Source organism: Taurulus bubalis (assembly GCF_910589615.1).
Source record: "Taurulus bubalis genome assembly, chromosome: 6".
Taxonomy (NCBI): Eukaryota; Metazoa; Chordata; class Actinopteri; order Perciformes; family Cottidae; genus Taurulus; species Taurulus bubalis.
In genome coordinates, this window is record NC_136594.1 from 22,461,042 (window position 1) to 22,605,220 (window position 144,179).

The window sequence follows — 144,179 nt, forward strand, 5'->3', positions numbered from 1 at the left end:
TCCTCCAAATATAAGTTCATTGTAGCCCCGTAGACACGGGAGAGGAGGGAGGGAAGGAGGGACGTAGGAATAGCGAGTCCGCGCGTGCGATCCAGCGCTGTCAGCCGTCGATGAGGAAGTGTAATTGAACCTGCTGTGTGTGTGAGAGTGTGTGTGTGTGTAGAGGGAGGAAAGCGTCTCATCGTGGCTCCTGGAGAGAGCGTCGCTCCCCGAATCGCGCGGGCTGGAGACCACATCGCAGGCTACTGGGAATTACCGGGATGTCACGGGGGATAATATCAGTAATCATGCGCCTTATCGGCGCCACCTCAGCGGCAAGGTTTACGGAGAGAAACGAGCAGGAGCAGGAGGAGAAGGAGGAGGAGGAGGAGGAGGAGGAGCGGTAGACAGCCCCGGCAGACAGGTGCGACTCCGCAGCCCGTTTCATTTTTCTGTGCGCGGTCCAGTAAAGTAGTGGCGCCATGGATACCCGCAAGGAAAACAAGGTAAGGAAAGCCATGAAACCCAAAACGACGAAGCGCAAGGAGAAGAAACACAAAACCGGGAGGTTTGGCAGGAAGAGATCGCTGCGATCTTTTGGGAATTTCATGGGGAGGATCCTTAAAACTTTGGGCACTTTGGCGCACTTTGGCGACGCGCAGCCGCCGGACGCGGAGGACGACGACGGCGGCTTCGGGCCAGGCAAGTCCGGGGGGTTCAAAGACGACGGCGCGCCGGTCGCCCGGGAGGGAGCCGCGAAGAAGAGCTCCGTGGCGTCCTCCTCGTACGGCTCGGTGAAAGGCAGGCTGTCGTGGTGCCACGGCGACAAGACCCCCGGGGTGCTGGGGCTGAAGAACCACGGAAACACCTGCTTCATGAACGCCGTGGTCCAGTGCCTCAGCAACACGGACCTGCTCGCCGAGTACCTGGGGCTGGAGCAGTACAAGTCCGAGGGGTGCCACGGGAGGGTGAACGGGGAGGCGAGAGGCGACGAGCCGCAGGCCGCCAGGGGAGAGGTGACCGAGCAGCTGGCGTCGCTGGTTCGAGGTCTGTGGACCCTGGAGTACACCCCGCAGCTGTCCGTGGAGTTCAAGGTGAGGACACGCTGGCTGCTCGTGCTGCTTTTTGTTGAGCAGTGGGCAGTTATTACCTGGTCATACCTCAGAGGGAAAGAGTGTGACGGCCACTTAGCTTAATTTCCCGGCATGCCATTGAGGACATGATTAGAAATGAGAGAGAGAGAGAGAGATAGAGAGAGAGATTGTCTTTCAATGGGAACAACTTTTTATTACTACACAAATACCAGTTGTGTTTTGGTAATTATCTAGTTATTATTATTAGATTTTTTTCAAAGCAAGGTGGATAATAGCAAGGCTATATATCTATTTGAATAAAACATCCATGGGCCCCAGACCCCCAGGGGCCCCCGAGATTCCCCCCCCCCCCCCCCCCCCAGCCAAATAGTGTGTCAATTGATTTCTGGTTATTTTATTAACTGCCCATTTGTCTGCAAACGTCCCCCGCAGCAGCACAATAAAAAGCAATACCACAGGGCCTTGGGGCATTTTAAATCACATTAGTACACAGCTAATTGACACACGGCTGCAAAAGCTGCAGCCAGGTAGTTTATTTTCCAGCGCTGGTGGGTGTCTGGGTCTCTCTGGGCTAAACATAATTAAGCTGCCGTGAGTGGCCTGCTGCTGTGTGGTCTGCTACTCTCTCCTACTGCAATAAAGAGACGTCATTATCGTCAGGTTTTGGTTGCTGCTACGCATTCCTCCCATGGATGATCAGCTACTAAGCCAAGCGGCGCCTCAAACGTGGACGTGGTTCAAAGGCCACGGTCTACCAATGCGTGTGTCCGGTGAAGACGCTCAGGCCCTGCCTGGGCGTGCGTGTCACGTGAAGCAGTGACAATAAAAGCCACTCCGCCTCCCAGTCTCGAGTTTTTATTTTGTATTCTTGTTTGTTGAATGAGTAGTGCAGTTACTGATTACACACAGGGCGCAGCGTCTCCACCCGACTCACCTGCCCTGCACCTCGGGTGGTTGGTCTGCATTCCCAGTGCGGGGGAAGTCGTGCATTCCTCGTCTCATTCCAGCAGAGTTTTTTTTACTCAGCATGTGAAATAATGTCTTGCCGTTGTTGCTGAGAGCCGGTACTGCGAGGGTTCTGTCTCTGTGCTGAGTGGATGACAGTCAAGTGTCAGGCGGGCGTCCTGAGAGGTAACTGCTCTGTTGCATCAACAGACGGCCTGGGGGAAGTTGTAGGGAAGAGTGGTGATGCAATATGTGTTAACGTACGAGTGGGATGTCATTTATAATAGAAAAAAGGTTGACACCTGTTCCTCATCCACAACCACAAATTAGTAAGGAAGTAAGAGAGAGAGAGAGTGCATTTTGTTCCAAAGCTGTGTCAGCGAGGTGGTTATTAACGAAGAAGAAGAAGAAGAAGAAGAAGAAGAAGAAAATGCGGTTTTGATCTGAAAGATCAGAAAGAAGGACTCATGATGTTATCAACTTGAGCCTGAGCCTCTGCAGAACTCTAATATGGTAAAAAGTCAACATGAAAACCATTAAGTAGCACTGTTAAGTGCTACTTAATCTCTTCTGAAGTGGCTCCTCTCGATCAGGACACCTCGGTACCAAATATGTGAAGTGCGCATGGTGATTTAGGTTGGCGTTGATATCACGTTGAACTCTGGGACGAAGACTGGCAGCATGTCGTGCCCGCAATGTGTCAAAATGTGAAAATGGCAATTTCCAGGCCTTGAGAAGTTTTGGAAAAATAAATAAACCCAGAATGTTTCGTAAAAGGGGCAATTGAAAAATGGCGTCACAAATACCTGCATAATTACATATACGTGGTTTAAAAAAGGCTACGTCGATGTTCCGGCAGACCACCTTACGTTACTTTGTAACTTAAAAGGCACGACTTAGGAAAGAGTGCGACCCTGGGCTGTGAAAAAATTGCACTATTGTGGAAAAACCTTTGCCATTTTGAACATTGGAGAAGCAGCGCTAGCTAGTCATGCTAAAGATGCTAAACTCCAGGCTGCTGCTGCTGGACAAGAATCAACTGTCAACCCCCCCCGGGCTTCCCTCTCGTCCGCCATCAAACAAGTGACCTTTTTACAGGTCATAGTCCCCGAGCAGCCGTTGCTTGTCATTTTTTTTCAGTCAAGAGGTACTTCGACGGGGATTTTTATTCTCATTTCTTTCATGTAGACACAGACGTTTCATGAAATGTGCCTCAAAGTCATGGAAATGTTTTGGTAAAAATGTATGAGTCTTTGTGAGTCTCATTCAAGCCCGTCTTGTAGTAAAATGGTGTCTGATATCAGTCCCTGAACTTAATAGAGGTACTCTCTCTCTCTCTCTCTCTCTCTCTCTCTCTCTCTCGTCTATTTGCTCTAATAGAGCGGTGCAGGAATGAGTCCTAAAGCCCGGATAAGAGTCTGCCTGTTCCCTCCTCTCTGGTTTTATCAAAATGCTTTTTTGGTTAGATGTCTGAAATAAGGTCTAATTAGTTAACGCAAGCGTGAGAGATTTTAACACTTTGTTCTACAATATGAAATAAGTCAGTAAATACCCCTTTTGCAAATTTTGAAGATAAAAAAAAAAGTAAAAAGGTGAGTGCTAACGAGTCTACTAAACGTCATCACTCCGACTGGTCCGCCTTCAAGCCTCGTTGTGTGTATATACTCATGTAGCCGTGGTGTAGTTCCTCTGTAGCCCAACCTCTCGATACTCTCTCATCATAGTGGGCTGCAATAAAAGAAAAAATCCATGTCTTCCACTTGTGTTTTCTCGCCTCGCCCCATCGCATCGACACAGTGATTTGTGTCTGTCTGCTCATCCCAGGGTGAAGCAGGAGAGAGGATGTTTACTGTAGCAAGTGCATTCAGCCTGGAAAAAGTAGGATGCACCCCCCTCCCCCTCTCCCCTCCTGCTGAGTCGCCTCCAGTTGTGTGCACTCAGAGGGAGAGAGAAAGAGAAAAGTGGGAGGGAGAGACATCGCTAGGAAACAAAACTACATCTTCCCTCCTGTGATCCTCATAAGACGCCCCCTGGGTTGTAATCGGGGGAAAACGGGGACAGTCAACTTTGACAACTGATGGTTAATGCCAAGTCCCTCCACACCTGAAGAGGGGCACTCGGCTGCAAGTGAGAGTGGAAAAATAAACTTTTTGCAATCGACCACTTTTTCCATCTCCTTTCTGGCTGTAATAATTTATGAGCAGGAGTCATGCGGCTTTCAGTAGAAATCCCAATATCTCTCAACTGTAGAGAGCAGAATGACTTCAGGCCTTTACAGCACGGAGCTAAGTCAACATTTAAATGTTGGGCGCTGCTCTCGAAAAGTTCCACGTGGAGCTGGAAAACAAGTTTCGTTTGACTTTTCTTCGGCCTTTGAAAAGCCAAAGGGCAACGTGCGTCTATTTTAAATTGATGTCAATTTGTTCCCAAAAATTTGCTGTCGCTGCTACATTTGAAATTCAGAGCGTTAATATAGAAGAAAATAACTGTTAGCAATGTAAAGATATGGTGAAGTAAAGATGTCCTGAGGCCCCGATCACACTGCTAGCAACGCGCGTTAGCTCCCCTCTTGCGCCACAAGTATTTCTAGCGGTTTGCATAAAACTCATACTTTACCACTGATTTCCTGGTTTGACGCTGGTAGGTGTGGTAGAGCTAGCAAGCTAGTTAGCTTTTGGGCTGTGAGACAGGTCCGGAGAATGAGGGAAGGAGGAATTAATATCTCATGCCGCGGTAGTTTCATGTCGGCCACAGGTAGCGAGGGAGCGAGGCCGTGACTTATAACGCCGTCCACACCCAGGTTTGCCGCTACGGTAGCGGCCACCTTCCGGTTGCTGTTAGCATCGTCGACCACCTTTCGAAGGCTCAGCCGTGTGAAGGCACTAGATGTGCTCAAAGATTTGTGATGGTCGTGTTTCATAAAGAGGTGCTCATTCCTTACTGGACAGTAAGAATAATGAGCAAAAATGAAAAAGAATATAATTTTCCCCCGATCGTTAAAGGTTGCTCGCCTCCGCAACCCATTCGATTGCTCGAAGCCCTGCATTTTAAGTCGGGCTGATACGAAGTGTGTTGCCAAATGCTGCTCCGCTTGCAGACGACAGCGATCAGCCCACTGGGAGTTCTTGTGTTTAAAGGTCACCGTTTCCAACCCTGCCACCACCGCTTCACTACACATTTTGACATTGATGAAATCTGGAGGGATGGAGTGTCCTTTTATTGGTGCCTCCAAAAGTTGTCTCCATCAATTTAACTCGACGGTGGAGCGAGCTCATTCCTTTTGTTACCGCCTCACACTCCTGACCTTCTTTACAACAAAACGTTGTGTTGTAGGAGCCCGGATGCATCTTTTTGTGAGGCCAGAAGGAGCTCAGCCGGGAAGAGGAAGCCTGGTGTTTCGGTGGTAGTCCTGTTTAGGTTCTGGGTGGTGCAAATTGGGCGTACAAGGGTAGTACAAGTTGGGCGTACCACGAATGGCTCGTTTGACTTCGCCTGGCCTCTCCTGCTCACTCTCGGGGCTGAAAGATGTGAACTTTTCTTTTGCAAAGACTTGCGAAACACAAGCTGGACCAATCTCAAGTTGGACGAGCCTCCAGCCGCCGGGACGAGAGGAAATAAAGAAACTGTGTTGAAAGCGCTATGAGACCGTTCTGCCCCAGGTTTCATTTCCCCTCCCGTGATGTATGTGCCAAGCTTGAGCGACACGCTGTAGGAAACCATAAGGGGTAGAAAAAAAGGAATAAAAATCAATCTTTAGCATTGGGGGATTCCATTCCTGCCATCGCCACATCACACGCGCAACTCTTTTTCCCGCCTCATCTCCGTGATGGAAATGGAGTTTGCGTTCACACGGCTCTTGATGGTGGCAGACGCAGCTTCCCAGACTCCCAGTTGTGAGCACGTGTAAAATATATAAATAAATAATGTCCAGCCTCAAGAAGAGCAGTTTCTCCGTACCGGCAGAGCCCGGGGAGCCTGTGACGCTTCAGGGGCGGTTATTTATTGTCGCATCTCGTTCATTCCTCCTTAATTACTCACTGATCGCCTGTAAATCCCACATGGGTGATACACATAGGAGATATAGGGTCCGGTTCCAAGATGTGGCATTTTGATTTGTCATAAAAAAAATGTAATATTAATTCCTGCTCTGTTGTTCTGGAAGTGAATCCAGCGTGGCCCAGGAAGTAGAGGCCTGATTAGATTTGGAAGGATGGCTTGAGGAGCAGGCGGGGGAAGGACAGGTGCTGCACTGTGTGTGTGTGTGTGTGTGTGTGTGTGTGTGTGTGTGTGTGTGTGTGTGTGTGTGTGTGTGTGTGTGTGTGTTTGTCTTGAGCTCAGCTGGGACTGATTTAGCAGAGGGGAATGGTTATCACATGGCACAGAGGAAAGAAAAAGAGAGACAATAGAAAGAGAGGAAGAAATAAAGTGTGTGTGTGTGTGTGTGTCTGTGTGTGAGAAAGATGAAACGCAGCATAAGGGAGAGAGAGAGAGAGAGAGAGAGAGAGTGGTACGTAAGTGCAGACTATAAGTGATGACTGTCCTGCGTCCAGAGGTGAGCCGGCGACACCGAGCCGCCTGAAAAATGAAATAGCAAATGGAGCAGCCAGTAATGACAGATTCTATCCAGCCTCATTTCAGCCACACCTGTAGGTGTGTGTGTGTGTGTGTGTGTGTGTGTGTGTGTGTGTGTGTGCGTGTGTGTATGTGTGTGGAAATGTGTGCGGTTCCTCTTGTTATGCCTCATCATTATTTGTCAGCATCCTTCTGCGCCCGTCACAGAGAAATCCGTCCAGGCCTGTTTTGCAGGCCGGACCACGATGAGGCCGAGGTGGACGTAAATGTTTTTTTTAGGGAGAGAGTGAGAGAGAGAGAGGAGGGACATTTGCTTGATGTATGTTTGAGGTACGTTCCTGGCCCTGCCAGCACTCAGATCCGTCATTGTTTACAGAGTAGGAAGATGGATGTTCTGTGGAGGGGTGCAATGGTGTGAGTTTAGGGTGGGGATGCCAAAACAGACGTGTTCCAGGTCGTGAAGCAGGGGGATGTTGCCCCTTATCTCCGCTGGGAGGTCGTGACCCCCGCCGCAGAGGCCGCGTGTGGTTGAGCATCTGTCTTTTGTCATTCTCTTATCTTTTTGCTTTCTTTGCTTTGAGAAAAGCTGGTCGGCCTTGATTCTTTTGTTTAGTTTATTTTTTTGCAGGTCAATGCAGGACATGAAATCAAAAGGAGATTATTTTGGGAAGAATTCTATGAAATACAAAATATATTTTTACTTTAACTACTACTACCACTTCTGTTTTGTAGTTTAAGTAAAAACAACAACAAACTGAATCATGGAGCCCAACGTTGTTCCTCTGATCTAATGAAAGAAATGAAACTAAGATCAGGTGTGGGTTGAGAATCGGATCCTTGGTCAAGACTGATCAATAGTTTCTTAAAAAAAAAAAAATCCAAATCCAAAATGTACACACACACACACACACACACACACACACACACACACACACACACACACACACACCACACGCTCAAACAGAGTTAGAAAACAGTAGACGAGGCCGGTGGTGGGGTCTCCTCTTAATGGAGTTGTGACCTCTTGAGGTCATCAGGTGTCTGAGCCCCAACTCACCGTAACCTTGGCAACTGTCTTTGCCTTGGTGCTTTCACCCCTCATATATATATATATATATATATATATATATATATATATATATATATATATATATATATTGTATCTTCTTTTTGTACTTTTTTGCCCGTTTCTCACCACAACAGCGTCGTCCTTGAGAAAAAAAAATACAAGAAAAAAAAAACACTCGCCGGTTCTGTTGAACCTCCGCCAGCGTCTCCTCCCTCACTCCTCTCTCTCTCCATCTGCCCCTCCATCCTCTGTCAGTGCTCCCTCACAGAGATGAAGCTCATTAGCGGGCTGTCTCCGTCAGGTAGAGGGGCCCTCCCTCCCTCCCGTGTTTATATTTAGACGCTGCAGGTGTAATGTGGTGATTTCTTCCCTTAATGAGACTTGGAGCCGTCGGTCTCGCACACGGAGAGGGAGAGCGACGGAGAGAAGTAGCCACCAAGCGAAGTGTTGACACCGCCGTCACTTTAGCGTGTCGATTTCTCCGTCTGACTCATACAGTCACAACTCCCTCCTCATAATTGAATTAGACAGCCAGCCCTTTTTCTCTCTCGTAGCACCTGTCAGGGTGTTGGACGTCCTCTGTGTGAGTCATCGGTCGGCGCGCTGCAGGATGAGGGCGGTCTGATTTGTGTTTACTGATGCCGTTAAGCTGCCCCACAAATAGAAGAAGAAATAGTTCATTATTTGAACAACCACACTGTCTTTAAACGAAAACAAAAAGATGAATTGTTTAACTTGAAAAGAGTTTGAACTCGGACTACGTTTCAGGACTACTAGGTCGGGTTAAATCGGTTAAGAAATGCCAAACATTGGCTGGTTCCAGCTCCTTGACTATGAGGAATTGAGGCTTTTCTGTCATAGTATGAGAGAAAATAAAAATAAATCTTTGGATTTTGGCCTTGTTCAGAAAGAACAAGACATCTGAAGATCGCAACTTAGGCCGTACAAGGATAAAAGGCACCTGTCACTTTTCTTCGATACCAAATAATACATTGATTAACAGATCAAATCATTTTTAGTTACAGCTTTATCTGACCCATGCATCTTCTGCCCTAAAGTCTGATTCATATTTATAAAGGGCGCTCTGTCTCTATGTTTTTTTCTTCTTCCCCCACCACTTATTTTGCCAGAGTGCAGCGACCAAAGAGAATTGTGAATGACTTCATTACTTGATCTTATCATAGCCAAATAATGCCCGGCAGACGTTCTTAAATGAGTCTACATTAAGTGGTGATAAGAGAGAGAGAAAGAGAGAAATGTCCCCAATTTGTTTTCATCTCACTATTACAAACGATGAGTTCTTGTGCTCCATGTGATCTTGGCCTCATCTTGTCGGCGAAAGACGTCAGTATTTAATGACTCATCTTTTCTCCCCCTCCCCCAGAGCATGGTGGCCAAGTACGGCTCTCAGTTTCGGGGTAACTCTCAGCACGACGCCCTGGAGTTCCTCCTCTGGCTCCTGGACAGAGTTCATGAAGATGCCAATCCCAGCCCCAACAACAACAACAACACTAACAGCAGCAGCAGCAAGACCAAAGCCACCGCCAAGGTGAGTCCACACGCCATCGCTCATTAGCCGCGGCCGCCGCAAGGGCGAGCCGCTGTTTATTTATAAATATATAATAAGCCACCTTTAGTTGCCAGCAGCTCCTAACTGCCCTGTGGTACAAAGATGACCTTTGAAGCGCACCCTGTTAGAGTTCTCACGGCTAAATCTCGTCAGGTAGGCGGAGCTTAACTGTTGCCCGCGAACAAAAAGCCTGCTTTTCTTTGTGAGGTTTATGCAGATAAGACTTTCGAAGAGTCAACAAGAAGGTGGGAAGAAACCAAAAGGAAAATGTCTGATATCCTTCCTAGTTGGATCGTCCTTAACAAAGTCTCCAGATTCAGTTTCCCGTCTTTTTCTTCGCTCTCCGAATGATTTCACAGGCAACAACATGTTGTGTGTAACATCCCGTTTTTAATCGGAGCGCTGGTTGTGTAATGTGCTTTTAACACAATGCCGACCTCGCTGTCTGAAGCTGACCAACGGCGGATGACGTCATCGATCCGCTCTGCGTGTTTTTTTTTTGGTTTCAGTCGTGGAAATAGAAGAGTTTTTTTCCAAGGGAGTCTTCTCCCAGCTGCAGTTGAATCTAAACCCATTGGCTCGAGATGATCCTCTGTGCGCAGCGACTCTCATCCTCTGAGATGTCAAAGGAGAACGCGCAGCAATGGCAGACGTCAACACGCCGTCTCTCTCCCTCTCGCTGTCTTTGTTTTTGTCCCCGATGTGTGAAAGATCCACTTCGCGACCTTGCACTTGAAAATGAGGTGGGACGGGACGTGATGCGGCGAGAGGAAATGAAGGGCAGACACATCAGGACTGAGTTGATGACTTCTTTTTTCTTTTATTCCCATCATGACCAGAGTTGCCAAGACTCCAACAGCCAGTAAGATGTGTCTTTGATGCGCACATTTATTGGATTAGACCTAAGTGCACTTTAGAAGAAATGCACATTAATACAACAGCAATAGATTTTAAAATAACTCACTCTGTCTGCCTGACTTTATTTATGTCACGTGTACTCTTTAACTCCTTGCAGATTTGAAAATGGGTCGGTGCATTGTTTCACTGTATATTCACATTTAGCTTAATACATTTTTTGTGTGCATTTATTACTGTCTGCCGATACGTGATCCCAAAAGTCAAAACAATATGGGAAAAAAGAGTGACTTGTTGGACCTTTCTGTTAGTCCGTGGCATGTAATTGAATGTCCAATTTTGCGAGTGTGTTTGTTTGCACATTATGACATTAAACACGTGATGAGAAGAGCTGCTGGGATCATCCCCCGTGTCAAACACCCTGCGATTAATCACATTTGCTCAGTATCGGCCCTTTTTTCTCCCTGTCGTCCTGGAGTTTGGCGGTTCCGCCTCCACGCCCCCTCCCCCGCCCCCCAAAGTCCTTGTCGGTAGATGAGTACTGTTATGAGCCGAGCTGTCGCAGCACTGTCACCCAGCCGGTGCCCGGCTCGCCCTCTCCGACAGCAGCGCTAATGGAGGCCGCCTTTTGTGGTGCGTTAACCAGCTTATGGCCGCCGCTCTCATTAGGCTGCCAGTGAATCGAGGTTTCTACACAAAAGCCGGCTTTCCACCACCGCGAGGCTGAGAAGAAGAAAATCTCTGTTTTTTTTCACACCAGGAAGAAACATTAAACATCTGATAAAAAAAAAAGAAAAAACATGAAATGCTCATCCTCCCTCCCCCCTTCCTGTAAATTGATTTCATTTCTCGTGCTGCCACTGCCTGTGTAATGAGAAAACCCTCGGACCTCGGAGAGTCTTCTCCAAAACACAAACCTTCGAACAAACTGGGGGGTCGGGCTTTAGGGAGGAACTCCAAAATAAACGCTCAGCCACGGAAATCCCTTAAAAAGGAAGTCTCCTCACTACTTTTTGCCAATGTCGACACTCAACGGTGACCACACAACCTCCACAGGACCCTGATGGGCATTGTAGTCCTGCGCCGGGGGCAGAGGGGCTGGCGGTGAGGCGGGTTGGAGGAGAGGGAGGTTGCTTTGTCCGTCACCGGAGCCCGGGCAAACCGCCCCTGAGGACCATACAGGTCACTCTGAGCCGACAGAAAGCCAACAACATTGCCCAGGTCCACTTTCACAGGCATTTAGTGAAAAGCACCTGACTTCAGGGAGGTTCTCATGCATCTTTATATCGTCTTAGCCGAGTTGAAAGTAAAGTAAATGTGCAACAACATTTGTATGTGTTGAGGAACTGTACTATGATGTGTATTTTTTCTTCCTCCGCTGCCGCTCGTTCCCTCTCTAAACATATCACTTAATCAGTTTGTTCAGTGGCCTGACTGAAGTTTACTTAAACAACCGCACGCATGTCAAATAGTCTGCTAACAACTGACGTCAGCTCCTCGGCAGCTCTTCACGCTGGAGTAACTACGTTTGCATCCTTACACCTATTACATGCCTCTTCGTCACGGTTTCTGACAGCCTCCTGATGACTTGCTCTTTTTTCTTCTATTCCTGTCATGATTTATCCCTCGTGGGGTGTGGGGAAATTCTCAAGCAACAAGCGTTAAGGAGAATCCTCTTAAAATAAGTACAGCTCGGCGGTTGGTGTTCCACGATTTCACTTTTTGATTGTCGGGAAAACAAACGTCTACAGCGGGACGTAAAGGTTCCCACAGAGCAAATATGAGCTGGGAACCGTTTCCTTTAGATGTGTTGGTGACACGTTGCTCTGCCAACCGTTTGAACTGGATGGACATTTATGGATATTTATATTGTGTGTGTGTGTGTGTGTGTGTGTGTGTGTGTGTGTGTGTGTGTGTTAGTGTTAGCTAGACTCAAAGAGGCAGCAATCAGTTAATCAATCAATCATGTTTTATTAATATGGCACCTTTCAAACAAATCAAATGCAATTCAAAGTGCTTTACAAAAGATGAAAAAAGGGGAGAAAGTGATGAGACTAATGCAAAAAAACTAGTTAAGTCCAGAAAAGGGGTTAAAAGGATACAACAAATATATTTATATATATACAAAACGGAAAAGAAAGACAGTAAAGAAAGGAAAGATGAGCGAAATACAATAATAAATCAAAGATAAAAAAACACACAGAAGGCTCTGTGTAACGTTCTTTGCAAAGAAGAAGTTGTTTGTGCAGCACACCTGCTGTGCGAGCAGTGTGACCAGTCCGGCAGCTTCGCCCGAGCGGCATTACGTAACGCGAGGCCGTGAACACACACAAAGGCAGCCGAGTAATGTTAATCCTCCTTCCAGCGGGACCTCGCTGAACTCGCTTCTCTCGCCTGGCTGGCACCGGCGGCGACGACACATTCCTCGCCGGCTGACAGAGGCGACCGAACCCCCGGTGAAACCCCCGGCTTCGCGCAACAACGGCCTCTCAAAGCGCCGTGACAATCGTAGTTCATCATCTCCGTTGGCTCACGGCAAAAGAAAAGGCAGCTTTTGTCTTCCAGCAAAAAAAAAACAGCAACAAAAAAAGCGAGGGAGGCGTAGCTTCAGTAGAAGTGAGAGAGGCCTGCCGCTGCCTTTGAGCCAATAGATCACATGATGTTAAAGGTCAGGATCGCACTGTAAACCGCTGCATTATGTTCTTCCCTTAGGCCTCAGCAGCTCTCAAAATATGAATAAGAGCGGTTAAACTATCCTGATATGTACGATGAGAAAAAACAACCACCACCAACAAACTCCAGATTGGTGTTATAGGAGCTTCGCATACATTTCCCAGTGTTCACCGAGTGAGCGCACTGAGGCGAGCTACGTTTCCCTTTTGCCTCAGGCCCTGCTCCGCGAGTTGGATATAGAGCGAGTACATTTAAAAAAAAACGTGCCCATATCGCCCCATGGACAGTAGGACGCGAGGTTTTGCCGATGCAACACCAGTGCCAAATCATTACGTATGCATTATTCCATTTTTAAATGTCGATAGCGGTCGGCTTTTCAGCCCCAGGAGGGTCGACCGTGAAGCTAGGGAGAGAGAGAGAAAATATTAATATATATATATATATATCCTTGGAGCCAACTGCATAGACTAGACTTTGAAACCGGGCTAGACTTTTTAAATGACGGCCTCCAATGTCACCGCCGATGATGGGTCTCTGATCTGGTGCCTCCCGTTTCTGTGTCAATCATCAAGCGCCCCTGATGTCACATCCACACGCCGTATTCTATGATCCAGACAGAGCCACGGCCCCTTTCTATGTGAGGGGCGAGAGGGAGATCAACATATAAGACAAGAGCAACTGATTGAAATATGAGGGAGAGCTGCTCTCTGTTGGCTTCCAGTGATAATTCACGTTTTCTTTGAACATAAAAAATAAAACAAAGATATGCAGCCGACCAGTGTAACTTCCTCCAGTCCGCCAGTCCTGCTCACAAACACAAAGCTACAAAAGTGGTGGTCAGCTACGTTGTCGCTGAGTTGCCGGTGAAGAGTTGCTCAAACTCTTGTTAGCGGATTGATGTAAAGTTCTTTTTAATTAGTTTTTCGCTTCACACAATTGGTTTGGGCCAAATCCACTTTTTCCATTTTCTAGCATGCACGTTTGTTGCTTGTTTCACTGGCTTCCATTGGAAATGCATTGCATCCCCTTGATGTTGTGTTTTTATGTCTAAACAAGACACAGTGAACTGCAGAATGACAGTAACACACTTTTGATAAATAATTAAATAACTCAAGAAAGTATAGTTGTGTATGTTTGGTTTGTTTAACTCAGAATTACAAATTCATAGTTTCGTATGTTTTAGTGAGACTAAATCAATGAAAAGCTGTTGCGCCCACATTAGCTTAGCTCTGATGCTAATGGCACAGTGTGTTCATTCAGCAGGTGTATTTGCGCTGACTCAGCTCCCTTCTCCCCTCCCCCTCTCCATCTCACACGGGTGACATCAAAGCAGCGTGCCCCTCCCCCCCCCAGCCACCGGTCGGCCAACGGCCCGATTTTAACCGCGAGTGACATTTCTCAGATGCCACGCATTCCTCCTGACAGAGCGGGAGAGCGTGGGGTCTCTTGAATGAGAACATTGTTTTGTTTGAGACTTTCGTTTTGATGCGTTGCTCAAAAAAAGGGTTACAGTTGCCCTTTCACGCTCGTTCCGTCACACAGAGGTAAGATGTGCGGCGTCGACATTCTTCAGGAGTGATTGTGAGATCTGTTTTCTATCAGTGTGAAAACAGCCTGGACCGAAGGGCCGGGGTCAGCTAATCCCCCCGCTGCCCATCCTTACCTCTCGAATGCGATTTACGCACGCAGGGACGAGGGAGAATCAAACTTTTTGGAAATATTCCCTCAACATATATTTCTGCCCTATCTTTCCTCTCGCCACATCTTGATCCATAATTCAGCCCGTTTTTTTTAAGCCTTTTACTTTCTTGACGCAATGTCTGGATCTATCCTGCCAGTGAGGGTTGAATGACTGAGTAGGGCCTGTCTGTCACCCACTCTCCTGCAACTCTACTCAACGTCTGCAGAAATTGCATTTGGATTCTTCGGGTGGTGGTGAGCGCCGCTGCGCGTATTGAGATGAAGCGAGAGTTGCCCTTCTGTAAATGGCGTTGCCCAGATGTGTGTCCCTTCTGAATGGAAGGTGGAAATCGGCGCCGTTTAACCTCCATTTAAGTCTCCAAAATATCCCCAGCCTCATTGTCTCATTTCTTTCAGAAAATTTCATAAAAGAAAGACACGGGGAGGGAAGGGAGTAACTGAGAGTAAGAGGGAGAGGGCGAAGAAGGAAGAAAGGCCAGAGGACATTATGATGTTCATCTTTGAGAGTAGTTATGCTGGAGAGGCTGCTTGGAGATGAGAAGACGGATACTGCAGAGAGAAGAGAAGCCGAGTATTTGAGTCGGTTGAAGTACTGTTCTGTGTGTGTGTGTGTGTGTGTGTGTGTGTGTGTGTGTGTGTGTGTGTGTGTGTGTGTGTGTGTGTGTGTGTTTGAACAGCAATGTCTCAAACGGGTGTTTTGTCCCGAGGCATCGGGGAACCACACATGTAACCTGCCAATTTCTGCTTCTCCTCTCTTACGGCAGAGACCTCGACGCATTTGTTCAATTTTTGTAAATCTTAAAAAGTGTTGTAGCGGATGTAAGCCTGGAAGCACGCCATTCAGAATCGATTTCAGCCCAGTCCTACAACGAAAATAAAAAAGAAGTGTATTAAATATTAATGAACTATCAGAAAGAGCACTCCACTTGTGAGAGGGAACGAAATGGATGCACCGGTGACGCAGAGTCCTTTCGGGGCAACGCCTACGTTGCCCACAATGCAACTCGCAGGCCGACATTTAGGTCAGAGGTCAGGATGGTTGTGGCTACACAAGGATGCCGTCTTGTGTGACAGTTCATGTTCATGTGTTCATACATTCAAACAGATTTTTTCCTCTCCGCAATCCTAAAATGCACCCGGCCGTGGAGCAGCCCTAAGATGCCGTGCTGAGGGAGGGTTTGAATTATTAAATAAATGCCATATCAGAGGGTGAAACAGTCGCTCACGCAAAGGAGATCCATAAGCGGCCGCATCATTGATTGAGCGCGCGAGAGATGGCAGTGGGGCGGGTGACACCCCACTGACCCCACCCCACCACCAACACCACTTCCTGTCCTCTTCTCTGCACTTCCTTCACGTCCTCTTGGTTCTCTCTCTCTCTCTCTCTCTCTCTCTCTCTCTCTCTCTCGTGTGGGACGGCGGACGGAAGAGTTTTCTGGGGGAGCTTTTTAAAACCCTCTCTTGCATGTTTGACAAGAGCAGACAGTGATGGCCTCGCCTGCTCTCTCCTTCTTCCATCTCAGCTTCCCATTTTTACAAAGCACTGATCCTCTTTTAGGTCAGAGAGTGTGTGTGTGTGTGTGTGTGTTCTTTCAGCTTGTTTTCCCGTAGACACACACACACACACACACACACACACACACAACCGTGCAGTTGACTAAAGTACAGTAACTCTAGGTGGGCACTGCCACCAGCAACAAGCTTGCAGGTGGACATTCACCGCGAACGGCTTTTAATGGATCGTACTACGTGAATGAAATATTCTTTTGGAAACATTTAATTAAATACATTAATGTTTCAAAGGATGTCCTTCATCTGAAAGATAAACATCTGAAAGATAAACTTCTGTCTATGCCGAGGGAGAGAGAGAGACGGAGAGAGGAAGCGAGGAGTTGGTAGAGAGGTTCCTCTAATGAAGACGAGGGGTGACTTGAGGACTGGACGGGACGTTAGTGGAAATTGGACTATAAATGCTGCAGGATTCGGCCTTTTCAAATGTTGAATTTAAAGACCTTCACATTCCATAATTTCATATATTTTTCTTTTGTTTGGACCCTATTCAAAGAGGTGAAAGTAAATTCTCTGAGTTTAAAGGCCTGAAAGAAAAAAAGAATATCACTGTCACCCTTTCAAACGAAAACTCAGTAATAGTTGTCGGACTACAATGGAGCTCCCTGTGTGTCGGAAGTGGTTTGAAGACTGCAGTTTTGAAGACTTGCTTTGGGACGTTTTTGTTTTTGTTCTTGCTTGTCTCCATCTGGGCTTTACGCAACCGGAAGTGGCACGAGAGGGCGGAGCTTAAGTACATCCGACAAGACATTTGCAAGCGACCAGAAGGATACAGTCACCGTTCATGAACTGAGAACCCACCGTGAAAGGGTTGAAGTTGAAAGACACGGACAACGCCTGTGGTAGGGACCTGTCAATCACGAGGTAGCCCCGCACCATAAACTCATGTTCTCATAGACTTCTATACAATCTGACTTCTTTTATCAACCTCATGATGGACCTCAGAAAGAATGCAGGTTTAAGACACTTCCACATTGGCTTCACTGTACACATACAATGCTTACTTACAATTCATAGTTGGTTTGGGTTTCTTCATTGGATTTGTTGACAATAACAAAAATATAGACTATTTCCTGTTTTGTTGAAGCACCATTTCAACACTGGAAGTAATTTGAAACTGGATCAGATATGTATAATTACACACTGTAACTATATGTTTACAATAACAATACACTTCCCAGTATCAGAAGGTCATACATTAGGATATTCGGCGCGTCTGGTTTTTGTATATTAAAAGGCGTACACTGTGATGTGTGAAATTGTAATTGTCCCCGTTTTTGAGCCCCACAGTAAGTTATTTTATGAACTGCAGCCCACGTCCAACTCATTTCTTCTAATCCCTGCAGGCTGTCGGATTTACGCAGCCGGTTTCCTGATAAGAAGGTCTGAAGGAAACGCTGTAAAAGTCTGTGGATTCAGGTGCGATACCTCACGTGTGGTTTTTCTGCGGTAATTAATGTGAGGATTAAGATCAGTGGTTGGCCGTTAGTCGCTCACACTGTCACCTTGGGGAAGTCTAAAACAACCAAACACCTTTTGTCCCTCTCATTGTCGTCTTTCCTCTGTGTGATCAGTGTTTAGCGGAGAGAACCGGTTCCTGCTGGGAACTGAAATGCTTGTTGTTGCTCTCATTCAAGTAAACCAAGTCTTTCTCCTGCAGGTTCATTGTCCACCACACTAACCCTTTGTTTCTTTTTTGTTTTTTTACAAGCTTTTCCTCCTTATATGGTCGTGTCTTCCTGAAGCCGGCGCCTGTAGAACGTGGCATAGCAGTCTGACCTGTTCCTGTCACCCGTTCAGCTATTCGTCATCTTGTCCTCAGAGGCCTCAGCTGCAGAGGGAAATATTTATATGGCACTCAAGTCATTTCATTTCCCATTTACTCTTTAGAAAATGTTCTTTACAGGTGAAAGAAATTAATTAGTGTCGGATTAATCAGCTTGTTATTTCTGTGCGACACTTTCGATTGTGGTCGACTCTGCGTAGGCTGTTTTGTGTGTGTGTGTGTGTGTGTGTGTGTGTGTGTGTGTGTGTGTGTGTGTTCTCCCTTTGCACTTTGGCTTAAGTGTTAATGTGCCAGTGTGGCAGATTTTGCAGAAGGATAAAGGATTTAAAAAAACAGACGTGGACCTTGAGGCTCAAAATAGAGGCCCTTTAAACAGTAAAGCAGCATTGTTAGTTACTCAGATCTCTCCATGTGGTCCACTGTGAGTGTGGTAATTTACAAAAACAAAAACAAAGAAAAAAACACCTCAGAGGGACCAACTAAGGCTTTAATAGTGTCTTTGTGAGGGACCTTAAATACAATCTTTTCATTCATTGTTTTCCTGGTCATTTTTTATCTTAAAGCTTGGAGCAAAAAGCCAAACATTATCCTCGTTAGTTTGTCATGTAATGCATGTGGAGCACATGTCAATGCACTAAGCATCTCTTTAATGTGAAATTGCATTTAGAAAACATATCAATCAATCACATCGTTCAGCAACAACCAGTACACAACACAGACTCCCACTGCAGCTTCCAGTGGCTTGAGTTGAAATGTGTCTCGAGCTCAAGCAAAGCCAGACCTGGTTCCCTCCGGGGGAAGTGTGGGGACTTTCAGCGGAGCGAGAGTTTACGAGGATATTAACCAGCCTTACAAGTGCTCACGTTTCGGTTTTCAAGTTCTCGGCTCGTCTTTTTGGAAAAGAGATCTCTCCCAGAATGCCATGCGCGGATCAGCAATGCTCCGGTCGGCTCAAAGCTCAGCTCCTCTCAGAGCGAAAGGGCAGACGCCCTCACAAGACCGTCCCTCTGTGGAGACCAATTAATTATCGCCCCCTTTATCTGGATGGAGATGAAGATGGAGTGGGTACACGCAGTGCTCCTCAGGTCGGGATCGGCCTAAGGTTAGAGGGAAGTCACGATGAAGTTTTTTGGTCCGCACAACCGAGTGACACGAATCAACACGAGAGAACAAAGAGGGGGATTTCACAAGAAGGTCACATGCCGGACTGCGACGGTCACATGATCGAGTGGCAAGTTACACAAAAATTCAGAGGCCTTAAAATGCCTGGTGGTTTCAAACCGCTATCTCCCGGACTGCCTCGTCACCGCGTTAGCCTGCTTTGAATAGGCCGCATTAGCGGCGGCCGTCCGGAGCTGAAAGAATCCGGTTAAGTCAGCCGCTTTACTGCACGGACAGCGCTTCTTTCAATGCTCCTCTTCTCTGGATAGAGCGTTCCCGTCACTATCTCCTCCCACTTTTATCCCCCTGCCCACCCGCTGTTGTGAGGTTTTGAACCGAGACACAGAGAGACAAAGTCCTGCCTGACGGGTGGATCTGTTTCAGTAGTGTGTTTCTTTTTGTATCGCTCTTTCTGAATCACTACACTGGAGTTTTCTCTTCACACTGCGCTAGATGTGACGAGCCATGATGACCTCACTCTCACTTAACCGAACACTATTGTCACCAGTATTACAGAGAACGACGGCGTTAATGGGGAGACGAGCATGGATGGAGACTTTTTAGTCTTGTCGAGTAATCAAGACATATTTTTCCGAACATCCCTTCTGTCACACTGTGCGTGACCTTTGACTCCTCTTGTCTCTGCCTTGAACACCCTTTCCTCCCCTCAATTATCGGCCCTTTGTGTAGTCGCTTTGTCGCTCTCTCTTCCGTCGCCTCGTCTCGTTGACCTCACGCGACCTCTGCCATGCCGCCTTTTTCTACGCCGTTCGCTTGAGAGGAGAATCAGAGTCTTTTAGCACAGCTTGATTCGCTATTAGATGCTGTTTAATTAGAAAAACCTCTAGTCTTCCCACAGTGTTGACAAACTCTCAGGTGTGACACACACACACACACACATGCTCGCTTCCATTAAAACTTGCCCTGTGCTGATATGTGAGTGTCATTCAAATGGTGGAAAGGCGCTCTCTGAAAGACACAAGCGGATCTGGGTGTCTCCTGAAGCAGCCGGCAGCTATGTCAACATTGGCTCGACTAATTCGCACGCTCAGTGGGAGACGTCATCTCCTCCTGCAGGAGGCCGAAAACATCAAGCTGATAGCAGCAGCTTCAGTGTGGGCTGCTTCAACGCACTCAAATAGACACACACACACACAAAGAAAAACACGCTTAATAAGACAGTAACCGCTACACACAACTTATCAACACTGAATACGTTCATAAAAGTTTGTGAAGGTGACCAGAGAAGGTGAAGCATTTCAGAGCTGGAGGGAGAATGTTGCTCGTAGTTTAGCTTAGCCTTCTGCTAACTTCTTTAGCCTTCACGGCCGCTGCTCCGCGAGAGTAGAGAGATGTTGCTAAAAGGCTAATCTATTAGAGAGATAAATGCTTTCATGCAACACCGGTGACAGAAATATGGCTAGTTAGCTAGCTTCCCTGCTAATTCCACCATGTTTTCATGCTACACTGGTTTCAGAAAATGAGCCCAACAGTGGGGATCTGCCGCCAGGTCTAATGGTTCCTTGCCTCAATCCTGCTCGCTAGAAAACCACTTTGCTGGGAGGAGTGCTGGCAGCTCTGGAGATAGACATGCTAGCTAGCTAACTAGGGGTCTGCTAACTAGGGGTCTGCTGATATGATCGCTTTGGTTAATGTTTCTCAAATACCACTGCATTTCAAAAGTCTTGTGAGTCTACAAGAGGACATAATAATGTGATCAGCTTCTTAACATGGGCAACTCACTCCCAAATCCAAAAGGAGAATGCTAAAACAACCGTTTGTGATCATAAAGTAAACCGTCTATGGAGCATCTCCAGACTTTTTCCCGATGACATCACAAGTTTGAGACTTTCTTCGTTTCAGAGAGTAGCTCATGTTCACAAATATTGAGGCCATGGAGATACCACATATAGGGATTCTTAATTTAGGTGGTGTTCAACTTTAGAACCAATTAGCTGTGGTTATGAAACGCGGTTTATGGTTTAATCTAATATAGGGCATGATATTAATGAAGCCAAGTTGCTTCGGAACAGACATAGAAATGACGCAACAGGTGCCATAAGCCGAGATGTTTGATTCCCACCCCCATTTCAAGTTTCTGTCGCGCTCAGCTGTCGCAGTCACATCACCTCAGTGAACGTCCTCGCTCTTGCTTTGGTGACCACGAGCTGAAAGATCATTTAATCAGAAGTCTCTTTCTGAGGGAAAATCTGCACTTTTATGAGCCTGCTTGAATGCACAGGAAGTGAAACAGAAAGGCGCGTCTTCCCCTGTGAGTTAATATATTATAGTGTGTGTGTGTGTGTGTGTGTGTGTGTGTGTGTGTGTGTGTGTGAGCGCACAGGGATGACTCAGAGCGGTGGCTGGCAGCACAGGTGAACGTGTTAAGCCCCTTGAGCCAGCCGGTTGATTAGAAATGTGGTTTGAGGCGATAACTGAATCAGCGTCCCTCCTCAGTCGGACGCCATTTATTATTATAGAAATTATTTATTTTCTCTCAATAAAAAGAGGTGTTTTTCCTCCCTAACGGCAGCTTTTGTTTCGCTCAGCACACGGTCACAGTAGAATTATAACATAAAAAAAACACATTTCCTTATTTTAATTTTACAGACGTGTGTTTGGGTCCCTCTGTTCAGGTATGGAACATTTTCCAGCTGATGTGAAATGTGTCGGTGTTAAAGGGGCAGTGTGTAGGATTTGGAGGCATCTAGTGGTGAGCTGGCAGATTGCAACCAACTGAAACTTCTCTCGCTGCTAAGCAAGTATGAGAACTACAGTGGGCCTTCACGAAGAACGTGTTTGTCCCGATCAAGAGCCAGTGTCTGGTTTGTCCGTTCTGGAATACTGTAGCAACATGGCGGTGCAGCTCGATACCTAGAAACAAAGGGCCCTTTTTAAGGGGACAAAAAACAGACCATTCTTATTTTCATGTGATCATACACAAAAGAAAACACACATATTAATATTACATTTCTTCTCTGCCATGAGAGCCTTATAAATGCTACACTCTGTTCCTTTACGTGTTAAAATATTAATTTGCTTGACACCAAGAGTGAAAAGCACACTGAAGCTGCCGCTGCTTAAACGTAGGCATGCAGGACTGTAGGGGGAAAACTAAAAGTGAAAGCAGACAGTAAATTATAATCCAGTCTGTCTCTTCAGTTATCAAACTCTGTCCTGCTTCAGACGCCGAGGGTGGTTGTGAAATGTTTGTAGTTCACATCAAAACAAGTAGAAGTACACAAGCTTTGTCTCGATCCTCAAACGGGTGTCTCTGGAAATGAAGAAGTAGCAAAATGACACATAAGACGAGCACTTTAGTCAATATTTAATCTTTACCTACATCCTAATTTTCATTTTGCGGCTTGCTTTGGGGCAATTTTGTTGAAAAGATAAATGTACTTTTTTTTTTTGCTTGACTGGGCCTTTGTATTGGTTTACAGCAGCTTATTCTACGAAGAGTACATAGATTATAAAAACATCTATGTCATCATGTATATACTTTGATTACTTTGATTACTATAGGGTTCAAATGATACAATACATGAAGGAAGCAGAATGCATGAAACAGTTGCAGAATGTGAACTATTATCTTATTGAGCACTTTATCTTATACTTGATTTAAATATCATTGCAAAATTCCTCGTTTGTGTAAACATTCCTGGCAATAAACGGTTTCTGATTCTGACTATTATCTTATCTTATTTTGCAAACTGCAAAATAGAATCAACTTAAAAAATGTCTTCATCCCCCCTCTCTTTATTTCTGTTCCTGAGTGTAGCGACGGATCCTCCCCCAGCTGTTAACAGACTGTTATGCTTAATAGCTAAAGACGTATTTGCCACCACAGCAAAAAACGACTCCATGATCACCCATAAACATGAAAAGCTGCCCTCGCTTTCCGTGTTTTACTATCGCTTAGAGTGTCTTACAGCATTATCGTGCGTCTGTTTATGTCGGAGAAATGGAAGGAAATATAGGAGTTTATTTATTTGTGATATTTAGCATATCAATATTTGTGGTCACGCTCTCCGTCTCAAACGTAGCTCAACCATGGTCATGTGATGTGATACTTCAAACCCCCTAGGAATACATATTACTAGGACCACTCCAGAATACTGCAGAAGAATATTCTGATTTGAAATATAATTAGATACGTGGTGTGTGTGTGTGTGTGTATGTGTGTGTGTGTTAACCAGATGGTTTGAGCAAGGAAAACCCCTGTGTACAGTCATTTTGATATTTGATAATAAATAATAAATAACCCATTGTAATCGTTCCCAGCCGTTCTGCTCCATGACAGCGGGAGCTACAAATGTTTCGCGGGCACCTTTCAAGCCTTCAGTGGTTGCCGTTTCAAGTAAAATCAAATAAATAATCATTTTGTTTACTGATTGATAATTAAATCAGTGTGTCAGCGGCCTGGTTGTAACGTTTTGCAGCTATAAATACTCGGCCACCAAGCCTTTCCCATTGTTACCGTGAAACTATACACACACAGACTTTAAACCAGACTCCCGCTAGAGGAGCGCCTCGGTGCCGTCTCACATGAATGGGTGCGCGCCACGGGGAATCAGCGGGGGCTTTTGATTGCAGCGTATGTTTTCATGTCGGGATTGCAGCGTGAGGATCTCTGGAGGGGCCTCTGCCAGAGGCACTGGGCCGGAGAGATTCACAGAAGGCTGCACAGGAGAAATGTTTCACCGATCACACAGAATTGAGTCCCCAAAAAGCAGAGGAGGGTGCAGAAGAAGCCGTCTCAGGTCACACAACCATGCCGTGATGGGGGGGGGCTCCTTTGCAACCGCTCGCCATGGCTTGGTCCTTAATCTTGTCTCATGCGGTGCCCTGATGGGATAAAGATAGCACGCTTCAACTGTGTGTTGACAAACATTTTATTTTTATTTTTTTGCATCATTCCGTGACTGAATGATTTTTGACACTTGCCGTGACGTGAAAGTGTCTTTGCCAAGAATGTTGCATGTTGTGTGATGTCGTCCTGCTGTAGGTACAGACAGACAGGCAGGATGAGGAGAAGAAGACAGCAGCACATGGAAGTCGCAGGTGGGGGAGAGATAGGTACGATGCAGCTTGCAGCTGCTGCAGCATCCCTAAGACAGCCAGAGGAGCAATCACATCTTTGTTTTTAGCTTAGTTGTGTGCATATAGTGCTGACCACACACACACACACACACCACCAGGTGAGTTCCAGCTGTGGATTGAGGCTGACTAATCTCCAGCAACAAGGACATTAGCACGTTTAGAGTTGGTCGCTGCCGCTTTGTGAGGAGAAACGCCGCGCCAGGTTTCAGACATGGTATATTATCGTGTGAACAATAACAACACGGCCGGTACGCAGAGGAGCCGCCACGTCCCCGTCATTAATTTGGCTGCGTGTCCTTGAAGTTTTTTTTCCACCCCGCCGTGTCCTACGAGAGCGTGCCGAAAGCGCAACAATCTCGCTGACGCACAATACCCATGAGTCCTCGCCCCGCTCTGTTGGAAAATAATAAAGCAGGAGCTGAGGCTGGGCCAGTCGATGAAGTCTGAAACTAGTGCTCCAACACTTTCTGTTATTTTGTCCCAAAGATGTTCAAAGGAAATCACTGGAAGCGGTCAGAGTTTCGATGCGAGAAATAGACCAGAGCAGACTCTGGAGACCAACTGCTCTGAAGATATATCATACATGGTTCCTCTGTCCGAGGCCAATGCTCAAACTTTATTTTTTTGTTATGTTTAAAAAACAATATTTATAACGGTGTCTTCGGTAGTGCCAAACTTTCCCGCTCAGGCATGTTCGGGCATGTTTTCCTGACTCCATGGGTTTCCAAAGGGTTTTAAAAAACAAAAAAACAAAAAAAACACAAATTACTTTATAGTATTATGTCATAAATTGCTTCCAACAGGTCATATGTTAAATCACTGAGATCACACTACATTAACGCTGCTTCTGATAGATGTGTGCTCATGACATTGAATATCCATCCCTAAAAGCTCCCACGGCGGCGCGATGCCGAGCTTCGCTGACGGCCGGTGTGTCCGTTTCGACCTCATTATCGGGGCAAACAGAAAGGGAGAACAAAGTCGGAGGACACGCTGTTCTTTTCCCATGTGACCCTTAGCTCTGTTTCTTTTTTTACACCTGTGAAAGCATCGGCGTAATAATAGAAAGAGGCTCAGTGTGCCAAAGTCACTCTCAACAAATAATTCACTCCTTTTTGCTCAAAGGTGCGCGTGTCTGAATCTAAACCCCGTTGCCGCGAGACCTCCAGGCTTTTGGCTCGGACACTCTGATTAGATCAGCTCTTTGTGCTGTAATCGACCAACTCCTGGCAAACAAAATAGAAAAACAGGCTCTCAGCGCAAAAGCATGAGCAGAATGGAACCGCAGAGCGAAAAAAACCTTTTATTTTTAGCCCCAGAATATTTCTTCCAGGCTTTTCCTTAGTTGTCACTTTTTATGCCTACTCATTGCTCTGCTCCAATTTTCTGAAAGAAGCTTGTCCACAGTTTATCACTCCAGCCATTAAGAGAACAAGGCAAATACAGGCGTTTCAGTTGGAGCCCGCTGAGCTCTGGAAGTAAAAGTAAATGTGAAGAAATCAATTACACCGCCCGGGGAGGAAGGGGGTGTAGATGCTGCCGGTAATGTTGTCCCCAAGCAACAGGAGGCGGGTGAATGTGGCCTAGATCTGTTGGGAGCTTCTTCTTCTTCTTCTTCTTCTTCTTTTTGTGTGTGTGGAATACTCCCAGTGTGACAATTGAACAGCTTAGTGCTGCTGAATATTAGTATTCGCTTGTTATTGCCGCGGCCGGCCCCCGCATCTATTTTTGGCGGAGCGACGACGCGGTGGCATTCGTTTTTCCCTGGGTGCTAAACAGAGAGGCACAGTGAGGTGCTCTGTCTCTGTGTTTTAACTGTGCGTATCTGCAGCATGTGTATACATATATATACATATATTTCTGAACATACACAGCATGTGTCTTTGCTGTATATACAGTTTCTGTCACCCTACCTCCATCTCTCGCTGTCGCACAGTGGAGCTGTCTGTTTATCTGCTCTCAGATCTGCCACAGAGGTTGATGACCTGCCCCCATGTGGTGCGGCGGGCGAAAAAAATGCCCCCGTTCGGATCAATTATGCATCGAGAACTAAGTATCAAAGCCAGTCTTTGTCTCCCACTCATACTCCCTCTCCTCTCCATCACAAACAACTTTCTTTCCTGGCACTTTGTGTCCTCGGCGAGATTAAATGTGCATGAGCGAGAATGCAGGAAATGGTCCCGGCGGTGTGAGGCTGAACTGCAGACAAACCGCTGGTGGTGGATCCGAAGGTAAAAGCGCATCAGACTTTACGGCAGCATCTGCGGGGCTTGACCGATACCGTGAGGAGAACGTGACGCCAGCTTTTGAATCCCACGTTGCAAAGTGATGCATCTCTGCGGGAATGGTGTGAGCGGCATTATCTCGTGCTCTTCGGAGGAAAGTTGTCACGGTACTTCAAACCTGTCTTTTGACTTTCTACGCTATTGATACAGATACTAGTAATTTACTAAAAAGTCGTTGCGAGAGTTTTATTATTTGCGCTCATTCACACACAAACAGAGAATGGCTCCGGACTCGTTCGTTTTCTTTTTCTCCGGCCCCATTGTGGCTGATGAACAAGCCCCCTGTTCCCATATGTTGATTGAGGGGAATGAGGCCAGGGTTGCCATGGGGATGCTTGTAACCTAGTCCGTCTCTCGAGGGTCTGAGGATCGTTCTGCATTGTCCTCCAGAGAAGAGACGGAGACGGAAAAAAAACGGCCGAAATTGAGAGTCGGTCACGGCTCGGCCTGTGATTAACAAACGAGAGACGGTAAACACGCCGTGTGAAAGACATCAGACATCAAAATAAATTACACAAATCCATGCCGGGGCAGACGAAGGAGATCTCATTGGATTCAGTGAAAATATGGCTCAGCTGTAAAATCAAACATACAAAAACAAAATCCAACTCAAAATCATATGCGGTCATCGCAAGATTCAGAAGCTCTGCGTATGCAGGTTGCAGGCTTTAGGTGTAATTCTTTTTTTTTCTGTGATTGAAAAGGTGATGCTCACCAGCACAAAGTGGAAATTGCAGTCCACTTTAAACGGCCCCTGCTGCAGCGCGTGGGCCCCCAGGTGCCGACGAATCCCTCGTCCAATCTTTATCGCGGCACCGCCCTCTCTTTAGTTCACACCTCACCCCGCTGTTCCTTTCCTGCCTTAATCCTGCTTCTATCTCACATGTCGCCGCGTCAAGATGGATATGAGGTATTATTTTTTTTCTTCTTCCACTCGCCACTTGAGCAGATGGCGGAGGTGTGAGCGCGTTGGAAACACGGCTCCCCCAGCAGCTGTTCGTAGCCGATCAGCGTTTTTCTTCTCCGGTGCGTCGACTCTTCGGCGACCTCGCCAGACACCGCGGCGCTTAATTGGAGCTCTCGTCTCGCGGTTTCTCTCGGGAACAAAAAGACGGAGATATAGCTATTGCATTATGCGGCGACTTAAAGAATAATGAGCTTTTATGTTTGTGTTTTTTTATTCACTTAACATTCAAGTAAAGACGAGGCCAAGACTGGAGATGTGCTGAAGGTGGAGCTTGAAAGTAAACTGTCACACAGGAGATTTTTCTCTCTTTTTTTGGGGCTTTGTGCTTCATTAGATATTCTAGTAAAGATTTCCAAAAGCAGCTCATCGTTCAAAGTAGACGCCACAGCGATTTGGTTTTGTTTGAACAGCAGCGCATCGTCATCAAAGATGGATCGTCATCGTACCGTTTCCTGCCACGGTCCTATTTGGAATCCATGGTGATTGCGGTGAAGCCAAAGACAATTTCCCCTCACATTGCAGACAACAAAGCTTCCAAATAACCAATTACCGAAGCCCGACGCCTCTCGGCCTGACGACAGATACGACGGAGACGATGTTCACAAGCTCATTTTAAACCAGTAAAAAGCGAATTCATCGTCACACCATGGCTGGTTGTTCTCAGATTGCATCGTCAGCGTTACGAGATTTTTCTAATCTAATGCGTCAAAATGTCTGCAGTTAAAAGAAAGGAAAAGAAAAGAAGGCCTATTGTTCATGCTGGCTGCCTGGCAAGTCCTACTGGGACCTTTGATGGAACTGAGGCGGCGTTAGCAGTGATTGCTTCACCTGTGCTCCCCCGGTCACCTCAGCAGACCTGTTGCTGTCTGCTCTGCGTGGGCGTGTGCAGACTGACTCCCTCGTTAGTTTCGTTGCAACCCGGTTCCACCCAGCCTCAACCTGCCCGGAGGTCTAATTAGGCTGGGTAATTGGGAACACCTGTGTGGGTGCACAGGGCCTTTTAAACAAGTCTGCGGTGCCTAGTTGGGACGGTCGTGGGAGAGGAATTCAAGGAAGGCTGTTTTTTATTACTGTAAATACGAGCTTTTTTAGAAAACAGCCCGTTGTACACGGTCAGCCGGCCTGAATCATGCTGGCTCTAACGCAACGATTGTTGCTGTGCACATGTGTTGTAGCTTGAAGGTGCATGCTGCTACTCTGTCCCTACAGCTAAAAATACAATTTATCAGGCGGCAACCCTACTGGTTCTAATAAGGGAAGCCAATGCCTTAAACTTGCCTTCTTTCTGATGGCCAGCAGGGGGCGACTCCTCTGGTTGCAAAAAATTATCTATCACCCTTATTCTCACTTGATTTATTACCTCAGTTAACACTGTAAACAATTTAATTTTATGGTCCTAATTGCCAGTTTCAAGTCTTCAACACAGCATGATGATTTAGTAAATTATGGTGCCATTCAGAGGCAAACAGACCATAAATTAGAGTAGGCTTTAGGACATGGCAACCTTGTGACTGACAGATCGCAACTTGACTGTGTGTTCGTCTTTAGAACTTTAACCCTTTCACAGTTTGTGGAGTAAAATGGGTTTACTATATGACAGCATATATTATAATATTTAAATACAGGCAGATAGACATCATTTACTTTGCCTTTTCATTAATGGTTTACCATTTGCAATGTGTGCTTCAATTGTGCGGCGTCAGACAAAAGCTTCTTCGTGAAGTCGGATGGAGTTTACAAGTAAGAACCAGTGCCATTGTACTTTTTTCTGGTGGGAGGTTGTTCATTTTCGAGTTCTGAGTTGTCTGGAGCGCAGCATAAGCTCCATCCTCTCGTGTCACTTCTGGTTGCAAATAAAAACCAAGATGGCGAGCTCGAAGCTTCGGAACAGCAGTTTACGAACCAATGGCCGTCGTTAAAATATGACCACCTCGTCCTCACTGACGACTTCAATATGAGCTTCACGAGACAAAGATTCAAGTCAATCTGTTGCTCCGTTTCCTCGTGTCACAGTTGTGCATCTTTTATTCATCGGCGTCATTCTTTTATTCTCATGTTTATCCTTGAAGTCTCTTTGCCCCCCTGCTGAGTCCGACGCAGCATGCGGAGCACCGCAATCATTTAGTTTATTCAGCAGACATCAGCATGACACCGGTTGATATCTCAAATATTTCTCTGACTCCAATGCGTGTTGACTGATTAGCATTTAAACTTTCCTCCTCTTTCAGACAGATGAAATCCCCCTCGATGCCATAACATTTTACGATTCACCTTTTTTTCACGCCCACCATTAATTGAATAGCCTCACTTTGTCTGGGCCTCCCTCTAAATCTATACCCCTGTGTCTCTGTTTGATTGTCTCAGAGTTTATTGAAGAAGTACATTGTCTTTGTACAGCGGATTGTCTCGATATACTGCAGGCAAAGGGCAAAGTCTTTGAGCTCACATTTTGTACATCTGTCGTCAAGTCTGGTGAAAGCTGTTCAGTACACGAGGGCTCATTGGCTTCTGTGAAAGAGAGTTTTGCATTAGCTCCCCCTGTGCAACAAGAGAAGCTTTTTCCAGTCATACAGTATATCTGATGCCTGATATTGACTTGGGAAGCAGAGTAAAGGGAAACGGGAAACACTACTCTACTGCAGCCTTGATTCATTTACTGTGGCTTGTAGGAAACTCGTGTTCTTATTCTTATTTAATATCGTTCCGAAGACGCTGGTGTGCATTCCTGAGTCCGCTCGCGATGGATGTTCTCAAAAATGTATTCCATGTCCACTAAAGCGATCGCTTGTCTCCCCTCTGGCCCCCTCTCCCTGCAGGGACCCGTTGGCTCGTTGGAGGACTCTTCCAGCTCCAGTTCAGCCGGCGCGCAGCAGCCTCGAGATCGACACAGTTTTGTCCACGAACACTTCCAGGCTCAGTACAGGTGAGCGGCATGGACTCAAGCAGCGTGCTCAGAGATGGCAGACGGGTTTGGTTTCTTCTAACGTAGCAGATCGATGATCTCAAATCCAATCCTTTCCAGTCTCTCTAACTATAGGGAATTTAAGATGCCGATCTTGAATTGCATAAACGACGGAGAATAAGTCTGGAAGAGACTTTGAAGTTTCAGCGTACACAGCGTACACAGATCAGAAGGCAAATCCCTTCTGATCTGTGTACGCTGAACACAAGACGATAGAGGAAGGCCAGGTCTTTTATTTTATATGTTGGCCTATGCTACAGTTTGTTTATATATTTGTTTATAAGCCTAAATATGAGCACATTTGTATTGCAGTTTTTCTGAAAATGTAACTTTCCTGAAAGAGGACATTAATGCTTGTGATTCGTTCCAAACTGAACCAAAAGGAAACACGGTAATTAAAAATCATGTTTATATTTAAAAAATATAAATTCTTGGTCAATTTTTCCCGATGTGATCTTGTATCCGCTGAATGGAATATCCTTGAAGTCCGAATTTTTTCCCTCATAGGCGATAACGGCAAAGCAAAGTACAATTTAAGTAAGTAATGACTGCAAGTTTGACGAATGTCTGACAGCTTCTGTCGTCGCCCCTTCCACCGACGCTGAAGTTACACCCGGGTTCAAGCTCTGATGGCCTGGAAAAATGGTCGAGGAGGGAAACGAATATAATGACATCACAGGGAGAGAGAAAACTAAACACCTGCTCGACTTTGTGTGGGACTCCTGACTGAACGGGACCGGGGGCTTCGAACCCCACGAAACGTGTTCGGGACAGCCCGAAAGTTGTGTTTTGTATTGTTTTCTTGTCTAATAGTTTTTTTAAGGTTTTATTCTTAATTGTAAAAAAAAAAACATAATTTCTAGAGGTTTTACCCTGATAGAATAAGTTTAACCTAAAAGAAAAAAAATCTGTCAAAATCATAAAACTCAAACAAAATTTTCCATCTCAAGTCACTGATCAAATATGCAGCAGGCTTTCCACCAGGCACTTTATCTAATGTTCTGAGGTTGTGTTTGAATAAACAGAGTGCCATACTTCCCATTAAAGAGGAAAGGTATTCAGCACCTGTGGGTAGTAGCTTGAGAAAATAGGTCAGACAGACTTGAAGGGTGTGTGGGTTTCGTCTTTAGCGCTGCCTTCTGGATCTCTTGGCTTCATCCACAGAGTCAAAAACCGAGGTTTTCTGTTTTAGTAGCACCTTCCACTCTGGAGACCTTTCAGTCACCTTTTCAGCACACTTGGCGGCGCACGTTTACCTCACCTCTTACCTTCCGATCCACTGGATTCCAGAACAATAACAATGGTATATCAGCTAGTAAATGAGGAGAAAACAGCAGACTTTAATGTTGTGATTGGAATATCAGACGCATTTGAAATAACTAAGTTGGTAAGAAGAAAAACATTCTCTGTCCTTGCAAACTTTTGTAATGATCTTCAACTCAGCGTTCTTTGCTAATAGGTGCAGAGTGGCTAAAACAGGTCACTGATGCCCGATCTTTGAAAACATTTTTGCAGTTTTCAGGTGGAAAAGTACCAGCAAGGGATCAAGGGAGCTGGATGAATTATTCAGCTGTTGACAGCTATATAATGATTGGTTTCGCCAACTCGTCGCAGCTGATGAAGCTTGTCGAATGTCTCCCTGGTTTCTCATCTCTGTGGAAATTAATGGACTTTTGCCGAGTTTGGCCACCCATTTACAGTTTGCAATGAACTCAAGTTCGACAAGTAAAGGCTTAGTTGTGTGTGGGTTGAGGGAAAGATTACACCCGAAACGAAACAGATACGACTTTCGAATGAGCACGGACAAGTGAAGTGTGTGTGTGAGAGTCCTCCAAGCCGTTACCCCCCACGTAGGGATTACCATGCAACCTGGGAATGGGAAACAAATATAGTAAAACGGGATCAGGACGCTACGCCCCGTATTGACCGTATTGACCGTATTGACCGCATAGCGGGGTTATTAACCAGCCGGTCATTCGTGGGGTCATCCCATTCCCTCATTGGCGGATGATTGGACACTTAGAGGCCGACTTATCCCCGCGGACCTTCGTCTCCCATGATGCTCGCTGGCTGACTAATTGAAAGCGGCTCGCGCTGCATCAATTTGCTGATTCGGTGGGAGAGACCAGAGGACTGAAGATGTTTGTTGACGATCTCGTTAAGTCTTTTTTTTTTTTCTCCGTCTTTGTTCTCTCACACACTACTCACACTGATTTTAGCAACACCACACCCAAAATATGGGATATAACGGTCTACATTACTTTCACATTGACCCAGACTTAAATGATTAAAAATAACAAATAGTGGTAGCCATTACTCTGATAAATAGCTTCTGAATCACCTGTGAATGAAGCCTGTGAATTAGTGCTAATTGCCAGTGCTAACAATGCATACACACCTCAGCCTTTCATCGAAACTCAAATGAACAAATATGTAATTGGCACCATAACAGTCCCTTGAAAAGACTCCTACCGAAACATAATCATAACAATAATGAGCATGCTAGTGATTAGCTGTGGCAATTGGCGCTAGTGGTCAGGGTAAGCGATTCACAGCTAATTGAAAGGATATGACGGCTATCATTAACGGTAATTTAAAATCTGTTAAGTCCAGCTAAATGTCAAAGTAACGTAGACCAAGCAGTTCATGCGGCATTTTTTTAAATTCATTTTCTCAAGCGCAGCATGAGAGCATCAAGGATGGTTTAATCTAAAGTTGGTTGGAAAAAAACAACCGACGCTACTGGATGTGAGTCGGGACCCTCAACCCTCACAGCCATAGCGTCCAATCACAATCAACGTTTAACCAAGCCCAAATTTGACAGTTAAACCAATCAAATCTGGTGGGTGGGATTAAACATTTGAAGTTAAACCCCGCCCCCTTTCAGCAGCCTGCAGCCAGGTACTCAGTGGTCAGTTGCACTAAGAGAGTGTGTGTCACTTTCCCCTGCTGACATTTAAAACCTGGATTAAGTCAGTGTTTGCTCCACACAAAGCCCTAAAACTAATTATTTATAGTATATATATATATATATATATATGTATATATATATATACATATATATATATATATATTGCCAAATGGTCCATACAATACATATACATTCATTTTCATCTTCAGTATTAAAAAAAATGCCAGAAATTCCCCATCATGGTTTTATAATTGTTGGATTAAAATATAGAATAACTATGTAAAAGTGCTGACAATAAGTGACCACACACACACACACACACGCACACACACACGTTTCTCTCTGTGTTTCCATGAGTCATTACTGGTTGTGACATCCCGGCTTTCACGGTTACCGTGTAACTGCACACCGCACAATGTGTGACTGTGGGATTCACCTGATTGTGGGATTTTGAGACAGATGTGCATGAATAAAGGGAGAGGAAGAGAAAAAAGAAGCAGAAGATGAGATGTTTCACTGCCTCACATGTTGCAGGTTGTGAGAACAGTTACGACAGACAGAACAAGCTTTTCTCCTTTCTGTTACAGTCCTTCCCAGAGATTATAGAGTTAAAGAGTTTATGCTTTTACAGTATTGTAAAGAGTAGTGCAATCAATTGTCGCTTAATCTGACGATTCTTTTTAAGCTAGTTCTTTTCTCCGTAGTTATTCAGTTCATAAATTGCCTGAAAATATTCCAAAATGAAAGATATTCCATTTACTATATTATTGGTAAGCCTTGATGAACAGCATTAGTTTCTAAAAGGTTTCACAAATCTCAAACATCAAGCATTATTTGAAACATTATTTCATATAATAACCTGCCTTGGTATGGCGGACAGAAGACTAGACTCTTCTACATCTCTTACGTTTACATCACAGAACAGTGATGTTCATGAATGTGTCACTTCATAACTATGAAATTCATAAATGAAGCGCTCAACAAGCTCACCACCCGGTCTCCATTTACTCACTTAACAATTTCTGTTCCATCTCGTACGGCCTCCTCTTGCTGTTTTCTTCATATCATCGTAGAAAAAGAATAAATAAAAGTGTTATTCATCACTCTCATTACTTTCCCAGTCCAGGGCCTTAATGAAGCGCTTGGCTGCTACAAAAACACATCACCAACACAAGTTCTGCTCTAATTGAAACCGCCGAGTGTTGATTTGTTTCCCAACTCTGCGGCAGCACCGTCCCCCGGTGACTCACTCCCATTTAATAAATAATGGGTTTTGAATTTGTTTTCCATCAGACCATCTTCAGTGTAAATATGCCTTTCATATGCATTTGTATTCTCTCCGCATTAGCGGGTTTCAGTCTGCCGAGTCGGGGGACCTTCATGTGCTCTCCTCCTCTTTACTTTGTGTAATCGCCGGGGGATCGGAGTCACTCCGGCTCTAAGTGCACTCCGACAAAAGAGCAATCACGGCGTCTCAAATTCGCAGCGACTTATTTTTGTTTTCTTTGTTTCCCGGCTTTCGTCTGTCTCCGTCTCCATCTCTCTCTCTTTCTCTCTCTCTCTCCAACTCTGGCCTTCCCTCCTCCTCACTCTGTCTCCATCACTTGGCTGATCTCTCTTTCTTCAGCGCTTCTTCCTTCCTGATTCTTTTTATATCTCACAGAGATGCTCCTCAGAGGCATCCAGTGGAGTCGTCTGATCTGAATAAATGTTTGCGATTAGAGGCCGGGGCTGTCTTGTGGTTTGGGCTGCCAGTGTGGGAGTCGGCACTCAAGTCGCTACGTTGCGCCGCCGCGTTTGAATGAGCCTTTGTCAAAAGCCTCCCTCTCTCGCTCCCTCCTCTGTCTGTCGCTCTCAGTTTGTGGCATCTATTTTTAATGGCCTGGGAGACGTGCGGAAAGCCCCGGCCTCGATCTCTGTCTTGACAAACAAGATAGCTGATGATGGTTGCTTTAGTTTTTTTCTTCTTCTAAATATCACAGTGGCTTTTATGTGAATGCATATTCGATGTGAAAGCGTTTGGGATATTACACAGTTTGTGTAATAAACGTGTCAGAGGCAAATGAGAGTTTCTATGATTTCCAGGGTTTATAGAGCTACGGAACCAAAGCCAGCTGAAAGACACATACATGTACATTGTTTTTCCTCAGTCCCGGACTGACAGCTGTGGACGATTGATGAACTATCGTGGCGTGATTCTCTCCACCAATCATATACGTTTTTACGGCAGATCCTTTGAAGACTCGACGCTTCACAGGAGGGTGCAAACTTTCGCTCATCTTCAAAGATGGTCCGCAGGGGCTCCACTTTTCCCCCCCGGGTTGGGAGGCGCTCGCGTTGACCCCTCCGTCTGGTCGCTCCGTCAGCGGCGCACAGCAGCCGAGTGGCTGCACCCGAAAAATGTGGTCAGACTTTGTTTGACCCCACTTACTTTGATTTTGACGCTTTTGCCACCAGAAGTGCCTCACGCACGGCGCCACTCCCCGGCTGGTGTCACGCAGCTCCCTGCAGTAACAGGCTTTGAAGTGGGTGCTAGCCGGTTAGTGCCGGGCAGTACAACATGGAAGTGATTCTTTGATCTCCTTTTTTCCCTTTTTTGTTTTGCAGAGACAAGTCTTCTGCCACCTCACAGTTATTCAGTAGTTTACAGTTACCTCACCACGTAACACGCCTGAACCACTGGAGCCTGAGATGACCTCTGAACCACAGACCGTCATTGAGAAGTGGGCGTAGTCGCCGTGACCAATTGGTTCGTGGACTGGTGTTTCGTCAAGCGTCAAGGTAGAAATGTTTTGACGTCAACTTCATTATTTTTGGCCGTCGCCATCTTGTTTTTTGCAACCAGAAGGGACACGAGACGTGGGAGTACAACCAAACTCTGAAGAAGACATTTTGCGGCAAATAAACTTTGATAGACTGAAAAAAATGGGTTAAAGTTGCAAAACGAGAACACAGACGATGCCGTGGTAGCAACCTGCCAATCACAATTTACGTCGATACAATCTGACTTGTTTTTGCAACCGGAGGAGTCGCCAACAATAAAAAGAGCCACAGCACAACTTCCCATCTCTCCAATCTCCAAGCTCTACCCTTCTCCTGTGTGTGTGAGTGTGTGTGTGTGTGTTTCCTGGTGAATATGAACTATCTGAATCATATTAACTTCTAGAACTGGCTTTGTACAAAAGTTTATATTCTCAACTTTTTCCTGTCGGGGACCCAAACTGTATAAATTGAAGTTCAGGCCTCCAGATTCTTGGCTTATTAAAACACACCGGCACTTTTCCACTATGGAGACCCACCAGAAAATCACCTGTGAAACCCAGTCCTCTGTGTGTGTGTGTGTGTGTGTGTGTGTGTGTGTGTGTGTGTGTGTGTGTGTGTGTGTGTGCACGCGCGCTACACTGCACACACACATCGCTGGCTGGCTGGCTGGAGCAGGGAGATATCATGGAAGAGTCGCTTGTTTGGAGAATCCGTTCCACCTCACGTACATGCACTGTGGCCTGTGAGAAATACTAAGTGTGTGTGTGTGTGTGCGTGTGCGTGTGTGAGTGTGAGAGAGAGGTATGGGAAAAGGGGTGACCAGGAACTAGACAGTTATTTGTCATTCATAGCGATGGCTGCGCAGAAGTTTGTACCCAAAAAAACTATACATCCTGTATCCAGAACTATAACTGCCCAATTGTTTCTCCCACAACACAAATCACAAGGGACATGTAGCAACTAGCCTACAGCAGAAAGTAACTTAAAAGATCTTGAGACACTTTCAAAGCCTGACACACTTGCAAAATGTTGTTGATGGACACTCAAAATGATCGCTGACTCTGCTCACATCCTAATTGGCTTCTTTTCTTTCAGGGCTGCTGCTTTTCATGTATTTTGTGGGTTTTTCTGTTCACTCACGTTGAACACTGTGCCTGTATGAGATAGTTCCAGTGTTTTAACTCATCGCACTGGGGTGACAGCTGGCAGGCCAGACAAACAACGGATCTGACTGCAGGCAGCCAATCCCCGACTCCGTCATAATACCTATCTCCATACTTTCATATTTTTGTTTTGATTTGTTCACACAACCAGCTTGTCCCCGCCGCCTTCACCGTTGTCAACTTGAAAAGTGAGTCGTGTGTGCGCCAAGGTGTCTTCTGTTGCTTATTAAAGGGGCTGACAAGAAGGAGGAAACTCGCAGTATGGAGGTGGCACTGAGATCAGGCAATCGCAATATTGTCTTTAAACTTAACAGACTTTGCACAGTTTAATTTGCATGTCAATATATATTTTTTTAACTCTAGATTTTGTCATGAGTATTTCTCAACAGAACGCAAATATTGCTTAAGACACTGCTTAACTCTGATCCCCTCTGAGCAGTTTGCTAATTTTTGTCCAATAAGCATGCAAATCTATTCAAACCTTATTTTTCAAACCTTTTTTATGAGGTGTTTGAAATGTACGACTGTCGTAAATTGGCATCACAGACGGTTTTGAATAGTTTTTATGCAAACTATTCACAGTATTTCTGTTTTTCATGTAGTTTATTCCTCACAAGCCCCCGGTGTAAAGGCCTTAAGAGGGATAATTAACGCTTCTAACAGTGAAGGTGAGAGAGAAAGTGAGCTTGTATGTTAGAGATTTAACACAAGTCTATGTGTGTGTATGTGTGTGTGTCTCAACCGCCCCTTTAGCTGAGTTAATTTCCCCTGACAGGGGGGTCTCTGCTCGCACTCTGGTAGAGAGAGATGAGTGCCCTCCAATCCACAGCCAGTGACACATGACTGACTGACAGCCGAAAAAGAAGAGAGAGAACTCTCTTGAGCTCTCGCTCTCTTTGAGTCCCTGGAGGAGCGCTGACCTGGAGACGGCCAAGTGCCGCTGTGGCTGGAGGTCACGTTTTATTCAGCTCTTCATTTACCTCGAGAATCACTGCATCAGAGCCGCAGGGTGTGAGCCGTCGCATCCAACGCAGGACAAGCCTGAGGCTGACTCTTGGATGTGCAGCGCCGCTTCGGCCGTAACAATCCAGCCAGGTGTTATAAATATGTATCCGCACAAAACTGTTAAAAATTAAAAAATGATGTATTTCTCCCTAAAAGATCACGAAGGACTCTCAGTGTGAGGATGTGGTGTTTGGCACCAGCGAGAGAATCTTGATTAAAGGGTCATAACGTTTTTGGACCTTTTTTTTTTTTCGAGAATGCATTGCGTTGAGTAATGTGTGCTGCTGGTGAATGTATATCTGGCATCTTGGTTAAGTCTCTAACAGTTCTTTTAAAGAATGAAACTCTCCACCTTAATGAGACGAATGGTTTCAAGTTCCTTTTTTTTGTGTTTACTCCAAGTATAAATCCCAGCAACACACTTTCCACCTGAGCTCAGGCCTCCATCCATCACTGTCAGCGGAGCTGTCGTCCGACACCTTAAATAAGGTCAGGACAGCTGTGACTAAACAATCAGGTTTCTGTGACAAGAACGTTGAAGTTTGGTCGCTGCAGGGACCAGAATCCTTTCTGAAAGGAAAGAAACACTGGAACTGATGAAATTGTAGCTGTTGTCAACCGTAAGTCTTTTGTATGGGATCAAAAGGAGCAGCTCAATGGTTGTTAGTTTTTGTGTGTGTGTGTGTGTGTGTGTGTAAGCTCACTGCAACTTATATTTATTTACATTTGTTGACACATCTATTGCCACACAGGCCTTCGCCAAGTTATTGTTAAAATATTAGTTATTCTCTATTAGTTTTAGCCCCCAAAACTAAATGTTCTGTATTCACGAGGTATAATCGTCACATTTAGCACCAGCTGCCTTTTCACACTTGACTTTTGACTGGAGGAATTACCAACACAGATATATTAATAGTAACACTTTAAAGTGGGAGTAAATTAATTTTTTTCTTCTGTGGGCTGTCAAATAAATGATATGTCAAGCAAACCCTGCAACTCTGACAACATCAGCTCATCACTGACACTGTAAGTATTAGATCACACAACCTTTACACCGTGTGTGTCATACCTCAACACCCTGACTACATCATTCCCTGCATTGTGCTGCAAAGCTTCTCAATTTAAAATAGCGGTGTTTAAGAAAAACGACAACTAAAAAGGCGAGCTGGAATCGGGCGACGTGATGCTGCATAATGTTTAGCGATGCTGCCGGTGTGGACGTTATTTATTCAGCAGATCGGAGGGATGCTGAGCAGCTCCCGCTTTCTTTCGTGATGAAATGGGAGCAGCTGCTGCTATGTTTGTGCATGCGCCCGTCCGTGGGCGTATGTGGTACAGCTCCGGGTGTTGGGTCCGGACTAAAGGATGGAGGTCTTTTTGGTTTGACTCCTGAACCTCGCTCTGTCTATCATGAAACATCAGCAGGAATACGTATCTCCCGTTCTCCGCCAGACTACAAACTCTGTCAGCCTCAATGCTAGCTTTTTAACCATCTAAACACGGTAGACCCATGGGGGGTCTAGACCTCTTTTTCCCTGTGTTTGAGTTGTCAAACGGATTCCTATACTTGTGTTTATTGTATGTATTTTGTTTATATCTGCAAAAAAAACACACTTTTAAAAGATATTTTGACCATAGCTATAAACATCCAGCATGAGTATGAGCAAGATGTATCAAAAAGGACTCCTCAAGAGTTCCCAAGTTTAAAAAAAAGTATTGTTTGGTGCCATAACAACAACCCACAGACTAATAGTGCACCTTTTTAGAAAGATTAAGACCTAAAGCATCGACATCTGCAACAATAAACACAATCCAAGCATTGGCATCTTAGGACGCATATTCAGTCAAAAAAACGTTTTTTTTGGTAAATAAATAAATAAAAACCTTGCCGTGTTTGTAAATGTAGAGATACTAATAGGGGTCCGCTATGGATTGTGATTTCTTTATTAGACTCCCACAGGCCCGTACGGTTACAGGGATGTGTCTTTGACTGAAATCCGACGTTGTATGGGGTACTTATAAACGTTTTAGTTAAACGTTATAGTCGCCACGGCAAGTTCGGGAGTTTACGTAAATAATTAGACTTAACGATTATAAAAAAAATAATTTAAACCACAGCCCTCATCTCACAAAAGTTACGTTTTTTTAGCATTTTAAATGAATGTAATCGATTTTGTGGTTGCGGAGATGCACCCTTTTTTTTTGCGGAAAAAGAGTCAAAACGGGGCGTGGTGCTGAACAGATTTTAAGTGATGTCCTGTTTTTTGGGGGGGTTCCTATACGCACATGTGTGAATTTCAGTGTAAGTAAATGCTGAGTTTCTGGGTGTGTGTCTGTGTGTGTGTGAGCGAATGCTGCCTGTCAGTCTGCTTTTTCCCGGGTACAAACTGGAATCATTAGCGAGCCCCTGACTGGCTGTCACGGCACAATGGTTGCAGCACTGACAGCGAGGTAATGTGGAGTTTGAACAAACTGATGTATTATTTACAGCGTATTTGTACATTTGACAAGTTTGCATCTCCACAAACTTGGAAGCAGCTCAACTGGCAGGAATGATCGTGAGACACCGGGAGATGAAACGAGCATCTGGCAGCACACGTACACACACGCAGGCATGGATGTGATCGCACTCTCAAAGCTGTCAGTGTTAAGAGAACATTATTAACATTGGAATAATTTTCCTTCAAGATCAAGTCAAACAAATAGATATCAACATAGGTATCAAGAAACCGCGTTAATGCTTTTTGGTGCAACACAGTCGTCTCATTAAAGATTCATATTTGGCAACTTATTAGCAATATCCACACTAACTTTTTGTTCAAGTTAAACTTCTTTTATATAACTGTACTTAACTCAGCATCCGGGTCTGAAAAGTGAACCAATGCTGAAGTGTCTTCAACTTACATTCTCCCTACTGGCCAGCAGGGGGCGACTCCCCTGGTTGTAAAAGAAGTCAGATTGTATAGAAGTCTATGAGAAAATGACCCTACTCCTGACTTGATGTATTCCTTCAGTAAACATTGTAAACAAGAGTTTATGGTTTCAATCGCTAGTTTCAAGTCTTCTTCAATACAGCATGATGTTCATTTAGTAAATTATGGTCAAATTTAGAGGGAAATAAGATGCTTTAGGGCGGACGTCGTGATTAACAGGTTGCTATTGTAACCAGATTCGTACACGGCATCTCTACTTCACCCGCCTGCAGTCCTAACGTGGTCACTTCTGTTCACTGGAAAATGCCGACGACCATAATCCAAGATGGCGACGGCCAAAATGCTGAAACTCAAGGCTTCAAAATGGCGAATCAATGGTTAATGTGACAATGCTATGTTCAGAAAACTGCTGCATTAGCATTTAAAAGTTTGTTAAAAGCTTATTATCTTCTGAAGGATAATGGGTTTCCCTCGGATGGAGACACACCTGTGTCAAGTTGCCTCAAAGAAATTGCCCGACTTAAAAAGGCAATGGTTTGAATCGGTGCTTTAATGTTGGCTCAATGAGTGCAGCGTCAGGCACACACAGCCGCCAAATGGCATTAGATGATCTCACGTGAATAAAAGGATTATGTTCCGGCACTGTGAGGGGATTATGTGACTCAAGAACAAACTGAACATGGTGTTTTCACTCCACAAGGCCAGATTACCGTCAGGTTGAAGGGAGGACGACGGGGTAATTCCAGGCCAAGGTTTGTTCAGATAAAAGCGAAAGCATCACACACACCAGGAATGTGCGTAACTGGAAACTTGTTGCAGATTTGTAGTCATAGCTACATTTCATTGTGTTTGCTTACCCGCTCCCACACTATCCCAGTGCCAGACTACTGCGTGTTGCCGTCACGCAATCCTCTGAGGGACTCCTGGTAGTACTCTGCAGTGAAGACGTAATGCGGACTTGCTGAACACCCTTGAGACCAGGATACACAGATGTTGCTTGGATCATTATGAAACACATTAGAGCTGTAAAACACCTTGATAGCTGACACGACAAAGCCAATAACACTTACCGCAGAAGTCGTATAGCAGGAAGAAAAAGAGCTTGTTAGTCTTGGGCTGTGCTTATCTTGTCTTCAAGGAAAAGGTCAACATTTGTGCTCATTCCCGTCTTTGCCAAGAGTTAGATGAGATGATCCATCCCTCCGTGTTTTTTGCAATAAATATAAAGCTGCACTCAGAGGGCAATTAGCTTAGCTTAGCATAAAGACTTGACATTGAGGCTAGGCTAGCTCGCTTCAACGAAATCCACCTACCAGCACCTCTAAAATTCACAGATTATTATCTTGTTTGCTTCGTTTGTAAAACAGACACAGTGGAAGTAAGCACCTTGCATATAACCCTCCATGTAACCCTTTACTTACCCCGGTTTGTAGTCTTTAAAGTGTAACTATACCACTGCATTATTTTGAAGAAAAAAGTGGGCTAAAGGCTGAGATGAAACCCCGCCTGTGTGACGGGAGCCTCGACACAGCACTATGGTAGCTTGGAAAATACCCATATGGCATGGGGCACTGAATTAGATTAATGCATTTTTTTATCAGGACACAAATGAGACTAGAATTACTCGCCGTGGTCCCTCCGCCTCACTCCCCCGCCGCTGGGAGACTCCTCCGCCGGGAGGAGAGCGGGCCGCTGTCTCCTCGCTCCTCTATTTCATGACGTATATATATGTCCCTTTAGGTTCAAAGGTTCAAAACAGTACATGCCGTTTTGAGGCATTTTCATGAAAACCGTGTAAGATATGGGAAGAAAAGTTAACAAAAACACCAGCGTTGATTTGTCCAGATGTTGCTCGGAACTACTTTTTGTCTCTGTTTTTCTCTGTCTCTGATTTTTGCTGATATCGGTCCATAGATTGGTCCATCCCCAGTTTTTAAATCCTTGTGTCAGTCCTCCACTCTGATCAGCTCCTCGCCCGTCGACTCAAAGACCTTGACGGGTCCTGTCCGTGTCTTTTATTTGTATTTTTTTCTCCCATCAGCTTCGCTTTCTAGTTTTCGTCAACTCGACTGTCCTGCTGCCAACCTTCTGTTTGTTTTTACTCTGCTCCCACTGAGCCCCGCACTTTGTTGTCTTCCTCTTCATCTCCGTCTCTTTGCTCTCCACTTTTGTTTCCTCTGCCTGTCCCACCTCCGCCGTCTGCTTCCCTTCATTTTAGTCGAAGTCGTGTTTGTTCCTTTCAGCGTAACGGTTTCTCTCCGCTACCCTCTGTGCCTTTAAATATCCCAATCCACCTTTCATCCTTTACCTTTGCTCTCTGCTTTCTTCTCTCTCCACATTTCTCCTCTCTGCAGCTCAGTATGTTTTTGAGGATGCAGCCTATATATATATATATATATTTTGCAGCAATATTTCACCTGCCTAACTGGGCTTTTTTCCAAATAATTTCAGCATCCCACCTCTGTTGCTTTGCTGTACTTTCCTCAACAGCAGATTGAGTCCAGATGGCCTGATTCTGTGCTCAGTATTCACCGCTGTCCGTGTTGGAAAATTCACATAAGACTCAAGAGGCAATGTGAAGATTTGGCATGTGGGGATGGGCCGATATCTCTCCATCCATCTGTCCGAGGCTGCTTTTAGTCACATCAAGTTAATAGAGCTTCTCCCTCCGCTGTTGAATGTGTGCCTTGTGATTGGATTGGTTTGCTCAAATTTGGATGTAAAAGGTTGTGGAGAGGGAAAAATATGTAATATGTAATAATAAGACGTATCAGAACCCAGAGTGCATGGTGCACTGAGGTCATGTAGAACAAAATCAATATTAAAATTGCTTTTTTTGTCTGTCTGTCTCCAGGTCTTCCCTGACATGCCCTCATTGCCTTAAGCAGAGCAACACCTTCGACCCATTTTCATGTATCTCCCTGCCGATTCCCCCACGACAAACCAGGTGATGTATAACACACAACTAGTAGAGTCGGCCTGTGTGTGTGTGTGTGTGTGTGTGTGTGTGTGTGTGTGTGTGTGTGATATATATATATATATATATATATATATATATATATATATATATATATATATATAGATATACCTATCATTGCAGTTTTAGCAGTTATATCATGTTTTCACTTTGGTCGTATTACGGCCATTATGGCGACAAGTAAAAATGTTTACTATATATGTTCTGCCATACTCTAGTTTATTGAGTGAATCTCCCGTAGGAACCCAGTGCACACCTAAAACTGTTTAGCCAAGCAAAAGCTTCTCTGAGCTGCTGGGAAATTGACACAGTGAATATACGAGAATATCAATGATAGGTAGATGACGATCTCCACTTCCTAATATAGTGATCCGGCTGTAAGACGCTACGACTTTGACACATCGAGAGAAGAAGAGAAGAAGAAGAGAGGTAGCGCCAATGCTCATAGGACTCACTTTGTGAATTTGACAATAGAGATGCAAAGAGAGAGAGATACGACTTTGTGGCTCTAGTGTACGCTCGGGTTCAGCATTAAAGGCCCTGCACACGCTTTACACACACAGGTGACTTTTGTTATTTTGTCTCACTTCTTCCTCGTGATTCCCATATAGGTATGTCAAGATACCAGTAATTAAGTAGTCATTACCAATACCAGTGAAATCCCATGATACTTGATACCCAATGTAATACCATGGTCAAAAAAACAAAACAATAAAGACTAAAAACTATTTAAGCTGGGTCATAATTATTGTGTATTTATTTTTTTAAGATTACATGACCACTTAATGATTTACCTTCACCCATGACAATTTTTTTTCTGAATAGAGCTTGAACACATCACAATAAAACTCAATGCAACCACCAATAACGTTAGCTGTTAGCTCAGCAGGACTTTGCTGATAACAGCTAACATTTACTAGCCTTCCCCCTGCCGAGGTCAACGCAGACTTGTTGTATGCCATGCAGCATTATCAGGGATAAGATAGGGAGGAGACTGGATAGTGAGTTTACTGCGTCCATTCAGACTTTAGACCTAGTTTGTCTCGACTGAAGCCCGATCCCTGAAACACACGGTATCCGTGACACCATTTAAACTGTCATGTTTTCTGAATTTTAACATTGACTTGGTCCCGAAGTATCGGTTCTTGTGACATCCCTGTTCCCATCAAAGCTTCAACCCAGCACCAACCTTAGTGGAGGTCTGATCACCCAGTATAACTGAAAAAGGGGCCTTTAAAATAAGCGAATGAGGGGCGTCTTGGTGACCAAGGCATACTGGGTAACCACGATATTGTAGCTTTAATCACACGTTATCCCCCCTCGCTCTCTCTCTCTCTCTCTCTCTCTCTCTCTCTCTGAGTCCCCCATGTGTCCAGACATGCATAAGACTTCTTAAAAAAAAGAAAGAAAATGAAACAAATATCAGTTGAATTCCACGATTTGCCCCCATTCAGGGTTTAGTCAATCCCTCTATCTTCAAACATACAGACGTCGCTGATCTGCATCCTCTCTGCACGAATGACTCCACAACCCCATTTCTCTCACAGTGTGTGGTCTGTGCCCCCCTCCTACCCAACACACACACACACACACACACACACACACACACACACACACAGTGGCCTCATTGCATCGTCCTGCTGCAGCAGTATCCCAGCAGAATGTCTGATAAGTTGGAGGGCCCCCAGAGACACAGCAGGGTCTGGCTGGCAGTAGGGCATTGAGGTCTGGGTGCTGCAGATAATGCTGGTATGGCGGAGAGGATAGTCGGACGGCAGTATCTCGGAGTGTTTTCTCCTGATCTAACCTTGCACAGTCAGTCTCAGCATAATTCCTACGAGAGTTATTATTTTCTAAAACAATTGTGTTGCACTGTGGGTAATGTAGAAGGCAGGTTTTTGACCAGGTAGAAGAAAGCATGAAATAAAACAAGATAATCTGGTTCTGCTGCACAAATTTCCTCTTTTTTTTTAACTGTGTGACACTGTTACAGGAGTGCCATGCTCTTTGAAAAGGTCTAATGCTGTTAATTATTAATGCGAGAAAGATAATGTCAATATGTTTCCGGACATCCCCGAATGCAAATCTGTTCACCAAGCAATTCCTTAAAGTCTCGTCTTTCAGCCAGCACCTGAACACAGACTTTTCAAATCAGCTTTCATCACCACAAAATGATGACAATTACAATTAAGTACTGCCACTTTGATCAACTATTTTAAACAAGTTCAAGGTGTTAAAGATATGCTTGTTCATGCTCACGGCATGAACTGGAACAAAAGGATCCCTGCAACAAAAGCAATTGATCTAAAATAAGCAGAAGCACTTAACATGATCCCATCTCCAACGTGGTTCTTCGGGACAATTTTGAATGCTTTGAACCCCCGGAGAGCACCGTGCGCTCTTGGTGCTTCCTGTGGCAACATATGAGAGGGAGCTGTTTAATGAGGACTAACAGGCTGCGAGCCAGCAGGGGCTTGGGAGGCTGGTTACCCCCCTCCCAATAAAACAACCTGCTTTGTAAGATGACTTCTCCATTTCCTCTTCCTCTCGAGTGTCATCCTACACCTTTCATCCCGTTTCAATGCACATCTCGGTGTCTCATCGCGTAGCATCTAACAACGCAAACAAAATATCTGCCTCAGATCCTCGCCGCCGCAAAACACATTACTCGCTTGAATAATGCACGATGGGAAACAGGAAGTGGAGGCGTCAGCGACTACGTCTGTCTTCTTTTCCAAACGAGAAGGCGCGACCTCACTCTGTCTCCCCGCTCCGTCCTCTCCTCGATGCTGGCTGCTCTCCTTCATGTCCTCTTCCCTATACGATCGTTTTCTAATCTTCGTCCCTGAAAGAAGGTGCTCCATCATGCGGGACCATCACCGACGTGCTGGAATAAACATCTGAAAATAGTTGATTCACTTCAGATAAAAAGTCGGACACAGACAAATCTAATGGTTTAGCTCATGAAATTAGATTTCGTACGACAGTATTGTCAGAGGAAATCTTTTCTCCAATCTTATTAGACATAAAACTGCTCAGCAGTGCGTCTCAAACGTCTCATTTTATCGAATGTTTTGTTTTGCTGTTTAGCAGCTGAAATACATCAAGACTCGACACTCTCTCGAACAAACTGACAACATGGTGTCTGTTGCCCCCGGCGTCCTTGAATTCTCCACAGCCACATTATTGTCTCCCTCTTTTTGGTTTTGCTTGATGTGTGGATCTCTAAACGGTATGCGCGTAACGACTGGTGTGTGTGTGTGTGTGTGTGTGTGTGTGTCTGCATACAAATATGTTAATGACTCAGTTTGCCAGGGTGTGTTTGGAATATGTAATCAATGTAAACATGCAAAATCAGATTTGCAAAACAATTTGGCACTTTGCTCTATTTCATCTATTTCCCTCTGTCTTCCTACCTCTCCCTCCCTGACACACACACACACACACACTTCCTCACCCTCCCTCCTTCTGGCCTCCTGTTCTATTCGCCCCACAGGCCGATGTGTGTGACGCTGGTGTTCAGTACAAAGGGCCAGAGGTACCTGCGGGTTGGGCTGGCTGTACCCCTCTTTGGTTCCCTGTCCTGCCTGAGAGCCATGGTGGCGGAGGAAGGCAAAATCTCCCCGGACCAGGTACAGAAACACACACACACATACACACAAACACACACACACACACACACACACATCTGCTCTTTAAAATTGGGCCGGAAAATATTGCCGGAAATTATGCGAGGTCACCAGACTCCAGAGGTGCAACAGGAGAGTGAGGGAGATGAGCAGAGTGTGCGCTCTCACACAGTCCTGAGAAGAGGTCGAATCAGGTCGAATAAGTGGAAAGACCTGTGTGGGTGGATCCCACGTATTCATGGGCTTTAATGAAAGATATGTTTACGGAACCCAGCTTTCTTTTTTGTGTAAAAATGCCAAACATTTGGGTTCTTGTATCTGAAGAATGAGGATTTGCTACTTTGCTCTGTTATGTAGACCGTTTTACGGCCGACTTCAAGATTACGTCACAGTGTCAGCTGGCGGCAGAACAAAGGAAACACTGGAGGCACGAATCACCTCAAGGGTGGCGGGCTGTTGTACATAAAAAATGTCATCTCGCTGTGTTGTTGAGTGCCAGAATCAAAATTGCATTCTTTCGAGATGAGAAACTGCAGGGCTCTCAAGTGTCACGCATTGAGCGTGACTGGCACGCATTTCGGTCTTAAGTCACGCCCTCCCGCCACAGATCGTATTTCTCACGCTGAAAAAAAACTCTAGGCTATTTAATGTGCCGCAGCGCACAAACATGACCTGGTCGCGCTGCCCTCACCGTGGAGGAATCAAGCACGTCTCCCCCGAATCCCCTGGAGTTCTGCCGTGAGGTGCCACTCATCAGCCAATCAAAAAAAAGAAATGGGCTACACGAATAGCCAATCAGAAAAACATATCTGTTGTCTCTGGGTTAAATGTAATCCAGCAACCAATGAAAATAAAGCTAATAATAATATGGGGGAGGGGGGCTGGTCTGTGGGCATACAGCAGGGGCAGGGGCGTGGCCGGGGGGGGGATATGTCACTCTTACCTGTCTTAAAAACTTGAGAGCCCTGGAAACTGTGTTTCAAGATTTGAGCAAGCTACAATATTGGGGAAATGTTTTTGAGAGAAAATCCTGCTTCTCATTTAAAAATAGCCATCTGCTAACCTCCTTTGTCACAGCTACTGCTAAATTATTATAGAGGTGGAGAGAGACAGATGTCGCTTGTAGACCAAACTATTAGAGAGATGAAGAGATGGCCTGCTGTTGGGTTTAATTTCTACAACCAGTGTAGCATGAAAGCTAGGCGGAATTAGCAAGCTAACTAGCCGACGGCTGGCTACTTAGCTAGCTTGCCTATTCTTCCATGCTCTCAAGCAAAACTGGTTTCAGAAAAAGATCCGACTAAAGTTGCCACTCATCTGGCGATAGCAATGTGCTTTCCCTGCACTGCGACAAGAGTGTGTGTATGAAGCATTAAGTTGTTAAATGTTATGCATTTAGCAGCTGGCTAGTTAGCTACTGGCCTTGCTTATTCCACCAAGCTTCCAGTCAACACTGGGATCAGAAGAATCCCGCCCTCTGCCTCAATCATTGCCTCTAGGAGACTACAAAGCAGGAATGAGACCAGCCAGGAGCTAGTTACCTAGCTAGTTACCTAGCTAGCTCTGAAGAAGGAAAAGCTAGCTAGCATGCTAGTCACTAATGGCAAACGTAAAACCCTCATGGTGAGTTAATGCTTTCCGCTGTGATGGCTAAACCACCCCGAGCAAGGAAGACAGTCACTTAAATGTTTTCTTCATGAGAATAATGACCAACATTGCAAAAATCGAAACCCAGGTTCAAAACAAAATAGAACAAAACCAAAAAATCCAACAGAAGTCTCTTTTATAGCAGGGTGACACTTGAATGCGTTCACACAGTAAGCTGAAATGTCACCAGCAAGATAAAGGTTAGAGGAAAAGGCTCCAGAGGTGTTCATAAATCTTTCACCTGCTGATCCAACATCTGATGAATATTTCTGGGTTTTATAAACCCGTGTCCACAGCAGCGTGAGAGTAAAAGAGAAGCAAAGACTCAAATGTCCCCATGAAATGAAAAATACCCTTTTCGTGGCCCACAAGTGGATTGTTACACCATCTATTGTTATAGAACAAATACACCTGCATGTAAAAATCTCTTCCAAAATACACTGTATAGAGTGAGGAAATTCATCTCAGTTCACAGGTTGAGATGTTCTTGTTAAGCGTTTGCATCTCCTCCACACTCATGTTCTGCCCACACAGGCGTTTTCACACACTGATTAGACCTCTTCTCAGCGCAGGGCTTAATTAACATTTATTCTGTTAGGTTTGTTGCACTAGTTAGTGATTTACACCTTCGTCCACTCGTATTGGTTCTGCTTGTGTTCCTACCAGCATACACCAAAACACAGGTAGTTGGGGTTTGCACTCAATATTAAAACAGGTGAGGAAACACACACTGACTCATACTGGCCACATCTGTGACACTATCATAGGTTTCAGTCAATTAGACCCATGGCTCGTTCACGTTTCAACAGTGGGAGTTAAAGTATTTTAATACATTTTTATAATCCTTTCACACGTATTCTGTGCTTAAGTACAATTTAACAGGACATCTGCCATCCAATCACAATTGAATATTTTGAAACAAAAATAAATGAATAGAAAAAAAACTTCTCAATCTACACTTTAAATACTTCCTCACTGAATACAAATGTTCTGCTTGACTGTCAGGGCCCTGCAGAGCTCTGACTTGAATATGAAAACAGGAAATACACTTCTCTGATGGATACAAAAATATATAAATGAAGAGACTTGTCCTTAATATTATTCCCTCTCCAGATGTTCCTGCATGTGAGTCTTGATGCATCTTTCTCTCTGCCTCTTCCAGGTCATCCTTTCAGAGTTGTACTCGACGGGTTTCCAGCGTTCCTTTTCAGATGATGATGACCTGACAGCAATCGCTGATAGCGACGTCATCTACGCCTTCCAGGCTCCTCCCCTCCACGGTCGTGGAGGGTCCGCACCGCACTCAGGTAACCACGGCAACAGGATGTCCATCAAAAACATGGACCACGCTGACTTCTATCCCTCAATTTTCTTTTCACATTTCCAATTTTCTCCTTTTGAGCCGCTCGCAGTCCTCTGGATTAGGTTTTATTCACAGTGGTTCACAGTTTTTCACTTTCTGTGAATATTTATCACGGCAGACTTTACACTTTTGTGAGGAGCGGCTCTTTGTCTGCAGAGGGCTTTGTATTCCTCCTTCCTTTCTGTTTCTTTATGCATGACATCACCCAAACATACTAACTTCTGAATGAGTAGGTACGTATGAGTATCGTCTCACCTGGATGAGCTCCTACAAATGATTATTTCATCTAAAACTCTGAGGAATTAACAGATTGTGGCGAGTAAGAACCATCGGGAAGGAAACAGCGATGTCACAAAGTAAAGTTATTCATGCGCTGGCTTCCCCTTTCTTGTTTTGTTCACAAGGTAAACAGCGACAGAAGAGCTTTGTGATGAGATTTATGACTGCTTTCTACATATCTATTATCATCAGGGTAGATGCACTGCATTCCAGAAAGGAACTGGGTCTTACAGTATTATATAAACACTTTATATAAACATTATATATAAATACTATGTATCAAGTCGGAATAATTCCTGTGAATGTAACTATTCATAAATCAGTGCAATTTAAAAAGAAAGAAAAGCAAATATATCATGAGCAGGAACCTAAAGGCCAGTTCATCTGACATCTGTAGTATGCAAGAGAATGGGAAACCTCATCAGGACATACAGTACCTTGTTAACCATGTGAAGACAAACAGAAGAGTGGTCAGCAGCTTTGGATAGAGGCTGGTTAGTTGATTGCATTTATACAGTATATATATATATATATATATATATATATATACACACACAGTATATTCCAAGAATCTTCCAATCAAACAGTTCCTCATAAAACAGGTGGTTGTAAATGCCAGTTCAGGCTGGAAACCGGTGAGGATCAGGAAGTGTGTTGGGTCCTGTACTCTTTGTTGTTTATATAAATGATTTGCCTCGTCTGATGCCGAATGCACTGTTGGCAGTAGAACGACACACAAACACAGTCACTTTCTGCTTTATGAAGCAAAAAGGCAGACTGAGCCCCTTTTGAGATATGCACTTAACACTCAGTAAATGTTGCAGCACTTGAGAATCAAATCATCATGTTTAAATCATCAGTGTTAAAACCAGTCAGAAAACCCATTGTTACAGCCTAAGTATCTAAATATATGTGTTATAAAACAGAGAAAACGTGTACAATGTCTTATGTGGCGTCTGGGTTACAGAGGATGTGGAATTTAATTGCCGTGGGCGTTAACCAGGTCGGCGTGAAGAAACTCTTTGTTGTTGATTCTATTTAAAATCACCTGAAAGTAAAAGCTTGTCATACGTCACATGACAACAGACAGGAGCTCAGACAATTCAGTAAGAGAGCTTCTATTAATGGAATAATATTTAACAGTAACAAACCAACGTTATTTATTTGACAGGGACCTCATGTTCTTTAGAAGGTAACCTGGTTGGGTTGATGGTGAAATGACACCTCTGTCGGCTGCATCGTGAGTCCCAACGGTGGCTCGGACCATATCGGAATAGTTTGTGCACGCTACAGGCAGCAGTACGGTTTATGTTTGATCAAAACTGATGTGCTAAAAAGTCCCTCTGGGCTGTTATGGAAGTCAGTTGTGCAGCAGAGGGAGCCAGTGGCTCAGACCAGCGGTGAAGGTGAGGACACTGGGGGGTGGAGGGAGGAGGACATGGAAAATGTTTGCTGCTCTGTGTCCTTTGTGCCAACATGGACGATAACATTTAGGACATATGGATGTTTACGGGACGGTTAATCCATCCATCCCTTTTTTCCAGGCTGCATTCAAACAATTCAATGATGAGGAATTGTTATGTACAGCTGGGAAGTGCACAAAAGTACAAGTCACTCGTTAATTTTTTGGTCTGTGTGATCGTAAAAAATTATTGAATTGCATTCTAATTAAAAAATTTTTTTTTTTAATGTATGTCTAACCCACATAAGGAGGTTTAATTAAAGTAATAACCTATCTCTTTAGCTTCAGGCTGCAGCTTAGGCACCATTGGATTGCGTAAAACATGTCTAATGAGTTGTGAAACTCTATGAGGAAGATTGATCAGGTTCCAGGTGCTGAGACAACCGCCAGTGGAGTTAATGAAGCGAGGGCGAGCGTCGCCCCTCGCTGGGGATGGGTGGCAGTCAAGCTCTCTCCTCCGGAGGGTTGTGACGCTCCACCTGCTCCCGTTCTCCGGCGAAGTAGCCGCCCCGCCTCAGAGGAAAAGAGCGATTCATTGAACAGATCAATGTTGGAGTCTGAAAGCAGTCATATTCCCCTCCGTCAGCGTGAGGTCATTAATTGACGGCTCAGAGTTAAACAAGTTGTAGTTTGCCTTTGTCCAATGAAGCCTTTATAGGATAGAATGACATCAATAATTCACATGTGTGCTCAAAGTGCTCATGAAATATGAAGACTCTTCACTTTCTCAACGGGAGGCGTTTCGGTTGTGCCTTCACGCGGTTTAAGAACAGTGTCACATCGATTTCAATCGCAGTCGCACACCGAAACACGCGGGCATGAGTGAAAACAAACACGGGTAATGAATCCATTAGAGTTACACTGGGGAATCCCATACATACAGAAACACACACACACACACACACACGCACACACACACACACAAACAAAACCAGATCAGATCAGGTCGGTGTGGATGATGCCAGCACCCTTCAGAGCTTCAAATGCTACCAATAGCTGACGTGCTATCGGACGGATTTCATTGAGAGTCATTTTCAGTGTTGAGCTCAAACTGTGCAGGGCAGCACACAAGGAGGCGCGATGGAAAACAGGTCTGACACCTTCACAGCGCTAGCTCGCGAGCTAACAGCGAGGGCTAGCTCGCGAGCTAACAGTTAGCGCTGTGGAGGTGGTGGGAGAGGCTAGCTCGCCCTGCTAGCTCGCGTGAATGTTTCACGTGAATTTTGTATGTCTCTGCAACTGCTGCTAAATTTAGAATCAGAAAAATCCACAAGTCAGCCGCACAGATATATAAACCGCACGGGTCAAAGTTGAGGAAAAAAAATTAAAATAGTATTGGCTTATAACCCGAATTTTATGGTACAGAGTTTGGAAGTTTTTCAAACTGCCCACCCAACTTGAGTTGTCACCACACACAAACACACACACACACACACACACACACACGCACACACACACACACACACACGCATACAGAAATACACTTGTAATGACTCACACTGAAGTGCTCACCGGGAAACGAGTCTGTCGCTCTCACAAGCGACCTTAGGGAAAATAATTCACGCGGTCGCAGTCGTCCAGATTTCTTTTACGACTTTGTGGAATCTGCGTCACGTTTCGTGGGATGTTGCGTGTGAATTTGCACGGTCGTTACAGCTGAGAGCCTTGCGTGGAGATAAAGGACGTTGGTGGGACATTTTTACGCTGAGCATGGATCAATTTGAAGGTGTGAGCATAATCGGGAAGTGCACTCTCTCCCTATGGGATTTATTTTAGATGTTTCAAGTGTATGAAGATTTTTTCATCATCTGTCAACACACCAATTGTGACAACTCTGGGAATAAAACCCCGCTGGTGTTGAAACTTTCCAACGTTATTACAAGCTACCTATTTTGTCAAGTGAATTTTAAAAAGTCTAAAACTACACAAAGCCATATTGGTTTGAAGCGGTTACTATGGTTACCGAGGTTTTGTAAGACTCTCAATTGCTCCGGGGCTTAAGGGGGGGGGCACACTTTGCCAATACAGTGTCGTCTCTCCGCTGTGTGTGTGTTGTGTGTGTGTGTGTGTGTGTGTGTGTGTTGTGGGCACCAGTTGTTTGATTTGGTCCTCATCACATATGTCAGGCGGTGCAGAGGACTCTCCCTCAGACTAAACAGCCCTTCATCTGCGGTGCTGATGCTGTCCATCATGTGAGTCTGTTTGTGCAGCCTCGGTGAAAAAAAGCCGCCGCCTGCTGCTGCCGTGATGGATGGCTGCCGGGGAAGAACCCGTAGAACCCAAAATCTAATGAAGAACGTCCCGAGGAGTCACAGTTTGGTTCACTCAAAGAGATGTGAGTTTTTTTGGCATATTCATGTGTGAGTGGATTTACTTTAAGAGGCAGAAACATTTTTTTTCTTCTTTTTTTCTTATGATTCATTACTTTGACCATTCCTTTTTATTTACAGATGTCTCTGTTCTTTCGTCTCAACCCTCTTGGAGGAGTTGCAAAGAGAGGATTTTTCTAATTCTGATGGATCGAGGCCGTATTTTGTATTTTTTTTAATGAGTGGTTGCACACAGGCCTCCTTCAAATAAGTCACACAATGTTGGAGGAGTCAGATTTTCTGAGGAAGGGGTTGATGTGGACCAGTGAATGATTGGCCGTTCATTTAATAGCAAGACGAGTCTGTAAACCTCACGGTCGAGTGCTTTGTGGGCATTTATTTACTGATTATTTCATGCTGAGGAGGGTTTATTGCACGCTGAGTCTTCCTCCGTCGTCACAACCTGCTGTGTTTTCCCCGACTTTATCAGTGAACTGTTTCCGAGGATATTGAATCAACGGCGCTCCCAGGTACAATAATGAGGTTTCGCATTTCGGCGAAATGGCAGCAGGAGGTCTCCTGATGAAAAACACTGCAAAATCAATTAGGTCCAAAGCGCCACAGTAGCATCCTATTTCACCCCACAACAATCCAGGTTATTTGCACATAAATGGAGTCGTAAAGAAGTAGAGAGGAAAAAAGAAGACTTTGCGCTGAATGGCAGCTCAGGGAAGCCAAGCGTGCTATAACTCTGTGTGATGCTCACTTGGTGCCCTTGGAGTTAAAACAGTTTAGGTCTCCGCGATAATGGGGGGAGTCAGTTAAGATTTGAGCAGAGTGCATTGTGGGAGCCGCCTGCACACAGAGAGACTAACTCGGCCGGAGAGAAAGACAAAATGTGTGTGTGTGTGTGTGTGTGGTAGACCTTTCTTAATGGGGATAAAGGGATCTGTCAGGGATCAGAACAGTCTGAGATTAGATGCAGTAGCCAAAAGTCTTTCTTTCCTCCGCTCCTCCTCTCGCACACACACTTCACTGTTGCTCCGCAGTCGGCACTCTTGAGGCGTTCAGGTCTTTTCTCGAGGACCAGCGAGGCCGAGGGTAAGCCACCGTGTCGTTTCCCATCAACCCCCTGGGGGCTGTGCGCCGCTGCAGAGAGTCGGGGATTACTCTGAGGTGTTAATCAGTCGCATCCTTCGACCAGCCACTTTGAGTCCAGGTGTTGCTTCTGCACGAGTGAACACACACACACACACACACACACACACACACACACACACACACACACACACACACACATCAGCGCAACAAACGGATCGCTTCTGATACTTTTGTGATTCTTGTCATGAGCAAGATCATAGAATGTCTTTACATGTATTTTTATTTATTTTTTCAGCTATTTATCACAGAGCCGTGCTCTATTGGAAATGAGGGGAAATAAATGCTGTCCATGTATTAAACACCCAGACAACTGGTCTACTGAATTTATTTTCTTTTCATCTACTAAAAGTACTTTTTGACAGTGGAAACAATTCACGAACGTCGACATTTCAACACTTCTTAAGTTAATGGAGCAAATTTGCGTGAGCAGTTGCTTGTTTACACATTGAACCGTTATGTTCGTTTGGAGTCGTGTTTCTGGTCACCTGATGAGCGAAAAGTCCTAAAATTCCCTCTCTTTCTCTGGCTCGTAAACAGTAGTGATCATGCGTTGCCTTGCGGCAGGAGATGTGTGTGCTGAGTTGAAGTTGAAGACAAATGCAGCAGGCGTGCAAATGAAACCCTTGCAAAGTACACACTGCATTAAGGCAATTACAGGTTGCCCAAAGCAAACTGAGTGCAGAAAGGCAAAAAATAATAATAATGACATGCCAGGGACATTCACAGGGGACCCCTTGCCCCCTCCGGTAGGATTCATCATTCAGAAATAACCTGAAGAGAACTTCTGCAGCCGCCGCCGCCGCCTCTGGAACGTGTCCTCAAATCTTCGGGGAAATAGCGGCGTCGCTCGCCTCAGCTGCCTCGTGAAGAACAACAACACCAGCGACGCACGAGTGCCTGCGCTTGAAAGCTTCCTCTGCCCACAGGCCCGTCAGAAGTGAACCTGCGCTGTAATTTGCAATCTTGACAGTTTAATTTGTGTTTGAGTGAGCCAGCCGCGACCACTGATTCATCCGGGGTTAAACCTAACGTCCCCCTCCCTCGTGGGTATTTTTAGCCAGGTGTGTGTCAGGGGTCACTCATTTGGTCCTGACCCACCTGGTAGGGGGTGTCAGTTCCAGTTAGGGATGTGTGTGGCCAAAATCCTCTGTTGTTGCCTTTTCTCCGTTACACAACTCGTGCTATCTTGTTTACACATCAGTAATGAACAGACAGAGCCGTTTTTGGGGGAAATGAGATCGGTGTTGAAAGACTTTTGCCTCTGGTGCCACAGCAAAGTGTGATTGTCTTTTTAAATTAAGGCCGAAAGGAGGAGCGGGACCATCGAGAGCTCATTTCTAACAGCGTCAGTTAGAAATGAGCTCAACTGTGGCCTTAGCCTGCGAGCTTTAGTGGTCGTAATAGAAAGTACATACTTATCAAACATGCTTATTTTAGCTAATCTTTTCCTTCATTTCAGTATACGTTTTAACTGCTGGAATCTGTCCATCTTTTTAAAAGTTATATTTGCTCTTCCCCCCCCTGCTGATCCGCTCTGTGACTCCAAACTGATACGGTCCAGACCGTGCGATTGGGATCCGTCGTACCCCTAAATAGCAGACGATAGCGATGATGGATAGAGTACCTGGGAGAGAGAGAAGAGGGTAAGACAATGCAAGAGGAAGAGGAAGAAACGGAGGAGGGCGATTGCCACACAAGTGTGACAAGTTCTTCAAGGCTAAGCGGTTTAATTAAGTCTCTTTCTCCCTGACTTCACTCGCAGTCACTTAAGTCCTCGTGTTTATCTTTTAATTAAAAATGGCAGATCACAAACAGATTCCCACAGCGGCCGTGACATTGTCAGAAAAACAACAAATGGTTTTAACGTCGTGCCGATTGATCGTTACGCGATGCAGCCCCTTGTTTGCCTACATTGTCTTTTATTCACTTTGGCAATTACTTTTCAAAACAACCCCCCCCCCCTCCACACACACACACACACACACACACACACACACACACACACACACACACACACACACACACACACACACACAGCTCACACCTCCCTCTGGCGGCTCCTCGGTCCGTCTCCGGGAGGGAAGAGGAGGTGAGCATGAGTGTGGTGGGCGAAATCGCGCTCCTCTCCATGCACGGCCTCTTACTTTGTGGCTTTGAAAGCAGCCACTAAAGTGCAAGTTCTGTTGAGCATTCGTGTTGAACTATTCAACCCCGTGTCCTAGATATTCCACGTATTTTCTGCATGAGGAAACATTGTTGGCAAACATTTGTCGAGTTGCAAACGTACTGTATCTGGAGAAGTGTTTCGTCGGGTTTCACCTCATCAGTTTATAGTAACTAAAGCTTATTATTTTTTTATGGCACTTAAAGGTGCAGTGTGTGAGATCTGGCTGCATGCTCCAGACTAATAGGCAGCAGCATTTCACTGTGAATAGGAACAGCACTCAGGACTAACCTATTTATTTATCACTGTAATTAAAAAAACTGTATCTAATAACTTCCTTGTATATACGACCACATTTGTGGTACACATGTACAGTGTCTTCATATCTCATTTTTCGTACAGTGTTTTCATATTTCATATTTTATATTTTGACTCAGGTTTTTCATATTTCATATTTTATATTTTGTATAGTGTTCTCATAGTTTATATTTTGTTTTTCCAAAACTGTTGGCTCGGAGAGCGCTGCGAAAGAAATTCCAATGAGTCTGGACTGTTGGTCTCGGCACAAATGGCCAAATAAAAACCTTGAACCTTGAACCTTGAACTATCCCTTCCTCAGGGGTTGAGAGCTTTCTGCTCCTCCCACTCTTTACCTGAAGTTTCATGTTATGTTTTATAATGTTGTCGTAACACTTTCCAATACCGCACTTGAAGTAGTTGCCGAGGAGCAAATAAGGAAAAAAGTCATTCAAGATCACAGCAAGAATTAGAAACATTTTTGAGATGTAAATAACAAAAATATCATATTATTAGCGAATTGGAGGGTTAATGGTTGGGTGTTCATGCTTTACTGTTTGGGTCAAAACAAAACACTCTTATAGTCTTTTGCGTTCCAGCCACCCAAGTGGAAAAAGTGAGCGGAGAAGGTGACGGATGGGCGTGGGGGTGACAGACGAAGAGAGGAGATGAATTGGCCGTCCAAAGGGCAGCCAATATGCATACAATGTCACGTCGAGTTGCTCCCGTCTGCCAGGAGAGAAAAACATCACCGAGTGATTCAGTAGCAGTTGACACAAACATTAGTCAACGCTTCTTTTTTCTCTCTCCAATTTTCAGAGCTTGTTTTAACAGTCAGCACTATTTATTTTGTATTCTTATATTGTTACTTTTCGAATAATTAAAAAAAAAAGTCTACTCACTGAAACTCCGGTTTGCTAAAAATGTGTTATGTTTTAAAAAAGCACTTCTTTGTGTGTCTGTGTGTGCGTGATGCTTTTGGTGCAGGCGTTCCATCTGAGCTCTACATCTCTTCACACCTGTGTGAGGCTGCAAGGTGGCGGCCATTAATTACTCGGTGGGGGTTCCTACAAGCATCGTTTAATTAAAGCCTCTGATAATGTCAAAGTTTATGTTTGCTGGGAGACAAGAGGTTGGGCCTTCTGTATCCCCCCAGCTATTAGCTGCTATTAATCATGCGCGCGTGTGTGTGTGTGTGTGTGTGTGTGTGTGTGTGTGTGTGTGTGTGTGTGTGTGTGTGTGTGTGAAAGCACATGTGTGGTAGCAAATGTTATTCATCTTCCAGCTCCTCGGGGTAAATAAGAATCAAAGGGCAATGCAATATTAATGGAAACCTTCTGAAAGTGTTCTCAGTGTAAATGTGTCACATTAGACATCGTCGCTCCCAGTTCCTCACTCTGGCACCCGAAGGTGTTTTGTAACTCAGGTGGTCCGTTTCAGCCCCGCCTGCGAGCTGGATAGAATATTGCCCTCAATTCAGATTTATTGTTACAGAGCCACGTAAAAAAAGCAGAGTCAGAGAAAGACAAAAGAAGAAGAAAATGCTCAAGGGAAAAGGTCTTTAGTTTGGATTGCACTGTTATTTTCAAGTGGTCAGATCAGATATTTGTGTCCAGACGTCTGGCACTGTGATGTCTCGGTGTAGAACAGCTGGTGTACGTCACGATGTTAGGGGAAAGAGGCGGAAAGACAAAGCAAAGTCCCAACTGCATGGATTCTGCACAGCACTTTCCCAAATCTGATTCAAAGTGGCCAGAGCGTTCGGACGGAGGCGCTTCTGCCTTTCAAACCATCTCCAAATTGCATGTCGTGTGTTTTTTCTGCTGTCCAGACTTCCTAAAAGTCAATCTATCAAGCGATGCGCATAACTAATGCATGCATGAGTTCCTCTCCAGTCGGGTTGTGAAAGAAAGCCCCTGCTTCAGATAATGATCCCTGAAGCTGAATTTACCATCAAAGGTCACTCCAAGGTTTTCCTTCTGATCACATGGTTTTAGGGATCTGGACTCCAGGTTCTCACAGACAGGCCGTCTCCTGTCAAACTTCTATAAAATAAGCTTTTCATACTCAAATAAGCTTTTCATACTATATTGCTGCTTCTTCCGCTTTTGTCAAACGGTTGTGCCCTCCTCTGTTCTGCACAGGGTATCACCACAGCCTCCCCTCCTCCCCCTACACCTCCACGGCTGGACCTGACAGTCAGAGGTTACCGCCGTCTGGAACGCTCTCCTCCGAATACCTGAACCAGGGCGGCCCCACCAAGGTCCTCCTCGTCATCTGCAACACAGCAGGGTCTGGCCCGCAGGCCGTCAGGTGAGCTGCAGGCTGACGGATCATCCCGTGCTTATTGTTCTTAGTTTACTTTTTAAAAGGCGTACGAGGCATTATTGAGGGAATGAATGTCTTCATATTTGGCACAAACATCTGCTTTTGTTCAGGGATGAACTGATTAGAATTTGGTGGCCAACACAACTCAAGAATTGGTTTGCTAATTATGGCAATTTCACAGAAATGGCTCGTGGGCTGAAAAGAGGAAGTGATGACATTTTGGACTGGTATCAACGGCAATTGGACTTCACTGAAAAGTGAAGCCAATACTGAAGCGTCTTAAACTTGCATTCTCCCGCCATCAGGGTGCAACTCCTCTGGTTGTAAAAAGAGGTCTGGTTGTATGGATGTCTATGAGAAAAGGACTCTACTTCTCTCTGGATTTATTCCCTCAGTAAACATTGTAAACACGAGTTTATGTCTCAATCTCTAGTTTCAAGTCTTCTTTAATACAGCATGATGTTCATTTAGTAAATGATGGTCCCATTTAGAGACAAATAGACCATAAAGCAGGGTATGCTTTAGGGCGGGACTTCCTCGTGATTGACAGGTCCCTACCACAAGGTTTTTCGGTCTGAGAGTTGGTGTTTTTTCGACTTACAACTATAACCATTTCACAGTGGGTTTTCAGTTCATGAAAGTTAATTCTCACCTTTTTGGTCGCCTTAAAATGTCTCATTCCGTGCTCGGCTGTACTTCAGCTTCACCCTTTCGTGTAACTTTTGGTTGCAATAAAAAACAAGATGACGACCAACAAAATGCCTTCAAAATGCCGAACTCAAAACTCTAAAGCGGCGGTCCACAAAGCAACGGGTGATGTCACCGTGACACGTCCACTTCCTTTATACAGTCCATAGCAGAGGCCATTCTGCCTCATATTGACCTGGCATCGCTCACACAGCTGTGGAGTTTGGGCTTCATATTATAAATAGTGTTTTTTCAGCACACAGTAGCAGAGTCGATGAACTTATATCTATTTGAGACAGCTGTAGTGACATCTTTTCTCCTGCTCCACTGTGTCTACAGTCTTAAATTGAATACCTTATTCTTTCCCGCTTTCATCATCCAATGCGGCCTCAATGTCAACATCCAACTTCTGTTTTGACTTTGACCTGTACGTGTATTGCATGAAGGCCACAGACGGGGCAGCTTTTATTGAGCTTGTGCAGCTTGAGCCAAGACTGATTCCGAAATTGAAGCACTTAAGCTGTGAAAGGTTTTATCGGTGGCCATATGTTTCCCCAACAAGGGCGCGCAGGTTTATTAAGTGGCTCGGCACCTCCAATGCATCTGATGTAACAGCGACGCGGTTAGGCCAAACAAACAGAGGCAGCAGCTGCAGCTGGATGGCAGCTTTATGTTCGCCGCCCACAGGTGAGCCGTGGTGTACTGCGCAGAGATAAATGTCCCACAGGGGCTGAATTCACGCTTTGTAAATGAAAAAAAAAAAGAAACGCTCTGATCATGTCTACTTCCTCAGCAGTGAAGTTGAACCGGAGGCAACATCACAAATATAGAAAAGCATCCACACTCTTATAAGACAACACGTTTTTGTAGTCCGGGTGGAAGTGAGTGATTCATGCTGCCAAACCAAGTGGATGCATGATTATATTTGCTAGTGTATAAACACAGCGAGCAACGTTTACTTATTCCTAGCAAGACTTTCATTTTGCATTCGAGAGAGAAATAATTTAGTTCGCCGTGGATTCCGCTGCTGGAGGCATTTCGCCCTGAGGTTCAATTACAGTGAATGTAAGTGAAATGTAAGTGATTGCAGTAAATGTAAGTGATGGGTTCAGGGAAAAAAAAAGTGTTTTCCCTGAACCCATTAGGAGACGCTGTGTGCTTCGTGACACAGAGCATCATTCTAATGGGAGGGTTCATTTGACCCGAGTTCAGACTGTGTCCATCAGAGGGCGGAGATTGTAGTAGCAGCAGTAATCCTCAGATACCAAGGGGCTTTGAAGGAATCCCTGTCACTGTTATTAGTGCTCTGAGATCCTAAGGATGGCTCAGTTTCCCCCACAGATCAATACACCGCTCCTCTGAAAGGACGAATAAATGTCAGAATGTGACATTTGAGGACTCATTTGTCAACATGACAGACACTGTGTGTGTGTGTGTGTGTGTGTGTGTGTGTGTGTGTGTGTGTGAGTAAGCACCTGGGTCTCTCTTTGTTCTGGATCCATCCATCACCTAAATTCAAGGGCAGTTCTTTGGCACATTTCGTCTGAATTTCCTTGCTCAAAGGATTTCCACCAGTTGGTATTCGCTCTAATTCGGCCTCAAGAGTGTCAAAGGCAAATCAGGTTCTTTGATTACCGACTTGGAAAACTATTTTATTTATTTATTTGCTCTCATCGGATGCTTTAGCGCTTCCCTAAACTGAAACTCGTCTTGCCAAATTCTTCTGATTATTATGCGGGGGGGAAACAAACAACAGCACCACAATCCACAGAACTCCACGATGGCTTCTCTGAAACACTCTAAAGAAGGTGTGATTTATTACAGGGATGTTGTTCCTTCTGCTGCGTTAGTTTGAGCTCGGTGTACCTTTGGCAATGCACTGGCAACTAGGTGTGTGTGTGTAGCGCACGTGTGTGAACCTTCAGCCATGTATGTCTAACTAACCTGTGAGAGAAGTACTTAGCAAACGCACAACTGCGTCTCCCATTAACCTCCCACTGCTGTGCAGTCAGCCTCCAGTTCGACACATTACGAGGCATCGATGCATTGATGATGTAAAGACTGGTTCCTCACATTTATTTGGCCCCTGACCCGCATAATGTCCCTTCAGGCTGTCAGGGCTGGAGCCTTGATGCACTTGACGGCTGGCAGCTCGACGGATGACAGATGTTTTACACCGGAACAAATTTCTTTGAAATTAATTTATGTTTTCCAGTGTGGATGACGTTCCGAGTTTACCAATCTTTGTCATTTTCTCTCTCTCTCTCTCCTTTTTTTTCCTCCTCTCCTCTTCTCTCCTCTCCTCTCCTCTTCTCTCCTCTCCTCCCTCAGGTTTGGGCCTCCATTCCTCATGCGCGAGGACAGGAGCGTCTCCTGGGAGCAGCTGCAGCAGAGCATCCTCAGCAAGCTCTATTATCTGATGCTGAATGGATCCCAGGCTCAGGTAATGGTCTCTCTCTCTCTCCTTCATTCACTCTCTTTCTCTGCCCTCGACTCCAGTGCAGCAAATTAAAATAGCAGTGCAAGGCCGAGAGTCCTTAAAAATGTAATCAATTTTCATCACGGTTGGGTTCTGTGTTTGGATTAAATAGTTCTCATTGCCTGTGTACAAATGTCAGAGTCACATATCAAGCTCAAAGTTTTCTATGACTACAGCATTGTGTTGGCTAATAATTTATTAACTACTTTAGTTCTTTTTTTTTCTCAATAAATACCTCGTTGTCACACCTGGTTAATGCAATTCAAATGTAATGTCCTGTAGTTCATTCAGACACTCCTAGTATGGAATGAACTCTCTGATTAAACACACCCCAGGACATTACATTCACACACACACACACACACACACACACACAGTCCAGGCCTTCCGTGAGAGCGTAATAATGGTTTTATGTGCTGAGCGTATGTTTAATTATGTCACCGCCCACTCAGAATCCAGTGACACAAATCCTCCTCTTTACCGCTATAAAGGAAGCTCTATGTTTCCGGATGGTGAGCGGAGAAAGAAGGCAGATTATAATATCATCGTACTATTTTTAAAATGTGTACAATTACTGCTACATTTCCTGAATAGTCACCCACTTCGCACCGCGAAGCCACAAGCGAATCTCTAACTTCAGGCCACGAGCCCTAAAACCCGCCTCTCCACTCTCGCCCGCTCAGGCTCTCGCTATGTCCCCGCCGCCGGCCCTCGAGTTGCCACGGGCGACACCATGGTGACAGGCAGTGTTTGAGGTGGCCTTATCCACAGCGAGCAGCTTTTAAGCTTCACCAGACAAGAACTGAGGCGGAGGAGAGAAGAGAAATATCACCTTGTTATTTACTGATCCACATCTCGGTTTCTAAGTCGCCTCCTCCAAGCCGGTCTGAACAGATACGAGCTCGCTGAACATTTATTTCCTAATCAGCACAATCACCAGGGCCTTTTGGTTGTAGATCGAGTGGATATTTTCTGCTGAAAAGGCCATCAATACCCAAAGGGAGCAGGGCTTCATCTTTTTGCTGATTCTGTTCTCCTTCCTGAAAGGAAAAACAAATTGTTATACAATAAACAACAATGTTTCTGTTCTCCATTTCCTTTGATGGGCAGAAAGTGCGCCAGAACTTTGGTTCAGATAAGATAATCCTTCATTAGTTAATTTGTAGAAATTCTCCCCGCTTCGTCTTCTTTTTTTTTGTGCAATGTTTTGGTGCCACCCACAGGTTTATTTAGCGAAATACAACTTTCCTGTCGGGGAATGAAAAAAGGAAAACACGAGATGTTCCTGCCTTGCATGCCGGTGGAATAGATATCCGCACACTTGAACATGTGCAGAGAACACTTTATTTTCAGCTTTCGGCCTGAAGGGCCTTCATCACAGCATAAAGGGCTCAGCTGGAACGGCGGGTATAGAATCAAACAAATCACCTCCCAATCACCGGATGCAGAACACCGACTGACTCGCATGCCAGAAAGCCCCGCTCCACTTTGCCAGCTCTGACGTAAAAGAGAGGAGAATATCAAAGTCGACCGACAGTGCTAATGCACCGGGTTGTTCGCTGAGGCCCGTGGGCGCTCTGTGCCAAATTTCCCGGGCTGGTGGAGATGTTTCAAAGTGAAATGAGCGGTGAAGTTTGTTGTTAATGTGTTGGAAAACTTCCGTACAGGCTTTCTGTATATGACCACTTTAAGAGGTGAAATTGTTTTTACCTTCACCAGAATGTTCCCCCATGACATGTCAGAGGACGCTTTTGTATAAATAAAACCTTTTTTTTTTATGATAACAGAAGGGAAATAACATTTAACATATACGTTAAAGTATTTGTTCCTCTTCATTTCTGCTGCTTTTCAGCTGATTCCAAATCCTCTCAGAGACGTTTTCCTAATTCAGTTTTCAACCTTAATCCTTTTCCCAATCAGAGTGTTATACTACAGGTCATAACGTACACCAGGATTTTTTTTACTCTCTTTTAAAGTTTTCTAGGATAGTGATATATCATTTTTGAGATTCTAAAGGATTTAACCTCTCAAAATAGAGGGTGCATTGTTTAGTTTTTTCTGTCTGTGGTCATGCAGACCGGTTACAAGGTGTAAACATACTCTTAGATCTTTTACTGAATATTACATAAGTCCTGGAGGGTTATGTTATTGATGAGGAGTTATGGATCTGTTGGAGGTGGGAATTCATACTTAGCTTGAAGTTCTTTCAAAATATTCTGTCTTCTGAATTGATGTTAAAATATCCCATAAATAGTACCTCGGTTATAACCGTGTATAGATTTTGCAACGCTCTCAAATTCTCGTGGCCACTTTTGGGTCTCGCTAGTTTGTACTGATTCCTCTCAGGCTGATGCAAACTTTTGCTTCAAGGAACAGTGTGTGTTTGCATTTAGGGGAATCTATGGCAGAAGTGGAATAAGCCATAAATAAATGTGTTTTCTCTAGTGGGCAATCCCCTGAAAATAAGAATTGTGGTGTTTTTGTTCCCTTAGAATGGGCCGCTCATATCGACATGCACAGGGTCAGCTCTGTTGCCATGTTTCTACGGTAGCCCAGAGCAGACAAACCAAACGCTGGCTGGAGTAAGTCAGTCGCAGTCAAATGAAAGATTACTTCTGGAGATGAAGGCTTTGCATGTTCAGATTCTCACTCAATCAAAAGACCCCTGGGTTTCCTCACTGGTGTTGACGCTCTCATTCAATGCAGATCACGGATTATCTCTTCGAAGCTTTCCATTCCTTAACACTCCGAAGTTCATTCAAAAAGTGTACCGAACTCTAATGTAATTACTCATTACCTTAAGAGCGTTATACTCCAATAGATAGGCAGACCATCTGAAACGCTCGCCCAGGCCCTTATGTCTGATAAGAGAGACTATTCCTCTTTCATTTGCTGCTTTAGGTGCCTAATAACCAGCTAATGTATTTATTTGAATGCACGGCTGTAGTCGCTCCGCTCCAACGCCGCTCCACTCCAAATGGACGTATTAGCAACTATGCGTTCGCTCTCTTGCCTTGATGTGTTTTCTCTCTTCCAGGGACTAGTTGCGTGACATATAGATATAAGCCAGGGCCGTGGAGTGATGTTCCGTGTAGATCCTGCAGGATTCAGACCCCAAATTAGAGCGTTGTTTGGTTTACGCGGCACTCAGATGTTGTCCAAATGCAAAAAAATTTTCTGAAAGGTGTTAAGTAACTCTAAATTACTTATCCAAGTCCATTAGGTCCATTCAAAAGGCTTTTACACCATTACCCATTAGGCTTGTTTCTCTCCGTTTAAATGACACATTTCTGGTGTAAAATAAAAAAATACAGAGCAAATGCTTCGTTAAGGTCGTAATTTACTATTATAACATTGAAAATCATTATTTATATAATGTAATTCAATATTATCAATAATATTCAATTCTTATTATGTGAATCACAACATATGTGTGTTTAAAAAGTACAAATAAAGAGGGCCATGATTGAGTGATATGTATTATACACACATACACACAGAGAGACAAGACGTCTCTGGACATGAAATGCAGTAAATTAGTGCTGAATGCAAGATAATGCGGTTATTAATATAATAAATGACGGCAGCAGCTGTTTGCACTTCAAAACATGTCGGGATGCTAACATTTGAATTGAATGTGGCCTACATTAAACGAATAAAAACGTAGTATGCAGGTGAAATGTCATGAAGAACAAAGTGTTTACGAGGCGAGGCGCTGCACAAACAGGGAAGGGCAGAACGATTCATCATCTCAGATAACGACAACCTCTGAAGACAAAAGGAACACTTCCCTATGATCTCCCGTCAGAACGTTGTGTGACATTTCTCACATCGCCGGCTCTTCGTCCCTCTTAACCCTGAGCTGTGGCTTCAGAGGGACACCATGCTGCAGAATGTGTTATCCAGACTCGTCTGTCCTCAGGGAAAGCCGGTTGTAATCACACTGATGGTAGCTCTGGAAAACCTGGAACACAGTTGACCTGCTTTGGAAACACATTGAAAATGAGAGAAAAAGTCAAAAGTCCTGGGAAAAATATCTAAACGTTCTTCTATTTTCCTTTAGCTGATGAACGACTAGACTATGTATTAGAGCTCACCAAAAACGTCATCTGAAAGGGATATGTTATGTTCAGGATCATATTAGCGATGACTTTACATAACGGTTGAATATATTTCATTTCATTTAATGCTTGCCAGCTTGTTTTGTTTCCATCTACAGGTGTGTGTGTTTGCATTATTCTTTGATCAATTTGGCATCATTCATTTTAAGAAAGTAAGACGTGATGTCATATTTATTTAGTTAGCTATTCTCATATTCTGCACTTCTTTGAAAATCAGACTTCCGCACAAAGAAATATACCCGTCTGTCACATCAGCTGGATCATCACTAAAAATGTCCTGGATCAGTCCTGGATAAAGAGTGGGATGTTGCCTGTGTTATTGGTTTCAAAGAATACTTCACTCTTAAAGTGACCATTTGTTGATCAATTACTCACTTATTATCATTAACTTACTGTGGACAACCTAGCTTTTCCCCTCTATGCCTCCACAGTGAATTACGAATAAAAAAAGGAAGTAAATTGTTGATGAAATGAACAGCAAAACTATCTAAAAACATCTGTCAACAAACTCCCACACAACGCGTACCTCAATTTCATTCAATTCGTCAGGGATCTTCTAATTCTTTTCATCTTCAGTTCATGGGGACACATTGACGTACAAGCGGTCATTTTGAGGTATTCTTTCAAAACTGACTGAAGAAAAATAAATGTCTTCATTCGTTGCCGGTCATGGAGTCGTACCCGACTGCACGCCGCCATTTATCTACCGCTTGAGCAACAAGGAGCTCTTTGAAGACTCAGTTGTACTAATGTGTGTTTTTTATCTCCTCTGCAGAACGCTGGCGTGCTGTTTAAGATCAGAGTGGTGGGAGGATCGGCCGCCAACAGCTACCTGTCCCCACAGGACAGCAGGCCGCTGTACCACCCGGCGGTCGACAGGTCAGACACACACACACACACACACACGAACAATTCACACAAAGACAAAACACCTAGATTCTGTTCAACGCATTTAACACATTTAACAACAGCGTGGCTTCACAGTCAGTCGGCACATAATGGCACGCCCGTCCTATAATACAGTACACACTGAAACACTGACTACTCCACATGGCCTTGAGGTCGGATTGATAACAACAATGCACTTATAAGGTGCATTGGCCACTCACATAAGGCAGTAAACACACAGACAAAAACCCTATCCTTTTTTTTAAAGATCCTTTGAAAAACCCAACCCAGCAGAAGCTCAAATAGTCACGAACTCCAGCGAGAAAGTCGCCAAGTCGGCAGCGCTGACCGTGCCACTCCCCCAAAGGTATCATCATAAACGCTAACGCCGAACATGTTAGTGCACACAGTTGTTTGCTGGAAGCACTGGAAAGCAGGTAGACGGATCATCCATTCGGGACAGAGGAAATGATTGGACGGGCGTATTACCGTCCTGTGGCGGTCGCACTTCATTCGTCATGGCGTTTGAGTCATTGATCGCTGTCAAGATGTATGGAGATTGCCAACCCTGCCTTTAAAAACGTGATTAGAGATGATTGCTCATATATTCAGAACCCATGGCGGACAGCTTTTTTTTGGTGTGCAATAGACAAAAGGCTGTGATTTCTTTCAGATGCAAATGGACCTGAGAGGATTACGAGGAACTGAGTGTAAAGGTTTGACAGAGTGCCTTTTATTTCCTGAGTGATAAAGAGCATGCAGCTGAGGAGCTCGGCATTAACGTCTGCTGCCGTTCTACTGAGCTAAACTGAAGATCAGCCCTCCATAAAAGAGCTCGGAAATGAGATCTTCCAGATTCAACTAGTCGTCCAATACCATTTATTATGCAACACCTGCAGCAAGACGCTCTCGTTCACCGTTCGTACTCATGCCTGCCGCCTGACGAACAGTCGGCTCCCCGTGACATCTCGCCGCACACACGCAGGCCATCATACGTTTCTTCATGTCTAATAACACGACAATGGCTCAGCATCAGACATTGCATATTGTTACGTAATGTGAAGTCAGATCTCACCTGTGCACGATGGCCCCATTTATTACCGCTGTTGCCGGTCTGTTGCCGAAGATGTCACACAACAATTGAGTGTGTGTGTGTGTGAGTGCCTCAATCGTTGCGTGACATCTTCGTAAAGTCGACTTTACAGGAAGGAACTCCGGCTCCCGACTGGCGTTCCATTGTGCTTCTTCTCGCAGGTGTGAACATTTTTAATTTCCGAGTTGTCTTGAACTCATAAGATGTGTATCTGTGCTTTGTCTCCTGCTGTGTTGTAGAGCTCTGAAGTTCTGCGGCCCCGGGGGACCTCCTCACCTGAAGGTCGTCATTGAGTGGGAGAACAAGACCAAAGAATGGTCAGCATCAGTCATTTCAACTTCCAGCGGACATAGTGGAAACAAACATGGAGGCAGAGGGCAGGGCTTCCTGAGTGTCAGTAAACCGTGTGTGTGTGTGTGTGTGTGTGTGTGTGTGTGTGTGTGTGCGTGTGTGTGTGTGTCTCCAGTCTCTTTGGCAGCATCCAGGAGGAGGTGGTCAAGGACGCGGAGAGTGTGAGGAGCCAGCAGCAGCAGCACCTGCAGCAGCACAGCTGTACGTTGGACGAGTGCTTTCAGCTGTATACCAAAGAAGAGCAGGTGAGAACGAGAACAAAAGGCCGTCGTTCACAGCCGGTAGAAACCCAGCCATCTGTCTGTGTTGGAGTGGCTTCCTGTGCCAGATGCCGAGGAAATTCTACATTTGCAAAAGTCCTTATCACAAATCCTCTCTTGGTTGTTTATTTCTTTTCTTTCTATGATTGTTGGTTCAGAATACAGTTTAAGATGAAGTGATACACCTGTTGAGATGATCATATTTATTTCTCATTGTATTTATACAAGTTGTAAAATAAATTAAAAAAAGAACTGAAACAGCCATTAACGCTGCGGTAAAGCTGTAAATGAATGCTGCATTTTAAGTGGCACTCCACCAATATTTCAGATGAAACTCTGTTTCCAGGTCTAGGACCGTACCTCTGAATATGTGGGGGAGAAGTAGCATAAAACCTTTGTGTTGCTCCAGATGGAGCTATGTAGAATCTGATGAATTGCGTCAATGGCGTCACTTGAGTCAATGTAAAAGTTTGAAAATGAAAAGGTCTGGGGTCGTGGAGTTAGAAAGACGCAAGCTTACTGTGATGATTTATGTGGCTCGAGGCCACATTAATCATCCTTACTGCACCCGAATCCCCAAGGAGTTGTAATGTGTGTAGGTTTTTAACAAAAAGAAATAGTGTGAAATAAAAAAAAGGGTGTTATTTCATGTTCAGGGATGTGACAGCGTAGGCGTGTATTGTTAAATGGGTGAAGTGCTCTTCTAAAATAACAGCTACTCACTCATGAGAAAAACATATTAGTCATCCCGTTGCTCCTTTTGCTCTCGTTAGCCATAGTTTAGTCGTACGTCCGGTTCCTGTTCCGAGTGGCCGTGACCTTTTCCAAGGTGTACCGTCTCTGAGCTGCGTGCTCTTCTCAAGCCTGAACTCGTAGCGAAGGTGACTTCTTCTTTCTAGCCCCAGCAAATGGGGCAATGAAAAGAGATTTGGCAACAGGTGGACATAAATCCCTGCAAAGCTACAAAGTATGGAACATTGCAGAGAGTGGAGCTGCAAGAGGTCAGAGTGGGAGACTGATGCTCTTATTTATTTTCATGTCGCTTTTCTTGTAGAAGGAATTTGTCACGGTAAAATGGGTTCAGAGTACTGAACCTTTTTTCAAATTGTGTAAGTATAGTGCAAAATGACAACTTTTTTTTATATTTCCTTTATGTACACATTTGTTGATCGAGTTGAACTGAGAGGTAATGTAGAGTGTGATGTAAAAACAAAACCGCAGTCTAAAGATGATATTCCTTCAAAATATTTCACGCCGTGTTTTGAAAGAATAGGTTTTGTTTATTACAATATGCAATGTACAAATGTGATCAGACATGTAATGTCTAGATGTCATTGCGATACGATTCAATGAAAAGACGATTCCACGTCACCCTCTCGAGAGGCCACTGTGTGCCGGGCGTGAAGCTACAAATCAAAGTTGATCTGGTCTCAACGGTTTTACAACGCTGCAATGAGCCGGTGAAGAATCTTATGATTGAGTTTCATGCTTTTCTGTTCCATCGGAAAAAAATATGTAAAAATACAATTAGCCAGTTCCCAGCGCTATTCAACGTCATCACTTCATCAACGAGTGCTCGAGCAACACTTTAATAACAGTTGCTGGCAAAGCGTGGCCCGTCTCGTTGCTTGTGTCGACGCAGAGGAAGACCATTAGCAACGTGCGATCCAGCTGCAGCATCGGTTACTGTTGACACTTCAGATGACTGCAATGGTCGTCTACTTTAAAGAGCCATGATTACCCCTTGACTCTTTACACTAAGTGGGAGGCGCTATGAGTGAGACTCAAGTGAGAGCAAGGGGACAATCAAGGGAATTGATTTTTCCTTCCCCCCATTATGGCAATCACACCTGTGTTTGACAATCATGTCCCTCATCGGAAACGTAGTAGAGCGAGTATTCATTTCAGCCATTTATTGTGAGAGATACCCACTGAAAAGCAGCACTTTGCTTTGCTGCTGACGGAAAGGACCGTTAGCGCCCACACGCTAATTACATTTGGTTTAGTGACGCAGCAATGCGAGGCGAGGAATTCAATTACCTGATCCCGTGTCATAAAGAAACACTTGTTTGGTGGAGTGGAGGTTTGGAAGGGTAACAATAAGTCCACGGAGCAACTATAGCAACAACAGACCGATATAGAAAAGGGATACTTGTGTCATGGTAAAGGCAGGATTTTTGCTAGAACAAAGAGCTTTAATCATGGGTATTCATTTTTGATAGAATCTTTTCAAGGAAGTCAACCTCTGAGAGCAGTGTGAAGAGCAAATACTTACTGCGAGAAGTATTTAACCCGAGTGGTGGGAGGACTCTTGCACTTCCTCCTCTGCAGAGTCCTCAGTCTGCACTATAGAACAAGAACCCCTAACTACATGATGAAATAACCACAAATATCAATAAACGTGTTAAGTTTCTGCTACGAATTTGATGTAATTCACCGTCTAATGGGTCCTTTGACTGATTCCAGCTTGCCCCGGACGACGCCTGGAAGTGTCCGCACTGTAAGCAGCTCCAGCAGGGCATGGTGAAGATGAGCCTGTGGACTCTCCCCGACATACTCATCCTCCACCTCAAGCGCTTCCGACAGGTACGTGCGCCCGAGAGTGTCCTCCGGGGATAAAACAAGCACTTTGGTTAAACGCGCATCGAATCATTTACCTCTTAAAGCTGCACAGGTCGATGGTTTTCAGTTGACAATTCATCAAATGACTAGTGGGACGTGAGAGGGGTCACTCTCAATGACAAACACCCACTACATATATATATATATATATGAAAAGGCCAATGTTTGTGAACACATTTCCCATGAAAGCTTTAAAAATCAATATTGTGTTTACAAGCGTATTGGGGGTATTCCCCCTCCGCCAAAAAAACGATTAAAGCAGCCTCTAAAGAAACTTTTGAAATTTCATCCCTTGCTTTCTGCGTAATTGTGTTTTGTTGTGCTGCTGCAAGTGAAAGTAACAACATGATCAACAACTGAGTCAATTCAATGTCTGAAAAAGGCTCTCAGTAATTGCTGCATCAAATATTCTGCGGGCAATGATGATTTGGGCTCTGACAGTTTGAGAGGATATAAGTGAGGGGGAGGTAAGTGTTGAGCGAGAAATGCATTAGGGACAGAAAAGTAACATTAGATATTGCACTGGGAGACTTGTCGCCCAGATAGATGCAATTTTGGGCTCCAAAATAGAACCTTTCCAGCAAGGTTGCAAACAAAATGGCATGTCCCAATCATCAGATCATACCTTCTAGTAACCCGATTGTCCCTGATCACCATGCATTATTTAAGTCACAACAGCTCCCTCAACGACCTCGGTGACCTCAGCTGCAGAAATAAGATAGTGGTGAATCCCACGTCTCAGTTTGAGTTTTTCTGAACGCAGCTGTAGACGACAAAAGCCGAGTGAAACATTCTGCTGGTGTTCGTAGAAAGATTTCTCAAGGAGCTCAGTTGCCTATTTTATCAGCAGCACCGATACTTCACGAATGACAATGACACTCGCCGCAGGCAGAGCTGGAGCGTTTTTCTCTCTCATGCACGCTGCAGATACGAGTGCTCTTGCTGTAGCCGCGGGCTATGAGGGCAATACAATAATGGTTATATTATAAATAATAACACAGATCCATCAACTGGATTGGCGATATCTGGCATGTAGTCCTCCGAACGAAGGAATCGGCCCTCTGTATAATCAGAAGGATCCTCGACATCGGAACAGTCCCTCGGCGGGATTCGACGACGTAGCATCCTTGAAACTCATCCGTTGAAAGCCCCTTCCTTGACGTTGAGTTTTCCCTCGCCGCCCCGTGTTTTCTGACGTGTAAGCTGTGCCAACGTGAGCAGCGATTGAAGCCTCCCGGTAGAACCACAACCTCTCGGGGCGCAGCCTTCTCCGGAAGCTGTGCTCCCACGCTAATTCTGAGCAGGTGTTGGAAGTAATTAGACATTTTGTCACATGTCACGGTGGGGAAATCACAGGTGTGATTCATGAAACTGGGGCGGCTTCAGTCTCAGGGTCCGGGCTCACCGGGACGCTTGATGAGAGCAGAGCCATCGTTAACGTTATTTGAAACACCTGTGCTCTTCCCTACCACGACCAGTTCAAGTGACTGCTGTGTAAAAGTTTTTTTATTTATTTATTATTATTTTTCTCTGGCAGTCATAAGCGCCCACAATAAGAGCCGTCCGCCTGCAAAAGCACATTCACACACCCTCTCTTTCATTCTCTGGCACAGACTGCACCGCGGTAGCATTCACCGGGGACTCATTAGTATCCACGCTCACGCCCGGCACACAGTAGCTGCCGTGGTTTAAGTGCCTCTCCGAACCAAATGTATAAATGTTCTAAATGTCGCGGGAATTATTTTTTGCGCCGTTGATGTTATCGTCTGTGCGATAGGCAGAAGCTTGAGTGACTGATTCAAGGAGGAAAAGCTGTTCTACTGTCTGTTATGATGGTGTGTGTGTGTGTGTGTGTGTGTGTGTGGCTATATTTGTGTTTGTATTTATGGTCTGTGTGCTTCAAGATTAGTATTTGAGTAATTGCTTTTTTATCACAATACCCTCACATATCTTGGTGTTCATACTTGTTAAACACTGGGCTGACACACTTTTAATTCTCCGTGTGTTAACACAACCCCAACCAATTAATGTTCCAGATGCCTCTGGCCTCTATTGTATAATTTTAGTGATAATAATGACAGCCTTTATTTATATAGCACCTTTCACAACACTGTTAGAAAGTGTTTTACAACAAAAACAGAACACATTTAAAACACAAAGAGAATGACATGAACTCAAAGCCAAATACTAAACCCATAAAAAACACTGACAGTAAAACTAAACAAAAATGACCCAAACACCTCAAAAAAATATCACAGAGAAGCAATTTAAAAAAATTGATTTTAAAGATGATCTCTTCAGGCAGGTCGTTCCACAGTGGCATCTGAGGATCTCAGGGTGAAGTAAGGGGCGTTGGGCAAGAAGAGATCTGAAAGATAACTACCTCAGGGATTTGTACGTGATCAATACTATCTTGGCCAGTGTGGGAAAGCCAAGCTCGATGAAATGTTTTTGGAGGAATTGGATGAGTTGGACACGTGAGATGTTTGCTGATTCCAGAGAGGGAGAGAGATCAAGGAGAGTAATCAAATCAACTATTTATGAAATTGTGGCTAACGTCTTGTACATTTTTAGGAGAAATGGTCTAATCCTTGAAATGTAGGGGTGAGAAGCGGGATTGTACGATTAATTGAACAGGTTTTGATCCAAAAATGACACCATGATTTCGGCAGAATCGGACAGAGAATCAAGACATATTTGGGTGATTGCGCCATCTTGACTTATGATCAATATCTCTGTCTTAATCAGCATTTCGCTTCAGGGAGTTTTGTGACAATTCTGCTCCGCGTCCACCCCTCTATATTCAATTACATTTACCGTAAAAGTCGGGTTCCAAGCCGCTCCTACCTCCGGTGGGTGTCCCCGCTGTAGCAAGCTAGCAGCAGCAGCGCTAGCGAAGAGCTAGTGGAGCGCTAGCAGGAGCGCCAGCTGGCTACAACAGGGATCTAACGGGGACACTGACCGAAGGTAGTAGCGGCTTGTAACCCGACTTTTACGGTATGTTGTATAGCCCAAAATCACAAATGACAAATTTGCCACAGAGGGATTTACAATCTGTACACACACAACATCCTCTGACTGTGAGTGTTGGAAGGGACACAGTCAAAGGAGCGTCAGATGTGAGTCCCCCAATTTAAATGACACAGATTTACAACAAGGGTATATCACATTTAGTTGTTGGCTAAATTATACAGTATAATATAATGTTCTCTTCTTTATTTTAAAGATACAGTACCTTCTGGTCAGTGTTAGATCCATGTATATTGTTAAGGGGTAGCATTTGTGCGACTGTGTTGTTCCCTTTTTTTCTTTTTTGAAGTCACTGCCCATCAATATATCTGTGTATGTCCCTGCAGGATGGTCAAGGCCAATCAGGGCATTTTTATTTCACATTCGGCCCTGCCTGAAAAGGCATTATCCAGCTGGCCTCCGCTCTACCTCCCTCACGACTTCTGACTCTTTGACATGACACGTACAAAGAAAATCCTTTTTGAAGCCAAGGTTAAGTCAGAGCTCTACCTTTCCCTTTGCCCAGTGCTAAATTGGCACCCCTCTGCCTCATCTGACAAGCAGGTGGCACCATGTTGCGCCCTGAGCTCAGGCAGGCCAACTGGATCAAACCCCGGCCATCAGCCACTTCCCTGCAACGCTATCATTTCATGCCAATGGGATTTTTCTCAGCCTCTGCGGTAAGAATTCAGTCAATCACTCTGTTGGACTCCATGCCGAGGACCAGCAGAGCTGCACTGGAGACTTATCCAGGAGCCAGCAGCCCACACAACACAGGTTGTGGGGGCATGCAGCACTTTCCATTATGACCCGGTGACAGCCCCAAGAGGGGGAAGAACCTTCAATATTGAAGAATGATTTGGAGGGAAAATCGATACTGCACTTCTCTTAAAAAATCAATTCAGACCCTGAAGTGATACAGAAAGTCACAAGCTGATGTTCTTTTTATGCTAAGGTCCTCCTGCAACATCTCTGTGAGGGTCGGGGTCAAAAGTGCATGAACATGCTCGAAGGTTTTAACCTATAGAGAAAGTTTTCTTCCCCTTGTGATTAGTCTTGGATGTCATTTTTTATTTGTTTTCTGCTCGATCAGTTGATTTCTGTTCGATTCCGCTCCTCAGAGATTGTCACATGAACATGTGTGTTATTGTTCATAGCTGCACATATGAATGCAAACCTTTTGAAACAGGTAGGCGAGCGAAGGAACAAGCTGTCGACTCTGGTGCGCTTCCCCCTGACTGGTTTGGACATGGCCCCCCATGTGGTGAAGAGGAGTCAGAGCATGAGGAACCTGAACTTAGGAGCCTGGCCACCGCCCTGGAAGCTGCCGTCAGGCCACCACCAACCTGCCGAGCTGATCCTCCCCTACGACTATCTGTACGACCTCTACGCTGTGTGTAACCACCATGGAGGCATGCACGGAGGACATTATACTGGTATGGATCTGATACAGTATTCATGTTGTGTTCAGGGGGCAGTGTAGTTACAGTCGGCATCCTATGGAGTACCGGGAACTAGGCACTGAAGGACTACACTCATACATAAGATAGTCCGGTTTATTGGTTTTATATAACGGGAAACATAAGTGATTGTCTCACATATCATACACTATTCTAATCGCTACAGAACACATTTGTTCGCAAAACTCTCAATATTGATTTGATACTATAAACAACGTGACACGAACCTACAAGGATCATTTCACTTGTCTCAGCTCCGTGTCACGGGCAGAACCGCGTCTTGAAGTGTTCATTTAGGCCAAGCAGTGGACGGGCCAAACATATATTAGGCCTGTTCAATAGAGATGATGTCATCCTCTCATCAGCAGCCAAATTGAGCCGTTGTTCTTGCCCATTCTTCAAAAGTGTATTGTCTTGAGTATGTGTCCTTTATCTGGAATTGATGGACACCCTGCAGCCAATCAGAATCTGCTATCTCCCCCAGACTATCCGCTTGAATAAAAAGCTTAAAAAGTCTAAAAGTGGCCCTTTACTACAACTCTTTGACAATTTGGGACTTCTAGTAGTAATTGCAAGTAGAGTAAGTCCCTGCATGTGTGATAGATTTTCAGTAATTACCAGCAGTACCCATTCAGGCGCTAGCAGTGCCAGTGTGGAGGAACACTCTGGCCACGAATGAGTCAAACTCACCGTAATGCTGAAGTCACTGGCTTTTTTATTTCATTTTATTATTATCCATACAGAACTACAAGATAATATCATTCATAATTTATAATATGGCACACAACAATGTAAGAATTTACCATGAAACAAATGAGGGCAGAATGAGGATCTTAATGCTATTGAACCATTAGTTAATGAGTAAACTCTTAATCAAATGCTTTAATTGCGAATGATTAGTAAACGATTAGTTATTTGCGAAACTAGTGAGGACCAAACTTGATAACTTGAATCATTAATAAGTCCTCCCATAATAACTCCTAATGAAGGACTATATAGTGGATCATGATCAGTAACTAGATAACCGACTAGGAGATCCGTATAAGTCATTAGGTAATAATTCATTTATATCTGCTAATGGATCATACTGAACACTTCCTTTATGAGTCGTTCCTGATTAACTTTGAAGCTGCAGACGGCACAAAACGACTCATCAATTACGCATCACCGTAACATTAATTCCTCTTACAGCATCCAGTAACGGATCAAGGTAAAGGTATATCTACTATATGGTCCTTCGTGAGGAGTTATTTGGGAAGTATTTCTGGGGCCATTTCTAGTCTTACATTCCTTCAGATCGAGTCACTTGCAGTCTGGGATTCTTGACAAACAGGTGAGGCAAAGCCAGGTCGGTAATTGCCTGGTACGGGTTGTGCAGAGCCGCAGCACGGAGGCGAACATCCAGGACAACCGGAGACAGCAGGAGATGAGGAAAGGAAAGCAGTCGTCTCCATGATAGCTTGCTTGACAGTCGCCTCCTGTCTCTGGCTGAATTCTCACCTGGGAGTTGTGTGTTGCGTCATCACTCCGTACTACATAGCTGCATTGGTTTTATGTAATATCACGTATCTAAGTCTCTTCATGACAAGTTTGGACCGCTTTCTCAAACACATTAAGTTTGCTCATTTATGATGCGCACGAAGGAATGAGTCTGGCTTCAACAAATCCCATGAAACCACTTCAGCCTTTTCCTCTACGCAGCAGATTTGAAGTTTTGCTCCACTTGATGTGAGCACTTTCTCATAATTGCGTTTGACAAATGCTGATGTCATTTTCCAATCCAGCTTTCTGTAGGAACTCAGTGGACGCGCAGTGGTACAGCTACGACGACAGCAGCGTGGACCTGGTGCCAGAGGAGGAAGTGTGCACCAGAGGAGCCTACATCCTTTTCTACCAGAGGCGTAACACCATTCCTCCATGGTCGGCCAGTTGCTCCGTCAGAGGTAGGAGGACGTCCAATGACTAGCAAACAGGAATTAATCGTTTGAAATTACGTGTTCACAACACACACTGCTCATATATTTATAGAGTTGCGGTTCAGCTGATTAAACCAGTCAGGTGAGCCACATCGTTGACATCTTACAAACGTATCATTATCTCCGCCGGGAGAATAATGCGAAAAGGGTGTAATCAGAGAATAAATTGCTCTGTAGTTGAGCCAACCCCTCATCAGAAGACATTTTACCTGTGGCCTGATCCATCTGCAGATCCTCCTCACACACCCTCTGTCTCAGAACTGCTCTGCGAAATCTGTGCATGTCGAAATAACAGCTACCCAGACAAACACTGATAAATTATGTGAACCATTCTCCAAGGCGACAGATACTTTTCCCCCCCTCAGGGTTTCAGTTTCCTATCTGCCATATTTTCATTGAGAATGTTACTTATCCTAAATTTATACTCATGCACGAGTGTGATGGATTTGGAGTCAGCCGCCCATGCACTTTGTGTCCCAGGAGGCTTTGTCAAGAGAGGTTAATTTACATTACATGCGTATTGTCAAAATGGCCCTTTAGTAGAGGTGTCGCTACCAGCAAATATTCTCTCAGCTCATCACAAGTGTCAATTGCTTAGTTCTTCAAAAGCCTTAGTCCCTGTTGTACTGGCACTATGAGCATGAGGGCGCTGTAAATTAACAACTCAATGGGGTTGTGTCGTTTTGTAGAATAATAAGTGGACTGTTCGTCATAACTTCTTTTCCATTTGTGGACAAAATAGAATACGATTTCACGCAGCAAACATTTCCAGAAGAATTTATTGTTCAGACGAAGGCTGTAATGTTTAAATAATGATGAAGCAACCTATAGTAAAAATAATAATACATAATATTCCAAAATGGTCAACAGTTGCATCGTTTTAAGTCAAAAACTGAGTATCTACTAGTATCTTTTATTCAGTGTAGAAATGCAGTATTTGTCTCTGCTGCATTGTATGTACACGCCTCCTGACTGGGACACCTGAACTGATAGCACACACACTCTGCATGCATTCCTATAATATATCATAGAGCGATACTTTGGCTCAGTGGTGAGCAGGGTCGTCCTTCAATCAAAGGATCCGCGGTTTGATCCCCGGCTCCGCTCCGCTAGCCCGTGTCGATGTGTCCTTGAGCAAGACACTTAACCTTAACCGTAGCTCCGCCTACAGTGTATGAATGTTAGATAGTCATGGTAGCTTCTCTCATCAGTGGGTGAATGATTCCTATGTAAAGTGTCTTTGAGTATTCAGAAAAGCGCTATATAAAATCAAAGTATTATTATATGCTGCAAATAACACAGGTAAGCAATTTGAGTATTGATACTATGGGTAAATATACAAACACAGCCACTTAACCCTATAATGTTTGAGTTAGAATAGGATTTGAGTATAATGGACTTACTAGAGAAGATGTGTAGCCCAAGTATAATAATACAACAATAAAATCACAACTGATTATGACTGGCATAGTATATAACATGGCTAAAGAAATGATAATGAAATAGGAATAAGATGCAAGAGATTGCGGATTCTGGCAGACATACACTCCAACATGTCCTTCAGTCTGTCTGTCTCTCTCATTCCTGTGAACATAAATGTCTCATGCGACGTTTACCATGGACTTGCTTTCCAAAAAACTTCATTATGCAAACTACTTTCATTCCTGGTCTCTCTCTCTCTCTCTCTCTCTCTCTCTCTCTCTCTCTCTCTCTCTCTCTCTCTCTCTCTCTCTCGCGCTTCAAATATCAGGAGATCAGGCTCGTCCAAGCCCCCGCAGGATCTTTTGTGTTCTAATTGCAGGAGGCTTTTAGCCATAGCGCAATTAATTATGTATAATTCGGCATGGTATTGTCATGCCCAGATCTCCTGGGTAGTTCTGTCTGTTTCTGTTGTGTGTCTGTCGGCCTCCTTGTCTCTCCGCCCTCCTGTGTGATTGCAAGCCCCGCCCTCATTGTTTCCACCTGTGTCTCGTTCCCCTGTGTATTTAGTCTGTGTCAACTCCCTGTCCTGGGCTGGTTTGTCTCTTGATGTTTGTTTGCCTAGTAAACTTTGTCCTGAAAGCATCTACCTCGCCTGTGTCTGCTTGTGGGTCCTGCTCTCCGTGGATCGTACCAGTACAAACCGGCCAAGACATGGACCCAGCAGACTCCAATCCTTGCCGTAAGCTGTCGTTCCCAGCTGACCACGACCAGCTTCTAAGAGACATGCTGGAGGCTCTCCAAGCCACTTAATGAAGTTGATCACTTTGACGCTGTCGTTCAAAACATCATGCAACACAGGGCTCATTTTCTTGCAGGCCAATGCTTCCCTGTGTGTGACACAGTGAGTCCACGTCACGTCGGGGTTTTCTTTTTGAATGCGCGCTTCGAGGCCGCTGCGTCTGTGCAGATGCTGCTATTAGCTATGAGCAAAGATACCGCATAAGAGGCCTCCAGGGCTTTGGCTGATGTCGTGGAGGCTTTTACGCCTTGTGTCTTGAGTTGACTGGAATTCAGAAAGTTTCCTCTTAAAAAAACTCAGGTGGCTTACCAGCGTAATGCTGGCGTGTGCCAGGTTGGGTCAAACCATCCTGATATCGGGAGACTCTGGGTTTTTAGGATAATTTAATTAAATAACCTACTTAATCTAAAATTCAGTTTATGAACTTATACTTATGTTTTATTGAATATTTATTAAATAACAATTTTTAAAGTATTTTTTAATGGATGCTAATTTTAAATAGATTTTTTTTTTTTTTATCTCACCTACCCCCTGGAGTGCCTTCACGTACCCCCAGAGGTCCGCGTACCAACATTTGAGAACCACTGCTCTAGAGGCCAGGGGTCACTAAAAGGCAGACCCAAAGAGCGTTTTATTGGACCCAGACATAAAACCGATAGGTAATTGAGAATTATTCCATTTTGATGAAGCCCTTCTATTTCAACCAGCGCAGTTTTTTTCAACCAGTCCAAGAAGCACACCGACCAGCTCCATTCTGCAAAAAGTGGACAGCGAAACCAGAACCTTTTATCAAGAATGGACAGACTGTTATATGTTAATTTTCCCCAAGGTCAGTTCAAAACCAGTATGTCTCAGCAGGGACCGTGGTGATTATTAAAAGCGACAATGTGAAGCGCAACTACGAGACAAAGCGCAACTCTTTTGAGCAAACGTAGCGACTCATATCCAAAGTGAAGGCACATAAGAAAATACAATCTAACAGCCCAATTTGATCAGAATCCAAATAACGATGTAAACCGAGAGGAGAATAGAGCGAGAATAACCACAGATCGAGTCCCTGCACACACACATTTCCCCTTTAGAAGAGGAGAATAGTATATCATATAGATTTTGGGTGAGATCACTTCAAACCGGAATGAACTGAATTTAAAGCTGCAGGACAATTTAGTTTATATTTTAACTACGGTCAGTTATATTAACATCTGTATGCAACAACTCTGAAGCTACGTCTATATATTTGAGACTTGAGGAAAGTCTCTCTAACTGGACCGTGTTACATTTTTATTAAATACCCCAGCTCTAGGCAATATTAAAAGACGGCATCTCACTTCGTCACTGGTGCACAAGTTGGTGTCAAGGTAACGGCAAGGTTGTTTTTCACTTGAAATTGCTTTAATGTTTAAAGCAATTCTGCTAATGGCCTTCTCTGGCTCTCTCAGGTGCGGCGGATATACAACCAGATATCTCTCCTTTTATCCTCCGCATGATCTGACACTCAAAGATGGATCTTGCCACTACTTTTTATATTTTTCTCTTCCATGATAATATCCCTGCATCAAACAGCATTTGTCTTCCATAATCAGGACGTCGCAATGATTCATTAACCTTATTAAGAAAAGTCATTAACTCTACTAATCCTGTGCATCAGCAATGACCTCTGGCCCATGGCTGTGTGTGTGCCTGAGGTTACTAATCACTTCACTGAATAGTTATTATTATTATTATTATTATTATTATTATAGTATAATCACCTTGTAGGTGAGGAGCTTGTGTGGAACGACAGACTGCATTTTATTAAACGTTACAAAGACAAATTGTCCGACTGACCTGCTTTCATATTTCAGAGATACAATTATTCAGACTAAAAAAACAAAGAAAACCTTCCATCATTTTGTGTAACTAAAGTTACACACATTCTCGACATTGCACTGGAAAATGCACCAGAAGCTGTCAAACATTTTATTTATTTATAATCACACCCTCTTATTTGTTATATGCAAAGGGAAGTAACAGATGCAGACTAAAGCCTTTCCTTGGCCAGAGAAAGAGCACCAAGAGATAAAGATATCAGCTGTTCACCACATGAGTGTTTTCTTCATGAAGGCTCGTTGTTCATTGAGAGCAGTCGGTACCCTCTTTGCAATTACGTATTTTCCTCCTTTCTGAGTTGCTATGATACTGATTCGGAGTTGCAGCATGCGGGTTCAAACACAAACTGAATTTGTACCTAGTTCAGGGAGTTTTGTGAAAGAGACACTCATTCCTTGAATCCATAATCAGGCCTTGACATTAAGCTTTTTCCCTTTGGGCAAGTAGCTCAAATGTTTCACTTGCTCAACGATGTAAAATGCTTTATTTAAAACGTGAATAAAATCAACAGGGATGTGGACAATTATCATAATTTAGGTATGTTCTCCTCAAAGCCACCAGGGAATGCACAGAAACAGCCCTTTTACCTCACTGATCATTGTAAAACTATGGAAGCCCGTTTAAGCCATACAAAAAAATAAATCATAATTATGAGATAATAAAGTCGAAATTGTGAGATAAAAAGTAATAATTATGAGATAGTAAGTGTGCATGCGCTTCAGTGACGTTGGCTTTTCTCCTTCCTGTTATCTGCGCTGTCTTCACAAGTCTCTTCATCCCCTCGCCGGTCTAACCATGCACACGATGTGCAAGCATAACTGTTGATGTTTTAGCTCAACAAATAATAGCATTGCTATTAATGTAGCTTTATTATCTCATAATTATGATTTTTTTTTTATCTCATAATTATTTGTGTTTTTTTTTTTGCGAAAACGGGCTTCCATATTACACATATTCAAACTGGACAGAAACACACAAAACACAACACTGTCGGTGAGGGTTTCCATTTTCTGCAACCACTGTAGCGTGAGCATGAAAGCACGTTGGAGTTAGCAGAGTAGCTTGCTAACTAGTTAGCCGCTCAATCAGGAAAATTAAACAATACTGTCGGTGAAGGTTTCCACTGGGACAAAAACAACAACGCTTGTTGCTTTCTACAGAAGTTTGCCCGTCGGTAGTTTTAGTGATATAATATAAGCCCAACAGTTGGGCTCATTTTCTGCAACCACTGTAGCGTGAGCATGAAAGCTCGATGGAGCATGCTAACTAGCTAGCCGCTCAATCAGTAAAATGAAACAACTTTTGCACCAAAGAATTTCGCCTTCATTAAAAAAGCATTCAAGCAGCGGAATACAATAAAGTAATGACATCCCCACAAAGTATATGAATCATGTCTTAGCAATGTCAAACACACGCTTGCACAGCGGGGAGAGCAAATGTGTGAACTAGTGGATTCACAATCAGAGCCCTCATTGTGTTATCCAGCTCTTGAATCACAAAGAAAGCTACAGGTCTGTCGAGTGAAACATCTCCACACACAATGCTGAGTTCGTGCTCATGTGATTTATGTTTTGAAATGTGACACCTATTATTCCATGCTGTGTTTCCATACCCAGACGTGAGTGCGTTCTTTACATCCTGGTCTTGGGTTTGTCAGCAGCAATGGCAGATGCAGAACAAATGTGAAAACTAAAACTATAAACAAAACAAAAGGAAAAAAAAAACAAATGGAAAAACAGATCTTAACTGTTTACATCAGAAGAATAAATGCATTCGGAAATTACTCAACTACCGGATGAAAAGGCAGACAGGAAGAACAGAGGAAACGGTCGAGCAGAGGAAGTTTATTAGGGATGTTAAGGTAGAGTAGGGTGGAGAATACAACATTTTGATTTCAATGGTAATTCGGCACACGCTCGTGAAGGTCAGATAAATATGTACCTTCATGATGGCCATGGCTGCTCAGGGGAAGGCGTGCCCATACAGATAGCACAGATGTCAGAGGACCTCTAAAGGTTTAACCTTTTATCATTATGAACTGTGCTTTTACTTCCACTATACAGTACATGTCAGAAATAATGTTGTACTGCTGTTTAACATGCACACATTTGGTCGACATAATGTACTTTCTGTCCACTTTGAAAAGGGCAAGCTCTCTAGAGTATCTTCATCTGTGTCCACTTCTGTGTAAAAATATTAAAGAAAAAATGTGGATGTGAAATGTGAAAATGTAGATTTTGAGATGAATGCAGAATTTCTTTGTAAAAGTATAGCTACATATAATACTTATTCATTTCCTACAGCCCAATAAACTGATTTAGGGTTAGTTTAATAAAAAAACTATAGTTCAATAATTTTTTATTTGTACGATGTAAGTAGCTAAATTAAGTGTGACTTTTGTTCACCTTACTAAAGCAATACACTTTTCAGATTTTGTTTTGTGCAATTTGTGCAAATACTGTGAGAACCATTGTAGCTTTTTAACAGTTGTGCTTGACACTGCTGCTCACAGAGCTGTTATAGAAAAACACTCCGTTTCAGTGGAAATGTATTGTATTTACCATTATTTTCCTCCACTATTGTACTGTTTATTCTTCTTTTTCTGAGGAAAGGATCCACAGACGTAAAACATTGACAATCAGACACACGGCGGCAGTGAAAATTATAAAGCCTTTTTCCTTCAAGCTTCAAATGCTCTTAAGTCTAAAGTCTGTGGGGGTCGAATCTCCCACTCTCTCTACCTAATCAAACATGTTCTTGAAAAGCAGAGAGGACATTGTTAAACCAGGATTTAATATGTTGAGAACAAAAATCTATACAGAATAACGTGGTCGGTGCCGTTATTCAAGACGTTGTTAGCGTATATAAATATAAAGCCTCCGGAAAAGAATTGAGCCGAACAACTTCTCTCGTCTGGTAGATTTATTTTCTCTCATCACAAGCAAAGTATAAGCGCTGTAATTGCAAGAGCAGGGAGCGGTCCAGTCGACACGCAGGTTGAGAGTGAACAACTGCCCAACAACCGGAAGTGCGGCCCTTTCATAAACAGGTTTCGTCACAGGTTCGTATCGCATCGTCCTAGCATCTAATTGGCTCTAACCTGTCAAGGAGGAGGAGAATCCCATGAACTCACCTTTTCTCACAAGACTGGGGCGTGCAACGGTCTGCTTCCCTAATGAAAATATACTGATGACATGCATGGGTGCTGTAGTGCAAGGCGTGTATCTACCCTTGAGAAACAGACAAACTGACATATCCCAGAGACGACTGCAGCTTCATTATTGGTTATTCTGACCTTGAGTAACCTGAACTTTCATAGACAAGAATATATACTGAATATAAGGATTCATATTATCAACGTGCACATAGGATATGCTTTCTGTATCCTTTGTGCAATTACATGTATTTCTGTAAGCCTCCATCCTAAAATTCCTCCCTCTCTGTGAGAGAGAGAATATGCATTGAAGGGATTGGAGCACCTTAATGATGGTGGACCTGGAGAACATAAATAAGGTACTAATAATGGACACAAAGCACTGCTTTTTGTTAAAAGCACTTCCATGTGGGTAGGAGCCTGCCAGAGAGTGCTGCGGGAAAGGAGTTTTCTTACAGTCAAGTCACCGGGTTTCAAAAGGGTTTTTGGTTTGACACCTGAAATAAGCACAAGCCTATTTTATCATTTTGTTCCAGACCATAAAGTATGTCAGTAAATACCCCTCTTGTGAAATACAGGGAGCCAGACCTTTTTGCAGCGCTGACACTGTGCTGTGGAGATCGGTCTGGCTGTGCAAGACTACTCTTCACTTAACTCGACCCAGAAAAGCAAGGAGCCGCGTCCCCGTCTTTACTTCCTCTACAGCTGTTCACCTTTTCATCAACAACAAGCCAGCAGTGACATCAGGATAAAAGAGCTAAATGTAATGTAATGTAAAGCTGAGAGGTTGATGTCAGAGATTCTGGCACACTGTTATTTTTGGGTTTATTTAATAAAGTGGCATCCTCCAGATCCTCCAGGGGCAGAAAAAATAAAGCCAAGAAAACTGCCATTCCTCATACGGCCACTTGAGGAAGCGACTCAATCCCTGTGGACCCCCATGTTGAAATGGCAACATTGTTTAAGAAAAGGATTTGAGCGTTTGTGTTTTTTGCCAACTTTTATTTTAACTTTTAATGACCTATCACTTTGTGATGAACTGTTTGAATAAATAATAATAATAACAATAATGCATTTTATTTGTAATGCAATTTTCATTCAGAAGATCCTCAGAGTGTAGTGAGTGCAGAATTGGTGTTACAATGTGCTCATATTTCCGGACTCTCATCAGGATCCTGGCAGCGCTGTTTTGAATGTAGTTTCTGGATGTTCTTGCCAGTGATCCCAGTGACGAGTGTACAGTAGTCCAGTATAGAGAAGATAAAGCTGCATCTGACAGGGTTAAAGTGGGGCAGAGTAGGGAGATGTTTTTGAGATGATAAAAGGAGGTTTTGCACAGGTATTTGATGTGGTCATTCAAGGTCAGGTGAGGGTCAAACCTGACTCCCAGATTAGTCACTGTGGAGGAGAGGGCTATGACCTGACCGTGAGATGAGTGCCAACAAGGAGGACTTTGGTTTTGCTGCTGTTCAACTGGAGAAAGTTGTTGCTCATCCGTGCCATGATGAAAGACAAACTTCATCGATTTTACACATCAAAGTTAGTTTACAGGTCTTGTGAAGTTATATAAAGTTGTGTAGCTCCAGAGGGCGATGAAACAAAGTCTGAAGATGTAGAATGTCTGTTGGTGTGGAGGTAGAAACAAGTGATCTTACCAGACCTCTGTAGCAGCTCCTCTTCTAAAGCGTAGGCGGCCCATCTGCATTGTGGGTAGCATAGGTGCAAGCTTTTGACACGGTAGAAGAACGCATTAAATATTACATCTGGTTCTGCTTCATCGAACATTCGTCGTTGTTGTTTTTTTTAAAATGAGTCCAGCAAAGTTTTAGGAGGGCAAGGCTTCACTGGTGGGGAAATCTTTTATGGTTTATATTCCTACTCTGATCCCTCACTTCCCTCTATTTGTCTCACAGGGTCCACCAGTTCCTCGATGTCAGACCACTGGCTAATCCGGCTGACAGGGGATAGCAAGAGAGGCAGCCTGGTCTCTCGATCCTCCACCACCTGCCCGTCTTCCTTACCCGACTCGCCCGAGTCTCCGGTCTTCCTTGAAAATGGCTCTAAAGAGGAAAGAGGTAAAGACCACGCTCAGTATTTGCCCTAATCAGTTTAGTGTCTTATTAGTTGCTTATTTCAAGATCAATGCTGTGCAAAGGTGTCACAATTGAGTGTAAAAGCTAAAACATTTCCCTCTCTACATTATCGCCAGGGGGTTTTGAGAGCCGGCCCTTCATCAGGGGTCTTCAGGGACGCAGCGTGAGCATGAGAGCTCCCAGCAAGACCAAGGACACCCTGAGCAAAGTGTTCCCCCTGCGCTGGTCCTTCGGTTCAAAGGACAGACGCAAACCTGACCCAGTGCCTCCCTCTGTCCAAGATCCGGTCCCTGCGGAGCTGGTGCAGTACTTGGAATCTGGCCGGCGGCCCCGGTGCACAAAGGATCCAATCGCAACATTGATGAGCGAACCGCGCAGGACGAAGGAAGCTGCCGAGGCCCGGGCTTCAACCAACGTTCGATCTGCGAGCGTCGGGAGCTTAAGTTGCATCAATAGGGCAGTGGATGAGCTGCCGCCTGACTCTCTGCAGGTCCCCGAGGGCCAGAGGAGAGCATCAGATAAGACAGCCAGCTTGAGACGCAGGAAGGGGAGCCAGACGAGAGAGGAGATGAGCAGTAGCTCTGCTAGTAACACCCTGACCAGCAGGAAGGATGCCAGGAGACAGAGCTCCTCCAAAGCCTCCCAGGACACTACTGAGACAAAAAGGAGTTCTGGAGTTCAGCCCAGCTACAGCACTCCTAGCCTCCACGATGGGACCCTGAGAAGACAAAAAGCGGAGAGGGCAGAGAAGGAACACCACGGTGCAAATGAAGGAAACTCGAAGACCAAGAAAGAAGAAGTGCCCAAGAACCACGAGGGACTGCTCTCCTTCTTTAAAGGTAACTTCCTGAAGAAGGATAAGGACTCGAGGAAGTCCAAGGAGGGGGAGTCAGGGAGGGGAGGAGGCGAGGAAGGAGGCAGAAGGACCCTATCGAGGCTGTCGTTGTCCAACGGAGCCGCGGCAGGAGGAACCGGGGCGGAAAGAGGCAAGTCCAACGGCCCGGGCCATCCGGGCGAGGAGCTGGCGAACGGCAAGACGGGACGAAGCTCGGCGGAGATCAAGCGCTCCCAGAGCTCCTCCAACATCCCCACCAAAGCGGAGCAGAGCATGCGCAGGACAGCGTCTCTGCATCGCAACGGGATGTCCGCGGCCCCGGCGCCGCCGCGCAGCCTGACGACAGACAAACCGTCGTACGGCACCCTGCAGAGGGCCCGGTACAGCACGACCTCGCTGGGGCGCAAGAGGACGGTTCCCGAGTCCAGCTTCTGACACGGGGGCGCTGCACGCGACGCACAAAGCCTTTTTTTTTAATCAGTCATGAAGGGAATGACGTCCGATCCCGGAGATCAAAGCAATAGAGCTCAATTCAGAGCGGTGGGCTTTTTTTTTTTTGACGTCTCCAGAAAATGAAGTGGCTCAAAGTGGCCCGCACCATGGAGTTAAGAGACACGAAGCAAAGGAAGGGTCCTGTAATGCTGGGATATAATCAGCAGAAGGAAATGATGCGACCTGTCCTTCAAACCTATTCTGTTTTTTTTATGACTTAAAACAAGTGCCTGAGCAACTAATATGCAGTTTAGACCAATGAGTTTGTCTGTTGTAGCACTGGAAGCACGATATTACGCAAACACACACACACACACACACACACACACACACACACAAGCACATTATCTGCATTTGTGTCTTATTACTGTAGTGGGAGTGCTGGAAACCACTCTCATGGTTGTCTGCTTAGAGCGCGACGCACCGGTTGTGTTCATTTATAGGAATGTAACGTGTCCACTTGATTAGGGGAGTCGCTTTGAGGGCGCAGTTTCCAATTTACATGAATTATTCACCTTTATCCCGTGTTTCATGTTTGTTTCGAGCACAGCTTTGAACACAAATCAGTGTGCTGGTGAAGGATTGGCTTGTCCCCGTGTGACCCTGCTAGGAGGGTTGTTCTGTGGAGTCGCTGACTTGGGTCTCTGCATCATTAGTTGGCTTAGATGTTGACCATATATAACCTCCCAGGATCAATATGGTTATATATGTTATATAAAGGATAGAAAACCTTTTATATTCTTTTCCGGTGGAAGCTCTGTGAGGAAGCAGTTGCTTTGTTGTGGTCTGTGGAGGTGGTGACCGCAATTAGCACCGCCTGTGAGTCTTTCTCCGGCTGCATCACATGTTCGATTGGAGCCACTTTCTCTTTTATTACGAGGAATCTGTCACCGGGATCTAGCATTCACTGCCCACATTGCAGCCTAACGTTGACCACATGTGACCAGTTATCAGAGAGAGAAATACCCCTTAAATTAACCCTCATCTGAACAAACAAATCTAACATTTAACAGTTAAAATGCCTAAATTAAAACAACATGCACAGAGAAATAAAGTAAAATACAATACACATTTTCTTTTTATGTATGCTTTACTTTGTTTACTGTAAGCTAACTAGCACTAATTATCTCTCAACACTTGAAATTAAAAGTCAATAAAATTTAACTAAATATGCAGTGAATAATATTAATATAATAATAGACAGTTGATTGTTTTTCCATTTGGCATGGACCGTGCGTTTCAGTTCTCACGGAAACAAAAACTGTTCCTCACATTCGGGTCATGATGAAAAACAATTTATTCAGTTATTTTAGACAAAAATATTTCAAGTGAATTTATTTAATTGAACAGAGTAGATGCACTCATAAAAAGGAAATACATATCCCAATGTGTTTGGTATTTCACTTCATTTCTTTGTGACATTTGTTTTCATTTTGACACTTTTAATCTTCCATACAATTCACTGGAATTTATTTTGTGAATCCACCATAGTATTATTATCAATTATGGGGCACAATCAAGCATATTTGGTAACACTTTATATGAAGGGGTGTGCACAAGACGAGAAGGAGTATTTGTTCATTTCGTCAATTACGACATTTTAAATGCAAAGTTGTCATTGTATGAAATGTCTAGACAATGTGACATTAACCAAGACAACATACCATGCTATATCATCATCATATCGCATGGCTGCACGTCTAACTGAGCTAACAGCGGCTACAGTTAGCAGCAAGTAAAGCTATCTGTCCCACATCCCGTAAACCACCTCGGTACTGTATTCCCTGGCTAAAACGTTGCATATTCATGTGGATATTTGAATAATTTGTGTGTCCACAACGACAAAGGATCCTAGTTGGCGTGACCAAAGATGAAAGTCCAAATGCTCCACTGTAGTTGAGGTCAAGGAAGTTATTCACGACACAGTTATAATGGTGTCAAGACCGCCGATGTAGAAACCAATCACACATAAACATTCATAAAGACTCAAACCAAGTGTTCCCACTTGTTTCATTCAATAATTAGAATTGATTACACCAACCTTTTTTCCCCTTATCAATGTGCTTCACATTTAAATGGTCACTTTTGGCTCCTGTGCAGCTGTAGCCGGAGCCGCTGGGAGGGTTTCAAAATACTTTCAATAACTGGTGGAGGAAAGCAGGGCGCTGATTTCCTTTTCCTGACTTCCCGGTCCAAATTTTGCCGGTAATAACGGTATAACAGGTCGGCTGGATCTCCTCATTTGCGGCTGCAGTGATGTTTTCGATGTTGAATGTGCACAGACATCCCATGATGCCTTCTCAGGCTCACTGGTATTTGCACAGTGCTGCATAAAAAGAGAAAAGCACTTAATACTGTTGAAGCACCCAAACACAGCCTTTTTTTCATGTTTGTAGCTATAATTTGTCTTTAATCCTGAAAGCCAACACTATTTATCAAGCTTGAATAATTCCTAATGTTCTTCCAAATGACTATGAATACTGGATGTATGCTCTTCTGTGCAATCTGTTTTGTTTGGAGTTCAGTTGACTGTTATTGGAGCTTTGCATCAATGTGTCGGCCGGAACGAGCTCTGTAGTTTCCTACGATGTAAAGAGGGAGGCAGAAGTTTACTGACCTGAGATGAACCTCTGGCAGGTCGGGGAGTTGCACTCCTGAATGCTTAACGTCAGCATTTGCGCAAGTAATGACATTTGAATATCAGCATGTCGTGCTTTTTTATTCTGTTTTCAAACGCATCATATCAGCTTTAGAAATCTCCACTCAGTCTGAATATGAAATGCATGAGATCTAGAAACTCTGCAAACAATACCGTAAAATTGAAGTGTCATTTGTAGCAACGCTGTTATTTTCTTTAAAGCCGGTCATGATTTCCCTTTGCCTCGAGCATTTTCATAATTCATAGATGTTATTCCTACGGTCTAAGAAAAAAAAAACATCAGTTGACTAGGTCAACTCTCCTAAAATCACAAATACAAATTTGCCTCGGGGGGTTTTGCAATCTGTACACATAACATTCCTGTCCCGGGACCTCACATCGGATCAGGAGAAACTCCCCCAAATAAAGATAGTAAAAACCCTTTCACAGGGAAAAAAGTAAGAAACCTTCAGGAGAGCAACAGAGGAGGATCTTTCTCCCGGATGGACAGCAATAGATGTCATGTGACCGGAATGAATAACGTAACGGAGTTACAGCACATTACATCAATATGACAGAAAATCAAGTAGCAGGATGCTCAGAGCGGCGGCCATTTTTACCTGTTACTGATTCCATTGCACATGTTAATTTCTATACAAACAAAACCGGCTTACGTCAAGTAGCAAACTCACTAGGGGAGGTTCTGCAGTAACGGCTAAAGCAGGGGAGTACTAATTTCCCTAAAACTGCACAGATGGCGTCAGAGTTTTCAAGTTCATGCACTTTGAGGAAAACATTTTTGAATAGGCATCGAATGTTTCTCATCTAATCATGGACAAAGCCGAATAGTTTGGTACGTTGGTTTGAGGCCGTCTCAATTAAGCAATAAGAGTTGAATGTCTTCTTCATTCAAGTTGATCCTTTGAACACGTTTCGACCTTGTTAAGTACTGTTAATAAAACATGTTCTTTGAGCGGCAGGCACAGGAACTTCTGTTGAATACAAATAATAAACTTGAATAATAAAATATATAATATCAATTGCACAAAATCAGGCGCCTAGTTTACACCTTGAAACGTCAAATGGATTGACTGCTGCTGCTGTTTCCACGTCCTCCTCTGTGATTTCACCAAACCTAATTGGATTCCCAAAGGCTGTCACTCAATCGTAGACACGGGCAGTAAACAATAGAAATAAAGGCAGCTGTAACAGTCATCACCAGCTGTTAAAATAACACCAAAATCTTTCTTCGTTTACAATTATTGCATCCTTTGTGTAGCAGGAGATTCGTGCTCATAATAGCCACGTTCCCCTCAGCTATCAGTGCCGTGTTGACAGCCGCGGCTTGGTTTTAATAGCTCTGTTTAGAACCTGCTCGGTTCTGTTCCCCACGCCGACATTGTGCGTTTCTTAAGGTTTGTATTGTAACAGAAAGGAAAGAGAAACTAAAAACTCACTCTGAAACCGTTGCTTCAACTCATATATCTGAGCCAACTTTATGTTATAATGACTATGATCAAAACAGGTTTTTACAAATAATTTACTGACCAAAATTGCAGTAACTTTTCCAAATGAATTCACAAAGCATTAGATTAGAATTGATCAGAGTGGAGTTTAAATCATGTGCATACACAAAGTCTGTATTGCGTTCTAAATGTATTAGGTTTGCTTCTGTTTTAACTTTGCATGGCTCAATCCACATGCGGCCACATACACACAACGTTTACTCTGCCAAACTGAGCACACCTGTGTTAACAAAGGTTTTTTTTTGTGAAATATGGGTTGAAGATGTTTGTATATGCAATTTTTCTACATTTTCTTAAAAGAAATGTATATATTTATGTATACACAGAACTGTGTGCAGGTGTGTATGTGTGGGTGTGTGAGAGAGAGAGATAATGAATAAGCGTATTATTATTGACGGTGTATTATGGAACAAGATGCCACGGTTTCCAACTGCAACCCAGTCGCCAGAACTTTTTTTGCCATCGTATGTTTCTGTAAACCCCGTTTCAGAACCATGTTGCATTCATAAGTTTCATCGAAACGCACGCGTGTTTAACGATCGTTGACAGAACTACGTGGTTTAGGTTAGGAAAAAGATGTGTGTTTATAGATAACTTTTATTACAGAACACAATGATGTAACAGCGGTCTCCTGGGTGAAATACATGAACTCTGACCGAATGCAAAACCATTGATGTGAAAAGAAATGTGCTTTGCAGAAACCTACATTGCCAACACTTTTTCCCTGGCAATTGGGTTGCCAACTGAACTCACATGCAATGTATTCCATGTTTTGCATAATTGTGTATCTATATGCTTTCACTGTAAAACAACAGTTTCTGCCTGAATTGTCTTCTGTACATGATGGTACATTGTTTTATTTTTCAATACAACAAATAAAAATGTATTATTTATGACTATGGCTTACAGTCAATATAAAAAAAGGGAGGGCGGGTGCTCTGCTGTCAATCGGGACGGCAATACCAGCGGTAGGAATTAAAGAGGAGCAAAAAATAGCTGTAAAAGTACCTCAAAAACGTACTTCAATGACATACAATACTTGAGTTTATGTACTTAATTAGAGCTTATGAGATTAGTTGATTGTTTAATTGACAAAAGGAATCTTGAGCTAATTGCAGTTTATCATATGTGAGGATTTGCTGCTTTTCTTCATAGTTCTAGTTATATCTCCCGGCTGGCCCTCGGGTTCCCCCAGAATGAGCTGTAAAGTGTTGCGGGTGAGAGAGAAGCCTGGGTCGGCCTGCTGAACCTGCTGCCACCGCGACCCGACCCCGGATAAGCGGTTGAAAATGGATGGATGGATTCAGACAGTTATTTAGTTGCAAACAAGCAACTTTAAGAAATGCCTTTGGGTTTCCAGAAGATTGAAAGGTCAGTGGAATTTTAGAGGTTTTTCAGTACGGCGAGAGGGAATGGAAACAGTGAAGTGCCGACAGCTAAACAATGAGCTGAAACTCACCATGAAACGTAAGCAATACTTCTCTGTAGTTATCACTGTCACCTGGAGAGGAAAGCATCCTGCATGTACAGCCACAACAAAGGGAACAGGTGAGGAGAGCCAGACAAATACTGGGCATTCAACAAAAAATAAGTGTTTCTTTTTTTTTTTTACAGAGTACAACGATTCTTCATTTTGGAGTTCACTTTTTCCCTGGTCAAAAGCTGCTGTTTGCCATTGTTTGATAGCGCTGAGATGATTCTGTTTTGTGGTTTCTATTAGTCTGACTAATTTCTTTGACCTTATCTCCCTCGTCCGGTCAGAGAGGAGCGGCCCCACAGAGAGACGGCACGAAGAGTTCTCTGCCAAATGTGTATTTTGCTGATATCTATAATGAACATCTCATAGGCTTACAAGAGCACATTGACTTCCCTCACATGCGGCCGTGAGCTGCATTCACAGCAAAAGAGAGATGTTTGTAAGTTTATTGTACAAAAAGCTAAAAAAAAAGAGGGATTAATAGAAGATGTATTTTCTATTGTAGGAGTTCTGTTATGGAACAATTCATTTTTGGTTTTCAAAAGGATTATTTATAAAACAATTTTTGAGGGTTACAAGTGTGAATGAAATGTATGTATATGTATATATTTTATTTTTCCTTTATTTCGAATTAATTATCTGATTAATTGATCATAATAATTTAGGATAGGAATATATAAGCATTGTTTGCTTCTACCTATACCTTTTTAGTCTTCCTGTTTTGTATATTATATAGAATATTGTATTGTAATAAATGACAAACAAACAAACAAACAAAAAGGATGAATGTCTGCCGTGTTGGCAGCGTTCTCCTCCTTTAACTCCCAGATTTGCCTGAAGATGCCCTCATCGCTGGCATCACATTGCTCTGCTGGGAGGAGGATTAAGCCAATGACAGAGGCTGCGGCGGTCGGGCGTGATGGCGAGGATGAGGCTGAGTCATTCTATTATATCCACAGTATACCTCCATCAACTGATAATAACAAAACAAAGCACACCATGGTCTCAAGACTGGGTGGAGAATTATCCATCACATTACTCCAACTCAACAGGCCCAGCAGCGCTGTTCACTGAAGCGTTCTCTGACTCATCTTTGATGCATTACTTCCAAGTGAAGGCTAAGAAGGTTATGGTGTCAGGGAGACTAACTATTCTGAGTGGCGCAGATGACTTGTTCTTTGTGAGCACAGCACTCCCCAGAAACTAAATAGATTTCGATGGCACATCTTTGCAGAATCTTAACGAGCGAAGCGTGATCCCACTGCTTAAAATCCAGTCTCTCGTGCATCTTCTGCTCCAAGACAGGAAGCACTTCTTCTTTACATGACGCTCATTGTTAACGTCTCCACAGGATCAATCATTTCAAACGTTTCAAGGCCACACTGTCAGAGATTGAGTGCAAAACACTCCTCCAGTCGCCCCGACACCCATGGGTCGCTAGATATGCCCATAACCATGACTGTGGCAGCTCTTGACGTTATTGAGCAACTTCCTGAGGGATGTGTGGATCAGGAGTACAAATACTGTTATATCTGAATATTTTACCGCAGTTGTTTTTTGTATGTATCATGTCTCAGATGTGAGATAATATTTTTAGTCATGATACCTGCATGGCTCTGGAGATTGTCCAGACAATGTCACAGACGCTGCATACTTACCAAGTAATATGATTTATTAACCAAAAAGAAGTTGAAACAAATGGATGGGAGGAATCTGTAAAACCAGTAGTGTAGGGAGGGAAGGTATGGATATGTCATGCTGTGAGGAAACACGAAGATTAGTGGTGAGAGGACTCTGCTGCTCGGGTGTTTGCTAACGGGCACAGGTGTGTCCAACACCGCTGATTACACTTCATCACAGCTGCAGCTGTCGGCTTGATTGCATGAACCTTTGGACAGATTTTCATCGATTCCCGATTGGATGAAGCCTTTCCTCCAACACCACCAATAAGTTAAAGTGTTCACTTATGCTGTGAAATATCTCAACATCTGCTTGATGGATTGGCTCAACATTTTGCACACATTGCACATAATTAAGCTTGAAGTCACATCCTCTTGACCTTTGGTGCTCATGATGAGACACATCACTGCAGACCGGTACCACGGGCAATTTGCTTCTGCTTTTTTCTGTTTTTGAGCCAGCTAATGTTGAACAAATTAATTCTGAATGAAGTTAAATACTAACATTTTAATAATACATACATTTTTGTAAATATTTTGAATGTAAAAATGGAGTTGTTGTTATTCTAGTGGTGAACTGAGCATGAACTGGTGGACTTTAAATTTAAAAAAAATCACAAATGAACAAACACTTTGCATCTTAGCAGCTTCTTGTTGACCTACACACTGAAAAGCGGCAGTCATAGATACAAACATTGCAGTACCCCATTAGTGCAGACTTTTGTTGATAACAGTTTGATATTTTTCAAGTATAATTGGGAGTGTCGAGCTCCCAGCTTATCCACCACTTAAGCTACTTCCTTCACTACCCTGCAGTAGCCCATCCCGGCTCGTAAGCCTTGACGTCTTCTTTTAATTATCTGGAGCATTCAATCCCATTCAAAACCGGGAGAAATAGAAAAGTGAAGCTCTATGTAAATCAGCATGAAAAAAGAATTGCCCTTCATGCAGGTAAAGAAACACTACTCTGTAGTACTTAGTGGAGGACAAAAGGGTCTTTTTTAAAGTTAAATTGTAGCCAGTAGGCGCAGGAATATTCTTTCAGCGTTGACAACAAAGTTGCCCTCAGTTGCCATTTGAGAAATCACTTCAAGTCGAGTCAATGTTATAGATGTGGCCCAATATCGAGAATCAAGCAGTACAGAATACTGTATTTTCACCTCGACAAGAAAATACCTCCCGGAGAGGATTCTTCTGCTTCAGTTGCAGAAGTGCTTCTGTGTGACAGCAAATGGATCCTGTTAGTGACGAGGCAACACCGGGCGTCAACCCCGACTACTAGAAGATGTCTGTTTGAACTGTCGACAGACTCCTTGTTAAGAGACGTAGGAAAGACGCCCTCTCGGGAAGTTCTGGATTGTCAGGCACAGAGCTTACAGCAGATATAATGACACGTCTAAATGGATTATTTTTTTTTTTATATGACATTTGGCAGCTGTAGCTCTATAAGTGCACACTGTGATGGGAACAAAAACAGGGAATACAGGGAGAGGTTGAAGCCATCGTAGGAGACTATTAATGTCAAATCATCTCTCCGCCACTCTTAAAGATGATCTCTTGAGTTCAAAATCAGTTGACGAACCCGACATAAAGCGTGGTAACAAAAGTTACACGCCGATAATAATGCTAATAATGCTCTCTTCATAAACAAATATAAGAGACTCTGCAGATATACCCTTCGCAAGGCCAAACATTTCTAAAATGTGATTCATGTAATGGAGATGAACCTAATTACTCTCCTTAGAGGAAACAAATGTGATGTGAAACACTTAAATGTCTTTAAGTATTTATTAAACAGAAACAGAAAACTTGGAATAATACAATTGAATGGACAGAGCCCTTCACCACAGATGGTTCAGAGGTCTGACCCCGAAAAATAGGTCAACATGAGTTTTATAAGTCTACAATCAGACCTTTTCCCCCCTGCTCCTCCTCACAGTGTCCTCCTTCCTCCCTTCATGCAGCAGGCCTTGGCTGCATGTTTGGAAGATGTTTGGCCAGAGTGAGGGACACAAAGGCAACACAACCGACGAAACTTTCAACAATAATGAGATAAATTCAGTTATTGCCCCACTTTGATGGCGCCCATCTGATTAGGTCAAGATGAGCTGAACTCTGTAAGCAGAGTTCAGCAAAAGTTTACATTTTTTTTCATACTTCACATAAGAACTAGCTGTGAAAGGTATCACACCCACACACTGCATCTTTTTGGAAAGAAATCCCTGAGTCATAGGAGGAGACATCTACAATCCGCTTGACCTAAACACAGTAAATTACTTAAGGGCTTTGACTTCTGCCAAGAAAAAGATCCTCATTAGCTGGAAACATCACACATTCTGCACCCAGGAAAATCTTCTAGAGTGCACCTCTATGGACATTTGTCCACCTCAGTCATTAAAACTGCAACTCCATCTGGTCATCTCTCATGCATTTCTGACAAGCCGGATTCCATCCACCTTATTATTTTTCTTACTTGTTTAGCAGTTGTAACTTTGCACACATTCACATCTGTATCTGTATCCACTTCTACACCATTAAAATACACATACCTACATATATACACATACATTATCACCATCAATATTAATACTATTACATCACTGCAAATATAAAAAATACATAAACATTTCTAATATTGATTCTGTTCAAAATTTTTTGATTTTTTTTTCATGATCATTTTTTGTTATTATAACTGTAGTTACTGCTGATGATGACAATATTATCGTTTTTTTATGTATTAAAACTTGTCAAATGACAACTAAAACAATATCAAAAACATGGTATTAACGGTGCATCTAACATCTTGTTTTCCTGTCCTGTATTCTCTGCTAAGCCTCCTTTGTGTTCTTGTGTTAATGTTGTCACTTAAAGCAGATTTCCCCTCATGCCGGTGTGACCGTGTGGGCTGACTGTGGGTGTTTGTGTTTGTGTCGGCGGCCATCGACTGTGATTCAGCGGGTTGATTGAAGGCGGTTGTGTCTGCATGTGCCTCCACTCTGTGGTCTACTTCTGCCACATGCTGCCAACACTGCTGGAGTCCCTCTTGTGTGTTCCTCTGAATGCTGGTCGCTCCAGGCGCCTGCAAGTGTTTTGCCAATGCCCCAGATATTCCCCTCTGGTTGTAGCATATTTTAAATATTGTTTTAAGAATCCATAAGCTAACTTTTAACCTTCAACTGTGGAGCCGTCTCTTGCCCCTTACTGAGACTGATCAGTTCATTTAGAACCTTGCAATGCAAAACACTGCACTGCAATATATTGCAAAAGTAAAAATAAAAAGCCTACAGTCTGACTTTGGGGAGATTTATAAACCATAATATAAACCACTTCACTTACAGCACAAATACATCTTGATAAAACAGGAAATCAGATATTACGTTCTTTCTGAAACGCCAGATAAATTACCTCGTCTAAGGAGGATGTGAGAAAAAAAAACCTTGAGTCTTCAGGGAGGAGTATTTCATCAATGCCATGGGCTTGAAAAGTCTCAATGTATCTTCCCAGCTGACACAGCTCTTCCCACCCTTTCACTCCGACCTCTTTTTCAACTTTATAAAACACAATCCGTGAACAGTGATGAGCACGAACAAAACTCTCGCTGGAAAAGTAATGTGACTAATACTATGTTCCATTCCAGTCCCTCTGACCACAGTACACCTGTCTGTCTGGTGATGCTCCTCTGGCTCCCGCTGATGACCCACACCTGCCCTCCATCAGGCTCATCTTACATCAAGCCCAAACTTTCATCCATTCATCAGCCGCCGGCTCTAGGGGTAATTTTGTGATTTCATGCAGCTCCTCGAGCTCTAGTTGTTTTGCCTCAGCCAACAACCTTCACCCCCTCTCTGCCTCCAACAAATTCATTTTTATCATCATCCAGTCTTCGTCATTCTGTGAAAATAACAACGCAGCGTGCAAACAGCGTAATGTAGTTGAGTGATTCTGTAATGTGTTTTTGTGAGGCGAATGAGGCCCTTTTGATAGAGCAGCATGGGCGATGCAGCATGGCCTCTCATCTGCACTCTAAACTGAAACTTTTCTCTTGAAGCATCGCCAAATATAAAAACGGAGATCATACAATGCAGAAGTATTTCAGTCATGCGGCCTTGTTGGTGCTCTCTGGCTTCATCTCCTCTCCACTCGATCTTTTCCATTCACGATTAAGTGCATGGTTACATATAAAACTTGGCTCCTGTGTGAGCTTGTTTGCAAAGAGAACAACATTTTTAAAGAGGCCAAATATAAATATAAACTGGAAGATGTGATTCAAAAATGTTATCTGACAAAAGATATCATGCTGCTTTCATCTTTTCAACAAACACGTTTTCTAAATAGTCCAAATTAAATTGAAATGAAAATATTGTTACGGTGTTCAACATTAGAGTGAAATTACATTGCAGATGAGAAAAAGCAACAATTGCCCAGTCATCAAATATTTCTGTCACAGAAATACATATTGATTTATTGAAGTTGTCAATGCTCACAACAGTACGCAACTTATTATTTTCTTCAACGATAAAGCAAAGCGGCTCATGTTTTCTTCTTTTGCTGCATTACGGACAAAAGCAGCAGTTTCACCAGAGTTTCTCATCTGCAAGTTGTGTTTTGGTTAGCAGGTGTGAGGACATTTCTAAAACCGACAAACACACGCCAGAAAAAGGTTGAGAGACTCAAGATGTATACTCAGAGAATAAGACATTTTGTATAACCCTTCATCAACCTATAATTTCACCATTATCATCAGTCATATTGAAAGATGACACAACTTAATTTCAGTCGGGCAACATTACCAACCATTTGCAAAATGGCACTCATTAACATATTTGGCACTTCAGCTCATCCAGACCACAAAGCCCTTCATTTAAATTCCTACTTTAAATTTCAGACATAATCAATACTCTGTCACTGCTTGACAAATAACTATTTTACTTATTCAAGATGTTGAATGTTTCCAGATTGCAATGTAATGCATCTTCTCTTCAGTTGCATTTTTTTATTCTTTCATCACAATGCTAAATGTGAGTCATCTTCACAAGCAGCCTTCCACTGTGAACATTGTGTGTGAAACTGTGTGTGAAATTGACAAAACCTCAAACTTGAACAGCTTATGTGTGAGTTTTATGTTTTTTTGCATTATTATTATGATCATACCGTTGCAAACTCCTAGTGTAACTCATTTGCCAAACGGTGGTACTAGTTTTTAATGGGACAGTTAATCCCAAAATAATAAAATACATATGTATCCTCTTAGGTGTAGTGCTATTTATCAATCTAGATTGAAAGGAAAAGGTTCCTCTATGAAACTGTTCACAACAAGGTCTGTGGATTATTTTGACTAAAGCGTCATGATTGAGACATTGCTGTTGAGTTTTTGGCACTTTGCGCACCAAGAGCAGAGCGCCATATAATCCCATAATATTGGAGAAAAGGCCGACATCTCTACGCCCGGTATTTCCAACACTAGGTAAGTTACACAAAAACAAACTATGCTAATAAATAGCACTACGGGAAAGATGAAAAATGTATTTTGATTTTGGGGGGAACTGTCTTTTTAAGAGATAACAAACAGACAGACAGCAACAGACATATACACAGAGGAACAAAAATAAAGGCTTCAAATATTTTTTTGTAGGCTTCTGCTCTATGATGCTTCGTTAATGTGAAGTCTTTTTTCATTGTTTGAACAACAAATACATTAGAACATGACTCAAAACCGCTAATCTTCCCTGATTGGAAGCCATGTCCTCCACATAAAAGCATCGTTACCATGGAGAAGTCATACAAGCATCTGGTTGAAAGTCATTGCACAAACACTTACATTACTTAGTGCTAAAGAAGAAAAGAAAAAAACACAAGAACAAAAACAAGAATACATGACCAACATCTCAATAGCATCTCTGCAAGTCTTGAAACAAAAACTCTTTTTCATGCCTCTCTTTCCAGTATTCGGCCACTGGCAAGCAACTGCTTGTCAAACTGCACGGATCACCAAAGATATACGTGTGTGTTGACGGGAGTATATTTACAATGTAGTGTTTACTCCACCTATTAGGATGTCATCCAAGACCCGCTGGTATTCAGTGTCGTTATTTTAGAACCTGAATGCCCCCGATAGGACGAGCTCGCTGTCCGTAGCCGCCACGTCACGACCGCACAGGTTGCAAATGTCTCTTGTTTAACATTCATATGTGATCACCCAAGCTGCAACAATCTGCTGGCATACGAGCAGAGCAGAATCATGTGGCGTCCATGGATTGACTTTATGAACTCCGCGTGATTCTCCTCTCTGCTGTTGTCCGCTGCCTGCTTGCGGTTAAGAACAGCAGTGCATTTAGTCTGAACACCTTCAGTATTCAGAAACTAACCCTCTTACTGCTCTCAAACACAGCACTGGCGCAATTGTTAATATATACATTTTTGCCGACAAAAGGAGGATTACAGGATTGTCACTCGTGTGATTATGTTCAACTGAACAAATAGGTTGTATTGAGTGCTTTTATATACGTGCAAAATTCATTTTACAGTACATTTTGAACCAACGGGTTCAGCAAATCAGCCAATTTGACTTCACTGTGAGTTTCCGTTTTTTGAAAATGTGTGTTTTCTATTTTGCAATTGTACATGAGTATACTGAAGAGTGTTTTAAGCCCTGTAGCAGACCGGTATGTAAATCAGTCCTGCTGTGCTTTGACATGATTATGAACGATGGGAAACAACGTTTTAATGCAGGTCGAAGCTGAAAAAAGTCACTTCAGTGAAAATGGTTGATTGGAGCTGATGTGCAGACTGTTCAGAAACAGCATGTGTTCTCGTGCTAATGTCCCATTGACAGTGCTTTATCAAATCCACAGTGATGCATGGTGAAGTCATTTTGATTCCTATTCACTGCGGGGCCATGTTGGACGGCATCATCTCCCCAGACGCTGGCTCCTGCCGAGCCCCTTCAGGCACCATTCTCACACTCACGCTGTCCGTGGTGCTCGGGTTCACGCGGAACTTTCTATTGACCGGGCGCACAGCCCTGAGAAACAGCCTCTTGAAGGTCTCATTGAGGACGATGTAGAGGAACGGGTTGATGCAGCTGTTCACGTACCCCAAGCTGATGGCTATGGTGTAGGCGTAGGAGAAAGCTTCGCTCGGCTTATGCACCCCGAGGTGGACCAGCTGGAGGATGTAGAAAGGGGCCCAGCAGATGAAGAAGGCCAGGCAGATGGCCACTGCCATCCGGGTCACCTTCCTGGTGCGCACCCTCAAACTGCGCGGCGGTAGCGGCGCCACGCTGGTGGACATGTGCTGGAGGATCTTGAAGAACACCAGGCAGATGACGACCAGTGGTATGGCGAACGCCAGGAAGAACTGGTAGAGCGTGTACCAGTATATGTCGGTTACCATGTCAGGCAGAAGGAGGGCGCAGGCCACCAGGCCGTCCGAGAGAGGCATCAGGCCTGCGTACATCCACACGGGGATGATGGTGAGCAACGACAGGCCCCACACCAGGCCTATGACCAGCGAGGCCACGCAGGGCGTGCGGATGTAGTTAAAGCGGATGGGATGGACCGTAGCCAGGTAACGGTCGAGGGTCATCGCAGTGAGGATGTAAGTGCTGACGATCTGGCTGTTGGAGTCGAGTGCCGTGATGACGGTGCACATGGCAGCGCCGAAGTGCCAGGTGCCGTTGCCCAGCAGCTGGTGGATGAGGAACGGCATCCCGAGGAGGAACAGGAGATCGACGATGGACAGATTCAAGATAAAGATGTCCGGAACGGTTTGCTTGGCGTGGCACTTGGTCTTCTTCATGATGGTGTAGATGACAATGCAGTTCCCCAAGATGCCCAGGAAGCAGATGATGCCGAAGATGACGGGGAGGATGGCACTGCAGTGGAGGGCCCCGTCTGCAGCTGGAGACAAGAAGAGGGACGGAGCAGCCGTTGAATATCAAGCACATGCATAAAGTGATGTCATACCCTGCCATACATTGTGTGAAATCACGTTGTATGATATGGAGGCTTTTCATGTAATATCATGTGACAATGTTACATGACACAAAGAGCAAGAGCAGCAGAGTAATACATCAATAATTCTGGATTGTCAGAGGCTTATGATGTGGGCTTATCTATCATCGGAAACCACATTGATCACTGGCACATTGTAACAATCTTGATTTATAGGCTGCTTTATAATTTCAGGTTGGACATGATTGATTACTGTTAAATGTGTGTGTGTGTGTGTGTGTGTGGGTGTGTGTGTGTGTGTGGGTGTGTTTTTGGTTGTTTCAACACAGCGCAGAGCAAAGACATATGAGTATGTGTTTGTAATACTCTAAATCATGTTAGAAGAATAGACCATATCCATGTCTATATATGCAATATGTTTTAAACAAAGTCACAGAAATGTGTAAAAGAAAGCTTGCCAGCCCCAGTCAGTGGCTTGACTCACTATTTTTACATTAATCATTAATCAATTAAGTATAAATCCTGGAGCTTACATCGATTCAATTTGGGGAAAGATTTTATGATCAAAAACTAAATGTGACAGATGATATTAGATCATTTGGGGATGCAACACAAAACAAAATGAGAAAAAATACTTAATTTTATTGTTGTTTTAATTTCATGTTGACTGCCGTTATGGCGCTCATGAACAAGGTATGAATAAATAACGGTCTATAACGTTAACTGGATTACCGTACAACACCGACGCGCTGGCTGCTCGACCTACCTGTTGTAGTCGAATTAAAGTATCCGAGGGAACAATTTGAACCGTTTGTGAAATCCATCGGTAATCCAAAGTGTATCCAAGTTAAAGAAAATAATTGTAAAAAAAAGTATCACCATGTGCGTGCAGGAAAATGCATCTGCGGCATCCTGCAAACGAAATCCTCCACACGTACCCCTCAACTCTCAAAGGGTGAGTCCAAATATCATATGTTGTATAGTTAAATTATTTCCGCGCGAGCTCATTTCCCCTGTCATCCCGCGAGCAGCTCTACGGTCATAAAGCCGCTCCTCGGTGAGGAGGCTGCGAGAGCATCTCCTGGTGTGACGCTCTCAGCGGAGTTGCGACCTGCGAGGCGGGTGTCAGTCAGGCTCAGCACTGTATGACCCGCAGCCTGTCGGATACGGTCCTAGAATGTGTGTGTGTGTGTGTGTGTGTGTGTGTGTGTGTGTGTGTGTGTGTGTGTGTGTGTGTGTGTGTGCGTGCGTGATGCGTTAAAGTGCGTCCAAATGTATTATTTAACTTGTTTTTGTGGATGTGCAGCAAATGCAATGAAAACAGCCATGAAATAAATATAGAAATGAAGAGCGCGTGGCCTTATATGTTGAACTGTGCGCCCTGTGGGGTTAGAATAACTGTGTGACGCACGCGCAAAGAGCGCAAATCAAGAAAAAGTGTTTTCCGGCATTGGACGAAGCCTTCACGTGTCCTGCCTCGACAGGCAATAGCCCGTGCTAGTGTGTGGGCTTTTCGAGAAGCAGACAATGAGCAACAGGTGTTTTCACTTAGCGACTAATTAATCCACAACTCCCTTGTAAGTTCCTGTCAGGTTTGAGCCGCTTGAACAGGTCATTTCCCGCTGTGAAAACATGGACGACACTGCGCCTCCCTTAAGTGCACTTTATGGGCACATGGCTCGGTTTCTATAGGTGCAGCAGCACGCGCCGTTGCTGGTCTTTGGCGGTGCTCGACCTGACATTGTCTGACATTTTCCACGATGAGCCACAAGATGGCGGCGCTTCCTCCCATCCGGAGTCCTCGCACGTCTCTCATTAAAGTTGAATGTGGCGGCTTGAGGCTCATGAATATGCCCCCTGAAGACCACTGCACGTATGCATCCAAGCATTGTGTGAGTTTGTCAACTTGGTGCAGTTGGTGACATGGACTATTCTAAAGGTCAAAACGTGGCTGAAGGTGGAGGATTTAAACTGTGTGTGTGTGTGTGTCCACGCGCTACACAGGGAACATTTTGACATCCTTGGGAGTTAGCGTCTGTTGTAAAGAAAACTAAGGAGCCGTGCATTAATGCTTGTGCATCTTAAACCGTGCTTGTTACTAATATGATCACAAGATACTACACAACTATAACAGAGAATGAAAAACTAGCGAAACTCTCCAGAATTAAAGGGCCAGGATGCAGCATTTAGGGGAATCTGTTTGTTGGAATGGAATATGATATTAATAGGTATGTTTAATTAAGTGTATAATCACCTGAAAATACGTGTTGTAGTGTTTCAGTCTAGGATGTCCTTCCAGTGGATTCAGCTCTGCTCACTCTTCCTGAATGTTCTACGGATGAATAGTGGTTCTCTCTCATCCTTTAACTCTGTTGTGATGTTTCAGGAGGCAGCTCTCCCTGGAGGTCGCCGTCATGCTGAGACTGCAGGAGCAAACAAGCGGATCAGTGGGGCCGTCAGCACCCGTGTCATACTGGACTGGTACGATCTGGGCCAGGAGCTGATCCTGGTGCTGGAGAGACCGGTTTCACTACATCAAATGCAACGGAGGCTCCTTACCAGAGTAGGGGGCCTTCAAAGTAAGCAGCTGGAGGATCCTTCTGTGTTTTTAACTTTTTACTTCAGGGATTTATTTTACAATTGAGGGTTTATTTTCCTAGTTTTGGCCATTGTTTCGATTGATTATGATTATAGAAACTGCAGTTGTAGTCAGCTCAGAGTCACAGGCATGAACACATGTCAAACCCACCCTCCTCTCTGATCCCTCATCTCTCTTTTTGTCTGTCAGATCATTCTTAAGCAGCTGGTGGATGCAGCAGTTGACCTTCAGGAGAAACACATTTTTCACCGGGACATTAAGAGGGAAAATATATTGATCGAGACCGGCTCGGACGTCCCGCACGTTCACGTTATTGATTTTGGACTGAGCCGCTTCGTCAAGAAAGGGGCTTTGCTTGCACCGCCAATACTAGGGTAAGACAACTTTACTCTTGCTCTCCACCCATCTGTAACTTTACCGTGAAACAAAGCTCCTCGGTGTCTTATTATTATGTCTGTATATTCTAGGTACCTCTGCCCACGCTCCTACAGAGGGGTACAGCTCTCAAGTGTACCACACGGTGTGGTAGATGGGAGTGGTCCTGTTTGAAACAGTCCAAACTGGTGAATATTTTGAGACCAGCAAGGTCATGCAACAGTCGCTGACAATCAGCGAGACCCTGTCCGAAAGAAAGAAAAAACATTCTCACAAACATCTCAGTAGACACAAATCTGTTCATTTGAGTTTTCCCATTCTGATGGATCACTGGAGCGTCGCCCTCACCTTTCTTCTCCTCCGCTCGCTCCAGATTACCAGGATTTCTTGCGTGCGTGTTTCATTGAAGACTCCAAACAGCGTCCATCCCTGACACAGATCAGGCTTCACCCATGGCGAACTAAACACACACTCGCACTATGTTGTTACATTTGGAACAAGAGAGGCACCATTCCTGACGCGCTACTACATTCTCAATATATATTCTTTTTTTTTTTTTCTTCCAATGACTTTTCAGTCGCAGAAATACGACAATCATTAAAGATGCTCCCTCTTTGACGAACAGGAGAACGTGAGGAGCTTCGGTTAGTCATCTTCAGGGACTCAAGGATTCAAGATGCATTTATTGTAATTCTGCAACACATAATTATGCCACACAAGATTCATCTGATTGAAGTGATTTACTCCATTATAGTGAAAGACACATGGTATATGAATAAATAATCTTGTCAGAAATTATCTTAAAAAAAAGAAATTGTGAGTGAATCAGGATTTGTTGATAAAGGACACATGGTGGTCACTTTTCATCGAACCTTTTAGGCTTGAATAAAAGTGTTTTAGCTGCGGGCAAATAAAGGCAAAATAGCCTAAACAATTCCAAGATAATTTCTGTCAATATTATTTATTTATATACCATGTGTCTTTCACTATAATGGTTTCTGTATTTTAATTGTATATAACATTTCCATTAATGTGTAATACAATGTGTTTTAAATACACAATAACAGGTTTATGCCTTTAGCATAAATGAATAAAATTGGTTTCAAATTCATAATCAGGTTTAAGTATTCAGTATTAATACACCTTACATGTTTGATAAGAATCAGATTCATGCAATAAACTCAATTTACAAAAAATGCATAAAGTGTATGTACATTTTATTAATAAACCTAATGTATTTTAAAATTGATATCCAGGTGTAAAATAGAAAAATCCATTCACCCCACACTTAGAACAATATCTAACTACTACGGTGTACAATTAAGCAATAAGGTACGAGAGGCAGTACTGTGTCGTGCAATAATGTACTGTTCAAGGGTGTTGTTAGGCCCGCGGAGGGCCGGCAAACCCTTGAACTGTACATTATCAGGGCTCTCAAGTTTTTAAGACAGGTAACAGGTATCCAACCCTCACCTATGGTCACGAACTCTGGGTCGTGACCGAAAGAATGAGATCTCGGATACAAGCGGCCGAAATGAGCTTCCTTCGCAGGGTGGCCGGGCTCACCCTTAGAGATAGGGTAAGGAGCTCGGACATCAGGAGGGAGCTTGGAGTCGAGTCGCTGCTCCTTCGTGTCGAAAGGAGTCAGCTGAGGTGGTTCGGGCATCTAGTCAGGACGCCTCCTGGACGCCTCCCATTAGAGGTTTTCCAGGCACGTCCAACTGGTAGGAGACCCCGGGGAAGACCGAGGACACGCTGGAGGGATTATATCTCCCGGCTGGCCTTGGAACGCCTCGGGATCCCCCAGAATGAGCTGGAAAGTGTTGCGGGTGAGAGGGGAGCCTGGGTCGGCCTGCTGAACCTGCTGCCACCGCGACCCGACCCCGGATAAGCGGCTGATAATGGATGGATGCTTCCAGCAGGCTTGTTTGGCCAGCCCTGTCATGAGCGCATCAACAGACCTTCTTCACTGCCATTGCTCCTCGGGCTCTAAGCCACGTGAAACCCTGACAACCAGCCATTGCAAAACTTGGAAATGCCATAGCAAGTGATATGGTCACTGCAGTGATCAAATAGAAAAATAAAACCGACTAGCAATTACAACTGGTGTAATTAGCCATTGTAAACACAGAGCATATGCAGTGACAGGTCGACACGCTGATAGTCTCATTAAATTGTTATGCGTGTATGTAATCAAACAGTTTCCAGAGTCAAGTGGGGGGTGAATTTGAAATACGTCCATTACCTTCTGGATTTTTGTGCCTAGCAGGTGTCAACCCGTTTTAATTGTGGGTCAATTAAAGTGCTTCAACACAGCGACACTTCTATGTGCTCAGGGGAAAACCTAAAAGCTCGAGCTGGTTGAAAATTCCTCAGCTTGTTTTAAGTGAGCTTTTTCCACTCTCACTACAGGATGTTTTGTGCAATCAGACTCGTGTGACAGTTTTTCAGATTGCACTTTTTCAAATGCTTCCTGTCCAGTAAAAAACATCTATCTTTCAAATTTGGTGATATAGAATTGTTCTGATAAACTGAAAGAGCAATTGTTTCTTCATGGGTTGAGAACAGGCTCCTAATTCTTCAGCTAAATAAACTATTTGAATAAGTGGATATGTCAAATAAGATACATATTTTTTTGTATTAGCTGATTTACTCTACAATCTTCCTTGTACCTCTATACTGGATCCCTGCTAGGTCATATGACTTGGTCTCAAAGATTCTGCAGGCTGCTAAAACTATTATGTTGTTCACGTCATAGTCAGGTATTATTCTGCCCAAATATTATGATTTAGGAGATTATCTGCTTATCCCAGTTAAATCACTTACTATTTGCAACCAGATGGCCATGAATCTAAGGAATTAGGAGCCTCATTTTAAGGATTGAGTGACAGTTTTTGTAAAAGTTTCTTTCTCAAATGGGTTATATATATTTCTCTGTGGGTGGCTCTGTTTTTGGAGCTTTCTTTAGCGCTCAGAAAACAACTCTGTATTTTGATTGACCCCTCTTGTTGCTGTGTTTGTGTGAGATTGGCAACATTTGGAAAAAGACTGTCTTTTAAAAAAAATCATAAATCAAAGAAGACGGCGATTGCCTTATTCTATCTGTTATATTAACCGTTATCGCTGCACCTCCAATGCAAAACAACAATTTACAATATTCTGCCCCATTTTTTAAATAATGTTGTATTTGGTGCAATGTAGGTTTTTGTTGTTTGGTCCCTCCGCATGTAAAAGGACACCACTGACACTAGTTCCTGAACAGGTCTTTCCTCTCTTGTGTCGTTATCTAATTAACAACAGTGTGCAGTAATTGGTCTAAGAAGGCGCCAATCACAGCGTTTCCTTCCTCCACATGTCTTGTTTGTGTTGTCTGTGCGCGGCAACATGTACGAGTCAATTTAAATACCGCGAGGTTGACAGTACAGCTGCACTTTACTCAACTGGTTCAGACCTCAAACGCCATCCAGTCTTTGCTTATATCTAAAAAGCAGGTTTTATTCTCCATGGAGGCCCAAACTATTTTCGACTTTACTGCGAGCACCGACGAGGAACTGGGTTTCAAATGTGGAACCGTAATTAAGGTGAGACTTAAAATGTTGCATCTTAAGCTTTGAAAGCAACTTTTATTTACTCTTGTTGTCATCATTTAATGTTAGCATCCCAGTTAAAAGTGTATACTGTCTCCAACTCATGATTAATTATATAATCTGCTCTTGCTTGTTCTGCTCTACTTATACGTACATTTTTTATTTGAATATATATATATATATATCAACTGCTTTTAACTCCAATATGTCAGATATGTTGAACTGCAAGTTGTACTTTGATGCACGTGCAGTAGGCTTTATTTAAACAACCTTTTTTTACACAGAGTAAAAAATACATAGTAGGATAGATGGAGTGTCGGGCTTTGAAACTAATTTTACATCGTGGCCAAACGGTGCAATTATATCTTCTGGGTCCGTCACTCACTGGCTCAGGCTCAAAGACTTTTCCCTCTGCTCATAAAAGCTGTAAAATCTATACTCAACAAAGGACTCTCATTTAGCCACATAAACAAAGTCACTCTCTCGCCTCTAGTTCAGAATGCAGCAGCTCGGCTTCTCACCGGTTTTAACAGACAACATCACATCACCCCAGTCCTGGCTTCTCTTCACTGGCTCCCTCTTTGTTTTATTATGGATTTTAAGATTTTATTGATCACTTTTAAAGCACCTATGGGTCTGGCACCAACATATATAGAGGGAATGTTGACCCCTTATGAGCCAGCTGGCAGCTCGATCATCAGGTTGGGGCCCTTCAGGCTGTTCCAAAGTCGAGACTGAAAACTAAAGGTGACCGTGCTTTTGCCATCAGGGCCCCTCCTGCCTGAGGTGACAAGGCTCACAGAATCAGTAATCTCTCTTACATCACTTCTTCAAACCCATTTCTTTTCATGAAACCCAATCAAAAAAGAATTGACTTCGATACGACTGAACCAGAGGTGCAAAATTGATTTCAGGGCTGCCGCGCTCTATTTGAGGGTCACAACGTTCAACTCAAATCAGTTATGACAAAAGGAGTTAGTTTGGAAGAGTGATCCATCCATCCAATACACTTCTGACTTTGATTTAAATTGTAGAAACACATTTTCTTTGTAAAGAAAATAGTAGTAATAACCAAAAACTGATTTTGTTTTGTTGTTGCTACTTTGTTGGAGCCACCAAAACAGGACCAACTGGAAACCTTAACCCTCTGCACAAATATGCCAAAACTGCATCAGCCCTACACTTTTCTCTCAAGTATCTTGCCTGGAGGATGGGTGATGCTGTGACACGTAACAACAAACAGTCAGAAATACACACGGCCGAGCATCTCTGTGTGATTCACTTTACAACCAGAGACACCCGCAGCCAGCAAGCCAACTCATCTCCAGCCGTCACTGCGTCTGTTAGTCGGGAAATGATGACCGCTGAATTCATTCGAGCTGACAAAACTCTTAATTTGAAGCTATTAAAGGGAGCTACTTGAGAAAAGCACCAGACTGAATGTGTGTGCGTGTGTGTGTGTGTGTGTGTGTGTGTGTGTGTGTGTGTGTGTGTGTGTGTGTGTGTGGTACATATTTTGTTCATGTGTGCTTTTGATGCCGCAACAACTAATGAGCTTATAATAGCAGATCCCACTGTGGCCCTGATGTAAGCTGGTAAGCAGGCCGTATTTCTGCGATGGAGGGAGAACAGAGGTAGAAGTCAGTGGAAGAAAAAAAAGAGAGAATATGTTGAGAATGTAGAGAGTAGCGCGTCAGGAATGTTGCCTCTCTTGTTCCAAATGTAACAACATAGTACGTGTGTCGTTCGGTTGTCCTTCCTGGATTCATTGTGCGGCTTGGTTTGGTTTTTGCAACAGACCTTTTTTTGTTTTTACTATGACGGTCTGCCGATATGAGTACTGATCACGTTAGGCCACTTGACACTCCTGTGAAACTGTAGAAAAGATCTGCACTTAAATGCCTCTTTTTATATTTATAGTTTTCCTCAATAAAAATAATGAATTGTGCTTAGGGGTGGGTTTTTTCAGTCCTCATACCAACAAGATTCACTCCGTCCTAAAAATAGTTAGTCCCAGTCTTAGCTGCAATATTTAAAAAAGAACTAGATCATTATATCCCACAAAAAAGCTACTAAAACCAACGCCTGAGGCGCCGCAGCACAGCACAGGAGGACATACATCCCTGATGGCAAATTAAACCTCCCCAACAAGTGTAAATGGGTTGCCAAAACCGTGAATAGCATTGCCTATACAGTACACACACACACACACACACACACACACACACACACACACACACACACACACACACACACACACAGCCTCACAAACACACTCACACACACACACACACACTTGGACTTCCATGGCAAAATGAATAAGGAACTCTCTGCTGAGACCACTTAGACCTCCGACAAGTAAATAGCATTGCCTTCACACACACACACACACACACACACACACACACACACACACACACACACACACACACACGCACACACACACACACACACACACACGCGCACACACATTCAGTCTGGTGCTTTTCTCAAGTAGCTCCCTTTAATAGCTTCAAATTAAGAGTTTTGTCAGCTCGAATGAATTCAGCGGTCATCATTTCCCGACTAACAGACGCAGTGACGGCTGGAGATGAGTTGGCTTGCTTGCTGCGGGTGTCTCTGGTTGTAAAGTGAATCACACAGAGATGCTCGGCCGTGTGTATTTCTGACTGTTTGTTGTTACGTGTCACAGCATCACCCATCCTCCAGGCAAGATACTTGAGAGAAAAGTGTAGGGCTGATGCAGTTTTGGCATATTTGTGCAGAGGGTTAAGGTTTCCAGTTGGTCCTGTTTTGGTGGCTCCAACAAAGTAGCAACAACAAAACAAAATCAGTTTTTGGTTATTACTACTATTTTTTTACGAAGAAAATGTGTTTCTACAATTTAAATCAAAGTCAGAAGTGTATTGGATGGATGGATCACTCTTCCAAACTAACTCCTTTTGTCATAACTGATTTGAGTTGAACGTTGTGACCCTCAAATAGAGCGCCGTGTCGCAAATAGTGTCACAAATACTTTGACCTCCATGGCAAAATGAATAAGGAACTCTCTGCTGAGACCACTTAGGCCTCCGAAAAGTGTCTTCAACAAACGGTTCGGAGTTATGAAAGGGGACGGGGCTAAAGTGTAAGGGGCGGGGCTAACGTGTCAGGGGCGGGCTAAAGTGTAAAGGGGCGTGGCAAACCTTCCCTAATGAAAAGCTTTGAAGCCCTGAGTTTGGTGTTTTCACCATCTTGGATTAGGACTTTCGCCATCTTGGCTTTTTTGCAACCTATGAATGGAAGCGACCATATTTGGACGGTGGAGGAGTTACGTAGAGACACTTTACACGTCTCTGGTTGGGTAGCAACCTGTCAATCACAAGGTAGCCCCGCCCTAAAGCATACTCCGCTTTATGGTCTGTTTTTCTCTAAATGGAACCAGGATTTACTGAACAAACATCATGCTGTATAGAAGAAGACTTGAAACTTGAGATTGAGACCATAAACACATTGTGACCGTGTAAAATTATCGTGATCTCAGTAATTACAATCTATGCCATAATGGAGCAGCCCTAAGTAAACTGTTTGTATGGGGAGAAAATGCTTCAAAATCAATTTCTGGCAAGTATCAGTTGGATCACAGTCGGGGGAATCGATTTATTCCTCCGCTCTGACAGCCACATGGCCTCTTCTGTCCTTCAGGCGACATCTAAAATATATATAAAAATATACCAAGGAGGAAGGTAAGTGCATTTGACTTCCAATTTTCTAACAGTTTTCTTTTTACTGAGAAAGTGAGGGAGGAAATATGATGCCTTTGAGCTCTTGCATCTGAAGATTTTGTCCTATTTTTGGCTCGCCAACAGAGGAGCAGAGGAGTTAGTGAATGGACAGAAGTATAGTCAAGGGTGGGGAGCGATTAGTGAAAAACAAAACATCTTCAGTTGATTGAAAACCAGGTGCCTCCTTGTCTCTTTATGCTTATCTACATATTCCCAGCCTCAGTCCTCTCCCGCTTTCATTATCTGCAAGCACCCAAAACATACATCATAGTCACCTCCATGTTGCCATCAATGCCGACGCTATTGAGCTTTCGATTACAGAGGACACCATTAAAGATGGCTGCTGCATCCATGAAGAGGCTCAAGTTCTGGGAGATGGTTTATTTAACAAAAAATGAATGTCGATTGAGCCAAAAAAAAGAAAAGAATGAAAATAAAAAAAGTGGTTTGGAGAAAAGACTTTATTACTTCTGCTATTTATTCTTTCATAGCTGGATGAGCCCGAGAACCCAGAGTTGTCTGGTTATCAGCACAAGTAAGTTTATTATTCTTCCCAGCACAGTTCTGGAAAAATCAATTGCTTGTTTGGTAACGTGGGCAGCAGAGCTGTTTACTGCACGGCCAAAGGAAGGAGTGAATCATCAAGGAAAGGAAGAGAGGCGTCCTTTGGGTAGCATAGTTTTGGGGGAGAGCATCGCACACTGTGGATATTAGGAAAGGTAACACGATAGGGATGCATAGAACAACCAGATCAGTATTATTTTGTGAATGTCAGTCATTTGAGCGTTTTCTGGGGAAGAAATATCCAATTACTTGTGGCGACGCACGAGCCTGTAACAAAGACTGCAGTCACGAAAATACTTTGGCAAAGGTATCATTTTCTTTGGGTCTTAAGTGCTGCACGCCAGGTCCAATCGTGTGCTCTACTAGAAACGGAAATCATTTTCTGTCTTGTCAAATACTTCTTTGCAGACACTGGGAACCGTTTCGTTGCAGGGATGGAGACTAGGGTTTTGAGTTTGCTGCACTTTTAAGTGTTAAACTCTTGATTAATAGCAACTAGGAATGTTTTTCTTCCTGAACTATTCAGAAGACGAATACTCCAACAGTTTTAGCCAAAACATCTGAAACTTCAGTCATTTATGAGGGGGAGCTGTAGCTCATGGGGAGAGGGGAGTGGTCTTCCTGTAGATGCAGAGAATAATTTCCCCACTGTGGGATTACTGTGGGGTGTTAATAAAGGATTATAAAAACAAATTAAAAACACGCATGCAGGCTTGAACATTGAAGAATACCTATTTTGTCATTTCGGCACTAATTGCAGGGGTGTAGTGGTGTCTTTTTAGGTGTGTATGTTGTGCCTTTAAGTCATTTTGAATCACACATTTGGGACCCTTCTTTGTTCAGACGTTGGTTTGAAAAAGTATATTTTATTATGTCATCTTTATTTTACATTCACGTTTTCTTTAAACGAAGCAAACTGAAGGAGAATGATGATGATCGTCATGTCAAAAATATTGACAGTGTCTCAAACATCGATAATAATCATTGCACACTGTGGACATTGATGAGTGTCATCCTGACATCTCTTCAAAGATTTATATCTTTAGATGCTCGCACACGAGAAAGTGACTGGGTGATTCACCATGTAGTTTGGCTGTGTGGTGAAGCGGGTTTTTGTGTGTGTGTGTGTGTGTGTGTGTGTGTGTGTGTGTGTGTGTGTGTGTGTGTGTGTGTGTGTGTGTGTGTGTTGACAAGAAAGAAAATGGAGACTTCTGTAAGTGGTTCCTCCTCTTTTGGCTCCCTTCTGCCATTGATCATCACTCCTTTTTGATATATTCAAGTTCCAATAGTTTGCTGTGGTTGTGTGCTTTCATGTGTTCAGCATTCTGCTCAGTCACACAAGCCCTGAGAGGAAGCTGGACACCCCGGCATCCATTGAAAAAGTAATTCATGCGAGTCCACATCATCACAAAAACTCAAAGGCAGTGTCCCATTTTAAGACAATGATTAATAATTCGCCGGAGTCTTGCTTTGGAATCAAGCCACTCATTCTTGCAGGATCAGCTATTTTTAATTGCAGGTCGAAAGCAACAGAGATATGCTCTCATATTAAACTGTGCAGCTGTTTGCATCGACTCTGAGCAGGCTTGCGTTTACACACAATAGATTATTTCCCCTTCAAGTGTCAAACAGTTTTTGGTTCATTATGAAACTGTGGTGGACTTTGGCAGCCTGCCACAGTCTAGGTGATTAATGGGAAACACTGCACAGATTATGACCAATTTTTTTTTAATTATTATTGGACCCATTTTTCACCAGCCAGATATCTTCCGAATACTCTGACACTAAAATGAAACTTTTCAGACAGACAATTCATGAGTAAATTCCAGAGAGGAAATGTACGTGTTTCAAACCACGGAAGGAGACTGATGAGTCATCTTTCACAGGAAGCAACAATCATCATGCAATTCTGTGTGCTTTTTTGGCACACAATCTTTTTCTGATCAACTGTTAACTATTTCACAGAGGTTCTGTATTTATTCAGAGGGGATTTGAGGGGTCAGATGGGTTTGTTGTCACTCGTTGCCTTTTGCAGATTGTATTCAAGGAAAGAGGGAGGTTGAGCTTCAGTAAAAGCCTCAGGGCTTATTTCTGCTCTTTGGAACAAATAGATGCACATGTGAATATGATTTGGAAAACATTGCCTTAGATGAACACCCACCACTTCAACCGTAGAACAAAATGTGTGTTTTACTGATCCATTATTCTCCCGTGCTCCGAGTGGTCACAACTTACATCTCTTGTTTCACTGATCACTCCCTCGGTGCAAGAGCTTTCCTGCCGAGCGAGAATGCATGAAGCGTTAATAACTTGGATGTTGAGTGTTGACATACAAAATAGATTGATTTGACTTTTACAAATAAGGCTTCTCTCAGTGTTTCGAGGTGATATTCTGCCATTTCTGTCTGTTTAAATTGTGCACTAATGGTAATTCTGTATAGTCCTTTAACTCCTTTAAATTGTATCGTAAATCCTACATGTATCAGGTTGTCTCTATGTGTTCAATGGGGAGCCTCAGGCTGCCCTCAGGCCATACACCCCCGCCTGCATTGCTGTATTCATTTATTTTTGTGAACGCAATCTTTTATGTCATTCTCACCCACACAACATGTTTACCTTCTTGGTTTGAGACAATATCTGGTTGGGAGTTCAGGGACTGAAGAAAAAGACCCTCAGTTTGTTTTCTTTATTTTCTTCAGGCTATACAGAGCCCAGACTTTTATCCTTTGCCTTCTTGTCTCACACGCACTCACCAAAACAACATGACATCAACAACAGTAGTGATTTAAACTCCCATAAGGGGACCTGGATGGTAATAGCTGACTGCTGTGATTCTTCAAAATAGAATTTTTTTGGCCGTGCGATATTAGAGTTCAGTCAGTTTTTGACAGCGCCACTGGACGTCTTATGTGAATAAAAACAATCCAACTGTTTTCTCTTGATTGCAGTGTGTTTCTCTTATTTTCTCTGTCATCTTGGCAGATTTTGAATGACAATCATGACAGCGACTGGTGCAAAGCGGAGCAAAATGGGAGAGAAGGCTTAATTCCCAAGAACTACATCAAAATAAAACCACAAAAGTAAGTCATGATTGAGGAAAATAAAGCATTTGTCATGTTTCATCAACTAGTTATTCTCATTGCTGATTGATTTGTGGAAGCGTAAGTGTTTCAAGCCACTGACGGAGATTGATGAGTCATTTTTCACAGGAAGCAACAATCATCATGCAATTCTGTGTGCTTTTTTGTTTTTTTTAGGTTCTGTATTTATTCAGAGGGGTCAGATGGGTTTGTTGTCACTCGTTGCCTTATGCAGATTGTATTCAAGGAAAGAGGGGATTTGCTAAATTCCTTCATAATTAATTGTTCTGTTTTTAAAATGTTAAACACTAGTCCAAGGGAACATGTTCAGATTGCTTGTTGTGTCCAACCAAGTCCAAAGAGTATCCATACAATGATATAAAACACTGAAAAGCAGACCAGCAAAAAGCTTTCACAATACTTTGTGACACATGCAAAGATCCAAAGGACTGTTACTGAACGATGAACAGTAATAGCATAGCTCTGGAAGTAAACAGACGGCTTAAAGGATAGGTTCATCTTTGCCGTAGTTTGAACTTTTAGCACTGTTAGCACAGTTAGCACCGTTAGCTAGGCTCTGCTTTCGCAATTTCTAGAGCCGTCGAGAGGTAAATGCTCCCAATCTCGTGTTTAGCGCCTTTAAAACGTACCTATGAAAGATATACACTTCATTTGTCTGAATCAAGACTTCTGAAACCTCATATTAGCTTGAGCTGAATTTAAGAATGACTTTCAACACATACGTAATTGGTACCGGTTCAGGCTGGCTTTCGGGCGGTGGAAAGACCACGCCTCGGGGCCGGCCGCTTCCTGTGAAGAGTTCAGCCAACAAACAGATCAGTGCTTCTGAGCACGTGAATGAATCAATAACTAAGACGCATTGGAGAACAATTGGAAAGTATAAGATTATCAAATTACCGTCAACTTGTGCGATTTATTTTTGCTATCGGGATGATCCTAACATACTTCCTCAGAGTTAAGATATCAAGAGTTGTAATGTAAAGCATTTTGTGTGTGTTTGTTCTGCTGAACTTGACAGCTGGTTTAAAGGGAACTTGTCTCTAGCCAAAGCTGAGGAACTGCTGAAGAAACAGAGATGTGACGGAGCCTTTTTCATCCTTGAGAGCCAGACAACTCCGGGGGATTTCAACGTTGCTGTCAAGTCAGTTAACATTTCAATTCATCCACCATGAAGTGTATATTTTGGATGCCGGAGCGCACGCACACACACACACACACACACACGTTCATTCAATACATCTGCATGTGTTTACCTTAGCATGACGTGACACAATGGCTGCAGTGAAAAGGGCCTCTTGTCTGAGTTTTCTCAATTTTTTATAACACTTCACAATTTCCCAAACGCCTAATTTGTATTCCATACATTTCTGGGGAAATGTATTTGCCCATTTAAACACAACTGATACAACTTAAAGTCCTGCAACGGTATATTGTATTCTGAAAATATTGTATTCAATTGAGTGTGCTCTAAATGAAACCTTGACACTAAGATAATTATAAACTAAGGTTGAGGAGATGAAGAATACATTTGCGACTAAGCTTTGAAAAAGCTTTCATAAAAGAACTGAGCTTCTGTGTGGAAAAAGAGAGAACATTGTCCTTTTGTGTGTGAGATTCTGAACCCTTGCTTTTCATCACATATAGTCTGTGTTTTTAAAACGATGCAGCTATTTCCCTCACAGTACCAAAGCGGGGGATAGACAGACACAGACAAAAAGAAAACATTGTATTTGTTCGTTCATTACGTTGTAATCTGTTTTTGGCCGGCCTGCGCTTCACAGAGTCGAAAGCTATGAAACCTCACACACACTAACGCGTTATTTCGGAACATCCTGCGTAGCATTCAAGCACTTCAAGCACTGAAGAAGATAATTTAATGTCTATTTTGCCGATGATCGGCCTCACCGGGCCGGTGGGCGTCCCGCCAATGGATAACACTCTTGACTTTTTACTGAGTACTTCTCAACCTCAGTCCGACGGGTCACTCAGGAAATCCCCAGGAATCACAGATCCACAGAGACAGGATGATGATGTGATCCACACCAGTTTATTCACAAACAGCAAGTTTATGAACAAAACGATTGGTTCCGGCTGGCCCTCAGATTAAAGGAGTGTAGGTTCTCCCTCAATTCCGATGCCCCAACTCCCGATGTTTTCACAAACACCTAGTCCAACACAGATATAATTTGAGATAGATTTATTTCTAAGTTGTAATGCAACCCAACAGAAGGGTGGATGCCTTTGCGAGGCTCTGTAGCCGGACCGGAAAATGAAGCAGCGCAATAGAATTGAACCATCATTCATTTTACCATTTACACCGGAGCTATTCTCGCTGCGACATGTCAAAATGTCTTCCTGTGTGGATGGACTATGGGTCTGGAGGGACGTTTAATGCAGAAATCGATACAGGTAAAAGCAATATATATCTACTGCACGGATTTCGAGACGGTTCTGTTTTATAAGCCTTGGCCAAGGTGACTTCCTTCTGTCAATCTGACAGCTTGAGTGTTTATCTTTTTAACGTTTTGTCAAAGCAAGCTGTCCTTCTCTCCTTCATGTGCGCTGACGGAATATGAAAAAGACATTTCAGTTTGAGCTCTGGCCTTTGCTGGGTCTGACTGTCACTTATGATGCAATGTGATGCAACACACGCGACCCGCAGGGCTTCATTCCCTCCGTCTCCCTCTGTACAGGGCATCCAGAGTGCGAAAGGTTGCCGCCAGCATTTCAATTGTAATGAATTAACTAAGCGATGTCTGTACTTCATGCGTTTTTTATTGTGTCCTCTTGTTTTTATTATATTTTATGTATATATTTTTCACCTTTTGATTAATTCTATATAGTTGGATTTCAAATACAAATCAATGATACTATTAAAATGTGTGGCACAACACTATTTTTAAGGTATGATGCACAGCATACAACAACACCTTTGGGTAAATGGTTCAGAAGAAGAGCATTTAAAATCTTTTCAATCTTGATCAACATCAAGATTGAAAAGTTTTTCTTTTTTTCTTCTTTTTAAAATCCTCTTGTTCTCCCTCACCCTCCTCAGGTTTGAAAACGGTGTCCAGGACTTTAAAGTCCTTCGCGACGGGGCAGGAAAGTATTTCCTCTGGGTGGTTAAGTTCAACTCATTAAACCAGCTGGTGGACTATCACCGCACATCCTCGGTGTCCCGCAGCCAAACAATCTATCTCCGCGACCCTGAGGAAATCCAGGTCAGATCCTGAAAAATGCACATTTACAAGGCATGCATACCCGAGTGGTTCTTTTTGATGTGGTGATGTTGTCAGCATGTTGTCGAGGTAGAGGCCCAATCCCAATGTCCCCATGAGGCCTGAAACCCTGAACCCTCAGGACTGAACCGACGTCACCTGGTAAATGGTCCTCAAAGTCTGTGAGTCCTGGAGTGTGGAGATTGAGATTGGGCCAGAGGGAGGACCTCTCATCTCATTATGCAGTGCATGCGCATAGGGTTTATACTGACTTCACACACAGTCCCACAACAAGCAACTGTAGTGTAAATTGAGTCCCAGTGATCTCCGTTAGGCTTGAAGGTTCATATTTGAACTATATAGCAGTTTGTATATATATATATATATATATATATATATATATATATATATATATATATATATATATATATATATATATTATTTGTATTAAAACAAAGCATATTTCATGGATTTCATCAGCGGGCAAAGTGTCCTCTGGTGTCTTTAAGTGTTTTTCAAATGGAGTATTTACTTGGACAGCTCGTTAAAAGACTTTTTTTATCAAGATTTGTCTGTATTTGATAGTTTTTTTCTTTCAAACTGATTAAACACTGATTAAAAAGGGGTGTTGCATTCGTGTGCGGTGGCGCCAAAGGGAAAAAAATGACTTCCAGCTTGAATCTGAATGTTCTTTCTGAGAGATAAAAAAGGAATCCATGATAATATAAATCAAGAAAGTGATCCTGTTATATCCAGAGGACATTTGATAATTATTCATCCATCACTCAAATGAAATGTTAAATTATAAAAAAAAAAAAAAATTGTGAATGACTTCCACAGAGGCATTTTGTGACTTAAACTGTAATTGCATGTCATTCTCGATAGAAAATATGTACTATGTCAGATTATCAATCAACAAAGCAGCTTCTTAAATGAATAAATGAATCAAACAAACTGCTGTAACTCTGGCATCTTATTTCCCCGATGCAGAGTATTCAAGTCGAGACGCTGTTTGACTTCGAGGCCAAGGAGGACGGCGAGCTGAGCCTCAAGCGTGGAGACATCGTCCAGGTCCTGGATCAGTCCGATGCCGACTGGTGGAAGGGAACGTGCAACGGACGGACCGGCATGTTCCCCAACAATTACGTGAAACCGAGCACAGCGGAAAGCAGCCTGACCTGATTAGAGATTACATTTGAATTAATCAAAGACATGGAAGTGACACTTTATTAATTGCATTTTGTATGTGTTGTCACTTGTAATTAATCTGGTTTGTATAGCCTGGATGATGATTAATTGCAATGTGTAGAGTGTGTTTTGTGTGTATTTGGCAAATAGGTACATTATGAATCTTTGTGTGTGTGTGTGTGTGTGTGTGTGTGTGTCTTCTGGAGAGCCCCTCAAACAAACAACATCACACTCAATACCGCACTTGCTTCTTAGCAACCTGGGGGCCCAACCTAAAATGACCTTAAACTGCTACGGATTTATTATGATGATGTTTGGATGTGTGAAATATTGAATATTGTCACTATTCTAACTCATTGTACCCCGAACACAAGCTACAAAAGGCCCCCAAAGCTTTTAGAAACATGCAACTCAGCTGTATTCTGCTTACATGTACTTCTACTTCAGAGGAAAACATGCACACCGGACAAAACAATACGATGCATTACTATTCATCATTATTATAATTAAAAGCTCCACCTTGAACAGGCATTCAGTAAATGTAAGTACATTGTGCTGAGAATGCCTCTCTTTCAGTTGATCTTTGTAGGCAGGACTTTTACTGTGCTGTATTAATACTTGTATTATTAACAGCCAATAGCTTTTCTTTCTTTTTCGAAAATTCAAAGTTACTGTCTGTCTCGGTAGGAGCTGAATAAACGCTATTAAAGCGTACGTCCTCACAAACCACCCAAAGATCAAGAGATAAAGAATGCAAAGGGCCACTGTGAAACATTGTGGCACACGCGCATAAAATTCTGCTTTGTTTCACTGCGTAACATGACAACGCATATTAAATGCTCGCTATAGGCCCTCTCTGAGCTGTTAGTGCCACCACGTGGCCCCACAGTAGACAGTTTTGGACTCCTTATGAGACTTTTGGTGGGTTGTTTTGGGGGGGTTTGGTACCAAGGGTAAAATAAAGACGCATAAAGCGGTCAGTGTAATGACAACCGACGTTTATTGGTCCAGCCTCTTTGTAAATGTCCAATATTCACAGTTTATACATTATACGTTTTATGCACTGTTTGTATTAATCTCTATTGACTTCTAAGTGATATATCCGAGTCTTTATATGTTTAAATCTTGAAGAAAAAAACTGTGTGACACGTAAAATGAAAGGGAGTTCCAGACATCTATCTTCAACAAGGCTGTCCATCTGGTTATTACCAGTGTTTACAACTATATTACAAATATAGTGGCAACCGTCTCTGCTTGCAGTGTTTGGAAAAGGTCAAATCAACCAGGGGGGTTTGCTGCAATTAATTAAAATCAAACAGTCAACATTGAGGAATGGTTTCTCAGTAAACTTTGCCTATGTTTGGCAAGACTGGAGGTGTGCAGTTATGTTGAGTATACTAGCACACAAGTGGCTAACATAGAACAAGTGACAAAATTAAATAACTGTCAATAGCAATTTGCTGAGGAGACGGAGAAGCAGTGATTGGGAAGAAAGTAATGGAAAAGTGGGATGAAGACAGTAATGGAAGGAGGTGTCACAAAATACAACTGGCAGTCATCAAAAACTGCTCTGAAGAATTGAACAGGAGGGGAATCTAAACATGTAGATTGGTCCACACAGGTTTAAATAGGCCTGTGTGTGCTGGGGAAACGGAACAAGTGTTGAGTTCATGAAAATGAACATATTCTATTGCGCCAAGTATAAAAAGGAAACACTACATTGTAAAGTTGTTCCTCTTTTTTGTTTTGTTGCTAACACGGGATTGTTGGGGAGGAGATGAGAAATGAACTGAAACACACTCCTGTACATTAGGTGGCGGCATGCAGCTCGAAGATGAATGCGAGCCGCTGTTCAAACCCGGGGAAGAACATGAAGAAGAACTTTGCAATTAGCGACACACATTTGTCCGACAGTCAGTGAAGGCAGCACGGGTCACGCGCGTTGTTTGTGTCGAAGTGGAAATATGGCGGACGATGGAGAATCGCTGGAGTCCTGGCTTAGTAAGTCCATACTTAAACTCTCTTTCCGCGTCGTTTATCCGCAGCAGAGGTGCGCACCGATGTGCTGTGCGCTCCTAGGTGTCCGAAACAAGAGTTGGACTCAAATGACATCGCATAAAACTACAAAGTATCGCGCTAATTCCTCTGGGTTGTCGGAAAAGTGGCTAACGCAGACAGCTGCTGGCAAACGGCAACCGACGGACGTCGCTAGCTGAAATATGCTCTCGTGTTTGGTTTTATACTTGTGTCCCGGACTTAGCAGTCGGTATGTTGAACATGCGGTTATTCTTTTTAGCGTCTTCTCCCTCCGGTTGGAGGCGGCTGTCGTAAACATCTCCAGGCGCTGACGTTAAACTAGTTAACCGAGTTAAAACTGCCTCGACAAAATGGATGAGTGACGCGTCCCGAGGCTGTTTCAGAGATAAGCGATCACTTAAGAGGAGCTGGAAAAAACGTTGGATAGCAACTGTCTTAAGTTAGTTAAGATAGTCTAGCTTGATATAAAACCTTCATAAGGTTATTTTTCTATTCATTTTTCATTCGCCTTAAAGGGGCAGGGTAGTGTTTACCATGGTGTCTCTATTGGGAGGAGTTCACATGTGCTATTAGAGCATGAAAGATCACATCCTTCTATATATTTTGTTTCTTTTTTTCTCCCTAGACAAAGCCACCAACCCTTCTAACAGACAGGAAGACTGGGAGTACATAATGGGATTCTGTGACCAAATCAATAAGGAACTGGAAGGGTATGGTCACACGGTTAACCCATATCATTGAATTAAGCCCATCGTCTGTGTCTTCATTGTGCTAAGCACGGGGAGCTCATTATACAGGCTGTGACTCCGGGTGGCTTCTTTTTTTTGTCTTGTTTTTTTACTGAGTGTGTATTGGATTGTTTCTGTCATGTTTTCCAGCCCACAAATATCTGGCAGGCTGCTGGCTCACAAGATTCAGTCCCCTCAGGAGTGGGAGGCGATGCAGGCATTAACGGTCCGTAAGTGTGATTTCCCCCTTCACTGAGTATTTGGATATCCATCCGCAGAACGGCAAGAAGATATTTACCTCGCACTGCTTTCCTTTTTGCAGGTTCTCGAGGCTTGTATGAAGAACTGCGGGCGACGGTTTCACAATGAAATTGGGAAATTTAGGTTTTTAAATGAATTGATCAAGGTGGTTTCACCCAAAGTAAGTCACATAAAACGTCCCTCTGATGGGAATGTGTTTCCTGCAATTGCTAGTTTGTGGTGTCATTCTAAACCGTGCATCTGTCACCTTTTCAGTATCTCGGGGACAAAGTGTCAGAGGGAGTGAAGACGAAAGTGATCGAGATGCTGTACAGCTGGACTCTGTCTCTGCCGGATGAAGCAAAGGTCTTTGAAGCGTATGAGATGCTGAAGTCACAGGGTGAGACGCCAACCATGTAAAGACGAGAGATACGGACACGATTGAATACACAGTAAAACAACACGCTTGCATGCTAGTGACATCCACAAATACAACGGCGAGCGGTCGGCTATGACGGTGTTGTGCTTTGGACTCTAATTGTGTTGCCATGAAACTGTCACTTCTGCAGTGTAATAGCCGTCTGTTGTCTTGTTTATTTTAGGTATTGTTTTAGCTGACCCAGACGTCCCTCTTGATGCTACGCTAATACCATCGTCTTCTCCGCGACCGAAGAATCCCGTGTTTGATGACGAGAAGAAGAGCAAAGTAAGAAAAGTTATTTTGGGATGTGAACACCGCAGCTCACTCACTGTAACAGAGATCAAGTGAAAGAGAGTTATTTGCAGAGATAAAACAAGTTAAAAGATTTCCAATGAAATGTTTTATTTTTACAGTGAAGATAATTTGGTACCTCTGCAGTTGAAGTCTGAGTGCCTTTATATTTACTCTGATCCTCCTTTCCGATGACTATTCAAGGAATAGTGTGACATTTTTGGAAGTGGCCTTATTCATTTTCTTGCAGAGATGTTGATTACATATGAAGGTACATGCAGGAGATGTTTGGCTCGGCTCCAGCAAGACACTGCAAGAAATAGTGCAGCACATGACTCTCCTTAAAAATACAATCTGTCTGTTTTTTTTCTTCTTAGTTTTAGCATGCATTAAACAAACAAGATATAACATGTTCATTTGAGCTTTAGAGGGGATGGGTTTTGTAACTTTTGGGATGAGCCAAGCAAACCTTTTTCTGTCTTTATGGTGAACTAAGCTAACCATCTACTGGCTGTAGCTTCACATTTAACAGACCGATATGCAGCTGGCAATCAATCCTCCCTTCTGACTCTTGGCAAGAAAGCAAATAAGCGTGTAACCCAAAATGTTGAACTACTCTCCTTTTAATGATTTCAAGTATACATGCAGCCCATTTTTAAGAAAAATGAACTCTTTAAGAGAAGTGGCGTAATTAACATTTTCTTTATTTAAAGGGAAACTGTAATATTTTATAACCTGAACTAGGGCTGCAACAACGAATCGATAAAAATCGATTATCAAAAGTGTTGGCAACGAATTTCATTATCGATTCGTTGTGTCGCGCGATTATTACGCCGGGCAATAATAATAATAATAGCATAGATGTGTATGTGTATGTTTTTAGTGTTAGTCCATTTTGTTGTTTTAATTAACAGCTCAGGGATGTTCAAGGAGCAACCTGTTTGTGCACTTTCTGAAGATGTTTTGCACTGTCACTTCTGTTTTTGAATAAAGGGTTGGAAATGAACGCTTTTTTGATTAAAAACATTTTTTTATCCGATTAATCGAAAAAATAATCAACCGATTAATCGATTATTAAAATAATCGTTAGTTGCAGCCCTAACCTGAACCCTATTTCTCCAGACGCCTTTGTCTTGCTAACAATTTGATTTAGTATTGATGGCGTTGCAGACTGCAATGCAATCACTCCAATTTACGTCCACTAATGGTGCTTGTTTTTGCCACTGACGGACTCAAATTGTTGAGCAGTGCAGAGAAATATAACTTTGTTCTCACCTTTCACTTGTACCGATCCGTTTGCTATTTTGTAATAATAATAATCTGAGCTCGTCAGTGGCAGAATGACCACTTTTAGTGGACGGTGAGCAGTGTCCTTGAGTGGTTACATTGCCGCCTGCAGCCTTCTCTCTCAATACTGGACCAATTAAAACAAAAATTGTCCATTGAGTGGTTTAAAATGATTCTCTTTCTGGCCCTCACTAACTGTTTCATCTGTGGCTAAATGCTGTGTCATCCCACAGAGAGAAAGGTCATATTTAACGTAGATTTACGACACTGGTATTTGTTTGTTTTCCCACTCCAAGTACCTCACCGGTTACGACACACCGAAACAGGTCATGTTTACTTGACTGCATCTATGAATGAATTTAGTTTTTCCCAGGCTCTGGTGCTGGTGCAGTGGGGTGATCTGTGGGAAATGAGCTCCCGGTGTTTGTTCTCTCTCTGCAGAGATTATCGGAGCTGCTGAAGAGCAAAAAGCCAGAAGATCTGCAAGAGGCCAACCGGCTCATCAAGAACATGGTCAAGGAGGTGCGTCGGCGTCGAGTGACGCGATTTGATCGTTACAGTGTTTTGAGTTTGTTTTGGTGGCTTTCTGACCCTAAATCTAGTTAAAGCTAGTTACTGCGCACCGTTCTCAGGCTTCATCTCAAAACTTGTGTTTATACTGACACGGTCAAAGGTTATTAAGTATGTTCAACTCATCTTTTTTTTTCTTTCCAGGACGAGGTGAGAACTCATAAAGTAAAAAAGCAAAAAAGCACACTGGAGGCAGTCGACAACAGCGTCAAACTCCTTAACGAGATGCTGGCTCACTTCAACCCCGACGACTCCTCGGACGGAGACAAGGAGCTCATTAGGGTTCGTTCTCTCTTTTTAAGTCAGTGGCTCACATGGCTGTTGGAAACAAATTCGCTCCCTTATTTGCCATTTATTGACCTTTTTGGGAATAATTGTACTTATTAGTTCAGACTTTGGCTGTACGGCCACAAAGCCCAAAGTTGTTTGCTGCTGTTGCTTTTTAAACATTGCAAGGAAAACGCCTCGTTCTTAGACCTACGATTTATTCATAGAAGAATAACATAAGTAATAGTAACATTTTTTACTATCATAGTCTTAAGTTACATGTATTATGTATGATAAATTGTTTTCCTTTCCTGTGATTCAACAGGTTCTGAATGAGATTGATGATAGATTATGTGACTATTAAGTGATTTAAAAATATATATATATATTTCCAGGAGCTGTATGGGGATTGCGACAAGCTGAGGCAAACTGTGTTTCAGCTGGCCACCGAGACGGAGGACAACGAAAGCAGCTTGGGTAAGAGATCCTGTAATTGTACCCCAGTTGATTCGTGCTCTCGACCTCGTAATTCAAGAAGGAAACGTCTGAGTCGCGACCTCGCGCAGACGCAAAAGACCGACATACCAACATCAACAACCACTTGACTTGAAATAACAAAAACGTCCCGCTCACACGGTTCTACATTTAGCGACGACTGTGAGGATGAAAATGTGATGGTCCTTTTTGTTGTTAAGATGTTACAAACCCGGTCTAACCTTCTTTTTCCTTCTTTTTAAATGCATTGATCAGGAGACATCCTGCAGGCCAGTGATGACCTCTCCCATGTCATTAATTCCTATAAGAAGATTGTGGAAGGACAGATCATCAATGGTGAGGCTGAGGACGCGCAACAAACACAATTATCAGTCAGACAAGGTACATTTCAACTGTTTCGAGCAGAGAATTGCATGTCCTCATTGTGTGCTCGCGGCATTATAATACGCGATGCGGTTTCTCATAAGAAGCTTCTGTTTTTTTGTGTATCGCCACTCTTTAATGTTGTGTGCAGAGAATATTTGAGCCACCCGAAATCCATTTATTTGGTCGCACAATGAGCAGCCATGTACATTAATCCTAATTAAAGTTCATAGTCAAACAAACCTGGCATAGACCATGTTTAGAAATGTATACCAGAGTGCAAAGACCACAACGTGTTAATATTAATAACAAAGATCCAGTCTAACAAGAATCTCTCTCTGAAGAGCATGTCCTGCCAACTAGACACGGTTTATATGCAAAAGGTGGGTAGCTAATAAAATAAGTATACACAAGAAGAAGTCCCAAGTAAAAACTTACTTTGTAAAACAAATTACCCAGCAGCAGCCTGGTTTCAACTCTTTCTATCATTTTGCAAATGTGGCTGTATCATCAAGTAAGGTGTATTCAGTGGAAACCACAGCTTGGTTTGTGATTATGGTTAAAATGGAAGTTTGAAAATGAGTCGTCCTTTTGGATCTGACATGCACAGGTCGCACAAACCAGTCGGAGATTCTGATTGACCTGCTGGGTCTGGACACCCAGGGCGTCTCTCAACCCCCGACATCGTCTCGCTCTCTTCCTGCTGACCTGCTGTGCGGGTCGGCTGCCAGGGACCCTCAGTCCCCCGGCCCCGGGGTTCCCTCTGCAGCGCTCTCTCTGCTGGACGAAGAGCTACTATCTTTAGGTGGGGTTTTTTTCATGGCAACATTGCACATCGTTTAGTTTTTTTTGAAAGAATCTTGTTTACATGTATCTATGTGAAATGTTTCTACACAGGCCTCAATGAACCCGCTCCTGCTCAAAGTAAATCAGCACATGCAAACCTGAATAATGGTTTCCCGTCTTTACAGGTATTTCAACAAATTGCAATCATTTCTATGAACATTAAATGTTATCTTATTGGTAATCGCAATGTTTCCACGTATTCCAGGATTCCAGTCATGATTTTGATTTCTTTGACACCACTTCGCCTTCGGCTCCCGCGTTCTCGACATCGTCACTCTTCCCAGACGCCTTTTCTGTGACAGCTGACCGACTTCACCCAGTCAAGTCTCCCAAAACCGCCTCTGCCTTAAGCCTCCCTTGTTCCGTCTTCTCCACGTTTCCTCCGGTTTCTACAGTATCCGTCTCGACAACATCAGTCATGTTCCCACCGCCCTACGGCTCCGCATTGAGCACGGCGGCCCCGGCTGCTCCACCTCAGTCATTCAGCGTGGCCTCGTCTGCTCACTCAGCCACGCCCGTTACTCCACCTGGAGCGTCCCACGCGGCTTCTCTCAGTCACAATCTGCAAGACCTCGCCCTGCTGGATCTGGGCAGTCCTACAATGTGAGTAATAGTCGTGCCTAGAGGTAAATCTGGGAATGGAATATGGATCAGCCCAATATACAAGATGGTGGAGCACTTCTTTTGTAATTTTTATTTTATTTTTTTTGACTGATTGGCCTGATCGGGTGTCAAAGCACTTGAGTGTAAATCCTCAACAGAGGTGCTGTCATATGAAATGTCAAGTGCATCATAATTACTAGTTTCCAAATGGCAGATTTCCACAAGACTCGGATTACCTTTGGTACGAAGTGATCCGGGGTGACTCTGGAGCCGCTCAAAGAGCAGTGTCTTCAGCAATGTAACTACTGCTGTGGATGGGGGAACGCTATATTTAGTATTTTCAGCGCTTTACCTTTTCTGCAGACAGCCTTTTTTCAACAGGGAGCTGAAGCTGTTGGCTGTGCTGTTTTCAAAGCCCCAGACTGCTTTTGACAAAACCGTGTTTTTACCACGCAGAACGAGAGAGTTGCTGGTCTGCCGCTGCCTTGATCGGTCGGTTGTGGTGTTGTGTGAATTTGGTGCATCTAAACTAAAAACACCCAAAGTGCGAACTCGCCGATGGCGGCAGTGGTAGACCAGCAACCCTTGCGCTCTGCGAGGTAAAGGTACTGTTGTTCTCAATGGAGTCTGGTTGGCTTTGAAGAGGTCAGTCGGATATAACGGCTTCAGTTCCCTGTCAGAAAGGGCGGTCTGACAGCAAAGCAAAGTGGTGAAATATAGTCCTAATAAAGCGTGCACTTTAACTGACATTGAATTGAAATTCCAAATAATATTTTATTTTAATGATATAAAACAGGTTTTGCGGCTTCCCTTGTCCACGTTGCTTTGCAGTAACACCTGTCCGTTTCTCCAAACTGGGGATGTGCTGTACACTGACTACAAATAAGTACCCCAAAAGTCTTGAAGTATATATTCATATTTTTCATATGGTTATTAAGAAAATAGGGCTTTATAGAGGTTTTCCCTGCCGTTTACCACATAAATGTGTTCCACGTTGGTGCCTCCCATGATTATTGATCATAAGGAGACGAGACCGTTTAGTCTCCTCAGTGTCAACTGCCATGTTGGATGTGACATGCTGAACACGACGCCCTGTCAATTCATCATCAATCATGTTGTGAGCTGTTTTAGAGGCAATAGAAATGCCCCCAATCTCATCTCTGTCCAAGTGCCTTTGCATTGCGCTATCGATGACCAAACCTGACTGCCCAGTGTTTGTTTTGACATTCCAGGTGGTGTCTTTTGTCCCGCTTCTGTTATCTTGTCGTCCCGTATGGGTTTTTTTGTCCGTCATTGTACATTTGAGCATTATGGGACCTGTGATGTTTGTGATACAGACTCTTGAACAATTCACCCACACAGCACGCCGACTGTCATGGACTTCGGCCGCTTGCTGGTCCAGAGTGAGGACCTGCTCGCTCCCGCCGCCCCGTCCTCCAGAGTTGGTGTCGCCTCCAGCACCGCGTCCAGCTCCCTGCTCCTAGGAGAGATGCTGGCGGGGTCCACTCCCCCACCTGCCAAGGGCCAGGCAGACGACAGCCCTCTGTTACGCTCGCTGTCCCCCATCCTTCCCCTGAGCCAGGCCGGCCAAGGACAAGGACAAGGACAAGGACAAGAGGTGTCCCTGGCCAATGTCTTTGTCCCGTTGGATGCCATCAAGCCAAGTGAGTTCCAGGAAATAGGCTGTATGCTTGTTTTGGTGTGTTTTATGAGTATTTCAGTGGATTTTGTTGCTTTTTTAATTCTATGTACGAGAGGTCAGATCTAATTTTGGATTTGTAAGTATAAGCTAATGGATAAACATTAGTTTAATTAGGGTCCATTATGTTTAAGAAATCAACTCCCTCTATGCAGCAGCAGGTACATGAACACTTTGAATTTGCCAAGAATCTAATATAGCAGAGAGGGACTTGATTTATTATTTCTAATATAGAATTATCGCACAAATTACATTGTGTTTTATAACATGTGGACTGCCAAGTAGTTCATTGTCATTCTACATGACAAATAGGCTTCTTCTTTCTTTTTTTTTGCCAACCATATATGATCCCAGGTTGATTCCAGTCTAATATGAGATTTTTGCCTGACTTCCCAGGCTGGATATAATTGCCTGTAGAGAGGATAATCACTAATGAGATTAGGTTGTTGTCTTTGTAGTGCAGGTAATTTAATAAACATCAGAAAACCCACCCCCCACACCTTCCTCCTTATTTGAGAATGATTGGTGGCTGGAAAGACTCCACTTTAGACATTACTGCCACTTAGTGGCCTTCATAAAACTGTAAAACCACTGGCTGATATTTTCCCCTGATCTTCTTGGTCTTTTTTTGTGAACATTTTCCCTGTGTATCTGAATGTCACACCATCAAAACGTGCTTTCAGCACAGAGTGCACTGGGACCAGTAAGAGCTGGTGTTTCAATCTCCGTAATAACCACATGTTGCTTTTCCCCTTTTGTGTGCCGTGTTTAAGGTAAAGTGAGTCCTGTGACGGCTTACGACAAAAACGGAGTCTGTGTTCTGCTGCATTTCGCCACCGACTGTCCAGCAGGCCGACCCGATGTGCTGGTGATGGTGGCGTCCATGCTCAACACCGCCCCGCAGCCTGTCCGGAGCATTGCTCTGCAGGCGGCTGTGCCCAAGGTGAAACCATCGTCACTGCATAGGAGCTACAGTGTGCCTTTTTTATTATTATTATTTAAAACAAATAAAAGTGTTGGTAGACGTTCGACTCATTAAATTAAATATTTCACTTTAAATGAGTGGGCTGCCGCATCTGTTTAATGACCACGAATGTCTGCTCTGCTAATTCACCAGACGATGAAAGTGAGGCTGCAGGCGCCCACGGGGACGGAGCTGGCTCCTTTTAACCCAATTCTTCCCCCTGCTGCCATCACTCAGGTCATGCTGCTCGCAAATCCTCTCAAGGTAAATCTCAGCCTGGAGCTGTTTTTTGGTCTTCATACAATTTTATGCATCAAGTAACGGATTTATTGACGGAACATTTTCTTAAGCCAGCTGTGTTTTTATATATATATATATATATATATCTCTCTCTCTCTCTCTCTCTCTCTCTCTCTCTCTCTCTCTCTCTCTCTCTCTCTCTCTCTCTCTCTCTCTCTCTCTCTCTCTCTCTCTCTCTCTCTCTCTCTCTCTCTCTCTACACACACATGCAAGCAACAGCCATGGCCAGAGACATTATGTTTTGGGGTTATCCATCTGGCCCATATTTTGGCACACGTTTGGCCTAAACTTCCAATTAGACTCCAGGTTAAATGGATGAGAATTTGGGGCTCAAAGGTCTCTGTGACGTCACATAACTAGTTTTGGGCCATAACTCTTTAATTCACATGCTATTTGTGACAATTTCACACAAGTGTCTAAGATGAAGACATTTTGGACAGACATGGATGTAAACTGCACCATGACTGGTTGGCGGTAAGCTGGTAAATGTAGTCATCTATGTTTGAAGTCAGTACTGCACAGTATTGGCCTTTCTGTTCACTGCAATAAGACTATAATAAATCATCCCTGGCCAGATCCTCCGTAAATTGAATCAGCATCAAGACCCGTAGCACCGCTTTCACTGCATATACTATATTTATTTATTTACTTATTTACACACTTCATATACTTTGCATTGTTATTATTTAATGTTCTTAAATGTCTTATATGTAACTCTGATTGCTGCTGCCACAACCAAATGTCCCCTTGGGGATGAATAAAGTATATATCCTATCCTTCTTACGTGCGTGAGTGAGCCAATGAAAGCCGCCAAACGTGTGTTTTTGGTTGTGTTCTTTGCAGGAAAAGGTTCGGATGAGATACAGACTGACATTCACGCTGGGAGAGCAGCCACACTCGGAAGTTGGGGAGGTGAACGAGTTTCCGCCTGCCGAAGGATGGGGGTCTCTATAGCCCGGCCTGCCGACACTACAAGACGATTTAATGTGTCAGTGCAGCTCAGAGGTCAAGAGAAAGGGCAGAGTTGGAAGACTTTGAGGGAAAAATGTGACGTTTTTCTGCTTGAGATGGCCCACTGAAGTAGCCCAAGTCCTGTAGAGTACATCCAACTTAAACTTTACTACAGTGCCAGAGGTAGTCCGTGTGGTGCAGTATCAAGTGGAGTGAAGTTTTTGATAATGTTAAATATTGCTAAGTTATTATCCGTTTATTAGTATTGTTGTTGTTTTTATCATTATTATACTCTTTTGTTCTTATTTTAATGTTCATATTTACTGTCTCATTGCCACACAGTGAACAAAACTAAAAAAACATTGAAGGAAATTGTGAAGCCAGGGTTGTATGAACATGTCATGTGCATGGCACATGATCTGCTGCTCACCATGTATGATAACAACGTTTTCTACGCTTAAGACATTGGACTGGAGCAGACAAGAGCCCCTCTGTTGCTTCATAAAAGGCATCCACAGACAGGCCCATCAAGAGTCGGCCTCACAGTTACTACTGAATACTTTAACTTGTCTGCTGAATTCTATACTGACTCGTTGGTTGGACTCTTGTTACGCTTTTTTAGTCTTTCAGTATTTATTGTTATGAATGTATTATTTATTTAGGTTTTGGGAAGAAGGTGTCCAATCTGTCAGTTTCCTGTATGGTGTTGCAATCGTCTGCTGCATTCCTTCTGCATACTCTTCTTTCTTATGATGGGGCGCTTTCAGTATTGCAATATGAGCGGCACAAATCGGTAGTGGGCTGTCAAAGTCTTCTTTTTGTTCCCAAATATTCAGAGAGCTTATGTTACATTACGTAGCAAGAGGGTGGATTCTGAGGAATTACATGTATTAATACGTGTCCAGGCTGTGCACTCTGGATAGATAATAAAGGAAATCTAATTCCTGCAAGATGAAACGTCAGCCTTGTGCAGACGCCGTGGCCCCTTTTACTTGGTAGGTGCATCATGAGCTCTTAAGGGCACCGATGAGTTGTCTACAAAAAGTGGATGTGCTTTAGCAAGTGCTGACAATGAATCCCTGGAGACGGAAAGGAATATTGTTTGATATTAATTAAAGGCAGTGCATAGCTTTGCTCTATGCACTCTTTGCCGCTGTTAGACTATATTGTGGAATCTAAGCCAAAAGGGGAGGTTATTCGCCCTGGGTCGACTGTAAATGTTTAACTTCTGTGGGACTCATATCAACTTGAGAGAATATTTCTTTGAGTAAGCCTTGAGAAAAATACTGTATATCAATAATAAAACCTTGACAGTTAATTCAAAGCATCAGGCTCACTGTGTTCATCAAAAACTGACTTTATTTTGGTCTTTCTGGGGCTTTTAGAGCTATAAGGGAGATTCTCTACATGTTTCTTTAAAAACAGTTTGTCTTGATTGTTAGATGAACATGTCATTGCATATTTTGAAAAGCTATTTCTGTGCATGGAAAAATAAAGACTGAGATGGATCTATTTGTATTACAATTTACATGTGTTTGTTTCATTTTTCAGTGTCTTAAGCAACCAATATTAATGCAGTAGCACATTTACCACATTATTGTTGTGTCTTCATTTAATGATGAGATCAATATCAATAGAACACTAAAATATTGCAAGTAATTATTAATAGTAAAAGTATTCATGCAGCTGAATGATGTTATTGTTCATTCCGTAACATTTAAACAGCACATTGATGTTGTAGCTGATCAAGTTGGAGCTAATTTTAACGACTGTATTGATGGTTGGTAATAAGCTCTTCATAGTTTTTGCGCATAAATGTAACTTAGAAGATACATAAAGTTGGAATTCTTAAGTAAAGTACCTCAATGTACGGTCAGATGCGTACGCTATCAATTTGCAGAAGATAACACTTCTGTATGAACAGATATAAATGACTTCTCTGGGACGGTAGTGGAACGAGCGCTCGTTGATCTGGCGCAGCCGTGTGCGCCTCAGCCGAGTACAGCCAGCCGAGTACAGCCAGCCGAGTACAGCCAGCCCACGCAAAGCAGCGCGCGCCAGACAGCGCAGGCGCAGCAGAACAGGCGCAGGCAGACAGACGCAGTAGCAACCATGGCTGACGAAAAACCCAAGGTGAGGAGCGGGGTTTTCTTTACAGAATGTGTACCAAATCCGCGTGCGATTAATTTAGCAAACTAAACCGGCGAAAAGACCGCCCGTCGGACTCATTCGTCCAACGGTTGCACAATTACAAAAGAAGGCTAAAGGCGCAAACGGGAGCTAACGCTAACCGCGTTAGCTAGCTAGCTAGCTAGCAAGCGGGCGAAGTTAGCATAATAAGCTAACGTGGCTAACGGGCGGTATGAAAGAAATAATTGCCGGTCTTTTTTAAAATACACTTAATTAACACCTCTTAAACAAAGCGTACGGTTTTAAACGTTTTGCACGTCAAATGTGGCGACACGGTGATTGCTTGTCCTGGTGCCGTCTTTAAGACCCCCAGATGCGTCCAGAGAGCGGTCTACAACGGGACAAAACATATAAATGAGGAATGTTTGGGCTCAAGCCGTTAACGGATATCTTGTGGAAATATCGTGACGGTCCGCACACGCCGGAGTGTCACAGCACGAGAGGGGATTGTTGACGCGTCCAAGTTGAAATCCTCCATCCTGACTAGGCCGTCGGGCATTGTTATATGTAGTAGGCCGTTGCCAATTGATCGGCCGAATGCTAATGCTAATGCTAACGTTGGAGTTGTAATGTTGCTCCCTTTTCTGTGCCCGGTGAGCACAAGCCCTCCTGTTTGAGCTCACCGGGGTGCAGATGTGTGATTAATGTAACTGTGTGGGGGAAACGTAAATTGCACCCATTATGTGAATAGTTAGTCATAAATCATTGAGGTACATAATGTACATCCCCCAATCTTAAATAATGTCTGACCCGGGCGGAAATGGTGGTTTTTTTTTTTTTTTAGGAGGGGGCAAATTGCATTGCATTGCCACATGTTAGTTTACCAGGCGTCTTGTACTGCCTTGCATCTCTTTCTCCAATCGGCTATCAACATGTGTTTTGTCTCTCTTTCAGGAGGGAGTGAAGACAGAGAACAATGAGCACATCAACCTGAAAGTGGCAGGGCAGGACGGCTCGGTGGTGCAGTTCAAGATCAAGAGGCACACTCCTCTCAGCAAACTGATGAAAGCGTATTGTGAACGGCAGGTGAGACCACCACGCAGTTACTACGACCCCTCACAGAGGAGCTGTCTTTAAGTTAATGGCGTTGCCGGTAGCCCGAATGGTGGTTCTCCAACCTGGGGACTCGGCTGAGGCATTCTGGGTGTTCCAGTTAAACGAGAAATGGACCATAATAGGCCCTTGTCACAGCAGCCTTTTATGACATGTCATTGCAGGGTAAACACAGGTGTGATTGATAACAATAATTATGTCCATGTCCCTGCTTCATTTGGGCCCTGTTTTTGTACCATCATAGCTACTGGGAGGGTTGTGACACAGATTAGAATGGGACTGTAATTAATTTGGTCAATTACACCTGTGTTTACCCTTCTATTACATGTATTACTGAGTTATTGCTCATGCAATATTATTGCATTTATTCAATAAACCATATGGTCAAACAAATCATATATACTATTATTGTAACACCTATTTCTATTGCCTAAATTAGTGGAGTTGAATCAATGATTAAAGTATTGCATTTGTTTACAAAAATCTTGCTAATTTTTCACTATCTGTCATATGCACTTGTTGATGATTGAAAACGGGTCTCTCTAAAAACATCACAGCAGGATTGTTTTTTTTTCTTTCTCAAATATATATATATATATAATTTTTCTCTGTTTCTACATAGGGGCTGTCAATGAGGCAAATACGATTTCGATTTGACGGTCAGCCCATCAATGAAACGGACACACCCTCGCAGGTAAAGCGTCGACCTTCTAACCTCAGTGTTGCTTCTTTAGGCATTACTCTGGTTTTACATGTTACAACAAGTTAAAGGTCAGGTTTTCCAAGATTATTTTGTATATTTCCAGTGCGAAACTTTTCCCAGATTTGATACACAATAGTCTAAATTTGTTTAAATGATCTGAATTAGATTTAAAATGCAAAAAGCCGCTCCATGCAAACACCTGATGTGAAGCTACTCTTTAACTTGATCCACGAGACTGTCCTGAGCAAGGCTCACGTCAGCTGTGTCATTATGTAATGAGTCACAGTGCTGACTTTACGAACTGAGCAGCTGTGAAGGGATCAGAGTTGACGCTGTAGCTGTGCTGCCACTTTACTGCCACCAGGTACATAAAGGAAGTGGTCTTGTTTACTTTCATGTTGCACGTCTCTGGTCAGGTGAAACTCTCCTAAGATTCTGCACCTCTTCCTCTAGACACATTTTGATCTTTTTGTTTCCACCACGTCTTTAACATTTAGTCATGTGCTGTTTTCTGTTGTTCTGACCTACTCTCCTTAATTGTGCTTGGTAGGAGATGCCATAAAATACATTTAGTCTGTTTCAAACTAACTTCCCGGTGAAACCCTTCAGAAGAATTGGCTGACCTCACTGGCATTGTCAACACTCCCAAAGTGGCTTCACAGTAAAGACCTACCACTGCCTTTACTTCAGCTGACGTTTTAACTTTTTTCTTACAGTTAGAAATGGAGGATGAAGATACGATCGACGTGTTCCAACAGCAAACCGGAGGCTCTTCTCTTTAAAGACTGTTTCCTTCGAACATCCCTACCTCCCCTTTTCATCCCCAAACATCTTTGTAATGCCCAGTCTTCAAACGCTCATGACCAGTGTTGATACCATCCAGTGGAATACTTTTACAAAATGCTCAAAGGCAGCGACACAGTTGTTGTAGATAGAATGAATCACTGTCATTGGTATGTTAACATGTTTGAACTGCGCAGTGTAGACCACTTGTAAGTTACAGTGAGTCTCATGTGCTGAAGAAATTTAAAAGTTTGCCATGGTAATTTTTCTTTCTTTTTTCCCCCAGAGGTTTTAGAGAAAACTTCTTGGTCCTTTCTTTTGTTTTTGTTTTTATACTTATGTCACTGAGGTTTTGATTCAGATGGAATTTTGTTGTTGTTGTCAATTAAGCCTGCATTTTAAATTCACATCTGTTGTTATGAAAATGTATTATTGGAATAAATTGAGTCTTTTTTAACATATGTCCTTGCTGTTTATTTTATGGTTGGTAGTCTAATCCAGACCATTAATCAATTAATGTAGCCTAAAACTATAAGTCGCTCGACCAGAGGTCCGTAAAACAAATTGAAAAGGGTCCTTTTCAAAGTGAATTAAGAGTGTTTTTTATATATATATATATATATATATATATATATATATATCTATATCTATATCTATATCTCATATTTTTTTTTCCTTCAATCAATATCACTGTCCCACTCTGGCACAAATACTCTTACTTACAACTTTAAGCCAGACAGGAAGAGAGTAGAATTCTGAATTTGGGCTGAAACTGACTTACTATACTTACATTTTTTTCAAACTGTATATTTTAATTTGATTGCGTATTCAATACACGATGCAAACTGTCAGTTAACGTCTGGGTCAGGATCAGATGAAGTCGGATGCGCAATGTGCATGCCAGGTAAATAATCATTGGTTTGGTAAATGTATCTGGATCCAATCATAGAAGTAGATATTCACTTGTGGGCGGTACGGATGCTATAGAAACGCCCTCCATAATGATTTCTGTGGCACCAACACTTGTGAAGAACCAGATATAAGCAGAGGAACACCGGAAATGAGACAGTTTAGCTTCCAAAATACAAGCCATTTTTGTCTAAATACGCTATGGGATCATAAAGAAATGCATCTTTGTCGTAAATTGGGCACTGTTTAAATACATAATTTGGATACAAATGAATTGATGAACTTTGATATGATCTTAAAAATAGCTGTAAACCATATTTGATAGGTCGGCATGTTTTATTTTGAAAATCGGACCGGAAGCGAGACGTCGTCTCCTGGTCGCTTTGACGACCGTCCACTCAGACTTGAGGCAGGTTGATTATTGGGAGCCACGGGCTGGGATAGACAATGATGAGGCGGTGAAGTGCGGCTCATGAAAGTGTAATTCGCGCGTATCCTGTCAAGAGATATACACATTTTACGACTTCTCTTACAAAAATGACGACGACCACGAACTACCAAGGGATGGAGCCCGGGTCTAAAAGCAGCTCCAGGTAAAAAAAATAATTGCGTTGTTCAGACCGCTCCGTTAACCGTTAGCCACCATGACGCCAACAAGTGCAGCATCCTTTTTCACGTGAACCTCTAACGTTACACGGGTTAAAAATGTAAGACATTTGTTTTCCCCATGCGCCTCCTCTGCCCGTAAATATTACTTAACCGCTTCTAAATGCGTGAAACTACGCGTGATGCCACGATGCTAGGAGGAAACTGGTACCACACCTTCCCGTTTTGTCTGCTGGGATGGACCATTCCCGTTTCTTCACGTTAGCTAGCAAGATAGCACTCGTGTGCCCTCCCTTTTTTTGTAGCTTAGCTAGCATGCACACACCAGGCGACTCAGCACCCATCACCGGGCCTCTGACACGTCTGTCTCCTCATCACTTTCTAACCTTTATACCGTTATTGTCTGAATGCGATAGGTTTATCACATCTGTCATTTCAGTTGGGTGCGGCCCCTCCTCCCCTCCCGTGATTTTCAGATCATCCATCGAGATGATCAGTGAAGTACAACAAGGCACCTAGTCGGCCACGCTGCAGCTGACCATAATAACCATGTGAAAACTGGGATGGTGCGTGTTTTAACGCGCAGTGTTTAAATGAACGATTGTGTCTCCAGTAAGTTATGTGGTTATTATGATAAATCCCATCATAGCGCGACATTAGCAATGTGTGTTGTGTGAAATACAACGATACATAAGACCAATCAATGTATTTACAAAAAAATGGCATGATAAATATTGATATATAATTGTGTAAACTCTGCAATAAGTATGCCAAAGGATACAGAATGTATAGTTTGATAAGCACATGTTGTTAAGCATGTTACAGTCTAATACAGCAGTCACATGTTACATGATAAAGGTCATTTTTGAGGCTGTGGTTTGTAGTGCTGTTGAACTGCATTGCATTTTACTGAGAGGTGTTCTTAATATTTAGTCTACCCTTGCTGACATAAATTGGTCTAACAAAATATCAGAAAACATTGGTAATAGCATATTGTCATTGTTATTACAGCAGTACATATAAAGGCCACATAGACGCACATGGAGTGCTTTTTTGCATTGTAGTGATGTTTGTATTTCGGGGATCTATCGGCAATAACGGATTATAATATTAATAAGCATATTTGTTTTTGTGTGTGATCCTTAAAAATAAGAGTTGTTGTGTTTTCCTTGGCTGAGAACGAGCTGTATACCTCTAGTTACATATCTTCTCTTCACAGAGTCCGCCATGTTGCACCGCCATGTTTCCACTGAAGCCCAGAACGGACAATCCAAACACATAACGGGCAAATCGTGTCGGCCGCTTGTGTCTGACTGATGAGTTAAAACATCTGATTGACAGTTTAAGTCATCAATTATTATTTTTTTAAACCAAAGGGTAGCAGCACATTGTTAAATGACGCAAACAAAATATTTATATTGAACCTTTATTTGGTGAATGAACAATCATTTCTCACTCACTCATTCATTTCTCCATTCTGCACATTCCTGGTCTTAACCACATCAATTAGGACGTTTTTTTGTGCTGACTGATCTCTCTCTCTCTCTATCTTCTCAGGGTTTTGCGCCCTCCTGGCGGCGCCTCCAACTTCACGCTTGGTGCAGACGCAGACAAGCCTCCCGTCCGGAAAGACAAGATGGCCTCCAGTGTTTTCGCTGAGCCGGAGGACCTGTATGCGAACAGAAGGAACAATCCACCAGGTACAATGTAAACTCTTGTCCGAGCAGTTGATGCTTTCGTGTGAAAGCTCCTAACTCATATTTTGACAGTATTACCACAACAATTATAGATGGAGCCACTTAAAAACAAAACCAGTGACGACGAGAAACAAGTTTGAGTATCTTTTTTTTGCTTGCCTTTCGGAGATGCGAGGTTGTGACTGAAGGTTTTCCTCTTGCTGCTGGACCAAGCGG

The 144,179-nt window shown here is 43.4% G+C and overlaps 5 protein-coding genes across 5 annotated transcripts in view; 4 read left to right on the plus strand and 1 right to left on the minus strand.

The window, feature by feature from the left end:
- Positions 1–461: 461 nt before the first annotated feature.
- usp43a (ubiquitin specific peptidase 43a) lies at positions 462–90,235 on the plus strand (the record flags this gene model as incomplete). The annotated part of the gene is made up of 16 exons (XM_079220232.1): positions 462–1,073; positions 9,044–9,208; positions 30,146–30,252; positions 43,921–44,013; positions 47,540–47,675; positions 50,482–50,626; positions 60,499–60,667; positions 63,701–63,812; positions 68,745–68,848; positions 70,190–70,267; positions 70,417–70,546; positions 73,028–73,147; positions 77,382–77,628; positions 79,437–79,595; positions 88,786–88,947; positions 89,082–90,235. 16 exons carry the CDS (start codon positions 462–464, stop codon positions 90,233–90,235), a joined length of 3,693 nt encoding a protein of 1,230 aa, XP_079076358.1.
- Positions 90,236–104,494: 14,259 nt separating this feature from the next.
- On the minus strand, positions 104,495–106,400 carry mchr1a (melanin-concentrating hormone receptor 1a; the record flags this gene model as incomplete). The annotated part of the gene is made up of 2 exons (XM_079219238.1): positions 104,495–105,504; positions 106,331–106,400. Coding segments are annotated over 2 exons (1,080 nt in total), but the record flags the coding sequence as incomplete, so codon positions are not given.
- Positions 106,401–125,924: 19,524 nt separating this feature from the next.
- Positions 125,925–137,540, plus strand: gga3a (golgi associated, gamma adaptin ear containing, ARF binding protein 3a; the record flags this gene model as incomplete). Its single annotated transcript, XM_079220179.1, has 17 exons — positions 125,925–125,961; positions 126,623–126,707; positions 126,876–126,951; positions 127,048–127,146; positions 127,242–127,365; positions 127,568–127,671; positions 129,406–129,486; positions 129,679–129,816; positions 130,197–130,278; positions 130,552–130,677; positions 131,270–131,464; positions 131,557–131,630; positions 131,711–132,108; positions 133,471–133,772; positions 134,581–134,750; positions 134,925–135,035; positions 135,915–137,540. 17 exons carry the CDS (start codon positions 125,925–125,927, stop codon positions 136,023–136,025), a joined length of 2,313 nt encoding a protein of 770 aa, XP_079076305.1. The 3' UTR covers positions 136,026–137,540.
- Positions 137,541–138,105: 565 nt separating this feature from the next.
- On the plus strand, positions 138,106–141,192 carry sumo2a (small ubiquitin like modifier 2a). The gene is made up of 4 exons (XM_079219454.1): positions 138,106–138,155; positions 139,107–139,238; positions 139,888–139,959; positions 140,685–141,192. Exons 1-4 carry the CDS (start codon positions 138,135–138,137, stop codon positions 140,748–140,750), a joined length of 291 nt encoding a protein of 96 aa, XP_079075580.1. The 5' UTR covers positions 138,106–138,134; the 3' UTR covers positions 140,751–141,192.
- Positions 141,193–142,161: 969 nt separating this feature from the next.
- jpt1a (Jupiter microtubule associated homolog 1a) overlaps positions 142,162–144,179 on the plus strand; it is a 9,678-nt gene continuing 7,660 nt past the window's right edge. The window contains exons 1-2 of the mRNA XM_079220390.1: positions 142,162–142,253; positions 143,824–143,966. Coding sequence (XP_079076516.1) covers positions 142,198–142,253; positions 143,824–143,966 — 199 coding nt within the window. The 5' untranslated portion in view covers positions 142,162–142,197. The remainder of the gene's footprint in view (positions 142,254–143,823; positions 143,967–144,179) is intronic.

Bases quoted from the DNA above. Each gene is read 5' to 3' on its own strand.
- sumo2a (XM_079219454.1), top strand. From the start codon at position 138,135: ATGGCTGACGAAAAACCCAAG. The intron at 138,156-139,106 runs GTGAGGAGCGGG...TCTCTCTTTCAG, and splicing joins TGGCTGACGAAAAACCCAAG to GAGGGAGTGAAGACAGAGAA. The intron at 139,960-140,684 runs GTAAAGCGTCGA...TTTTTCTTACAG, and splicing joins AAACGGACACACCCTCGCAG to TTAGAAATGGAGGATGAAGA.